Genomic DNA, 144,179 nt, shown 5'->3' on the forward strand with positions numbered 1-144,179 from the left:
GAAAAGTTTAAATTATATATACATTATTCCATAACAAAACTTAGAGGAAGCACATCCATAGAAAAGTGAATCAACCTTTTGTTTTGATTTGCCCAAGCATTAAATCAGTGCATCATTATGCATTATGCTTCCTTGTGCAGACACAAAGGGAGAAGCTGGCAGATATTACACCATGAGGAAATTAGCTGAATACTTTGGAGACTGTTCAGAGACAGGCTGATGCTATGTGAGCTCTGTGGGGAAGCGCCCATCAGTCGTCCCAAACTCGTCTCTCCGCTGAAGCAGAGAATCACAGATCTGTTGTCCTACTGAGCTTTCCAAAGTTGTGAAGACATGGAGAAAATGTGTGCTAAAAATAAAAAAAGCTCCGGACAAAAAGCTAAAAAGTTCACTTTTACACTAAACTTTGTCACAGGTGCTATTGGAGCAAATTAGTGCGTGCTGCTATAAGATGCAAAGTTTTGGTTGTCCATCTGCTGCAGAAAATTGCTCCTGAGATTCACTGAATAGTCTTATGTGGGCAAGGAATTGACATCATGCAGACTCTGTACTAAAGATAGTTGATCCGGGTGCATCAAACAGATTTTATTTTCACGTTCACCTCAGTTAGGCGTCGCATTAATCTGGAGTTATGTTTTTTATCTTAGTGGCATAAATAACTCAGATTTTGACTCTCTTTAGCCGGGCTTTTGTTCTCAATAAATCCTAAGGGAAAATCCTAGCGCTTTAGCTCCACTGTGCTCACTGTCTGTTTGGTGTAGAGCAGGTAGTACAAAGAAGATTATTAGATGTTTTTCACAGACTGAAAATTATCTGAAAAACTTCAATGAGCCTGCTGAGGACACAGTCAGGAAATGGCTCTCATACAGTGAAGAGAATATAACTACACACCTCTTTTCAGGTAATCAGGTTTACGTGGTTTAATATTCCAGTTCTTCATCTTCAGTGTTCTCGCCTTTGTATACTTAATTCAAAGAATGAAGGCGGCAGTTCTGTTCAGGCTTCAGCACAGAAAAGCTGATTGTAATTGAAGTTCACAGTTTCTGTTATAAAGGCACTGCGATGCTCCGAGTCACTTCCACTCATCAGTTTACCGTGGATATAATGAGAGACAAAGGGAAAACATCTGAGAGGACTGCATCTAGACCAGCGGCTGTGGAATAAACACCCTCACTTTCAGAAAAATGAAGAAGGCAGACAGATGCCAAAAGAAGCTGAGCTTAAATCAGTGCAATTTCCTCCCTTCATGTCTCTGGCCAAAAGGACCTTTGAGAGTTTTCTACCTCTTTTCCTTTTTTTCCCTTTTTTTTTTGGAAAAAGAAAAAAAAACCTGCTTTGAGATATACTGTAAATCACAATGCACAGGGAGGGGCTGAGCTAGTAAGAGAAAAGGGAGGCCTGTGGAAACACATTTATTATTTTCCTGCCAGTGTGCGTCTGCTTATGTTTTTCTTAGATCAAGACACAGTCCTAAAAAATCTGGTGCATTTCCTTCACTTCAGGAAGCACTTTCATAACTTCAAATATAATAATTTCCTTTTTGGAAAGACGCAGAGGATTATCCGTGTGTATTTGGATTTCATTTATCCGTTTTCTTACCCTGAAAGAAAAGGATTGAAGAAAAAAGGGGGCGCTCCCATACAGTTAATGGTTGGACCTCTGGCCTCTGATCCTAAATGGGTTTTGATAGGTGTGGTGAATTCAGTTTCAGCTCAGGGATTATGATTTACCGCCTCTCTGGTTTGGCTCCAGGAAAGCAGCACTCACATCCTCTGCCTATTTTCCTGTTTGTTTTGCCTCCCCGTGATGGCAGAAATAGTGATTATAAATGGCGTGCCGAAGAAATCCCTCCCTTCTCTGACATATGGCACTATAAAGAAGAAAGACTGAATTTTATTTGAAATGGAAGTGCAATCCATTTCAAATACACTAAAGTGCATTGATGAAAATCTAAAAGATTTGTATGGCATGCCAAAACTCGAAGAGTTGAACACTGAAGTGTCCTTAAGATTATTCGTGTTTCTCTATCAGAAGTGTTGGAACAAGGCTGGCTGGTAAAGACGCTTTGTTTGATCACATGGATTGTTTTAATTCTACATAGCAAACTTAAATGTTTTGCTAACTTTGTAGCTTTTATGTTTGTTCATTAGCAGATTTGGACTCTACTTTTAGCATTTTATATAGTCCTCATATTTGCCGTTCATGTACCTGCTTCAGACCCTGTCAGAAGAATCGGCTACCAGGTGAATTAATGACACCGTGTGTTTGAAACACTGATGTGATTTTTATTTAAATAAGGAAATAAACCTACCAAAACCACAAAAATAAACCATATTTATAATTATTATGATTTCCCTTACTTCAATAATGACACAAAGTGTCTTGTTTACAGGGAAACGTGTTTTTAGTTTTAGTTTGGAATCTCCTCAGTTATGAAGTACAGCCAAAATATGTGCAACAAGAATAACTTTTGCCAATCCATCCAAGACGTCTTGAATTACAATGTTCACTTGTCATGCCCCCACCACCCCGTACTTTCTCACATTTGAGGCTTTCCCCCATAATCTCTGTAGCTGGTCAACTATTTATGCAGTTTTGGATCAACAGACCAAGAGAGTGTTTTTATTTTCATGCGACAGACTGAAGTCAGATACTTTTTGAGAATAATAGCAGAGTGAAATGAAAGGGCCCATTTTATGAATAGAGGCATTACATCAGCTTATGCATCAGAAGCATTTGGCTGTTGTGAAACAAACGTTTGAGATAGCATAAGGTAAGAGAAGATCTGAATGGAGGCAGAATGAAGTAAGGACAAATTTACTTAGAAAAGTGCAAAACAGGACGAACAACCTTGGAAATGTATGTGGTGTATATCCAATTCAATTCAATGGTATTTCTATAGTCCCAAATCCCAACAGCAGTTGCCTCAATGTGCTTTACATTGTAAAGACCCTACAATAATACAAAGAAAAAAGAGAAAACTCTAACAGTCACATGACCCCCTATGAGCAAGCGCATTCGTGACCTGTGGGCCAGAAAAACTAACTTTTAACAATATATATGCCCTGCTGATCTGAGGACAAGGCTCACACAAGTATGTGCAGAACGATGCTTATTTATGTTTGCTTATTTATACTTATTGTTTGCAGATTAGACATTTGACACTCCTGTCTCCGATAAGCTGACAATAAGCCAGCTAAACTACAACAACAGCTGATCATAACCTAACATTATGCCAGCTAATGTTAGGCTCCAGAGGCCCCCAAATCACACTTTCACTCTGAAAAACACTGTTTTTATTCATTTTAAGTGCCTGTGTCCAGTAATGTTAGAGCCGCCTCAATGATGGTTCACTGTTTTAACTAACAGTGGCTAACAGCAACTAACTAACAGTGGCAAAAATAGCAGTACTTGCAAACAGAAACATTCAGAATATCCTTAACAACTCGCCCTACATATTCACAGCTGAGAATAAGAATGGACTGACAACCTACTACAAACATTATACATAAAAGATGGCCAGGGTGTTTGTCCCACCCCAGCCACCGTACCTAAGATTATGCACTTCAGTCTACACATTGTTACTTTAAAGAAATCAATATTCAGTGCTAAAATCATTAAATACACCTGCTAGTGTTTCCATTTAGTTCCTGCAATATTTTTACTTTTGTATGAAAAAATGCTGTTATTTCTGAAGCACAAGACACTACATTTTTAACACTTAGCAGGTACACAAAACAATAATTGGAATTTCTGAGTCTATCTTGCAAGTTTGTCTTGAAGCCAGAGAAGTTTTCTCTCTAATAACACACTTATTTCCTCGCCATTCTCCCCACAGAGAAAACTTGATGAGAAATAAGTCGAGTGTAGTATTACAGCCTCATCTAATGGAAACATTATTGGGATGTGATACAGCAGAAACAGCAGCATTCAGCAGCATTTCCAAGAATCCATTTCAAAGCTCAGTTTACTCCTAATCTAGAGATAATCCTTGTCAGTCAAGAGGCGCCCCATTCACCGAATGAGAGCATGACCAGTCATTGTTAATTTTTACAGCTTTATCATCTATTTATTGGAGAAGTCATGAGAATATTGTGACAATGATGAATAAAAAATCACAACTGAAGTCATATATTATGAACTAAGTCGAGTAGCTAAACTCATGACTTAGGGTAACAAGGCTAAACAAATATAAACACCTCCTAAAGGCTGCATGCTGGAAATGCATTTGCAGTAATAATTCCATAGAAAATATTTAACAAGAAGTTATTGAATAATGGTAAAACTGTCAAGCAGCTCTTCTTCACTGCTCCTTGTGTCTCCTTAAAAACATTTAAAATAAGCATAGCCTTACTGTAGACTGGATTTTTATATGCTGCATATTTGTAAATCATCCTAGCTGGAATAAGAGAGAGGTTGACAAAATGAAACAGGACTGTAGAAAGGTGGGGCATTGTGATTTTGAAAGTGTTTGTGTGGACGTGGACAGGATGTGAACAAAGTTACCCACAGTGTGTTCATGTGCATGTGCCTGGCTCCATGTCTGACTGTAAATCAGACATGGAGTGATGGCAAATTGTGCAGCCACACCATATGCAAGTTTAGCAGCTTCTGCTTCAGTATAGCGTACTGTTTAGTACACATCTATAGCTGTCAACAGACATGCACATATACTGTACACAATTTGACATCTAAAATTCTTCAGTGGCATGTCAGAACTATGGAAATATACAGTAAGTGTCCAGTATATTTGATCCTATACAGCTTTAAAGCTGTATAAAAATTAAACTTCTGCTTCAACGGATTTTGAAAGCTCACCAGTGGAAGTTATGGTTTCATGCTCCTCTATTCTTTATACCTACATACAACAATCAAACAAAGAAAAAAATGCCAGCTTTGTGCAGTGGCAAATGCCACAGCTGATTCTATTAGATCATTACCAACACATCCTATACTTTTTAGGAACTCCAAAGCAGTGCGATTACAAAATTACATGGAGCTCATGCATTTGCATTGCATTTATGGTTCAAGGTAAAGTTGACAATAACCTATTATCAAAATGAGACATAATAAAATATTATTTAAATCTGCAAAGAAATTAAATGAAATATAAAAATCTCCACTTTGAACTGGCGCAGCTTGCGACCTTGCTCAGGCCAGGCAAAGCTGCCATGGTCCCTCACTTGTTTTTCTTGTCTGCTATTTTTTTTCTTTCTTTTTTATCCCAAATGTTATCCCTCTGCCCTGTCCTATTGTTCCAGCGACACAGTGTGAACACAGGTTCTTGGATTCCCATTCAGTGAGGCGAAGGACAGCATTCCAACTCCTTGCCAAGACACCTTATCTGTGCCTGGCAGCCTGCAGACAGGAAAGAGCAGTAAGTGTGAGGGAGGGGGGGGTGGCTGGGGAGGGCAAAGGCTAGAGGGCACAAATGGAAAAATACAAAAAAATACTTGGTGGAAGATACACAGTACAGGTGAAAAATATAAAAAGAAAATATAAAGTTATATGCAGAAGTCCATGTTTGAATATTTGGATTGGTTTATTCAGCTTTGTTGCATTTGTTGCTGGATAAAATTAGACAGCAGATTACACATTAATGAAGCTAAGTGGAAGAAAAGATGAACAACATGTGCTGGCACAATGGCAAAGTATGGAGTAAGGGTGCAAAATACTGAGCTGAAACTTACACAGTTGTGAGGCAGCATACACACATACATGTACTGCGCTATAAGCAAAACAGCTGTCCCAGTGTCCTGTTCCACACTGCTTACATTAAAATCAATGACAATTGTACGTGTTCTGTAAGCTGGTGGACTGAACTAAAAGCACCATTCTTTAGGTTTGTTCTTGCTTTGGCAATTTCGAAACAATGTTGCTGCCAAGTGGTGACTTTTAAAAGGTAAATATCTTATTATAGGAACAAAAACAAGCTCTTGTTTGGCACTGGCATGATTCACTGGTTCCCTCTGTTTAAAAGTGATAGGGGGGATTTATTTGACTTTCCAATTCTGTGCTGATGTCTTCCTCTTGTTTGTTTTTCTTTGCTTTGTTGCTGAAGCATAACTTGACTTTAAATTGATTTTTAGGTGAGAACATTGAAAGTTCACAATTTTGCTTTAGCGCGAGCTTCGAATTGTTTAATTGTGTGTGTGTGTGTGCGTGTGTGTGTACATAGGTAACAAAGGACAAAAAAGGAAAAATCTTATTATTTTTGGTAAATAAAATGGCCTGTATTTATATAGCGCTTTACTAGTCCCTAAGGACCCCAAAGCGCTTTACATATCCAGTCACCTACATTGTAGCCACAGCCACCCTGGGGCGCACTGACAGAGGCGAGGCTGCCGGACACTGGCGCCACCGGGCCCTCTGACCACCACCAGTAGGCAACGGGTGAAGTGTCTTGCCCAAGGACACAACGACCGAGACTGTCCAAGCCGGGGCTCGAACCGGCAACCTTCCGATTACAAGGCGAACTCCCAACTCTTAAGCCACGATCGCCACGCGATAATTTCCATGAATTAAGGGGACCAGCTTTATGGATCACATGAAATAATTCAGATTCAATTTCCACATTAATATTGTATTTTTTATTGGAATTGCTGAAACTATCTGAAATTACCTGATGCAACTCACTACCAATTCTGGTTTTGATTTGCTCTCTGTTTGTTGTGCTGTGAGTAGTGAATTATGGATGCCAATCTGTGGCATCAAGACAAATCGTTTATTGCAAATCACACACCGGCTTACTGCATAATACTGTATACATTACTGTCTTGATCCACCGATTTCTTTAATTTTGTTTCCAGGGAGCCAGACCTTCTTATCATTTTTAAGGTGGCCCTGAAAATCAGTTCTCCAGTGTTTCTGAAGCTATTCCAGTGTGGTTTTTTTGTTGTTGTTTTTTTTATATTGGCTGCTTTTTTCATTCAGGAACTTTGAGGAATGTGTTTTTATTTGTTTGTTAACCCACTTAACTCTGACCTAGGATTCATTTAAGCATAGAAAATGAACTAAGGGATGATGACATAAAAGATAGCTTTTTTTTTTTTTTCTATTTTAAATTGCATCTTTAGGTTTTTGTTAATAGCAGTTTGTCGCAAAAATACAGTTTGTTTTTTCGAACATACTAAAAAAAGATGAAACAATTTGACAGAAAAGAGCACATACTGGGCAAGCATAACAGCTACAGCAAATGAAGAGTGTATGTAAGTCACATCCTTAAAAAACAGGAAATAAATCCAGCAAAAAGCTGACACGAGAACTAAGAGATGCATCTGGCCCTTCAGTTGATCCATCTACTGTTCACTGAAGCCTCATCAGAAATGGTCTCAGTGGAAGGTTGGCTGTCAAGAAGCCATTCTTAAGAAAGGGAAACATGCCAGATTACACAAGAACTGGACTCAAAATCAGTGGCAACATGTCTGATAGAGGGATATATCCAAATTTGTAATTTTTGGTCAATGTGTGCCGAGGAGGCCGTGAGAGACCTCCAACACTGTGTGTCTACAGCCATCTGTAACACACTGGAGTTTCTCTAATGGTTTTGGGGTACATTTGAGCCAAATTGATGGAATTATGAACACAGAAAAAAATATTGTCAGATTTTGATCCACCATGCCCTACCATCTGGAAAGTGTCTAATTGGCAACAGCTTAATGTTTCTGCATGACAATGATCCCAAACACACTGTCAATGCAGAAAAACATACCTGAATAGACAACACTACCGGTCAAGACTGGATTCTCCAGAGCAAGAATCTCAATGCGACTGAATCAGTGTGAGATCATCTTAACAGAAAATGGAACAGAAGGCAGCAAACATCCAAAGATTTGCTTTGGATGTCCTTCAGGAAGAATGAAGAACTATTCCTGAAGACTCTGAAGAAATTTTGCCTAAGAGAGTTCAAAAGGTCCCTTTTGTAAGACTTATTTGTAAGACCTACTTTATACTGGTACACATTCTGAACCACATGTCCAAATCATGGTAGAACTTCATGTATTTGAAAAAAAAAAAAGAAAGAAAATAAAGTATGAAATACAGTTACCTACTGAAGCTTGACTGCTTCATCTAGTGCATCATCCTAAGTGCAAAACTTCAATTAATGTCAGCGGACTGAGCTCTAGTTGCTCGATTGACATACTGTTCCTATTCCACTGTATGCTGTAGGCACACAGTTTAGAGAAGCACTGCAGGAAACTATCCACATTTTGAGTCACAGACATCCTTTGAGCTTACTGTATATCAAGGGCAGGAAGGCCATCAAAAGGCCTTAAGTAACCCCAGTGTTTCCCACTTGACAGTGGATATTCTGACTCAAATCCCTTCCCACACTAATGTGAACTACATCCTCAGGAAATGTTTCAGTAATAATAAAAAATGAAGTGAAACAACATAAATAGCATATTTTGTTTTGTTTTTGCTTTGTTTTGTTTTCTCTGGAGTAAGCTGAAAGACATAATCTGGAACAACACTGTAGTGTTTTTTTCTTCCCCTGTGATTTTTCAGGTGTTCCATTTATCCATCTATTGATGATTACCTATTAAGTTTCCCATGCCACCCGAGCACAGGGATGGTGTGTTGCAAAAACTCTGAAGTTAATATACTGAGTCAAAAACTAGAACTGTCACATAAGATTTATCATTCATATTTATATGTTAGTGATTAACAACACTGCAGTTAGGGCTGCAATCATTATTACTTTTTTATTTATGTGTTCATGTGCATGTGTTAAATTCATAAAGGGAAAAAACAGAGTGAGAAGAGAGAAAGAAAACAGGTTTGAGAATCATTAAAGAGCCAGAGAGTGTGATGGTGAAATCTAGTATCCAGCTGGTTTTGCACCATCTGCTGTGCTAATGCACTGATACATCATTATGCAAGTGCGACGAAAATAATTATGAACCTCAAACACTCCATTTGTAGTTACTGCAAACGTCCACTAGATGACAGTCATGTTCCTTTAATGCTCTCTGCTTCAAAGAAAAAAAATGACTTGAAAGATGGGCTGAAAAGAAAAACTGTGTGTGTGTGTGTGTGTGTGTGTGTGTGTGTGTGTGTGTGTGTGTGAGACAGAGAGAGAGGGAGACTGTTTTAGATGGTCCTGCAGTATGGTATGTTGATTGCACATGGCTCTTTAAAATTTTCAGTTTATTGCTGTTTAATTTCTTCTCGTAGTTTTTTTTTTTTCCTGTTGTTGTTGTTTCATTGCTTTTTTCCGTTAGATCGGAGTTTCACCAAACAGTATCAAAGACCTGAGCTCTGAATAACACATAAACACTACTGTTTGAACCCAGTCTGCTTAAGCTCTGGTTCTTGTGTAACAGAGGTGTCCAACTCCAGTCCTTGGGAGCTACTGTCCTGCAGCTTTTAGATGCATCCCTACTCCAAGACAGCTGAATCAAATGGTTGGATTACCTCTTCAGCATGCCATCAAGTTTGGGAAGAGCCTGATAACAAACCATTCATTTGATTCAGGTTTGTCGGAACAAGATGCATCTAAAAGCTGAAGGACAGTAGCTCTCGAGGATTGGAGTTTGACACCCCTGACGTATAAGTTTACTAGCAGTTTGCCCAACAGTGTGACACTACTGGTAACAAGTTTTATTTGTTTTGTTTTTTTGCTTAAAACTCTGAGGCTCTAAAGGCACTTGTGCTCAAATTAAATTGTGCAATCTTTAACTCTGTAATTACTCAACTTACTTAAGGTATTACAGGGAAATAAGTTCGATTTTTAAATCACCTTTTAGAATGACTTTATTCAATCAGTTCATCTGACAACAGAGCTCAGAGCAGGTAGAAGGGGCATCCAGCCAGCAGACTGCAAACGTGCTCTCTCTGCTCAACCATAAGTTCCGTTATAGGAGTAACTGTGGTTCAGCGGTGGTACCATGCTGGCAGTCCATGAGCAGCTATGGACTGCCAGTTGTCAAATGGGGTCAGTGTCAAAAAAGATGTGGTACAGTCGGTCTGTGGGACACAGACTCATACTCGTGCTGTCGTTGGCCTGTTAGCCAGCCATTTGTTGTCAAATTTAAAGAAAAGAAGAGAAACCTTACATTAGAAACAATGAAGTATCCACTGCAGCCAATGTTCATGCTGTATATATTTATTTTTGATGGGGTTTTTTTCACACTTCTCCCATTCCCAGTAAACTCTGCTGTCACTTCCTTTCCTGGTTTGGCCCACTAGTCGACCAATCACAGTTTACATTATTTTGGCATCATGCAATTTGCATTTGGAATTTTGGAGGACTCCACGGGAGCGTATTTGTGCTGGTTGAAAACTCTTCGCTGTATGCAAACACATATGCACATTTGTGAATGAAGAATTACATGAAAACTGTGAATGGATCAAAGAGAAACACGTTGCAAAGCACTCTGTAGAACACTGAAGGTTAGAAAGTCTGATAAAATTATCCTTTCTTATCAGACAGGATGAGTTAAGATCAGATAGGTTTTAGGAAAGTAGGGGTCAATGCTGCATATTTGCCATTTCCTTTGCTTCCCTCTGTCCTTCCTTCCTTCCTTCCTTCCTTCCTTCCTTCCTTCCTTCCTTCCTTCTTTGCTTCCTTCCTTCCTTCCTTCCTTTCACACTTTCTCTTACCCTGCTGCTCTTTCTCTCAGTGGGACCTCGTGCAGACTCTACCCAAACACTGCCCCGTTGTTTAGGGCTGGGCAAGCTCTCTGCCTGACCACTCCCTGGACCTAATCGCCTCAGAGTTCTTTCCAAATTGCAATTACTGATAAACAGAGTTGGCTGATGGGGACAAGTGATTGTGCAGGCCATAGCTGGCAGTATCTGGCATCAGCCTAATTGTCACAAACAATTTGTCTCATTTCTTTACTCTTGCTATGATTCCACTGAGCACACTTGGGGAGCAAACCAGTTATGAGTATGCTCATTTGGGACTACTTTGAAGTGTTCTCTAGTGTTTCTCAAGAATCCCCCCCCACCCCGCCCAATCTTAGCAGTCTGCGTTCTGGGATTGTGTTTAAACAGAGTCCATTTAGAGTTATTTTGATTCATCATCGGAGATGGAGGGGAAAATATTTAGTGAGCAAGACACAAAATGTAATGTCCGCGCTTGTTTCCCTTGGATTCTGCATGCAAACTCTTTTCATTTCACTAAATAAATAAGTTTCATTTATGCATTTTCATCATGGAAAAAGAAATTTACATTCCTGCCAGTGAATGACTGCACATCTGGGAACTCAGTGAAACTTTATCCTATTATACGCTCTCACCCATCCCTGATCAGGTAAGTTCCTCGCTAAAGGGTAAATGCCAATGGGTACATTGCCATGACTCAAGAATTTTTCCTACTGCCAGGCTAAACCGACAACATTCAGTCACAAACCCGTTGTTCAGCCTTTTAAACTGCCATGATCCTCTATTTAGAATTATATGAGCCCCGCAGTTTCACAAGGCCCTGTTTTCCCCAGATGTGAATTTAAACAAGTATGCAACATGAGAGTTAAATGTGGCTTTCAGAGTTAGTACTGGTGCACATATTCTTGAGGTAAATGTTTTTTTAAAAAGGGAACAAAAACCTTTCAGCATGTCTTTCTAGGTATGTTGTGGGTGGGTGCATATGTGTAAGTGAGTGATGGGCTGAAGATGATTAAAGGGAGGAAGTCATGACCTTGTTTGCTCCTCTTCCCTCCTGAGTTATAACCTCAGCCAAGCCCAAATCATTCCTGTGCAGAAAAGAAAGAGGAAATGACCCAACTCAAAAAGGAAGTGCTGCAAGGTGACCAGTAGCAGTCTACGGGTAGGTGGGGATGGTATGCTCACATTGTTGTGTGTGTGCGCACATGTGGCAGAGAGCCCTTGATTTGTGTTGGCCCACCTTTGGTTCTGCTAAACCACTGTTTCAGCAGTTTGGGGCAGGAAACAGCTGTGGAGAGTGAGGCTAAGGTAACAGTCTGCACACAGCCGTTTGAGGGTTTTCAGTGCACTGCTCGCCAATATCAATCAAATTGCATGAAGCTTAGCTTTTACTGAGCTGGAAACCCACAGAATTTTAGCACATTCACACAGACACAGGCTTCAGCACACTGTCAGTAATGCTAGAGTATAAGATGATGGTTGAATTTTTTATTTTTTTTTTGGAAAGTCATCGTTTTCATCTTAGCGAGTGAAAAATTGGCACTGATGTTTTATTTATGTATTCGTGTCATGTTTTGAAGTTGAGAGCCTCCTGAACGAGCACCCAAGCATCCATATCGAGCAGATGAAGAGTAAAAGTAACATGAGGATAAATGCAGACTTTAGTGACACAAGGACAGAGTCATCGGAATATTTTGAGCTTCACAGCTTGCGAGGAAGACGTGTCACTTTATGGGTAAATTAGTCACACCCCTCGCACAGCCAGCCACATCACCACAATCAACTGGGTGGCTTTTCTGTGGAATTTTGGCCTTGACAGTTAACATGTCTGCCACTAATGAAAACCATAATTTTGTACTGCTGTGTGTGTGTGCATATATATATATGTATATATATATATATATATATATATATATATATATATATAATGGATCTGTATGAAATGGATGTAGACAATATAGACATTTGCCATTTTCTCCTGAAGCATAGCCTGAAGCTATTTTTATTTGTATTCCCATGTATTTCTACCTGTAGCTAGTCCCTGCCAAAACAGTGGCATTTGGGGTATGCAAGTCCCCAGAGCTTGCTGTCAGCTCTGTCAGGTTAGGGTGAAATACGAGACTTGAATCAAGCCTGTAGGCAGCTCAAGCATTCACAGATGGTCTAGTAACAAAATAATCAAAACAGGCTCAGCTGTCTTGGTCCAGTGTTATTCTGAATGATTAAATGATATTAAAGTGAGAGATTCTTTTTGCTGCAATGTACTTTATGGATTCTAATTACATTTTCAAAGCCCTTGCCTGTCATTGACCTTCTGTATACAGGAGTTGCACAAACACAGCATTTTGGGATCCAACTTGAAAAAAGGCAGTGACACAGTTAGACCCAAACAAAACGTTAGATAATCTCATTCAAACACTAGGTGGCTTATATGCCTTCCTGACAAATTTGCAAAAAATTAAAGCTTGTTAGAATAATAAAAACTTTCATTTTAGCCTTATAATCAGAATCAGATTAATAATTGATTTAATAATCCCAGAGGAAATTATGTGGTCACAGTTGCTTCAAGATAATAAAACCAGTCACCAACTTCACAAATTTAAATATTACAACATATTACAAAATATAAAAAATTGCTCTAGTAAATACAAATAACTCTAATTATAAATATCCCAGTATACTGCACAAAATTAAAATACATATAGTTGGAACTAATGATATGAAAAGAGGGACATCTTTTCATGTCATATTATATAAGCTGAATCCATGTTCGTTTGCCTCTATCAATAAATCACTGCACCCATTTCCCATTTTTCAAACAAAAGAAAAGGAAACCAATGGTGGTTGAAGACTTTTACACAGTACTATATGTCTTATGCATCTAATATGAGTGACCTCGCAGTCAAGCAAGATTGTGCACTTGCTCATAAGCTCACAACTCAGGTCAAGTGAGTTGCTGTCCTGCTGGTTATGACCAGCAGCAGGACGTGGTTAACCACATGAATGCATTTTCAGTCATAATGTGCCTCTCATGAGGTGCAGCCTCTTCAGATGTAGAAACACTATATGTAATTTAGCCAATATCATTTCAGAAATCACTGATGATCCATCTGTTCTGTTCTTTACATATTACGATGTGTTTTGTTTTTTAAAAGTGTGTTCAACCCAAAGACTGGTTGACTTGGCATCTTTTCCCATGTCCATGACCTCCATGTAGTCCTTGTAAAGCTGATGCAACAAAAAGGAGACTCATGACCCCATGAAGCAACCAGGCAAAACACTTCATAATCCCTTTAAAATCCATTAACTCAGACTTGCTTTGTGTTCCAGTATTCCTTCAACACTCTATTTACATGTGTATAAAAGACATTTTCCTATTAACTTCATTATGAGTTCTTTTCTTGAGCTCAACATACATACATAACTGTGCAGCTACTTTTCATCTCCCCGAGCAAAGCCGAGCAGAGACCTCCGCTGCTTGTCATCTGGATGGGTGGCATCTTGTCTTCTGAAGATCTGAAAGTTATGTTAGAAAGATTGGATTTGACAGAGCGATGCCTCATTCATGGTTCAGCTCAAATAAAATGATGATTTAATCTCTAACAAAGAGATTTTAAATAAATATTTTGCTCATTTTTACATTACCTCCATTATTGATCAAGTGTCAGTTCAAGCACAGTTTGAGACTTAAAAAATAAGTTAAACCTTTAAAATAAAAACATGAATAACATAGCAGCTCCCTATTTATGATGACTCCTTTTTTGTCACAAACCATTTGTTTTACCAAGCTGAAGGACAGAAACAGAGGAAATAACTTCAGTTTTTGCACGTTAAAAAGGAAGAGGTGTCGTTTCCCAAGTTTTGTTACCATGTGGCTGTTTGTTGTTGTTTGTAGCTTTTGTTTTTTCAGAGAAAAGGGGCACTGTTCCTCAAAATCTGTTAACAAACAGTTCATCTGTAGCATTTTTAATAATCATCTGACTTTAACTTAAAGCAGCTGTAAGTGGTATTTATAGAATGATCTAAAATTTCATTGTATCTGTTATGCAGCTGCTGGGAGTACATCTGGCAAGCAGCCTGCTATACCTTGGAAGCATAATTCTCTCTCTCTCTCACACACACACACACACACAAACACACACACACGCACGCACGCACACACACACACACACACACACACACACACACACACACACACACACACACACACACACACTGGCTCTCTTCATGCTTCTCTGTCCTTTGTTTTTCCAAAAAAACAAAGTTTTCCCTGAATGTAACCTGGAAACAAAATAAAGTATATGGCAATGATAATGCCAGAACTTGCAAACTCATCTGGAATATGAAGCTAGAGTAAAAAGCTTTCTGAAGGAAAAAAAAATCATAGGAGTGAAGCAGAAAACGACAAGCAACTAGCACTTTTAACGGTGTGGCACAGCCTTCTGTTCAGTAGTCTTACTTTAACTATTCTTAATGTTTATATTTTATACATTGATCAGCCACAACATTAAAACAACAAAAAATAGCATACCGAAGACCAGTGCTATTGATCTACTTGTGACCATGCAGTGTTTCATTGCCTATCCCCTAAACACCCACCCACAAAATAACCCTACAACAGGCTTCTATATGGCTTGTGGAGAGTCTCAGATGTTGACTCAGCCTTCAAAAACACCCTAGATTAACATTTCCCTCAGCATCCATGGGATGCACCAGAACAAGACTCATCCATGGAGGCCATAACCTGAAACCCACACGACCCAAACAATCCACTGCCAACATCCCAATGCCAGGGCTACAAGACACCCTCAAACCTCCTATGCCCATAGTCTGACGGGTCAGAGTTGTGTTTGCCGAAAGATGGGGACCTACTGTACAGCATATTAGGCAAGTGGTTTCAATACTGTAGCTAATCGGTATGACCTGTTATTTAGTTCATAGCAAGAACATACTGAGTACATTTAAATCCTTGTATATGTTCTGTCATGAGAGCAGACACTCTAAAGAGCTTTTTCAAAAAAGTGTGTCCAAGTTGTAAATTATATGGCTGGGCTTGGTTTCTAAACTCTCCTGTGGGCCTCTATCACATTTTTATGGATTACAGTTCCTTAAAGTGAAATTCCATGCAAAGCAGAATTCAGACCAGCCATGGTAGACAATTCAGCCTTGAATGGTAGATAATGTGAAAATATAGGCGGACATAACAAATAAGCGATTCCCCTGGGCTTTAGGCTGAATATGTAAACGTCAATCATTGCAGTTATAGTCGTTTTTATTTTTTGAAAATAGTCTTTTGAGAATTTCTGTGTGTGCTTTTCATCCAAAACTAAATCCGAGGTCGACCACAGTACAACCACCCGATATTGTCTGCTTCCAGTGTCTTGTTCAATGTTCCTTCTGCAGGGTGAATGTTTGCTGTCTTAAATCCCACACAGTGTTTGTGGATTCAGTCTTTTACTGATGATTACATAGTTTATTGAAGTTATCACAGATTTTTTTTTTTTTTTTTTGGGGGGGGGGGGGGGGGGGGTTGTAAGTCTTACTTTTATCTGCCTTTGGAAGATGTGTTATCTTTGATTGAGCTCGATTTTCTCATTTCGCCAGCTATAAACAAGGTAAAGATAAAACAAACATAAGTGCTTTCTGGGGTGGGGTGTATATCACACACATACCAACATATATTCATATCGGTGTATAGAGAAAGTCTACACAGCCATTCTGTTCTCTATAGTCTAAAGTGATAAAAAAAAAGAAAAGAAAAAACAGTGCCTGGACACTCATAAATAACAACAACAGCAACAACACACACATATGGAAACACAGCATACCAAATAGGTCTGATTTTACAGTCTGTTGTGTATTTAGTGAAGAGTATTTGGTTGAATCCCCATAAAGTCACGCTACACCCTGCTCTGTGGGATGCCACTCCCTTCTAATAGGGCTCCCTCTGGACAAAACCATTACAGAAGAGCCTCAGACACATTTATATAATGAATGTATATTAATTGGCAAATGGGGGTGGGGGGTGTTCAGGATGTAAAATTCTTCCACTTTATTTCAATTCAAATAATAATAATTCAAATAATTCAAAATCTTTATCCTCTTGGTGGTATGTGCAGAGCAGTGTAACATGGTCCTCATGTGCGGCTCATTGACAGTGTGGTTTAGGCTTTGGCTTTCTGTTATTCAAGCAATAGTTTCAGTTTTGTTGTGAGGTTTTAGTGACTCTTTTGACTCAATTTGCTTTGGTAACAGACGTTTATGTTTGCGTCGCTTTGAATCTCTGTTAAACATTTCCTTTTTTGTTAATTAGGCAGTTATTTTTGTCAGACACCCTCTGATTCATTGTCGACTTATCTGCAGAGGGCTGTGACAGAGCTTCTGAAGAATGTACCCTGAATTTTTGAACACGTGGCCCTGTCTGACTTTGTTGAGTGTTAGCATGGCATGTTCCAGTGACTTGCACATTTGGACCTCGCTGGATCGCAGTCTGTTTCTGTTGGAGGACTGGGCCACATATTTGAGCCACATGTGTGTTTGAGACAGAAACCCAAATGAAATACACATTGGGACGCAGAAGTGCTGCGCATGCAGTTGCATTCCTGGAAGCTGGCTCGCAGGCTGACAAAAGAGGGAATGACTGTCACGGCTGAAACGGTATACCAGGAATTATCTGATGGACACTTTATTGTTATCGTTTTATTCCCTTTTAAAGGGTTTGGAACATTTGCTACTGTGTCTGTTTTTCATGTCTTGCTGCAGTAACCCTTATTTCTTGACAGAGGGCAGCAGTAAGCCATTAAAAAACCAGAAGAAGAAGTAAAAGTGCTTCTCTTTGGTCTCTTACCAGAGCCGCATGCCAAAGACAAGCCATGAACTTAAGCTGATCACACTCTTCCTAATTTGTCCAATTTAAGCTTGTTTGATTCATTGTTGAAAACTGTCTGTCTAAGGGGAGCCAAACCATCATTTGCTCCATCTCCAAAGCATAGTTGAAAGTCTGCCAGCCATATTTGGTGGTTGCCTGCACATTACTGCATTGAAACAATATGTCAGTTTGGAGCATGACTTAATTTGAGCAATAAGCAAATATGCCGGGTAAACCATCCTGATGTTGTGCAACAAAATGCATGACAAGGGGAGTATCAGGGAGTTAAAAGTCACCATCAACTTCTTGTCATAACGTTTTTTTCTCTCTAATCTTTGGGACTGTTGTGTTGGCCTTTTGAGAATTTTTTTTATTACTTCAGCATTCCATATAAGAGATTCTAATGGTCCTTATGTGTCCCATTAAGACTTTACACCATCCCATAGAACCAAACTGGGAAAGTCATTTTCTCTGTGACAACCTGCAGTAGAAGTTCTTAGGTTTCCTTCTCTTAAACTCATGAAAACGCATTAACTCACAGCTTGACTTATAGTTCATGTCATGCACTCTTGATTCAAAATGCTCCGGCTGCTGTCAGTTAAAAAAACCTTCAAACTCGAACAGTTTCAGTTTTAGTGGAAGCTTGGGCAAGTATGAAAGCGGTTGTGCGTGGAGTGTAATTGAACTCCGTGGAAATTTTTCTGGGTTTTTGCAAAATCTGAAGAGAAAAAAAAAATCAAGATAACACATAAGTAGATAGCGGGACACTACTATGATATGTGTTACAGTGCGGTCTAATGGAAAAATGTTTTATCTCAACATTTCATTCTGAGCTCAGCGTCCTTGCTGACCTGCTGTGTAACTAATAATGTTTTTGATCAAGATGAATATTGTTTGCCTTGTTGGGTAAGACAGAGGGAGGGCAGAACATTAAAATACTGACCGTACTTGATGGTGTCCCCCAAGGCTCCTTTGAGAAGCATAGCTTGTCTTCATAAACAGAGGTTACTGTGGCACAAAGGGGGGTTTCATTCCTACAAGGGTTCATGTACTTGAGCTTGGCATTTTTTCATATTTACATTGGTTGATAGTCTCAGTAGATCTGTTTATGATATTTCCCTCCTCGCTGTTTGTTTGTACTTCTTTCTTCTCAGCTTTTGCGATCTCTCTCTCCTCCATGTCCCTCCCTCTTTCACATTCTCTTTTTATCTCTTTCTTCTCTCAGTGTTATATCCTGAATAGTGGGTTTCTATTTTTTTTTCTCTCTCAAAGGCTTGCGTCATTATTCTCTGTCATTTAACTACATTTCACATGATATTCATTGTCTAAAACTTGATTTGTGTTGCCCTATCAGGACACATTTGTATTCCAGGTCCACAGAAGAGGGCTTTGTACAGAAAATATGGAAAAAAAGAGGCTACCTGTTTTGACAGCAGTTCAGATATGTGGCAAACACGTAGCTGGTGAACTGAGCAGCGACAAAAACCAGACTGTTTGTGATTGCCGCAGCAAATCTATTTCTCCTGGAAAGCCTAGTAGAGAAAAAAAACGGGCCACAAAATTTTGAAGCACAACCGTTTTCACTGCACTCAGTTTACTTTTAACTGTTTCACGCCGTCTGTCTCACACCTGGTTGCTGGGCACGGCACTGAACAGAGCGCGCTCTGTTCTGTCGCTAGAAAAAAATCTGCCGAGCCATACGGAAAATAAATCAGCTCCACGTTCATTAAACAAAAAAAGCTGTGGGCAGATTTATTTCATTATTGAGACACTCTCAGTTTAGTCCCCCCTCCCCGTGTACAGCAATTTAACTCTCAAAGGTATTCCTCCACCTCATTCCTTTTGGCTCCTTGTGGAGCTACTGGCAATGTCCACGCTACTCTGGTGGATCCTCTTCAAAGTAAACCAGTGTATTGGTTATGGGTCTCCACCCTTGTTGCTATCTCTTAAGCTGTGGTTTGTGAGGTGCTGTAAAAAAGGGGAAAAAAATACTAGCCCAGATACCCAAATTGCTGCATAATGAACCCGTGAAATATCCCCCACCGGGAGAGCCTAGGCTCTCTGAAACAACACAGACAAACCTGCACAAATATGCTGCTCTGTTTATGGAGAGGCAAAGCGCTCATGGAAATAATCGGCCTATTAGGGTCAGATATTTCAAAGTGTGCTATCTGTTTTCCCTCTTTACCCTCAGCTATGATCTTTGATGCAATTCCCACACCCAGTCTTAGAGTCGTTTGTGATAAAAATCCATCACTAGCTAATTTTCTGCCTATCTCTCTTTTCTTTTTTTTTTCTTTCCTTCTGCCTATCTCTCCTGCATGTGGAACAGGTATCTAAAGTGTTGATTTGTTATCATTCTGACTTCGCAATGCTGGTGCACACTGAGGTCACAGAGCAGGGAAACTGTGAAACCACAGCGCCCAAATCTGACATTCATGCGAAAATAAACATGGTGGCATGTCGGTTTCATTTAAGGTCTTGTGAGATTATGCTGATTTTGATTTTCACTCCCTTTCCTTTTTGAAACTTTTAGATAATAGCGTGCAGCTAGTAAGTCATGAAAGCAGCAATTAAGAGCAGTAAATAGCAGAAGTAGGTTGGCTCATTGTTGTTACAGGAATATAACTGTGGTCTCTGAAAAGAATCACCTGCTTTGCGCACATGAAAAGGTGCCCTGCACGACCTTCCAGCTAAAAAAAGAAAAAAGAGAAAAAAAATCTTAGCCACTACCAGCTCCATCCTCTCAGGATCCACTGAGGAAGGAAGCATGTCAGGCTACCTTAGTGCCCCATGAGCTATGCAGCACCATCTCCTGCAGGGACATTGGTTATTTTTGGACTGAAGGCGGATCGTGTTACGACTACGAGAAGACCCCTCAGACAGGAAATCACCCAGCACGCCACCTAGCTGCTCCCACATTCTTGGCCGTCAGCCTGACTGAATGGTGCTTCAGCATGCAGATGGTGATGAGAGAGGAAAACCCATAAGAGCAAGAGAGCCATCTTCTTTTCAGCTACAAATGACCTCTTGCTCACTCAAGTCTCAGCCCTGTATGATAAAAATGTATATCGCCACACCCAGTTTGCTAAGGGCGTGCAATGCTTTAGTACCTTTCTAGATGGTATATTGTAGAAATGCAGAAATGATGCCATTATCATACAATTTTTGCATTTCTGAGTCCAGCAAGAGGAAAAGACAACATGGCGCATGGTTACTAATCAGCTTACATCTGGTTATTTAAAATTGGCATTTGAATCAGTATTTTTTTTCTTGTGTATTTTTGTTATTCATATGTGGCCTAATATGTGGCCTCCATAATATGACAGGTGGTATAAGTAGCATTATGCTAATCCGTTTTTGCTTACATAGCATCATAGATAAGCATGGCTAATGTTTCAGCAGTTTTCTGAGGCAGGCTTATGCTTACGCAAACTCTCTTTTAATCCCACAATGGTTTACAAAGGTGAAAGCAAGATTAGATCAAGCTTCTACACTGTTGAAATATTTCTTGCATCATTATCATAACCAAGCAAAAGCCTGCGCAACGAAGTCATGCGTTGTGCTATTTGTTTCATATGAACATTCCTGGGGTTAGCTGAAAAACCACCAAGTTATTATGTGGGAAATATCAAAGGCTGTGTGGCCACCAAGGCTGAAGTGAAGAGCGTGGGAGGTTTGTGACATACCCCCCGATTTCTTTCCATCTGCCCACCAAAAACATTTGTGTACTGCATTTGTGTGCGTGTGAGTGTAGTTAGTATGCATGACTGTGTGTGTCTAATGAGACTGTTTGCCTGCTCTGCTGTGGACTTCCACTTAATTTCAATGAAGCCAAAAGAAATGGAAAAAAAAACCCAACTCATCTCCTCCAGGACAGTTGTTAACAGTCATGTAAATTTTATGAAACTTGTGCCTATGCTAAAATTTACTCTTGAAAGTGGCCACATTGTCATTTTTTTCATACAACATAATGTTTACCCGACTCACACCCTAAGACTGTACATGAATGATGGTCATATCCACCGTAATAACACCCACTGGTTCATTTGCTGTCATCTTGGTGTGTTTCTCGAGCCAGACATGGCCATGTTTGGAGAAGAAGATAATGTGAGTTATGAGTTCATGCTAACATTAGCAAGCTGCAACTAAAGACTGTATGGGTGCATTGCATATACACAGTTACCTGCTAATTAGTCCTCATCAAGATGCAAATAAAGAACAAATGTTAATGCCTGAAATTCTAGAGTCCACAGAGTTAACCAGCCTCAAGTGAACAGACAGAGCATGAAAAAGGCAGGGCGACGTGGCTAACACAACTTCAGCCCTTAATAAACATCTGCAAAGACAGCATGCTAGCACAAAGCTAGCCAACCCTAGTCGAGAAGCCAGAGAACAAAAGCAGTGAAGAGCACTCAGGCTTGCAGCTACAGTGCTGCAAGCCACCATTTCTATCTGCACATGTTTCTACAGTAGAATAACTTGCTTTGAAGTCTTGATTTGTGTCAGTGTGTGAGACTGTACCCTCCAGTCTATATACTAACACTTATTTGCAGATTATTTGAATTGGATATCATAAGCAAATAAGTACAGATATTAGAACTTTCAATCATTTCTCTCTCTGAGGTCGCTAATATGAAATAAATAACAGAGGCCAAAGAGCAGAGTCCTGTGGGACACCACGCCGCAGGGGAATCTGACACCTAGCCTCCATCATAGAAAATGAAACTTATATGTGTAAGAAATGATTTGAACCATTTTAGGGCTGCACCTCAAACACCCACACAGTGTGACGCCAAGGCGTCAAGCTCAGAGCGGAAATTACCTACAAAGAGCAAAAATTCTTATGAAACATACAGCACATATTTGGTTATGTTTCCTTACAGTGACTTAAGTATCATTATGCCAAATCACACTGGACTAGCACTGTTTACTATCTAATATATCATGCTAATCTTATTATTGCACTATATAAAGTGGGACTATTTAAACTATTGAAATTTGGCCATACTGTGTAACCAAAACCAGACAGCTTCTTTCCATATTTCCCCCCCAAAACCTTTCAATAATAATAGTTTTTTGGGATACAGACAGTTACACTTTTGGTTTAGAATAGCTCTTTTGTTTATCTGTGCATTTTACAATGGAATGTGTGCCAGTGCCCGGTTTATTGGTGTTCACGTCAGCCTGACCTCAGGGTGTAAAAGGGCTGTTTCTTCACAGTTACTTCACCGGCTCAGGTTACGCACCATCAATCGAGCCTGAGAAAAACCAAGATGGAGGTGACCATTCCTTGAAACAACCCTGTTTTCTCGTATGCAAATGAAGAAATGTTTCAAATCTCCATAGCACCACATAGCATTTGGCATTCATTATGGATTTTGATGTATAGGTAAATAAAAGATCCCAAAATGCACCCATCGTGCAAGGTTTCCATCACACATAGAATGATCCGTAACGGATCTGATTCCTGCTTTGTAATCTTAAGATCTCAATAGTGTCTCAATAGCGAACACTGATTACTGTGTATTTATGGATTGTGTTTGTGAAGCTCATCATTACATCCACATCACTTGAATGAAATGTGCTACCTCAAAGACTTACACAAACTCAACAATACCTTCAATTACAATAACTTCCTTTATATGTGGGCTGCAAAGCATGCCTAAGTGTGACTCAGTTTGAGTTATTTTTTTAGTATATTTGGTGCTTTTTATAAAAATTTAAAGTGAGTAGAAACTATTCTCAATTTCCAGTCTCAGCTTTTTGTCCAAACGTACTAGTGTTCATTCACTCTGTGCAGGTTACAGCAGCTAAGTTTGAATGACTGGGCTAAAGGTGAACCTCTCACCTACTCAAGCTTGAGTACAGTACATTCCCTGACTGGAAGGTGGAGAGCATGGGGAAGAAGGAGTAGACCGTCTGCCCTCTTTCATCATTTCCCCTCCACGCTGCTGCTGCCCCTGAACCCACCTTCATTAAAACTCACTAGAGGGTTATGAATGGGCCTGTCTGGCCTACTGCGCAGCCTTGAAAGCCCAGCTGGTTCCTATTACAGACTCTTACAATACACGCGTGTGTGCATGGTTTGGTGGGTGTGGGTGAGAGAAAGAGAGACAGAGCTCATTCATCTGACACAGAGGGGTAACAGGTTCTAGTTAATCCCTGGCAGGTAGCCCTGATGAGACCCAGTATTCAGGTGCTGCCAGAATTGAGCACCATTTGGAAGGGTGGGAGAGGCACAAACATCTTTCAGTGGAAGTAAAGGTGGAGAACAGCGACGTGACCCCCGCGTTTTCAAGCCGCAGTCAATGCTGTTTCCCCATGAAACTCTGAGACGCTTATCTTTCTCCTCCTGATCCCATCATCCTCAGCATCCTTGTACACAGCTTCCTTTAAAAAAAAAAAATCATCTTCATCCTGCTCCCACTTTCCATGTGCTCATCACTCAGCTCTTTCAGTGTTTATGCTGTTCTTCTTTCACCTGCCTACCCTCTGTAATTTATAATAATACATTTCAAGAAAAAAAGGTGCCCTTTTTATGATAAGACATTATTTTCCTGGATGTTGTCCAAACACAAGGATGGGATTTCAGGCCCTGAGCCAGACATTTTGGGTCCACTTCTATGAAAGTATATAAATCTGACTGAGCCACAGAGGAAATGTATATAAGCTCAGTCCCATGGCCTTTTGTTCTCATGTTGGTCTCCTATTCTCCTATTGCAGCAACAAGCGGGGTGGAGGAGGGGGGTGACGACTGAAATAAAACTGCTTAGTTGAAGAGTCCGTGCTACAGTAGCTTCATGTATCATCCAAACAAGGGTCTTTCAAGCTGGAAGCATTTCCACTCAATTTGTTAAGGAGAAGAATGGGAGTTACAAGGCGACTGCCATTATGAATCATAATTACTGCACAAATCCACGTTATCCTATCCAACTTTGAATTATATTCCCTTGTACCTTTAATGCTGCCGGACTGTGATTAAAAACAAACCGGGTGCACTTGTGCTATCGGAGCCATCTGCATACTGACAAATGTCAGGCTGCTCTGAGTGACAGACGCTGTACATCACTGTGGTATTGGCGAGAAAGGGAAGCAAAAAAAAAAAGAAAAAAAGGAAGACACGGAAAGAAGACATGTCTTATTTATGATAGCAATGTGGTTTAAATTGAGCCCACTCACACTAACCCCCCAACTCCACCCCCGCATTGAATTCCCAGGCTTGAGTAAATCGCCTCACTTACGTCGGAGTTTATATTCTCATGCCCTCCCAACCGCCAGGCCTTCGCTCCCACCCCCCACAAACAGATTTTTTTCCCCCCTCTTGTGTTTTTCTCTCTCCCATCACTAACACCCTCATTCACAGCAGCACCCTACACCCCCCACCCACCTCCCAAACCATCCTAAACTCCTGCACAGGGCAACACATGTGCTTCCGATTAAGTTTTCTTTTGTGAAGAAGCTGCCTCCTTCTTGCGTTCATGAGAAGAGATATATATGTATAAAAGGCATGTGTATAATGGTAAATTGCCCTCATTAGCAATGTGTAAAAAATATTTTTCCCATCCCATTTGCATATTTGAATTGGATTTAAGTTATATAGGTGTCATGCACATGTATTTACCTTTATTGCTTTTCTCAGACAATGCTATCAGGTGTAAATACAACATGCCTATTGCACGCCTGTCTCCGTTGCAAACGGCCTAAACAGGCAATCAAAAAATGTGCTTTTCTCATTGAGACACAATGTGGATGCTAAAACGTATCAACTTCCTGAAGGTTTTGCTTGCGACCACTAGAGGAGCTCCTACAACACATGAACACAGCAGCCCACTCGGTCAGAGTCTGAGTAGTTGCCGTCTGTGGCTGGGAAGCTTTTTATCGTAACACTTCAATGAAATTCTTGCAATCATGTTTCAGCCACTAATGGTAGCGTGATTTCCTTTTACCCTCAAAGAGTGGAGGGGTTTGGCAGATGTCTCAGAGGGTCACATATCATTCAGTGTTAGGCTGTACATCCACTTTCATGAAATAAAGGAATTGGCTAAACATGCATGCACATGTTTATTCATTGTTTACAGGTGACTCACATAGCAGCGATGTTTAAATGGGGTTGTTTTCGAGGCTGCTTGCTGCAGCTTGTGATTGAAATTACCGTTGCTAGGGAGACGCTCTAATTTGGCTTCATTGTAGACGTTGTGGTTTGAGCAACAGGTGCCTGTTATTTTTGGTTGCTTTGTTGCAGGGCTCTGCGTGTTTAAGTACGCTGTGTTTGCATATGTGTGTGTGCGTGTGTTTCTTCTGCAAGGGTGTATGCACAAAAGTGTGTGTACTGATGTGTGTCCTACCATGCTACCTTTGCATCTTCAGAAGGACAGAAATACACAGCCGCAAGCTGAGACAAGCAGGAGCAAATAAGGCTCTGCGGTTCGCCGAGCTCCACACCCATGGGATGCTTAGCATTTGTTTACCAACCCTCTTGAAGGTGTGAGATTTTTTTTAAGGGTTATTTAAACCTCACTTCAATTCACACAAGCAAATCAGGTAAGAGGGGGAAAAAAATCAGGTTACCAAAGTTGTGTGAACTGAATCAACCGCCGCTCAACTTGACCTTTAAATTTTTCCATTCCTCTGTTTAACTAAACTGATACACAAGGGTTTGAGCTGACAGACTACGAGGATTAAGTGATTAGACTTTGCATACTCTGATCCTCGTTCTGTGATGTGAAACCGAAAGTGTGTTTATTATGAATTTAAATGACAACTTGTGCTAAAGTAGCCTGCATACATTGCAACCGCTTCATAATCCACCTTATGTTGACATAAAAATGAAGCAACATATGCGTGATACGGACCCATTTTTAAAGTAAGTCTGATGGTTCATTTTTATTCTGAAACAGTAATATTTCCATTGACTTAGCTGTCCCTGATGTCCACTGATAGTGACATAATGCATGTTAAATATAATTGGGGGTTTTGGTAGCACTTTATAGTTCTGTTCTGTAGTACTAAAACATTAATGGGGTAATAGGTCAATAAACAAGAGTGAATCGTGCCAGCCAGTTTTCTCTGGCAACGCCTGTCTGGCTAAATGTTTTTACCTTTTTTGTGCTAATGTGAGCATAAGTTAGCTGACCTGAATTGCAAGCTATGGTGGCTCAGCTTATTTGTCCTGAGAGCTGAGTCGCCGGTAAATTATTCAGCCTGCTCTTTTCAAAACTAACAGTTGAATGCGAGCTGCAAATAACACAGCCAAGTTAAACCTAGTTGTTTTGTCTAATGTTACTACAAATATTACCATGCATAGAACCTTTATCAGCTAGCACGATACTAGATTATTTATTATGTTAAACAACTTGGAATTTAGCTAACAAATTTGTAAATAAAGCTTGCCTACTAGCAAAGATGAGGTGTGGTGTGGTAGTTAGTTGTTAACAAGGGTGCAATTCGGTAGAAACCTCTAGTCTACATGTTCCTACTTATGCCCCAAAAGGCTGATTCTGTTCATCTGGACGTAATGTTTTCAATCGTCACTCACCCAAGTCACTTCTTCTGAAGAAGCACGTTTCGTCTTCATGACACAATTGAAAACTCGTCTTTCAAAGTGATAGTTTTAGCTATGCAAGGGGCTGCTTTCTGTAAGGAAATTAAGTGCATGGTTTGTTGGCTTTGGAACTGATGGTGCAATGCAAAGGTCTCAAACTTAAATGAGCTGTGGCCCACTGCTGTCATCTCTTTGGAGGGACACTTTAGTGTTCAAGTAGTACAAAAACAACCCCCCACCAAACAAGAAAATGTAGTGTTTGTTTGGTTTTTTAAAAAAAATTTCAAATAAACTGCAAATGTGAACACAATTGTTTTTCTGAAGCCTTCTTTTTCATTGAACTACCAACTAAACAAATTGTTACTCTCCTTCTTGCCAAACACGTGGCAGCACTTCTGCTGTCATTTTGTTCGTATTTAACAAAACAAAAATGCAGACATAAGTGTGCACATTCGTTTTTGACTGCTAGTCAAAATTGTTTTCTTTACAGACAACTCTCTCACTAAACTAACACAACCAATCCCTCAACATGTTTGTACTCTCTGCTCATATTAAATCATTTTTTGCTTTTTAAAGAACTTATTTTAACGTTGCACTCAACAACAAACAAATTCTCCCTAACAAAAGAATTAAGCTCAGGGGCCAAATCGCATTATAATTCTCCACGGCAATATCGGGGTGACATGGGCCATAAGTGGCTCCCGGGCGAGTTTGAGACCCCTGGTGAGCAAATTGCAAAGTCTGAAATTCTCAAACTGAGTAAATCAACAAGTTCACCTCATTCCTGTTAGAGCCCAGAGAATTGCTGATGTGCTGCACGAAAACAAAATCAAAACTTTTTTAAAATCTATTTATCAAATCTGTTCTGTAGGAAAATACCTGTATGGAAAAAACATGTATATATTAGCTGAAAACATTTTATGCTGTTAAAATTTGAGATTATTTCATATTAAATATTGAGGTTAAATGGTGCAGCTGGCCAAATATAAAAGTGGGATTTAATCAGAAGCTAAAATTGAATCACCTGTGTCTGAAGAAGAAAACACGAAACTGAGCATATTGTGTGTAATAATTGTAACAATTGAAGAAAGTAGTTACAATGCATATACGGTGACACAAAAATGCACTTCACACTTGCTGCTTTTTTCCTTCCACACCTTCAAGGCTTTCAGTGATAAATGTGTTAAGACTAAGGAAGCCACTGTGTCCACCTACCACCAGCCCCAGCAGGCCACCTCTTTCTAACCTTATGCAAAACTGATCTAAGTTTCAGAGAGTCAAAAAGAGTGAGAAAAGGAGAGATGGAGTGAAGCAGCAAAAAAGAAAAAAGTTTTACCCTGTGACCTCTCTCCAGGCCCCGAGCAGGGAGTAGGACTGAGCCCACCACATCACTGCATGGTGCTTGCCCCCTCTGTTATTCCAACTCTCTGGTTACGGTCCTAAACCCAAGGGGGTCTTTAACTCAGGCCTTGGGATCACAGGCCTGACTGTTAACAGCTTCAAGGTGAAAGGCCTTGGACATTGCCCTCCATGTTACATACTCCCCTGGCTTAGCCAAGTCCTTGGAGACTTCAGCCTCCTCCTTGGTGTGTAAGGACTAGTTTGTGCTTAGGTCTTGGCATGCCAAGGTGTTGTATTACCGCTTTTTCACGTTGTGAAGATGGTGTTCACCGTTTGTGTCAACATATAATTAAACACACAACTTTTCAAGGATTCATTTGAATGCACAAATGGTAATTCGGTATTTTATACGCTACCGATAATTCAACGTTTGCCTCCTCCCTTCTCACTGCCACACACCAGCTCAGTATTTTTTAATCAATTATTTCAGTCATTAGCAGTGATTAGTTTCAATCTCACATGTCAGATAAACATTGTAATCTCACCTAAAAATGATGGATTGCAGTAAAGAAAGTAAGCTAATAATAATTTAAATATATGCATGCTTGTCAACTAATATTCCTCTTTTGTTTAAGCCCCTTTCATGACCTGGCAATTTATCTTTTTGACAGTATGGCAGTGTTCAGACCAGTTAAATTTCCATTATCTCCCAAACCATTACCTGCTTATGTACCACATTTAAACCTGTCAAAATCTATCCAAATATAGTAATTGATGTGTGATCCATTGCAGGCCTAAAGACCCTGTGCTCTTTTTTTGTCAAAATTACACTTGTCATTTTTTATCTGAGGACTTGCCTCTCAAGATAAGAGTTGTTCTTCACCCACAGGTATGATTTGTCTCCTCTGTCAGCGGCATTTGTCTCCTCAGCCCCCCGCCCCCCCAGAGTTAATTACATTTCTGCAAAAAACATGTATTGCATGCAAAGTACCGTGAAAACATGAGTGACTGAAGTAAGAATGTTTGAACCTTAAACGGTTCTATTTAGCAATTAAGAAAATAAAAACTCACATGACTCATATAGCCATAGAGTAAATATGCATATGTACACACATACTGACTCAGTCTGTCAAAAAACAGAGGCAGATGGTACATTGTGATAATAATTATATTGTTGTGTCTGGCCTGGCAAAGGATTTCCTCTGGGAAGTGTCTGGCTGCTGCTGTGATGATGCTTCATTGAAACTGGGTGGAGGTCCATCGCTTAACAGCTGAACAGTCTGCTTTATGTGAAAACAGGGTGTCTTTTTTTCCCCATCTGTCACACGCATAGCATACAGTTGAACATATATGTATTTTTATATACATACAAATACACACAGAGACATAACAGAATGAAAAAAATTAACGGAGCCAACTGAATGTTTGGCCAAAGGTCAGTTAAGGGTTTTACTGCATTTCTCATATACTTTACATACTTGAGCAAAAAGATTGAGGAGTTGTGAACTCTGTACTTCAGCACTGGGGTTTGAATTATCATGCGCTTCATTGTTGTTTTGCCACTGCTTTGCTCGTGTCTCCATTGACCCTTGACGTTCTACTATCTCAGCCACACAGACACAACACACCTACGCTGGTCAGCCAGCGGCCTTGTTCCCCTATTGTCTTCCATTCCACTAGTCATGACCCTGAACAGCACACTGCAGGGGTCTGTTCCTTTTTATAATGGAAGGGTTTCCTCCTCTTGCATTGTTGCTGTTTGCCAGCGCTTCCTCCTTTCATTCACTGACCTCTTCTCTACTTCCTGTTTGTGTGGTGTACCAGTGGTCATCACGGGGTGGTTTGGCTCTTAATTATCATGGGTAAAAGGGTGTGATTGAGACAGTGTGAAGCAGAGAAACTTGCATCTTGTGTCTGTTTGTGATACGCTAATGCCAGATGTTTGTGCAGATTGGTGCTATAGCACATTACATTTTATTGATGCTTCTGTCCAAAAGAAAAAAAAAGAAATCATATACTGTAGACTTAATGCACATTGGTTACTATTTGGGGTTTGTTGTTTTACTCAAGGGCCCTTGAATCTCAACATGATGATTTCATCAGCCATCTTTAGTGATTAATGAATTTACCAACTGAGCTCCAGCTCCTGGCAATGAACAAGCTAGAAATGAACACGCAGACATTTGGTAACATGTTTTGTATTATTGTAAGGTCTTTACCTTACAATGTAAAGCGCCTTGAGGCAACTATTGTTGTGATTTGGTGCTATATAAATAAAACTGAGTTGAATTGAATGAGTTAAGACAGATAAGACACTAAAATGCCAAGTTTAACCTGATCCTTAATAGAAAGGATTGTACAGTTTTTCACTACAGTATTTTGTTTTTGGTGGGAGTTTATTGATGCTGATTGATATCAAGTTCTTTTGAACATGTTAACAAGTCTGAGAACTTTATAAGACAATAAATATCAGGTATATGAGTCGATATTTCAGTCCTGAAAGAAACAAAAGGGTCATTAGGTAATTTTCATATCTTCACATTTATGGGCAATTCCAGTGTTTTTGTAACTGCTGTTGAAATGAGCACATGAAATCAGACTTTCACTTTTGAGACAAATTAGCTTTTTATCTCTAACTTTATAAATGTTTGATTGACTGTTAAAAGAAATACTTGGTAACTTTTTACCTGGTACTTTCTTGAAATCATATATTCATAACCTTTCCCTGACTAACTTTTATATAACTTTTCCATGTCACCAAGGACCCGTTATTTATCAGTTTATGAAGATCCAGGCTGGTGGTGTGCAGTCGCCTCTGATTGCAGAACAATCTGTGAGTTCCACTTCAGATCTTATGTCCCAAGAGAGTCCTTTTTATAGTTTAACAGGAACCAAACCTCCCCTGTGACTTCTACTCATCTGTGCGAATGACATAGTTTTCTTCATAATTTATCTGTTATTTTTTCCCTCTCTGTTTTATGTTCCTCACGCAAAGTAATCAACAGTGATAAGGAGGATGCGAATATGTTTTTGTGATAGCGGAAAGGCAAAGGGTTAAAAACTGGAGCACAATGATACACTTTCAAATTGAATTTACATTCACACGCATGCATGGTTCTGCTAGTTTCTTGCCAATTTTTTTTTACTTTTATGTTTTTCATAAACTATGGCCTCAAGTGTTTAGATGAGCAATTGAAAATAAACAATACAGTTGACACTAGAATTCAAATCAAACAATCCGCAGCACAACAATGAAGCTCAAGTGTTGGCATTACAAGTCAATGGCTAACTATTCATGCATACTTTGTTGCCCAGCCGATGTTAAAACTATAGCAGGAAATGATGTAAATGGTGACCCGGGGAGGCAAAAACATTGTATAAAGGGAGTCTCATGAGAGTCTGGCTGACAATGGATCAAAATGAGACTATAAGAACAATGGAACACAAGTTACTGACAACATTCACAGCCCGACCAGATGCTAGTGTGAGAAAAAAGAAAGAAAGAAAAAAACCCTGCAGTTTGATTATTTGGACCTTTGAGCTGTTGGAGTCATTGCTACAGCCCACCTGGATATTACAAAGCCTCATCATACAGAGATGGGAGGCTGAACTCTAAGTCATGGGCTCTTATCTCATTCCGACATCTGTTTGCACTGGGTCTTCCAGATGTTTCCTGCTTGGCTTCTGCTGATTCTTAGTAGGGCCAAGGGCCTGCACACTTGCCTGTCCTCTCAGCCTAATACTGGTGCGAGACCTTTGGGTCCTATCAAATGTGTTTACCTAAGGCCCCACATTGATACTAACTTGGCGACAAGGCTAAATCATGCTCCAAATGTCATCATCTGTTAGTGGGAGAGGCAAGTTATTTTTGATACAGGGCAAGTGCTTTGGCCTTCATATAGGGCAAATGGGAGGATTTTCTTTTCTTTTTTTTTTGCTGATTATCTTCTTATTCAGAGGACTTGTATTTGTATTGTATCAAGGTGCAGCTAACTGAATCAGACAACTGAAGTTAAGTCACTGAGGCCTACGTGACAACAATCACTGCTTATTTCATTAAATAATGGTGTCCTTTGTTTGCTTAAGATACAGTTTGGAAGACAGCCAATGGGAGTCGTGCTAATTTAGACTTCGATGTGGAAAATGACTTCATCATTAGTTTAATATCTGATGTGATATTTGACAAACACTTCAGAGCTTAGACACGTACACAACCTTGTTAATGGAGATTCAGTTAACAACAAATGAAACAAAAACAACAAAAATATCTTAATACAACAGTGTGAAGTAGGATTGACTTTGGAATGTATGTAAGTATTCTAGTGTACACGGAAACAAAGCTAAAACAACATTTATAGAGCTGACAAGTTCTGCATGTCTACGTTTCAGTTCTCATGCCTCCCGCCCCTGATGCATGTTCCCTTTGCAGATTATTAGCATGTTCGAAAACAAACAGCAAAATTGACGATTCAGTGAAAAACTGCAATACTGTGATGGCATCAAGTTATTTGTAATATCAAAATAGATATTAGATGGGATAATAAAATCTTTAATTTCACATACAGTGACCAGTGACCATGACCGGCTTTAACCTTTGCACTTTAACTTTACTATATGTTGACTTCTGACTTCTTCTAGAAATTCTTCTGAAGAAGAATTTAAACAAAAAAGAAAAGCTCATAAAAATAACAAGTGGCAAGGTTAAACCGAATATAGGGCCATAGGGAGTCTTCTGATTGTTGGGATTTTCTCTGTTTTATTGTAGGGTCTTTAGCTTATAATATAAAGTACCTTTTTGTGATTTAGTGCTATATAAATAAAATTAAACTGCATAGGATTTTAATTGATCAAATGTATAGTTAGGGTTGGATCATGTGAATCCACCCTGAGTTATTTATAAATAAGCCTAGGCTGCCTTTCAACTTGAGAAGGGTTATAAGGCCATTTGTAAAAAAGTTGAAGTCCATTATTCCACAGGGAGAAAAAAATATTCTTAAAGATAGTGGAAGTGTTGCCAGGAGAAAGCCTCATCTGTCTATCAGGCTGTGCTCCCATGATCCTTTTATTTTGATAATTATAATGATAATTTTTTTTTCAAACAGCCGCGTTTGCTGGACAATGGTAAAGTTATCATTAAGTTTTTAGTAATTTTTTTGTTTTACCTGCACTCTCTACTCACTACTTATGGTTAATGTTTAAAGGCATCCCCGTGGACTGGGGCCTAGCTATATTCTACCACTTCATTTGCAGAAGGGAAAGAAAAAGCGAAATACCGTGTTTGTATCTAAGCCATGCAGAGATCAGTGTTTTACTGCACCTTGATAAAAGTCAGAGACAGGCTCTTACGAGATGCCGAGTTGGTCTATCATCTCTGACAGCCATGGAGACTGCTTGCCTATCTCCTGTCTCATCCTCCTATTCCTGATATACTTCTTTACACAACTGTCCAACCAGCCATCCTCCCTCTTAAATCCCCTTCGAACTCAACGTAACCTCATTCCTGCTATCCTTCCTCTCATGTCTCTTTTAGCCGTTTATTCTTGTCCATTTATCCTGATTCTGCTTGTCTACTGATGGTGATACCAATTCAGAAGTGGCAGGCTGTAATAAAGTTAGTATGGATGGAAATTGATAAGAAGTTTGCAACTCTGATTTCATTATCGATATCACTTAGATATCACTTAGGGTTAGAGAAAAAAGTGTAGTACAAATTGATTTGTTTTGCATTACATGTTTAATGTAAAGTATCTACAAACATTTTGCATTTGATTAGAACTGGCATGAAAAAATAAGAATAGTTGACTCGACTTGACTCGGTTTCCGTTACAGCTGAGTACTACCTCAGTGTGTAGGGGGTGATTATAGCATCATGTCCAAAAGGTTTGTGATGTCATTGTATATAAATGAGTCCTTTGTTAGTAGATCACCTGCAGACCATCCTCCCCCCGTCAGTGGATTTTTGTTATTGCGTCTTCATGCCAAGCTCAAACTGTAAAAGCTAAAATTGAGATCACTGTTAGAACCACGTTCTTCTTACAGCCACTGAGCTTTATTCACATAGACTGCCGAGGATAACCGGCCTTCTCCTATTCTTTCAGTTAAAGGCTAAAGACAGAGGATGTTGTGTTCTAAGTTCCACTTTGAGAGTCACCAACATCGCTAGGCAGTGTATCAAAGACATTACATTCGTGCAAATTACTTACATGCTTTGGGGAGAAATGTTTGTCCATGTTTTCATTCGTCACGCTGTCTTTGCTTGTGAAATAGAACTATGCTTTAGAGCACTTCTGCCTCAGCTCCATGTTGGATATGTTCTGAACCAAAATACGGACCACGTCATCATGTAAATGCATCCTGACATTAGTGGAACTCATAACTGGAATTGACTAACACTGCAAGGAACTGAACAACTGGCAACCAACCACTTCTTTACAAGAACTGGTTCTCTATTTCCATTCCTAGAAGTTCGATTTTTCCATTGTTTTTTTGATGAATTATTTTTCCTAATTTTTCATTATTAATATAATTGTTATTTTTAGCAGCAGTAGCACTAATAGCAGTAGTACTTCATCTGCCTTCAGAACAGCATGCACTCGATTTCTGTGATTTACAAAAAAAGAAAATCTACCACAGCACAACGTCTCTGTTGTTCGAGGTGCTATACGACAAGGTGGGGGAGAAGACGCACATGTTTCGTCATGAAAGTGAAGTGTCTGAAAGCTTCAGACAGATTACAGGAGACACTGTTTGATGGTTTGGCAAATGTATGTCACCCACACACACAAAAAAAAACCCCAGGACCGTACACACGGTAGTTTATGCAGATTTTTTAAACCCCAAAGCAAACTGCAAAAACTTTAAGATGTGAACTTTAACAGAGGCATGTGTGTTAAGAGGAACACTTGGGGCGAGGAATGGGGGGTGTTCATTGCCCTTTTGCAGCCATACAACATTGGTAGGTAATCATTCTAGCGCACAAAAACACCTACTGTAGAAATCCACTGGGTCCTATGTCTTTCACTCCTCTGCTGTGTTTGTGGCTTTCTATTCCTGCATCACTATGATGCTGAAGTTATGTCATTTTCCTGCTTATTCATTTGAAAGCATTTTCACAGAAAAGAAACTCTCTTCAATAAATGGAGAAGTATGAACATGTATCAGTTTGTTGCGAAATAGATCTGAGACACAATATAAGACTGCAGCTGGTCTAAAGCCATCTTTGTTATTAGTTTTGAGTTATTTCTAATAAGCACCTATTCTTGATTCTTGCTGTATTAAAACCACTGGCACTAATATGCAAGAGGCTTTGAGGCAAGAGGATCTATTTAATATCCTCCTACATTTCATTTGAATTATAAGGATCAGAGTTTATTTATAGAGTGTACTGCCAAGATGTGTGATTCTTTCCAGACTGTTTGGCACAAAGCTTTGCAGAGTGCCCAGCAGATGGTTCTTTTATTCACCTTATCTGGCTCTTTTTTTTTTGGACTGTTTTGTTTTATCATTTTTCTTTTATAGAATGCTCTGGCTCAGTTCTTTTGGAGAGGAAATCCATCAGATCTGCAGTGGTGCACTGTACCTCTCGGCTCATAAATTGTACATGCCTGAAAGTAGCAGGAAGTAGAGGCCTAATAGGGTGTATCCTCCAGGTTTCCTGTTAGGTTAACCCACTGGGCCTGGGGTATTCTACCCTGCCAGTGGTTCATAAGACATGACCCCCTGTTGCCCTAGCACTTAAAATGAATGGGCCTATAATGTGGTCAAGCTGCAATATCATCACTGAGCAGTTTCTTTTTCTTTTCTTTTTTTTTTGGTATAGGATTGTATCATATTCTGTTTTCGTACAAAAATATAAACCTCCACCCCCAAGCTATTTTAATGCCACAGTTACCTCTGTTGTCAGTCATAAAGAGCAGGTGATCTGCAAGACGGATTGGGGAGCTCCCATTCCAAACAAGCAATGTTAGCAGCTAACATCTTGTGCACATTGCAAGGAAAAAAAAAGGATCAAGAAATTACAGTTGTTGTTTGGTTATATGATTTCCAAATCATTACAGGGCTCACACTCTTCAGATGCACGCATGCAGCTGTTTTTTCACTGTTTGATTGAATTTCCAGCTCAGCCTCATCGAGTTTTCAGGGAATCAGGCATAAGCAGGCACTGAAAGGGTTAGGCTTGAGCACGGAAACTCTTGCTCAAAGCAAATACGCACACACACACACACACACACACACACACACACACACACACACACACACCACACATACACGTAGAGAAAAAGAAAGAGAAAGAAAAAGGTGATCAGGTGCCACATCTACATCCAGTCCCACCTGGACACAGATATATATAGAAACAAGGTGAGGGCCATAGGTTCACAAGTCCTTCTTCTTAAAAGGGGGAGGAGTATGTCCTTGGTGTTGACCCATGCGCTTCTTTTAATTTTAATGAGAGCCGTCTGAAGGGTTGCAGGTGCTGGGAATCAGGTTTTGCGATACTTCTGAGTCTTGGCAGCTGTTGAAGTTGTTTAGGTTTCTGAGGAGTTTAGGTTTAGGTTCCTTGATTTTTTCATCACTGAATTGAGCTGGGCCTTTGAACCACCGGTGTGACACCACTAGCACTACCCCCAGGCCTCTTTTTACAGATGAAATGCTCAGGTAGAACATGTTGAAAGGATATGCTTTCAATTTGACTCATGCCACCCTTATCCCCCCCCCACACACACACAAACACACACACACACAAACACACACACATCATCGTCATTCTTACTATCTCCCTCACTCTGTCTACCTCCCTGTCTGCTTTGGTGGATGTGTCAGACGAGTGATTAATTCTCCACAGGAGAGGAGGGGAATGAAAGAGCGTAGAACACAAGAGGTGACTTGATAAATCAGCTCTTTATTCATTCATAGGTAAATAAAAAACACAACTTGGGTCAGAAATACATAGATTTACCCCTTGACTTGCACAGATGCTGTGCATTAATACCTTCCTGGCTTCAGTGTAATACAATCATTTATAAACTGCCTCTAGATGTACACCCCTGGAATTCATTCTTATTTCTGCAGCAGTTGTATGCTTAGAATTTGCCATGAATCTGAATTTCCTGCATACGGTTTAAGAGTAATAAGTACTAAGATACATTTATAAACGTATGTGATTTGGTAGATGGCCAAAGAGCTTTAACAAAGATCCTAGTCAAATATAATTTGTAAAAAGCTGATAGATATCTTTCAAGATATACTCAGAATAGCAGGAGCATTAGTACAACACATTTGTCTTTCGTGTGCTGTATTTCCAGTTGCACAGTTCTTTATCAGCACTAACACAGACATTCATTTCTGACAAAGCCTGCCGATGACATCTACTCATGATGAAAAAGAAACTTTATATTTTAGAAATTACCATTGCTCGCACAGCCCCGAGTCCCAGCCGCACAAGCGTTTACACTCTTTCCAACCCGAAAGCCCTATTTTTACAACCACTGTCAACACTGCGATTATTATTCATCACTCTTTTGTAAACATTAACTTCTGCACTGTGACGAATGCACATTGTGCAGATTTCTTCATGTAAACGTTGTTCTAAATATGTTTAACAAGGTATGAAAAATGCAGCAATGTGAGAAAACCCCGAGCGGTTTGGGAGTTTCCTTTCGAACAATGCTGATCTGTCTTTTTTCCCTCACTCGCTAGTTACATATAGTAACGTACCTGCATGCAAGTTTGCATATGAATTTTATGGCAACTTCACTTATATTGGCAAGATCGCCTAGTTTCCAGCATTAAGCAACAATGTTACCACGTTCATTCATTTAGTGAGGTCTTGTCAGAGTGATAAGTAATTCTAAATTCTGTTGACATTTTGGATGCTTGGCTTGACTATCTTACCAGAAGCTGTTTGGTAGAGGTTATAGTATAAACGTCATTTCTGTGAGCTCTGTCCTGATGAAAATGTATTGGCTTTGAGGTTCTGGAGGTAGACAGAGGTAGTGAGTCGCTGTCAAAACAGGTTTTATTTTTTGTTTTTTTAATGACATCTGAAAGTTTGAGGAACTATATTAATACTTCTACTTATTATGTCACACTACACTGCCACAGAATTTTAATTAAAATGTTTTGTTTTTTTTTCTTTTTTCTTAGAAATGGTTGTTTGGAGAGCTTTGTGGTGCAGGGCCGTCACAATGCTCATATTTTAGCTCGAGCTGGTTAAAGGCGTTCATCTTTGCGGGTGCAGAAAAAAAAAGTCATATGACTTCCTGTATGTGCTTCTTTTAGTGAGAAAGTGTGTGCGTGTGTCGAACACGGAGAGAGAGAGAGGGAGGGAGAGACAGCAGTTCTAACTAAATAAAAAGTAGAGTTTGTGCAATCAGCAGAATATATCCTCTTGGTCATTCCTGTGTGTGCGTTTGCGACTTTGCGTGTGTTTGTGTGTGTCTATAAATAGAGGTACATGTTCATGCTGATATGCATGTGTGACCTCTCCACTGCAAATACATTGTGTTTACAACTTGTATAGCAAGTTGCTAATGGTTGCTTGGTCAATGACCCCAAAACACAGCCCCCTCCACCCTTCTACCCCACCTCCTCCTCCTGCTTACCAGTCCTTATCTGTGCTGCCACTGCCGCCCACTCGTTCTCATTCGCAACATGGGAGGTATGACCACATTTGCAGAAACTGAAAGTGCCGTAGCGGCTTTAGGTAAACACATCGATTTCTACTTCATTACTTCAAGGGTGAGCAAGATGGCACTCCTGTGTGTCAGTCTTCTCAAGGATTTTATGCAGCATACTGAACTTCATTTTTTAACACTCAGTCACATTGTAAACCACGAAGATTCACTCAGGATATCACCTCAGGCTTTTAAAAGTCACGAGCAGTAAAATTTACATTTTGTCATGATCCTCAATAGATATTTTTCCAAATCAAGCTGAACTTAATGCTCATGCCCACTCACAAACTGACTGCCGCAGTTGCCTAAAACCACTGTTTCCATTCACTGCACTCTGCTGACATACAGCTGACAAGTTTATGAGTGAAAGGTGAACTTTAAATCATAGCTTGTCGAACAGAAGGTATGTTTTGTTTTGTTTGTTTTTTCTGTCTTGCTTGTTTGTCTCATAGTTAGCACGCAATCTGACTTATGTCATACTATATGACAAATAAGACAAAAGTACAGTGACGTGCAAAAATCTTGAGCCAATACTGGTTTCTTTAGCAATAGCATTATGCAAACTCTGTTTCTTGCACTTTGTACTTCAATAAATTGCTCCACCTATTTCCCATTTTCCTAACAAACTATAAAGACATGCGAAGTGGATTAAAGCTTCTACACAGGGTTTTTGTTTTAGTTTCTTTGTTACTGTACTCTGTAAAACTGTAATTAGATCTGGGCAAAATTTGATTTTGTAGCTTCCCACTGATCACAATAGGGATCAGTGTTTGCATATTTATCATTAAAAAGCCATTTAGAAATAAAAATAAATAGAATAAGAGTAATTTGGGAGTGATTTAATGCTCATATTTCAGCATGTAATAGTTACAGATGAGTGCAAATCTAACTTTTGTCCTGTCTCCCTCCCCTCACCTCCAACCAATCGCAACAGATGGCTGCCTCTCTCTGAGCCTGTTCAAACTGAGTTTTTCTTTACCGCTTTCGCCAAGTGCTTGCTTATACGGGTCAGGGTTTTCTGTTATTATATATTATTATTATATACATTTTGTCATTACAACATAAAGTGCCTTGATGCGTCTGTTGTTGGGATTTGGCCCTACATAAATAAAACTGAATTCAATTGAATAAAACTGATCAATAAATGCAGGCACTAATTCAGCCAGGGTTATGGACGAGCAGATAAACTGATGTATACCTGGCAAAACAAAACAATGAACGCAATGCTCTCATGCCAAATAGGCTCAAGTCAAACTAATCAAATGCTATGCAGTGAATCAAGCAACACTTCTGTCTGGACACTGAATACATGCTAAAATGTAAGCAGGAGGCTCACATGTTGCGTAGGCACGCTGAGTTGATAATATTATGCAGTTGTCTGGTGAGTCATTCACTTCGGCTTGGAAACAGACGTACACAAAAACGTCTGCGACAGAGAGACATTGACGTTAATCCAATTGAGCAAATATCCCTCCAAGTTCTCAATAAACATTTACCCCAAAATCACGAGCAGTGTCACTTGTCATCTCTAACTCCGCTCCCGCCCGCCCCCCCCCCCTCTTGTTCACTCTCTCCTGGGTTAGTTGCTACAGGGGGACATGGTGAGAACAGTGGGCCGTAGCGTTTCCCAGCCACAGCCCGAAAAGATTGCTGCAGAGCAAGGAGCCCACCTCTCGCCTCAGCACAACCGCACCACCCCCCACCTCCCCTTCCCCGGCCCCCAATGATGTGGGAAAAGCCGGGGAGGGTGTCCCACTGAGTGTGCTCAGGCAGACGTCCCGGGCTTAAAACCTATCACTGGAGCCCTCTCAGCTGCAGCATCAAGCAGGCCAGGCTGTGCTCGTTACAGAAGGCTCACTTCATGATTGTTTTCTTTACCATGTTGTTTCACCGTGGCTCAGACCAAACACAAACTGCCACACAAGTTGCAGTGGGAATGAGTAAGGCTGCATTGCATCAGTGACTCGTGATTTTGTGTTACTACTTAAAAAGCTCTCCATACACTCTGCATCTGTTTGGCTTCAGAGTTGTTTTCCCGGGCCGGACCTGCAGTTTTTGAAACCCATATCGTTTCTTGCCTTCTTACCGCTTTTGTAACAAGCCACTGCTATAATCATTACTGTTAACAACCGCTTCAAGTGTAATGACTCTTCTCCAGCTGCGTGGCTAACATTTGAAAGTTACACAACCTCCATGGCAAACGTGAGGGCCTGCATGGTGGCTCGGTGAGTAATCTCGGGCTTGTTCCCTTGTAATGCTGACAAAGAGCAGGAGCGTCTGTGCAGTGTCAAATGCTATAACAAGCCAAACACACGCAAATGCTCACACAATGACGGATAAATCGACTTTGCATCAGCAGAGAGGATAAGAACGCCAAAACATGAGGAAAGAAAAAAAGAGATCATTGACCTTCATCTAGGCTTTGAAAGCATTATAATTTTAAGGCTTTTGCATGTTTTCACAAGAAATTCTTGCCATAGGAATGGGAATATTTTTCCACAGCTTGCACCTTCTGTGTCACAATGTGTTTATGAGAGTAGATCAAATCAAGAAGGGGAAAGGGCTTTTATTATTATTATTATTATTATTATTATTTGTGCAGATAATTAGGAATCAGACGTCATGATTGCTATATGTTCACATACAGACCCCCTCTCTCAGCTGAGAGAGGGGCACTGATTCACAGTCCATATGTGAGGGAGCAAATCCTTGTATGGGAAACTCTGTGACCTGAGGCGTGGCTTTCCCCTCCACGCCATGTGAAAAACTCCCCCTCCACACTCTCCACAGCTTTATGCTATCTTTGACTTTCATTGTCTCAGTGAAAGAGTGATCAGTTGGCACCAGATCGCCAAGTGTCTGCTTTACATTAGTTCTGAGTCACAAGGAGAGTCATGCTTGCGCTGTCAAAGAGAAGGATTCTTGGGAAAACAGTTTATTTACTCAGGTTTCTTGGATTTTTCGAGATACATGCAATGTCATAGCCTTGGGGGAAGCAGCGTAAGCAAGGATTGCCCCCTGTATCTGTGTGTGATTGCGAGTTGGGGCGTGGGGATTGGTTTGTGGTTATCTGAACAAGAGCTTTTTGGCACATTGTCATATGACTCTCACACACTGTGAGAAAGGGGAGGATGTGAGCACACCACCAGTATTATTGTTAAAAAAAATAAGACTATTTTTGCAGACTTGCAGTAAACACATGATTATATAGCAACCACAGAGAGTTTTTTAGCATGTCCATGTATATACAGGCAAGATGTTGCTGACTGTGGGTTTCAAGGGTATTTGTAGTTCATTAAAAATGACTAATGTTCTTTGGTTACAGTTAAAGGAGAAATAGTCACGTATATTTATAACTGATGTCACTTACTGTACACCTGAAAACAAGGGAGTTAGTCATTGTTTTCCTTATATTTGTTTAGACTTTAATGTTGAAATTACGTTTCATTTTAAACTTTCACACATATTTTAAACTGTCACCATGACCCTGATAAAGACAAGTGGAAGAGAATGGATGGATGATTTTGCAGGTATTTGCTGACTTTTGGTGACACAACTAAAAATAAAGCTTGGAAGTCGAGAGGAGAATCATGGGACTTTGTCTACTCCTAAAAGTTCTCCTAAAACGTCTTCTAAAGCGGATAATCGACATGATGCATTTACTCCAACTAAGTTTTTATAATTGTTTTACTGGAACACGATCAGACAGTCTGCTTTGGCAAGATAGAAATAATTTAGCTTAGACATTATCGGCCCGGGAAAGTTGCTTTTTTCGGTTCAGCGAAGATCCAAGTTGCTAAATGTCTCTATTATTATAATTACATAAAGCATCGCAGACCAAACATCTACAGTAATGGCTCTCCGAGACTACTTGGCACAGTGGTGTTTTGAGCATGCTTTGTAGAACATGGTTACAGTAGCAATGCAAACAAAGAGGGTGGGGGTTTTTTGTTGTCGTTGTTTTTACCATATTCACAATCTTAGTTTAGCATGCTAGCATGCTAAAATTGCTAACTACCATAAATTACAAAGTATAGCTGAGATTGATGCTATACAGTATAACATCAGGAAGGAATTTAGTGGAATCTTTAATGTTCTCATTAACTTCATTTTCTTTTAAATTCATTAACTAGGACCTGGCGTCCACATATGTGGACGTCACATTTTGGGTTGTCTAGACCAAAATACTAAATTTTGCTCTGCAAGGGCCTGATATCCACTTATGAGGAAATTATATATTGTTCTATCGAAATTTAAAACCAATGTCCGCATACGTGGTTTTCATTTTCTCAGAAAAAAAAAATCAGGTTAAAAAAAAAAGATAATTCTTTGTTTTTAAATTCATCAGGTCCCAATCAGCCCAAATAGCAAAGAGAAATTAAAAATGCATGCCATGAAAGAGGTCGGGTCTTAGGAGGTTAATATATTTTCTGTTGACCAAATTATAGCTGAGTGTATCAACATAATGCTGTGATGATCCATATACATACCTGATTAGGAGTCCTCTTCCTATGTAATACTTACTTGTAGCTTTTTAGTGCTTGCACTCTTCCTCTGTTTAGTGCTGTTATAACACTGATACTTTAAAAAAAACATATATTTAACTGTTCTATCAGAGCACAGATATTTGACACATGTTGTATATACTTGCTTTCACACAATTCTTGGGTGTTTCTGTCCTTTCACACAAAGCTCTAAACTCTCAAGAGCCAAAGGTTAAACAGTGTGCTTCAGTCATTTTTGTAGATGCATAAGGGTGTATGCTAAAATCGATCAGTTCTCTAGTTATTTTAACTTTTTTTTTGCTTTTCAGGCTGCTCAGTAAATAATATATTTGAATCATAATGCTATTATTCCCTCATTGTCATTCTTGCTTAATGCCAATCTAATTTATCTTTTCAGAAAAATCATATGCTGGGCTCATCCACACGAGACAGTTTCTCAGACCCGTTGTCCAGAAGGTAAGCCAAAACAGAGCCTGAGACATCTCATGAAACACGTCATATGCCATTTCTCACTACAAACTGCAGATCAGCAGGTGCTGTGAAACTTGATTTCTCCGTTATTCTTTACATATCACTTTGGTGTATTTACACTGACCATGTTTTTAAAGACAACCTCAAAATATCTCATTTAAACAGAAATGCTTTCACTGATTATTTACAGCTTACCATCAAATGAGCAGCTGAGTGCTAAACCAATAATTGCTTCTAATCAGCTGTCAATCCCCTTTACCTCCTTTTAACTCTTGTGTGGTGTTCATATTTTTGTTACTCAGCCAGTGTTCATGGGTCTGGTGGACCCGCTAGAGTTTTGGCTTTCGAAATTAACACTATCAAACAATTTTATGTTAAATTACTCAACAGATGTTCACTTCATCCCGATTACAAACCATATGAACAGCAAACATGGTTAATTTTTTCCCTTTACCTTTGTTAGATCATATTTATGAATTCATGTGCTTCTCGTTTGTTTTTTTTTTATAAAATGTTAAAAAAAAAATCAGTTATAATCAAGTGGCGTGAGTGGAAAGACACAACACATTTACACGTGAAGCAATATGTTTCACAACTAAATGGGATCAGCTGCTCATCAATGGTGACATTAGGCACAGGGTTGTAAAACAGGGGGAGGTGGTGCACACACTTATCCCACACTGTCCTGATGGCAGCTAGCTTGTCTCTCTGCCGTCGAGCTGGTCTGTCGTCTCGGTTATCAAAACGGATAATCCTGGAAATTTTGTGGAAGTTTTCCAGAGACATTGATGCACGGAAAGGTTCGTGCCGGTTTCTTCATCCCACAGGGATTCTGTCGATTCCCCTTTGGACCTGAAAACTCCTGCAAGGATAAGAACCCCAAAGTAGGCCTTTGGAGTTCTTAGATGAATTTGGTCCATCTCCTTCCACCTCTCTCCAAAAACACACCTTCCTTCTAGATTACTGCAATCCAGAATAATTTTCTGGATGGAATCTGGGATGAAAAGCTCAAATGAAGACTTGATGTCCTGCACATGAGTAACTGTCAGCCGTGTTGGCCCTGGCTTATCACAGTAACAGCTCTGCATTTCTTGGGCAAGAAGACCATTCAGTTTCACCAGTTATTGACATCCATATTTCTTCACTTGCTGACTGGTGGGCTTGTTCTGGTCCTGGAGCTGGCTGCAGATGCGGTACTCGTCTTCGTTTTGTTACTAAATGGTGCTCAACCTCATCCTCTTCTTCAAAGTCACTGTCAGACTCTGAATTTTCAGAAATGTGAAATATTCTGAAACCTCTTTGTCAACATCATCATCCGAAGCCCCTCTCTCTTCCAAAATCAATTGGATGGCCCTCGCAGCAGATAATCTTTTGCCATCTTGATCAGTTGTGATAAAGAACCACACTGGCAAAGTCTTATTTATAGTATTATGCCCCTAATTAGCAGGAGGGACAGGGAATGAGAAAATAAAATTTGGATCCCTCAAGAAAGAGGGTAAAATGTGTGGGAATGTAAGAGCAGACAACAATGTTGCAACTTTGCGCGGGAGCAGGAGGGGAAGAAAACACTATCAGCAGCACCAGAAAGGAGGAAGACAGAGTGTGGGAACACAGGACCTTCACTTTCAACACTTTTATTAGACCTGGGTCCAGTGGACCCGAACACCTTGTATGTAATGTAAATGCGTGGGGGGAGGTACCGTATGAGGTCATTGAAAATTAGTTCGGATTTATGTTCTTCACAGAAAATAAGCCAAAGCCAATGAATTTCAGGTTGAAAAAATAATTAATTGTTTCATTTTTCTTTTGAATAAAAGTGAAAACGGGTCTCACAGACCCGAACACCATACAAGGGTTAAAGGAAGCTACGAAAAAAAGCTGGATAAAGAATAGATAAAAGACCCTCATGAAAACCATCAATTAGGAAGTAAATACATTTGTAAAAATCCACTAAACACTGATGTTATCAAACCTTTTCAACAGGAAATAAAGCACAAGAAATGCTACATTGGAGCATGGTGACTATGTATTGCTTGGCAACCTTTAAGAAATGTTTCAATTTTTGGTTCAGATTCTGCCTTCCCCTCGGTAAAGGGACCTCCGAGATGGAAAAGATTCTATTTGTGCAAATCATGTGTGCAAAGCCCAAATAAAGCATGAAAATTACACATCTTCACTTGATCAACCTGCTTTTTTTTTTTAAATGCAAAGGGAGGTTTCTGTGGGAACTGGTTTAAATTGAATTCAAAGTGTACACCTTTCCTTTCATGCTTCCTCAGCTTACCCTTAGCCGGTTTTTCTTTTTTAATCTATTCTTCCACCATCATCAGCCTCTCTTTCTTTTGGCATTCATCTGTGAAATGCCTGGCATGGGCAAAGGTAATTGGAAGTGACTTTTTTGTCATTCAAACTAAGGAGAGATTGACAGCAATATAAAGGCTCTGTTAAAAAAAATCATTGGTAATTGGTATGATTATACACTTCTGTAGAGCAAGAAGTCAGCAGAGATATGAATTCTCCTTTTCCACAATGCTTACTACTTTTGATTGGCATTTTCTTGTCTCCAAATGCTTTGCATTGCAGAATTATACATACGTTTATTAAGTCTCATGTAAACTTTCAAACCTCCACACTTAACCACCTGTAGTTTCATTTTAACACAGACATGTAACTCATTGTAACATGTTCCGAAGTATAAACCCAGTGTTATGTGTTGCAGGCAGGATATTTAAATGCCGTAACAGTCAAATAAAGAGGCTATGAAATTAAGAAATTATGATTAAAAAATGTAATCTTTATGGAAACGATTACAAAAATACCAACAAAAGTTGCACACTTCAGATTTATTAGCTCAGTCTGACCCAGGATTACATTCAAAGACCAAGTAACTACTGCGCTGTAAATCAAGCTGTGCCCAGCAGGAGCAGGATCACAAAGTCAATAGCCTTCAGGGTCAAGGGTCATTGGGAGGAAGCTCAAAATCAGGCAGCTGCTAGTTATATCTTTATCTACACTAAATGACACAGTTGTTATACTAACAGTTGTTTACAATGTAATTTCAAACAATACCAAAAAGTAAATATAATGGCATTCAAGCATGTTTGAATCATCTTTCAATCTCAGTACTGTGTATTTCATCAAAGGTAACATATTTACCTGTTTAAAATGCTTAGATTTGTAGCTGGGCTGGCCTTTACAGTTTGCTCCAGCTGCTCCAAAAAACTGTCTGCAAGAACTCCTAAATTTCACTTGACCAGCCTTATGACTTCCAAGTTATTTCTCCCATGGTTGTATAGCCAAGGGGGCCAAAGCCTATTAAGTAGTTTGCTGGCAGAAATAACACAGGCAGCCTTACTAATGGGGAGGTATTGCTAAGAACTGAAGGAACTGCTGCTTACACTGTGTGTTTCTCTTTGGATACAGTGAATCACTATGGTTATTTCTGAATATCTGTGGAAAGTACCTGCTATAATAAACAGGGTTTTCTGGAGTTTGTTGACTTGCAGTCAAAAGTGATACAATAGAAGCAACAGCAATGACCACACAGGAGGGCAGAGCTGTGACTCAAAGATAGAAAGTAAGAAGCAGTAGCAAAACACATAAAACTTGCGGTAGGAAGCTGAACTTTAGTACTAATCATGAAAAAGACAGGATGCTGTGCTGAGGACAGCAGTTGCAAGGATGTTCAACATGTGTTCGAGTGTGTACATTTTGAAAATGTTACCAATTTATACAATGTTTGCTCTCACTCAATTCATTGAGATCTATTTCATGAACAGAATAATGATGTATCATTGCTATCTATCAAATAACAGCATAAAATTGTCTGTGTAAAGATAGTAAAATACTATACTGGTATAATTAAATAAACTTGACCAAGAAGTATCTTTAATGTTGCCAAAAACATAAAATTTCCTCTATGTTAACAAATAAGAATGCAGATGACTGAGAAGAGTGCGTATGTGTATGTGTCTGTGTATATATGTCCATGTGTGTGCACCCCAGACATCAGGGAGAAAGAAAAGCGGCCTTTTTACTAACGTTGATTGGAAACAGATGTTGGCGAAAGCCAAGACAGCAAAGAAAATGTTTCGGAAAATTCTCAGGGCTCAGCCTTCCCTTTCTGGGCCCTGGCCCAGGCAACCAATCATTGCAGAGCACCCTCTGGTCTTTGGGGTGAACTAAGCACTTCTATTGGATGAAGACGTGAACGTGGGCGTTGGGAGCAGATGTCCTGGGAAAGTTGCTGAATCCCACTCAACTCACAGTAAAAGAAAGCGAAAACATTTGCTTGGTTAACTGGACAGTGACCAAAGCATGTTTTAATCCAGATGAACTCTCAGTGCATGTACAAGCTGACAGTAAATACATTAGCACTGTGTTACAGATTTATACATTTGAAATGGATTGCTTTTCAAGTTGTTATTCATTCAACTGCCTCACAAAAAGAAACTTTAGAAGAATAGTCTGTAAGAAAAATGTCTTTAGGACCTCTAATTCTTTTCTGTCATCTAGTCGGCTCAAATGAATGCGAATGAGAGTTTCCTCGCACTATCATCTCCCCATCCCTTCACACTTCTAAACCTTCAACTGCTCCTTTGCTCCTTTTCACCTCCTAACCTTCACCCTCCTGCATTCAACTTTTTCTATTCCATCTCTCATCTCTGTGTTCGTCTCTGCCCCCAGCCCCCTCTCACTCCATCTTCAGCACCCAGATTCAGTCACAGTCTAGTTCACATATGGCCTCACCTGCACACAAAGCTCCATCTCACTCTTTTATTGTGCCAGTCTATTGCCTATTCACAGCAACGGCACAGCACAAATCAATCATCTTTCCTAATGGAAAGTCCACATTAACATGAGAAGACACTCAATTTCCGTCTCAGAATGCCAGGTCGACTGGTACCTGAGCTCCGGTCGATGAAGATCCAGGGCCCTGCAGGCGCTCTCATTTCGGGTGGGATAGCGAGGTGATGCCGTCAGGTCCAGGGGTGGCACCGGGAGTCAATGGTGTATTAACTGAGGATGTGACAATGGCAATAAAAATGCAAATTGCCATCCAAAGCAGGGGATGGCCTGGATCTGCCCTTCATAAGCCTGCATAATACAGTCAGCACACACCTGCTAAGACATGCGGTTCAACACGTCTCAAACATAACAATACAGTGAGTGAGAGGAAGGGAGCGTGTGCGTCTATCCTCGAGACCATAACACCGGTAACTAAAAGAGTTTTCTTATCACTGTCACTTCTCATTGATTTGTCTAGAAGTCCCCATTATGCACAATTTGTATTGGGTAAGAAAAAAAAAAGTTAATATGCTATTGAACAGCACTGGTCTCTACAAACCTTTTACCATTCTTCAAGTTATTTTTTGTTCTCATGAAAACGACTTCAACATGGTTTAACACCTATTTGACATTTTGAAACCAACATGCTAGACAGCACTCGCCACAATCAAAATAACACCAAAAGAGGAAATGTTTTTTAAAAGACTGATGGGTGATATTTCTAGTAGCTCCAGAGACTTGGGCAGTTCATACCAGGGTGCAGTGAAGCTATTCTGGTGTTATTAGAAAATCTGTTGTATCCTCATTGTTGTTAACTTTGGGCAAATTAATCCATTATGTTTTGTCTGATATATTCCATACTAAGGTTAAAGGCCAAGTGTGTAGGATTCAGCATGATTTACTAGCAAAAACTGTATCTCTGAGTCCAGTTCATTACACACACCCTCAATCATGGGAAGACTCTGATCTGACAGTTGTCCAGATGATAGTTATCAACAGCCTCCACAAGAAGGTTAAGCCATAAAAATGATAGCTGAAAAGGCTGGCTGTTGGTAGAGTGCTGTACTGAAGTAGATTAATGGAAAGTTTAGTGGACAGGAAAGTGTGGTAGCAAAAGGTACACATTGTCTCAAAAAGTTATTTCAAAAAGTTGGGAGAGCTTCACAAAGAGTGCACTAAGCTGGTTTGAGTACATCAAGGCTACTCTTGCATTCCTAATGTTAAGCCACTCCTCAACCAAAGCCACGAGAAGTGTCTCTTTCCACATAAAGATAAAGTTTGCATTTCATCATTTGGAAATCAAGGCCATACAGTCTAGAAGAGGAGAGGAAAGTCACAGAATCCAAGGTGTTTGAAGTCCAGTGTGAAGTTTCTGCATTCTGTGGTGAATTGCATTGCAATGACCAGTGGTGTCAGTTTGCAGTGTTTTATCACGTCCAAAGTCAACATTGTCATCTACAAGTAGATTTTAGATTAACTCGTGCTTCCATCTGCTGACAAGCTTTACGGAGATGCAGATTTCCTTTTTTAGCATTGTTTTGTTAACCATGTTATTACTGTGTTTGACCCAACTAACCTGGCCTGAACTGCCAAGAGGAAGATGAAAGCCACTATGAAAGCAACTTCAGTAACACCTTAGCAGTAACACCTCCATAACACACCACACTGGTGCAGTAATTTGTTGTAAAGGAGCATCAATAAATCAATGCATAAATCAACACACCTTTTCATAAGGTAAACATTTCTGTATAAAACTTTGTTGCTTGATCTTGGAAAATATTTGAGATATATGTATTAAAAAAAAACAATAAGTTGAAGTGTAATTATAAATCACCTTCACTTTTCCATGATAGTCTATTTTAGTAGTCAGTAGTCTCTATGACATGGCAAACCTCCATAATCGTTTAGCAGGGTCTTTTTTAGACAATGGTTTTAAGTCTGTTTATGTTAGTGCCTGCATACTATAGTAACACAAGACAGCACAACTTTGAAGGGCAATAGGACATGAATTTGTCCTCTGATAACAGTTTTTTTTTTCCTTTTGGGCCATAAGGACCCACAGGGACACATTGGTTGTATTTCAACGCTGCGTAATGGAACCACTGAGCTGTTGTCTCGTGCGTCACAGGGATTCTGTTTCAACGAAGAGGATATAATGTTGGGCAGTGAAGATAGATGTAGTTATGTTCTATCCACAGCAGAATTTTAGGTCATTAACATTAAAGATTGAGCTACAGAAGAAATTAAAAGTTGGAAAAGATTTTGGAGTTCAGTTTACAATAACAATCAGTTTAAGGCACTTTATATTTTGAGATAAAGACCCTACAATAATATGTTGAGTGACATATTATATATTCCATATTATATGACATATAATAACATGTAGACACACGCTTTGTCTTCCAGTGTTGGATTTATGGTTGTTCCAGTTCTACTGCTTTCTTCACAGTTCATTTAGATGTTCTAACTGTGTATTCATGTAGTCTAATACGAAAAACTGTACAGTACAAATACTATAGCGTCACCACAACTTGTTCTAGTTCCATTCACAAACTCTGAGGAGTTTGACTGATTAAATGAGCCAAAGGGTGATTTACTTAATCTATTAAAAATTACTATGTTACTTAGGGACCAGACAACATTGCAACATCTGTCACATGCTTGTTATTTAGGATTTGTTGAAATTGATTCTGTAATCTGGCGCAGCAACTATTCTGCCTGTAATTACATTTAGATGCTATGCTGCTCCTTGATTCAAGGCAAAGGGCACATTGTGTGTATGTATTTAAATTTCCATGTATAAGTGTCACATATGTCTCTGCAACTAATCCTAAAATATTTTAGAAAATACTGAATATGGCTATTGATGAGTAAGTAAGCCCTTTAACTGTCTAATCTCTCACTGTTTTGTGTGTGTGTGTGTGTGTGTGTGTGTGTGTGTGTCTTGCATTTAAATGTGTACTACTTTAAATCAAAAATAAATCTTGTAATTTAACCAGTTGACATGTTACAGATTTTAGATAATACATACATTGCATTTGCATATATTGCAGTCATTATTATTCATACATTTGTAAATGTAATGATGAAGCAATAGCCTTCGTCTGAACACAAAATGGCTCGACGGTTAATTGCAAGTTACTTTAGAACCTCAAAAAATGGAGAAATGATTTAATATCCTTCCGAGACTGACAGGTGTTACACTTCTCACTTTGAACACAGGTCGCCTCTTCCTTTTCTGTCTCAGTTTTCTGTTTCTCACCTTGAGACACTGCTTAAATCAGTGGAAGGTTTCTTTGAATAAGGCACAAAAGGGGAGAAAGAAGAGTACTGTGTCTGCGTGAGCCAGCTTTGTGTCTCTGGATGAGGAAGAGGTGGGTATGAGTAGTATCATAATGATTTGGATTTCGTTCCAGGTCTCTTGGAACATGCACTGTCTGGTGAAGTATTTTAAAAAGCTGCCTCGTGAATGTGTCTGCTTTGGATCATCAGCCCAGTCAGAGAGAGGGAGGTGGAAGAAGAGAAGACCCACCTGTGTAACCTCAGCTTATCCTCTGCCAAGAACACAAAACACTGATCCAAGAGAAGAATATGGGTCTAATTTTGTCAGAAGACAGCTCTATCATATCATGAATCTTATCACTTTACATATTTTTTTTACATGGCAGTCTATTGTAAGGAGTACAACTGTCAATATAAAATATACTTGTCTAAATAAATACATTTAAACTCCCTGAAATAATAAAAATAACATATCAAATAAAAAAAAATACAAAAATATGTTTAATGATTATTTTTGTAACTTTAGCTTGTTATAGTGGAGCCAAACAGCTGTGGGCAGCAGGCAACAGCTTTGCATGTTTTTTATCTAGAGTGGAATTCATTAGAAGGGTTGAATGAGCCTCAGTGTGTTGGTTTCATTTTTATGTCACCTCATCAGTGTGCACGAAGCACAATTGTTAAAACTCAGACACACTATGGACGGAACGTATTTCAAAGGGAAACGATACGCCTCCTTTGAAGCACCACAGCAATATGTACAAAGGATGAATGTGTTTGACAAATTTGTACCACTATGACCTTGAGGTTATTACAGAATCAGGTCTTTACTCAAACAATTTTTCTGCGCATCTTTTTTGTTTGTCTTCATTAGTAAATCAAAACTATACGTTAATAAACACATCAGGCATACGCTTTTCGGAGACTTTATTCGATACCCCCATTTGCCTTCAGAACTGGCTGAACTCTTCATGGCATAGATTCAACAAAGTGCTGGAGACATCCCTCAGAGACTTTGGTCCATATTGATATGATAGCATCACACAGCTGTGGATTTGTTGGCTGCACATCCATGATGTGAATCTCCTGTTCTACTACATCCCAGAGGTGCTCTACTGGATTGATTGGATGATTGTGTTGGCCATTTGAATGCAGTGAACTCACTGTCATCTTAAAAGAAAGCAGTTTGAGATTATTTAAGCTTTGTGAGATACCATGAAGCAGCCACCAGAAAATGAGCAAAATGTGGTCATAAAGGGATAGACATGCTCAGCAGCAACACTCAGGTAGGTTGAGGTGTTTAAATAATGCTCAGCTGGTGCCTAAAGTGTGCCAGGAAAATATCCCCCATACCATTACACTGCCAGCACCCTGATCATTTGAGGTGAGATTGATCCAGATTATTATGCTGTTAATGCCAAGTTGTGATGCTACCATACAAATGTCGCAGCAGGAATAAATTCATCAGAACAGCCGACGCTTTTCCAGTCTTCTACTGTGTGCTATTTTATTGAGCTTATGTGAGTTGTAACCTTAGTTTCTTGTTCTTATTTGACACAAGTGGCACCCAGTGTGGTCTTCTGCTGCTCTAGCTCATATGCTTCAAGTTACAGTATATTATGCATTGAAAGATATTCTTCTGCATGCCTTGGTTATAAACAGTGGTTATTTGATGCTTTCTGAACAATTTGAAGGATTCATTTTCACCGTTCTGTAGAAAAGCCCTGAGATGGTGGTGCAGGGAAAACCCCAGCAGATCAGCATTATCTGAAAACTTAGACCAGTCCGCCTGTTACATGTTTCATTCAAAGTCACTTAAATCACCTTTCTTCTCCATTCTGATGCTCAGTTGGAACTTCAGCAGGTCAACTTGACCATTTCTACACGCCTAAATACACTGAGTTGCTGCAATGTGATTGGTTAATTAGATGTTCACTTTAACAAGCAGTTCAATAATTGTACCTGATAAAGTGTGTGGGGTATGTACTTTGACATGATTAATAGTTTCTCTTAATTTCACTTCATATTTTACAAAGTGATCTGCAGATGACTGAAAACTCTAAACTAGGGCTGTTATTTTACTGCCCAGTTATTGTGCAGTATTATCACAGTGACAATAGCACAATATCTGGAAATGCAAACAGCAATATTAATAACACTATGATTCAATTTCATCATTTAGTTGTTCTTTGCTGTTCAAGAACAGTATTGAAGCCAAAGTATGAATATAGGGAGCTGTAAAGAGACTCTGCAAATCAAAGCACGTTACTTATATACATACAATATTTCCATATATTTTATTTTCAATAATGGCATGCAATCCCTACATTTCCCATCCAGCCAGATGGTTAACCTTTCATGTGAACTTTCACAATAAAAACACCACACACAGTGATAAAATCTTTCTTCACATATATTTTATAACATTTTGAAGTACATTAAGTACATTTTGGAAATAGAAGCTACAGTTTATAAAACCTTTCCAGCAGAAATCATTGATGGGCCAGCATCAGCCTTTTTACCTCTAGCAGACAGGTCTATTTTCTATATAAAAAATGAATTCAAAAACAAAAACAAAAAGAAATTAGCTACATTATTTTGTCCTGCGCTACCTTTAAATTCCCATGAAAGCACCAGCTGTCTGCATCTCGTCTTTTATAAAATATAAATTATTGAAAAATATTCAAATGCTTGTGAACTAAATACAATAAAAATGATCTCATAACAAAAATACAAAGACACTATAAAATATACAAAAAAACATCCAAAATAACAAGTTTTCCTTCTGAATCCATTCCGAGATATGCATATGCCACAAAATATTGTTAGGTGTACACTTGCCTGACTAGGTTTCATTAATACATAAGACCTGCAGTAGACTGTAGACTCTGACATTTAACAACAGTATAATTTCCTGACAAAGTAAATGTCAAAATATTAACATTTTAGGTAACAGAAATGTTTTCTCCGAGCACATTGATCTTATGAAGCCAACCATACTAACATTATGACGTTTGTGTTGGGAGGAAAAAAGAAAACATTTTTTTAATACAAACAGATAAAAAGTAAGTCTTTTAAGCTCACTTTAATACAGAACACTGACATCAGAAAAATACCTGAACAATACCAAAGAAAAAAGAAAAAAAAAGAGAGAAAGAAGATTTTCAAAACACTGGTGTGAACATATGCAATAAAGGAATGAACATACAGTGCAGCTTATTCCTGAACCAACTGTTTAACTTCCAATTCTTTATCTTGGATAAGGAAACACTAAGCCAGTGCTGAATAACAATGGACAAGCTTGTTACCAGTTACACAGTATGAACGTATACATCATCTCTTACCTAAACTCAGCCGGTATCCAAAATCAAAAATGAAAAGAAAAAAAAAAAAAACATCAGCAAAGACGTTACTCTTTGTCCTTAAGCTGTGTGCTTTCTGACGTATTAACAAAAGATAAAAGACGACATTTCACGAATACGTGAGAGGTTTCTGGTCCCCATCTCCTAACGTTGTGGGTGCACCGTGGCCAAAGACCTCACATGGGCTTTGGTTATTATTCCTGCTTTGTCTTTTGCTTATTTGTGTAATCTGGGTCTCAGTAAAGCATTATGAAACAGAATCTGTACAAATAGACATCTCAGAAGCTATTTTCATCCATATGGGTAACTTTCAGCTACTGTAAACAATAACATTGTATTCTAATATAATACTCAACTTTGGCATTTCCCATAAGGCTAGTGTACAGCCACTGTTCCCACTGTTTGGGAGGAAACTGTTGCCAATTTGCTTGTAACCAGTCATTCATTTCTGAACTGAATGTAGATAAGTTGCAAAAGAATGTAAAATTGAAATGGAAGCCTCTGCCATCCGTCCTATATTTCTCAAGCAAGTTAACTTGCATCACTTGTATCAACCTGTCGTCATCAGACATCACGAGAGATCACCTACATTATCCACATCACCCATCACCTTCATCTATCCTCTAAAGTTTCAGATTCTCTATAGTCAACATTTATAGTCAGTTTTCCTATTACCTGACCTGCTTTCCTACACTGTACCTTCACACTATACTACCCTTCCTTATGGCCAAAACGTACAACACATTTGAAAGAGAATTATGCAAGATAACATCAGCAAACCAACTTGCAATTTTACTCTCTAGGCAATTAATATGAAAACGTGTCTAAAAGTAAGCTTACATGGGCAGTGAAATGAAATTATGCATTTAATCTGCACATGAAACAGCTCCTCTTACTCCTGAATTTCCCCATATAAGATTGTCTACAGTTTGCTAATACTGGTGGTATATGCAAAAAAAAAAAAAAAAATGCACGACTTTCAGTCACAATATGCGTCTCTAACGAGGTGGCAAACATGTACATAAAGGTGAACGTGTCAGTTTCAAAAGCAACGGCTACTTTCAGTTGTCTTTCAGACACTCTTGCTATGAGTAACCTCACCAGGTCTTCACACTCTACAAAGCAAGGGGCCAGTGTCTATAGTGTTGTCTGATAACGCATCAGCACATTTCAGTTGAAAGTTCCTTGAGAACAGACGAGTAAAACTTGGCATCTAATGTTTGGTTCCACTGTAATACCGTCACTGAGAACAATGTGAAAAAATACCCTTTACAACACTTATCCAGAAGATGTACAGCGACTGTTTTGAGAAATCGGCATTAGTATGGTGGCACAAGCATAAACAGCAATTTAAACCAGACACTTTTTTTTCCCTTTTGTTTTTTTTTTTGGTCCTAGCTGAAAAAAGTCTGTCACTGCCAAAGGGAAAAACAGTAAGCATGTATGCAAGTATGAGATTATACCTTCCTCAGTTCAGTTCAGGTTTTTTTGGCAACCGTTTTCTTAGCAGGAACTTTCCGCTTCGTTTAGCCCAACATTTTTATTGTCTCTCTCTCTCTCTCAGTTCTCCCCCACTTTGCTACTTAGTCAGAACAGAACCTGAAATCTACCCGGTAACGCTTTGTCTGCTTTGAGCTGCTAAATGACACCAGTATAAGTCACTCATACACACATACACACATGCGTGCACACACACGCATCTCAAATGCAACAGGGTAAGAATACAGGTTTTAGGCTTCTGCCTTCGGTTTTAAAATTATGGTCTGAGAGACAGGAGCTCAAAGTTGACAAAGACCACAGTTATTCGTTTAAAAAAAACAGCAAAAAAAACCCAAAAACCAAAACAAAACATTTTTGGTCCCCAAAATAATTGGTTTACCAATTCTATTAAACAGTTAAGACCACTTTATGAGCCTCAGTCCAAGTGACTCCTTAACTTTTTGTCTTCACTTCCTTTTTTATTCTTTCATATCTGATTCACTCGTCCGTATCAGGCTTTACATCCAACATTGCATGCAGCTCCTCGGGAGTGTACCCCAGCAGGCTTTTCAAGTCACAGACAAAGCGGTAGACATAGCGTTTCCCAGATGTCTTGTGGATGATATTCTTGTCATAGTAGTAACGCAGGCCACGGCTCAGCTTCTCATAATTCATCTTAGGCTTGTTTTTTCTTTTGCCCCACCTTCGAGCAACCTGAAAAAGCACAGTGAACAAGCCTGTCAAGATGTGCCAGAAACATTAGAATACATACTTTTGTTGAAACTTGCAATTAATTGAGCTACATGGAACAAGCAGCCATCTTGTTCATCTGGCTAACTACTTAAGACCTCCCAGCACGTGTGCTAGATGACCAGTGGGGTCGCAACCTCTCACCTCATCTGGGTCAGAAAGCTTGAACTCCCAGCCGTCGCCTGTCCAGCTGATGAAGGACTGGCAAGACTTGTCGGTCAGTAGCTCCAGAAGAAACTGCCACAGCTGGATGGGGCCACTGCCTGCAGAGCAGATGGGGGTGGAGGGGGAGAAGGTGTTCGTTTAAGAAGAAGAGCTATACACACTGAGAGGACACATTGTTGTTTGTGCAGATGCCAGTTGCTGTGGGGATTGATTGAGGTGAGGCTAAGTTCAGAGCAAAAGAGCTCCTGTTGTTGGAAAATGCTCCCAAGTCCCATAGTCTGCTCAACATTTTATCGAACTAAACTAGTATATTTCACATAACAATACGCCGAATCTAGGAGATATATTCCCATCAGTCCATGTGCTATGCAGAATGTGTTGAGGAACAGCACTGTCTGTACAATGTCCTGTCTGTGATAAAAGTCACGGCCAGAAGAAGCACGACACTAAGTACTTATGCTATATATGAAAAGTGTTACATATTCATGCTAATTATTCACTTAATTTGAAAAGAGGAACAAAGTAAAGCTTCTAATCTGGGTCAGACTGAAGTACAGCAGTGGAACTAAATGTCGTCCCAAGCACAGAAGTCCCATTCATCATGTATTCCCTTGTCTGCCAGTTGCCCTGTGCAGTATGTGAATTTAGAGTGAGAGGCTGTGTCTGCAAGAGTTCCACACTGATGAAATCACTATTTTAAAAATAAGAAGGGCTGCATTTAGGCTTCAGCAGCACATCTACTGTACTTGAATAGAGTCTGTTTTAAGAAAGAGAGCAGTTGCCAAGTTCAATGCAAAGTTAAGAGGGTGCATTTTTCCAAGAGTAACATTAAATGAATAAACTAGTAAAACATCATTTCAATGTCAGAGCAAAAAGTGTATTAGAGTTCATGGAAAAAAAAAAAGGAGGGAAAGCAGAACAAAGGCGATAAAAAAAAAGCCTGGTTTTGTCTCTGAACTAGATTCACTGCAGTGCACTTTGATCGTGTGGTTTTTTTTTTGTTTGTTTTTTTTTTTTCAGCATACACATGAACCCACCCACTTTTGAGGCTTGCGTGTTGAAATCACACCTGCCAGTGCAGCACACCGCCTAAGCAAAACTGGAGCTAAGCAAAAGTCACCTCTCTCGAGTGCCTCAGAAAACCAAACGTAGCCTTTTTGTAACAAAAACAAAAGCGTTCAGGGAAACAGACGTGTGGGTTGAACAACTCGAAATTTAGAGCCCTCTAAGGCCTCGCAGGGACTGAAGAAGAAGGTGCATGACAGCAGCCATTCCGAGTTTGGAAAATAAGTGGCTCCGCAACATCGGGTGTCACTCATACAGAAAGCTTTGACTCGTGTTCCTGCTGCAGTAACTGTGAGCCCACATAAGGGTAATACCAGAATCTCGTGCTTTCACGCCACAATGTAGGCAACCCTTTTTAAAATATGTTAAAATCTTTTCACAATGGGGCTCACTGAACAAGCATAAGGTTGGGGCTCGTCTTCATAACGATAAGTATTGAATCCATGGCAATATGAGTCTAAAACCTATATGGCTATTTAAAGGACGATAATTCAAAGGTGTGGATAAAAAATTTTAAAGGCGAGACCAGCTAATATTGACTGGCGAATTACTATTTTTTACAACGTTGCAATGCAAAAGCCCTCTGTGTGTACGAGCAAATACATGCAATAGTGAGACAGAGAGCGAAATATCATGAGCCAAAATGAGAGTTCGCTATGTTGTAAGGTGGCCTGATGTTATTGCAGACAGAGGTGTAAATGATGAATTGTCGCAGGAAACCACGCAGATGGCAACTGGAGCCTTATCTCCCTGCAGCCTTATCAGGTCCCCTGTCCTCGTTACAAGTGTCACCTGTCACCCCGTGACTTAAACAGGAAGTCGAGCAAGAGCAAGCTGTCGAGCTGTCATAAACACTGTTTTGGAATTGTACAAGAGGTTGTTTCTTTATTTTGAGGGATTTCTTTTTTCCAGATAGAGGTCTCTTTCTCTCTCTTGCTCCCCCGATCCTTTTTTTTCTTCTTCTGTTTTTATTCACCCACCCACACATGCACATGGGCAAACACAAAAATGCTTCCATCTTTGAAAGACCACAACTCTCTTTGCACTACTCTTTAAAATAGCAGGGTCCAGAGCGGCAGTTAGAAGTTTTTGGTTGTTGTTTTTTGTCTTAAAAACTGGAGTGTTGTGGCATTATTACCTTCATGGTTATAGTTTCATAGTCAAAACAAGTCTCTTCTCACATTAGGCCGAAAGCAGCTGCCATGCTTTCCTTACAAGTACACAATTTGGAGTTGAAACATGCAGTACATAAAAAGACAGATTATGAAACTATGCAACTATGACTCGTTTATAATATGTTTACGCCGTGACTGCTTGCAGCCAGTTTGCATTGCCTCTGCTGGTTTAGCGTGCAGGGAGAAAACAGATTTAGATCATTCTAGAGATGCTCTGTGCCTTGGTCTAATCCATTTGGTTATAAATTCATAACTATGTCGTTCCAACATTTCATAAATGACTTATTGTTCTAAAGGTGGCTCTTGAACTAATGACCATACAGCTGACCAATTAACTTGTGCATACCAACTTTGGGGCACTCTGCAGAGATCTGATGTATGCATTGTTTGTGACGTTGGAAAATATGCTTGGATTTCCCCCTTTTTCCAATACTGGCAGTCTTACTGCCATGTGACTGTAATTTAAACAAGACCGAAAAAGTCCCAAACACTCTGTGAAGAGTCGATTCAGCGTCAGCGTTCAACTGTGTCAGTGTTCAGCTGTGTTTACAGTTCAGCTTTAAACTAGAATAACTTGAATTAAACCCCTTTGCAGGGATTTGACTTTTCTCTTCGTATGTTTGGCAATTGACATTAAAAGACAGCTAACTTGAGGCCAAAAAAACAGAGCTATTTATGTCATCTTTCTTGATTCAAATTAACTTAAAAGTTGAATTTATGGCTCAGTGCTGATAAACGGTTAAGAAGTAGCAACAGCAGCAGTTGGGTTTCTTTTTTTTGCACCCTTTTGAAACTAAAAGTCATGCCAGATGCTAAAATAGTGCATTTGCTGCACAAGAGCCTTTAAAATATCTCTCCATCTTACTGAACTTGAAGAACATACATAAAGGAGCTTTTTCAGCATGCATGAGTGAGAAGATGCCTCATGAGATGAAGAGATAATTTTACTCTGCTCTGGTGTTATGTGCAGGGGCAGGCATAATTTCTAAGTTTCACGAGCGTTGCTAGGACGACCTGGAAAAAATAGGTTGAGATGCGGGCTGCCGATAAGAAGAAGGTAGATGAGAAGACAGAAAAGAAGAAGAGAAAAAAAAGCGAGAGAAAAAGAAGTGAAGTAAAAGGAGGCATGAGTAAAATCTGTTTTATTTCCTGTGATGTGCATAACTTGGGTTGCCTGGGTAAAAGGTGTGCTTTTTTTCTCTTCTTTGGTCTAAAAGTGTTGCATTCAGGCACCACAAGATTTGGCACTTTTGCAGAGCATCAACAAGTTTGTTACACCACATTATACACTGCATTTTGTGCCCTACAGAAGTGTTTATATTAAAATTATATTCACAGAAATCAACAATCGGACTGGTTTTCCATAAACGTCTACCGTTTGCATGCACGCGATCAGAAAAAATACATATAGACCAATATTACTCTTTTACTGTAATGACTGCATATAAATATAAAGTGTGATTTCTAGACATCTTACCTGTGTATCCTGCCAGTGCTGCTGCTGGGATGACGGGTTTGTCCTTGCTGAGGTCTGAGCGCTCCCTCACATAGTCTTTAAAGGTGCCCTTGGGCTTGTGGCCATGCAAGGCAGCGGGGTAGTCTTCTGAGTCAAAGCTGTCATAAGACGGTACCCGCTGCAGGCTGCTAAATGAAGACTGGCTGCTCCAGGACTGGGTCAGTCGGTCGCAGCTCTCATAGCTGTCAATGCTCTCAAACGAGTCCTGGCCACCAAGCTTACCTGGAAGGGAAAGGGCGAAAAAAAATTTAAAAATTGGCAAGAAAGCCATTGTTATGTAGGTAGAAACTCTAAACTCACATTACTGTGATTTCAAACTCTGACATTGTTTGTGGACAAGTTATATGATATTAAAATTTTAGCATTTAGGCCAGTTTGATGATGGCAAAAATCTTAAGATGATTCCCGTCAATGTTGCATTGATGTTGGCATTGCACATTAGTGATTACTCAGTTTTATAGCATTATTCAATTTGTCACAGTCACACACAGGCTATGTTTTTTTAGTCATCCCAAGATGAACCAAGTCTACCACAGCCTGATGGAAAGTGACTTTGGACTTTCGGTAAGAGCCAAAGTTGAACCGATGGAAAAGAAATAAGTGCACTCGCTATATGACACAGATAGATTCTATGACAAATCACTATTACCTCCAAAACTGTCGGATGGCGAAACTTGAACAATAGCAAATAACTCTGAATTAATTGCGAAAACCTTGCTGAGATTTGACAAAAGGGACATTAGCCACACCTTAGAAGTAAATTGTTTTGCTCCTCACTAAGCTATAGCTTATTGCTCTGTACAGTGCCACGTCCCTCCATTTCACACCTCATTTCACTTTCACAACCAGCATTTGGGTTTGATTTTAAATGGAAGACATTCACAGAAATTGCCCCGCTATTTTTGGCCTTGATGACGATAAGAGGAGTCTTTCAGTGGTAAGCCATTAACAAATGACAGATAATGCCATGCCGCTATTGATGCTGAAATCTTCAACTGGTAAAATTGGAGCCACATGTGGATATCAATTGTGCTACAAGATACTTTCCCACGTCGGGAGAGCACAGTTCAATGCGCAAACACTTGGTATGTGTGATGCATGGGGATTGGATCTCAAGCTTTGCAGGCAAATGCTTAAAGCACTGGATGGAGGACTCGTATGGTTTACATGGCACTTGCTAATAATTTATACAGCTGGGGATTTGGGAGAAGAAAAACCCTAGCTTTATGGGTAACGGTCTAAATCATACCGCTAATTCCTCTGTAAACTATTGCTGGGAGAGAAAACAAGCTCGAGCATTCAGAAAAGCAAACAGTTTCATGAGAAAACCCCACGCTAACTGAGGATGACACCTCTATCTCCTTACCCAGAACCCTAAGGTTGCGCCGAAGAAAGGAGGCCAAGAAAAACAAGAAAGAGAAAAAAAAGACCTTTTTTTTTTAAGGTTACACCACTTGAACTGTTTTACATAAGGGACATGCGGCAAGAACAGAACACATTGTGGCTTTGGTTCGTGTATCGCTCTGACAAAAACAATAGAGTTTTTTTTTCCCCAACCCAGTCTAGAGTGTACAAGTCGGGTTTGCTTGAACCACAAGCCAACCAGAAGGCCTGCTTTTCTTCTCTTCTAATACTTGCACACTGATGTGGCATGACAAGATTCTGGTAGCTTCAGCACAATCACACGCAGGCAGACACCCATAGAAACCTTCAACTTTTACATGCATTCAGACAAACTCAAGCAAGTGCATGTGGTAAGCAGGTAATTAGAGCAAACCTTCTGAGTAAAATGTAAATGCACCACATTTTCACTGCAAAGCTAGTCCCACATTCTTTAATGTCTCCTCAAATCTCAGCCACATACTTATGCATTGTACGATCGCTCACCTCTGCTGAGGCGTCCCACGCACATGTTGTCAGGTGACACCACCTCTTGCTTGACAGAAAAGTAGTCTCCCGGCATGCCGTTGAGGGCCGTGTCCCGGAGGATGACCGCAGCAGGGTATTCACTCTCATATTTGAGGGTCAGCAGTTCTTCTGAGCTGATGGGATGAAGTGTCTGGTAGGACTCTGTGATGAAGCCGGGCTCTGAGTATTCAGAAGGAGGGACACACTGAGCGTGCTCAACACCATAGCCTGGAGCAAACAAAGGGAAATGAGTGTGGATAGAAAGCAGAGAAGGAAGGCAAGCAAGGAGCAACACAGAGGAGGAAGATCGATCTTAAAAGGAGTGGAGTCATTATCCCTCTTGTGCTGAGCCGCCACCGAAGTTCTCGGCACGTGAATAGTCCAAAAGAAAATATAGCCCTGAGCACACGGGAACAATCTTGTAGATTTTCAGCAAGACATATTGATTGAAGCTAAACTCAGCAAAAAATTCACAGTGATGCCACTGTACGTGTGGTCACTATTCATCTACAGCTGCAAAGATGTACTGAGGATCTATATCTAGGAAATAAATCCAAGAAAAAAAATGTGTGTGGGGGGATTATTTGCTAACGCTAACCAACTTGCCACACTGAACCACCTTATCTACTTCCTCTATTTGGATTCCCTTTCATATTTTAATATTTGTTTTCTTATGCTATCAGATTGACTGTGATGAATACTTACTGACAAAGTAGTCTGAGGTAAAGCGGGATTCCTGGAAGTTAGAGTTGAGTCCATTCATGGGGTAATGCTTTGTATCCTCTTCATGAAAAATAGATGGAGAATGAGAATCAGTGACCTCATCATTGATTTTATGTATCGTGTAACTGCATCCTGCTCTATCAAAAATTAATGACCTGAGCTAAATCGTGTCTTCCTGTTTGGCTCCTGTTACAAGAGCAAATACCAACAGTCCTAAACTGGAGTAAGCAGTGATGTCAGCCTGTGTAGTGAGAGCTTTCTTATTTGACTCACATCACAAAACTGAGACTTTTAAATCTCTTAAACTCATCTGATAATCAGAGGATAACCATCTTACGCTGTTACCTTTTTGAAGCATTTCCAAATGCTCCCAAAGGATGTCGCCCACAAAGTCAGGCGCCAAGTCCAAGAATCGCTCCTTCCCCATCGCACACAGGCTGGCTCCGTTGATGCCAAACTTGTCAAAATCGACGTTCTTCAGACTGAATTCGTTCACGGTCCACGTTAGCCACTCGGCCACGTGCTTTTCTGTCCACAGTCTAGGATCTGCACAGGATTGCAAAGAGTGGCAGTTACTGTTAAACGTCGACAACACCATCCAGACACATTTACTCAAATATTCAGGTCAGCTTGTGAATGATACAACAGGACAGATTCTCATTTTTTGCAGTCTGAGCTGGAGCCAACTTTCACTTAATAACCTACAGCAAAGTGGGAAGCTGAAGTGACTGTAAACCACAGTTGTAATGAAAAGCTAAAAAAAAATCATAATTTGCAGATCACATGGGTTGCTGTAATTGCTTCAGTTTTCAATGCCATCTCTTTGCTGTCTGTCTCTGTGTCTCAATTCTTGGGATGTTGCAATCAGTCAGTCTGCCTGGACTGAATATATATAATGCAACGCCATTTCTGGAACAACTGGGCGTTTCCTTTTCAGTCAGTCTTTCTAAGAGGTGCTTTCTCAGAATCCTCTGAAGAAAGCCGAAATGTGAAAGAACTGCAGATGTGTGCGCCTGATATGTGACACACTGAGGTATTCTTAGAGGGCTGGTGCTGCAATTTGAGTTTTCAAATGAAAACATTAACAGGAACTAATGACAGCAAAAAGCAGCTGGCAGTCTTACCTTTGGGAATACCCAGTCGCTGCTGTTCCTTTGTGAAGCCACTAAAGGTAGCCTTCAAAGCCTGGGACATCATCTCTTTACTTCCTGGAGTTAGCAGGGGGACATCTCCACACTCGGGATCTGCAAATCACAAAGAAGAATATTTATTTTGAGTAACACCAGCATCTGTTAGACTTGAAATCCAAATGACTAATATTACATGCTCCTTTCACTCCTATTGACAACTGAGGCTGCGGCAGTGCATCCTGTATTATATTTCATGCCGATAAAGCTCGCTGAATGGAAAATTTAATTGAGACAAAGAGGCGGCGGGAAGAGTCCTGTGAATGTGCGCTTCGGTTAGACATTGACACAGTTACGTGCGCGTGCATCCACGTCCACACAAACACAGCAAACATTTATATCTACCGTGATCAACAACATGGTTCAACAATTACATTCCGTCTAGACAGACACTGTCTCCATATCGGCTCCAATCTATTGAAACAAGGACTGTCACAGCTTTGGCTCGAACCTGTTTAAAAAGTAAGGGAGAGCCATGTCACTGTGTGTATACTGTGTTGGTAAACCCCACATTTATTATCTTCTACCTGTACATCCTGGGTGGGAGAGTGGTCAGTGGCCAGTGCTGCCCATCAGCGACACTATCACCTCTGCTAGCCCTCCTACCACGTCGCCCTGACACAGTGGGCCTACTGTCACAGGACCCAGCGCGGGGTCAAGCATTCTCACAGGTCAAGGGTCGAGGGATGAGGTGATGATGTCACCGCGGCTGCTGGCGAGTGACTTGGAAAGTCGGGGGTGGCCCGTCTCGAGGGGATTCAGTTACACACTAGGGTTACTGTTCTCGGCTCACAGCCAGTGGGCAACCAGTGGGACACAGAGCTCCCTTTGATGGCTTTAAACAGTGCCTGATGACTCGCACTCATCTAATTAGATTTACTGGGCTGCAGAAGTATGGCGATAAGGGGGCAAAACAGAGGATATGATGAGGAGGAGAGAAGGGGAAAGACCCTCTGGCCTCTAATATAAAAACAGACTAGTTAAAAAAACAAAAACAAAAAAACCCCCAGCAACCTAGGCTCAACTTGTAAACAGCCACAAAAAAAGAACCTAGAGTTTCAGTTAGGGCATATTTTATCGTTTAAATCTCCAAACCGTCCACACACATTTGCACAGCACACAATTACATCTGTTATTATCTGTTACTGTGCAGTAAAGCTTAATGTCACTTTCTTGTGTACTCAACTTTTGGGGGGGGGGGGGCAACGTGCATACGGCAAAACTTAAAAACACAGCAGGTCAGCTTAGGTCTCAAGTAGGTTAACATGCAAACACATAAAAAAATCAAAGAGTCAGCCAGGTCTTGATTTTGGTGGTGAGTCTATTTCTTTAGATCATTTTTTTCTTTGTCCATTACATGCAATTTCAAATCATTAATCCTAGATCACAGAAAGGCTTGTCTTCAGGGCAAACAAGCTGTGAGGAGTGGGTGTGTCACACTTGCAGCACCGCCATGTGTCAAACCCAGATGTTCTGGCATCTCCACTGGCTGGTGTTTTATCTGCCAGCAGTATACTAGAGCAACATACAGTTCATGCTTGTTTTCACCACTGACGTCGCGACCTTGTCTGGAATGCACAGCAGCTTACCCCCCCGTCCCTACTTCGCCCATGTAACCAATGTCTGTCTGGCTGTTTGTAAAATTAGGTTTCCCAGTTTCTGTTTTTTCGGTCTTTAGGTCGTTTTTTTTTTCCCCTTTTCTTCCCCCTCTCAAGCTTTTTTGCAGCAGACTGGAGAAAAAAGACAGAGGAGCTCTTTGCTTCTTCCTGTGATTCAATTTGGGCTGTAATAATATAGTCTGAACAAACAGAATGTAACCATTTCAGTCAGAAGTGAAGGTAAAAGGTTGAAGAGTTGAGAACAGCCATTGTTTTACAGTCTCACACAAAAACCCAGTTTAACTACTGTCAGACATGGCTCACACATCAAAATAAAGCTGGTTTCTCTATTTGACAAAAAAAAAAAAGACTGCAAGGTTGTCTAAGTTTCTACTGAGCTCGTTTTGCTTTTAAGTAGTGTTGGTAATGCAGAGAGGTACATGTTGCAAATGGCTGCAAACTGAGATGTGACCGGGGCTCAGACAGTCTGTGCTTTGATGTGAAAGCAAAGGCAAAATGTGGCAGTTTATTTAAGCTGGCTCAAGTGGAGTTTGTCTGCACTTTCAAACCGCTTACACCCCTCCCTCCACACCGCTTTTATCAACCCATCCGCACCGCGTACTTGCCCACACAGACTTGAACCCACTTTAGCACTAAATCTTCCATCAAAGACACTTAACACTACAGTGCATGAGAACTAACATTAGACACTAGAGAGAGTAAAAAGAAAAATGTGAACCCCGTCTACAAAGCATATCATTATTGGGTTGTTTTAATACTTCTTGAAATCCTGCTCAGGCTCTAATTCAAACCACAAACACAATTTAAAAAAAAGAAGAAGGTTGACTGTCAGGTGACAGTCAAATAGTGTGTTTTGTGTACATACACTACTTTGTTGTAAATTTTTCTTTTTGATCTGAGCTGATCTCCTAAAAACATGATGCAGAATGTTCAGCAAGGCTGAAAGGAGAACGCTAAACGTAACAGTGAAGTGATAATAGAGCAGTCTCCATGGTGAATGATCCATATGAAAGTTATCTGCGGCAGTGCTAATGTACAATGTGCATCCATTAGCGAGAGAGGCGAGCTTGGATCTAGACAGTCTCGAGTAAATGATGAAGTCCTGATACGATTTCAATGCCTGCGAGCCCCATTAGATAGAGAACGGTCAGTATGTACTGAGAGCTAGAGCATCCACTAGTCATCACTTTCCACATTAGACTGTGTGGGTCTGTCCGCAAAATGAGTCCCATCCACTTAGCTCATGAAATGTGGGAATGGATGTAAATCACAGGCAACATTATGGCATTTCACTGACAAGTATCTGACTTAAAAGAAGAGAAAAAAAGAAAAAGAGCTTCTGCAGCAAAATGTACAAAATGAAACCAATTTTACTAATGAGGTAAAAACCATATTAAGTTCATCTATGCTAAGAATCACTGACGAATTGAGACTGATGTTTAGTCTAGATTACAGTAAAAGGTATTGATTAGCCACTCTCCTCTTGCCATGAAATGAGTAATGGACAAGCTACTGAGTGCGACGACGATATTTCCCCCAGGGGTTCTCGCTGAGGCTGTTCCACCTTTACTGCTCTGCCCTTGTGAGCAAGGCCCAACCCAACTTTAGACAGAGGTACTTCTTTGGCACCTCAGGCTGTTAAAGTGACTCACATAAACACACATATACATATACACACCAAATTAGTGGCCGTCTTTGCCTGTGCGCCAGAGCGTGGGTGTGAAATTGGGATTTTCACAGCCAGGGCCAAAGTCTATTGGGCTGGAATAGGCACGGATGGGCAGGGCGGGACAGGGCTGGGGAAGATAGCAAGAAAGCATCTTGGGTGGGTGATGGGTGACTGAGTTGGGTGAGGGGTGGGCAAAAAAAAAAAAAGAGCGAGAGAGAGAGAGCGAAACCAATGAATGGGAGGTTTCATAAAGCTCCCTCTCTTCTCCTTGTCTGTGGCATGACATCACAGTGGGATCGGTGCCATCTCCCAGCCTCTGGCGGAGAGTTAGTTCATTCATAAAGCCTGGACTGCTGCCTCTGCTCCGAATGATGCAATGATACAACAGAGCAGGCAACCAGACCCAACAAATAAGGGACAATATGCTTTCTATCATGCGATTGAGCTATAAATAGGCCTATAGTTTATGAGTGGGTGTGTGTTGGTGTGAGGAAGCAAGATCGGACTGTGAATAAAAAAATAAGGACAAGATCTGAAAGGGTAAATCAAAGCTGGGCTTTTGATAGCCTTTGTCAATAGCAAGGAGCCAGTACTTAGGACTGCATAGCCGTTTATTTATATCAGATTGTGGCAATTTGGGTATCCCGCTATTCGCACATCTTAGCACATTGGGGGGGGACGTCTTTATAAAGATCTGCATAAGTCCATTTCCTGTGGCTGAGTTGCCACTTCCTGTGGGAGGTGAGGTGAATTGAGGGTTCGGGTTCGGGTTAAAACATTTCATAACAACCACTATGGGCTTATACCCTTCTTGATTATCCCTACATGCACACACGTACATATTAAACAGGATTACGGCAAGCTGTGAGGAAAAAAAACAGGAGCTCCTGGTTAATAGTTAAGAGCTTATAATTAGTTCTTCAAGGCAGACCAGCCCACAGCTGACCAGAGGTGACAGGAGTATGTGAGAATGCCTTTGATGGAGATACATATCTAGACCCCCGGTCTGCAAAAGCAGGGTCATAAACTCGGCTGGTATGAAGGGGACCCATTCAGCACCACAGAGTGATAAAGTGGTGACTGAAGGCTGCAGTGGAGCAAAAGGAGAAGAACGGGGTGGTGGTCTGGTTTTAAGAGGGCTGCTTGTTCAGTCAGCCAGACTGTTTAAATTTCCATCTCAATGCCAAGAAACCAGGAATTGAAGTGTATGCAAGGCGATGAAGCCGGCCAGACCGGCAGCAGACCTTAGCATGCTTCGAAGCAGGACAACGTCAGGCTGAAGTCCTCCCACGCGCAAACCAGTACAATCCCACCATCACAGGCAGCAGTGCTGAATAACTAGTTTTATTCTTAGATCTTCACCACTGCCTTCTGGCTGCCCTCCTGAAACACAAGCCTGTGGTGGTGTAAAGCTGCTGTACGGGACAAGCCTAGTATTGCTGACATCTGTCTTTGGCCATGAAAATAGAGTTGCCCAGGATCATCACCACCACAGACACACTGGCTACTGAAGCAGACAATAAGTCAGACTAATACCCCATAGCTGCCTTTCTGTTTTTCTTTCCTCCACTCCCTCCTTCTCTGAAATCATATTAGCCCATGATGTGAAAGTGCATTAACTCTACTGTTTATGCTATGGCCTCGGTGCTTGATATGACATTCACTTTGATCCACGCCATCACCAAGAGACACTTAACATTATTTTTCTTTTTTCTTTTTTTTTGCTAAAAGCTTGTTAGAAATTCTGTCCTAGAAAAATAAAAAATAAAAAAATAAAGAGCTTTCAGCAGGATTTGGCTCCTTGCTGCAACTTTAACTGGCTAAAAGCTGCACTGGTCTGTCTTTAACAGTGTGAAAAGGTCTGTTTTTACTTACTTAGTCCAATAAGATCAGTTCATCTTGTTTTATGCATCAGTGCATAGTGGAGAAAAAAAAAAGGGGGGGGGGGGGGGGGGGTTGACAGGGAAGTGCTACAGTCCAGAGTGCAGGTGGCGCTAGCCTAGCCATGTCCAGGCTCCATTGCTGTTATAAACAGACATGGGATGCTCTGGAGGAACTGTTTAGGCGTTAAACCAAACACACGACATATCTGACAAACAGTTTACTTTCTGTGTTGCATTTTTTCCACAAAACATGGTGCCTGCCCCATTTTTAGTCCAAATTGATACATTCTGCAATCGGGTTCCTGATACACGCACGATTCATGTGGGACAGTATAAAGATGCACGTTCACACACTTGGATGGAGCCGTCTGCAACACAACCATGCTTACGGTTTGCAACATGTATGCTTGTAACGGTTGGGTCCAATTAGACATCATACATATACACATATAAAAAGACTGTTGCTTGTTAGACGGCGAACTTTGGGCGGCAGATGGATACTTCATAAATAAATTCTCCCAAGACCGCCATGTTTTCATGTTGCATGCCTCGCATTCCACCTCTGTTTTACAATCGCCAATGTGCTTCTCACAGCTTTCTTGTTTTCCTCTAATGCGACCAAAAATGACTCGCGGTCTGAGTGGCAAAATGGTCTCAGCTCAAGAAGATGAATCGCTCTTCTATTTTGGGCTCCGTGTCAGCTCCACAGCTAATAGGAGCGTAAAACATCTGGCCACATCTTTCTTCCTTTATCTTTTTTATAAAGATATGCACGCTTTTCACGATGCTGTGAAACTTCTCGGGTTTGGCTGACTGTACTGATTGAAAGATTTAAACTAGGATTTTGATAGCTGGAAAGTTACAACTCAGGGTTTTGCAATACGAGATGGAAGTGATTTCAAAAAACATGAGACTAACGTTGCAGTTGTGTAAACTGGTGCTCGAAATATCTTATCTCACTCTCTTTAGTTCTCTCTCTTAAACACACACTCACATAGACAAGCATACATAGACAGGGTGTGACTCATTTAGTCAAAGGATGACTGGACGTACGGGGATATCGTGCTGCTTCATTTGACACTGTGACTGGTCATGATTAAAGCAATGACCAGATCTTGTAAAATTCCTGCTGGTGATTCAAAATGTGGTCACAGTTACCTTGAAACCACACATAAAACAAATACACGTTGCAGAGCAACAAAGAAGTGTCTGCAATAAGAACTTACGTGAAGCAAAAATAACAATGGTCTACACTCCCAATTTCTACGACAAAATAACAGTGATGAAATGTTTAATACAAAAAAAAGTACTCTAACTAACACAGCCCATAAAACACACACTCTGGACATATGTCTTCCATTTGACTGTGTCGCTCATTACAGGCATCGCAGAATCATACTTAAACGCCAAGCAAACACCACCCCTCTCTGTCATCTGTTGCTTTGGCGGGCTGGTCGATCTACATACATCTGACGCTGTGGGTCTGATATGGGCACACTCGGTGGCTGTGCCCCATTTGCTCACCTGATTACAAAAGCAGCATGCTATGCACACCAACTCCGAAAACAGGTGTTGTGAAGCAAGCATAGACAAAAGAGAAGAAAGTGAGCACAATGTAGAGCACACGCCGAGCAAAATAAGTTATCCGACTTCGTTGTGGACAGCCGAACATCTGCACTGAAACAAACCGACTACCTTTAAAGACAGTGGACTGATCCCCAAAGCAGGCGTGTTCCTAAACCGGCCAAGTTTCCATTTTATTATAGGAAATACAGCTACTAAATGTGGAAATATAAAACAGAAACTCTGTGAAAAAAAAGATTTTCACGACAATGTAGAGATCCGTGGGCAGTTGTTGAAGGCCTTTCTGGACAGTGAAAAGCTAGTCAGGGTTCCCCGTCATACTAGTAATGAGGGGCAGAGGACTGTGATAGCTGTAAGCTAATCAACACCGGCGCATAGCCAGTGGCGTGTGGTGTAGCAGGCGTCTAGTCCCATGACTCAGGGATTACAAACTAGGAATGACTGGGGATGGGACAAAGTGCATTCACCGGGAACTCACTACAGTATATACCACATCAAGGGCATGAGAGAAACTCATGTGGCCAACAGAAAGACATTGAAACAGAGGGAGAAAGGGAAAGGAGGGGGGAAGAATGCTAGTGGAGGAATTGAGTCAGTGGGTGGGTGAATGACTGAAAAGAGTAACAAAAAATGCTTGTTAATGCTTTCTGTTCCTCTCTCCTTTGCTTTGGTTGTCGGTGTTTTTATGTAATGCAAATAAAATCAGAAGCTGCGAGAAAGGCATTCTAGCCTTTGTGATCTCTTTTGCTTTTATAGCCATTTACTGTAGCCTCATTGGCCACACCTTGGTAGCTCCTCAACCCCTTACTCACCATATGCTTATTATTTAGTCGACTGCTGTCTGTGGAGCTAGCACGCCTTTTTTATGACTAAGCTTTATAAGCAAATATTAAGGTGTGTAGTCACGAGGGAAGCATCAAGAAAGACCCACGCACCATAACGGTTTTATGTTTCTATGGGCAACGCAACAGATGTAGGAACCAGTGAATGGTTGGCTGACTGGATGCGGGAATAACCCATTTAATGAAACAAAGTGGCACCACTGTGCAACACTGAAAAGAAAGAAAGAAAGAAAGAAAGAAAGAAAGAAAGAAAGAAAGAAAGAAAGAAAGAAAGAGTCATTGTGAAAGCCAAATTGTCACAGGGAGTCCCATTGAGCAAACTGATATCTGTTGCCCTCTAGGGACAGTCGAATCCCATTCAAATGAAACCTCATGTTAAGTAGGTGAGGCTGGACTAAAGTTTTGATCTCACAAACTAGATAGTTCGACACGCCAGACATCAGAAGAAAAACTGACCCGTTTGCTCTGTTTGGCCCAGTTCATTGACAGACCACATCAAGAGAAGCACAGATCACCCAAACAGTGTTTGCACAGCTGCTAGCCAGCCACGCACACTCAAACACTGGCATATATTACACTGTGCTACTCAAGCAGTGCTGTCACAAACGCACTAAAGAAAGAAAAAAAAAAAAAAACTTATGTAACTCCCTCATTCCTGACTCAAGCTACTACTCCTCTCCACAGTGCACCAACATGAGAGGAACCATGAAAGAGAAAGTAGGTGAAGTCCTTCTATGAGTCTACTGTTTTTGCCATGGCCTGTATGTGCTTGTGCATCTGCTGCCTTTTTTAAAGTGTGGATTTGGATGCCATATAAGGTCTCTCGGAAGAAACGTCAGAACTGCCAGTTACAACAAAGTGCAGCATTTTTGATCAGATAAACCTGAACCTTGCCAAAGCTATTTCTATGCTTCTATGCATACCACCCAGCAGGGCATATTCACAAAACATTCCTGTCTTTCACTGAACCTCGACCTTCAGGCCTGGCAGAGACATAAACAAAACAGGGACTGCTCATTCAGGTCTAAAAACTGTATTGTAAATAATTAACTCTGTTGAATATTAAATCCATCACTGGGCAGCCATAATAAATGTTTCTCAAATGTACTACAATGCGCCTGGTGAGGTAATGTTCTACACTATCTTTCAAATTAGTCTCTGTAGAAGTTTCCTCGTGGCTAGAGAGTGCTTTCAGCAACAACAACCCCACCGGCTGGGTCACAACAAAGTAAGCTTGGGGTGCTTCGAAGTGAATCCCATAACAGTGAAGTAAGCAGTGTTATTTTGGGTTTACCTCTGCGCGAATGACTTTTAAAGAGTTACCTCTGCTGTCACTTCCGTCAAAAAAAGAAAACAAACAAAAGAGCAAGGTGGGCTAGAAACCACTTAAGACTGTTAGCAGGGTGTGCATGCATGTGCAGTGTGTGACTGCAGGTGTTATTCAAAACAATGCCATAGACCTGACGGGGCTAAAGCTGAGCTGCCATCACCACTTGCTGCAGAGGTGCTTCTCACAGTAACAGTCCAAGAACTTGACCTGTGTGGACTACTTTCTTTCAGTAAGCTGTAAGCAAAGGGCAAGTGCAACTTGGTCATGCCTTTAAATTTGTTATTTCTTATCAGGCTGAAGAACAGCCTTGGCCATTGGTAGTACATCTATCTTGCGACTATGGTAACACCAAGAAGTAAACAAGAACAGTGTGCGTGAGTGTGTGCGTGTATGCATGCGAGAGGGAGGTGAAGAAAGGATGTGTTTGTGTGAAGTTGTGAACTGCTCCTTGGCAGGCTTGGCTTGACCTGAGTGCACCCAACTTAGCGTAAGTAGGAGCGAGAGTTGCGAAATGCTTTTGCAAGATTGTGCTACGCTTTGGCAACAATTCTGCAGCTGTCAGCAGAATTTGCGACTTTTGTGTGATGTGCATGTATGAATCTATGCTCTGCAGGTATTGACAGCAGGGAGAAGGCGGTTAATGTGGTGAGTCACAGCCCCTTAGTGGGTCAGCACTAGCAATTAGTATCAGATTTCCATGATGCATCACTGCTGCTTGCTACTCTGCTAATAGGTTCTCTGCACCTGAACTGCAAAAGCACAGGGGGATTGGTTAATGTAAAAAGCTGCTGAATGCAAATCCTGCAAACGTGCCACCATATGCTATGAAAAAAAAAAGATAAAGAGAGAAGTGAAACCACGCAAAGGTTTAAACCCCAACACGAAAACAGCTTACAGTTGCGGCCTCCCCTGCCTGCGCCCTGGACTACCCCTGGAGTGATCCAAAGGGTTCTGGGCAGTGGAGTTAAGAGAGAGGCAAGCCTCAGCACTGCAGATTCATCACCTCAGCCTGCCTCTCCTGATTTCTGGAAAGTCAGTTTCAGCCACTAAAGGAGGAGGTGGTGGGGAGGGAGGCAGAGAAGAAAGGGAGAAAGAGGAGGCAGTTTGGTTGGTGGGTGAGGGGAGGGGAGGGGGTTATTAGGCACCACTGCCTGTCTCCCATGCCGGCTGGGCAATATGCCTTGGATTTCTCCAGCATGGCATGGAATATATGGGTCAGTGTTAGGTGAGATCAAAGCAGGATTAGAGAGATAGGGTTACCATCTGTACAAAAAGAGGAAATGTAGCAAAACTTAACTCGGATAGCTGTTCATGCTTGAGATCATCAGAGAACTGTCATAAAACATACAGCGTGTCTTAAAGTGGCAGCTACACACATGCATAAACAGTAAAAGTCACACTGCTGTTTGCATGTACTAGTAAAAATTGCCAATGCTATGCAAAGCAGCATGCTTTGTGATGACTGATCATAAATGTAAAAAGTCCAGTGTCCTAACTTTTTTTTCATATTAGCACATCATCACATCTGAAACAGTCACACCTGTCAGAGCCGGATTTCTAGCAATACGGAGCACACACACACGCACGCATGCATGTATGCATACAGTACAGTCTATTGCAAGACTCTAGACCCTCAGGCATGATTTCATCTTTCTCAAGTCTTGCCTGTAGAGTCCAATATTGAGCAACCAGCAGCGCCTTCATCAAAGAAATGCGTTCAGGACGTTATGTCCCTCTCTCAGCTCATCTACTTGTTCTCGAGAATTAGCAGCGTGCTTTACTGTGAGCGTAATCCGGAGACAGCCGCTTGTGTTACAAAGAAACATTGAGGAGTAATGTACAGTAAGTCTCGTGTTAGCTGTCAAAGCGCTCAGAAGAGTTGAGATTACTCACCGTCCATTTTTTCAGCCTTTATGATTGTTAACGTCGGTTTCATATCGACAGCTGCCGTCATGATCATCAGATCAGCGTGAATTAATAACGCCGCCTCCCTCTTTAATTCTAACACCTCCAAAAGCGCAATATATTTCAAAGGAAAAAAAAAATCTTCTCCTCCTCCTCTGGCGTCCCGATCAGTTCTTGGTTTTGTAAAAAAATATATATTTATATATATATATAATATTCTCCTCTCACACTAAAAAAAAGAAATGGAAAAGAAAGAAACGATTCAGATTCTTTTACTCCTAACTTATCTTTCTCCCTCTCCGGTACACACACTCCCTCTTTTCCTCGTTCTTTCTTACTCACTCACTCACACACTCACTCACTTACTCCCTCCTCTGTATCTGTGGCTATGGGCGTTGCATTTGTGAAGAACCAGAGTGCGACGACAGAGAAGGGGGCGGTGACTGGGAATAACTTGCTAGCTGATTCACAATTCAATTACAAGGACCCCCCCACCCCCACCCCCACCCCACACCCACCTCTTCCCTCTAGACCCCCCCCCCACACACACGCACACACACACACACACACCAGCTCATGTGAAAGCTGTTACCTGTGACCCCGAGCAGCCTACATACGTCATCGTACGCACTCGGCGCCTTGCTCTTGATGTTGAGAAACACGCTGGTGATTTGATGATGAACATTTTAAATATGTATACACATATTTTTAAGAGAGACTAACGGAAAAAAAACGTCTTTATCACCTAATTTAGCATGCCAAACCATTAGGAATGAATTAATGTTGATCTATAAATCAGAGTCTGAGTTATTAAATCAGAGTTATTAATGTGTGGAAATAGTATTTCTACTAAAATCTCAAAACAAATAAGCTATATAGCTGAGATGAAGTTACTAAGAGCTAAAAGAACCTGGACTGTCTCTGTCCTATATATTCTGTGGGTCCAGGCATCCTCATAACTTGTAACTCACCCTCATAAACACCTCAGAGTATTTCCTGTTCAGGTTGCAGAGATCAATAAAAGTCAGCCACGTCTGTGTTCTTTATGCTGCTGCAGCACAGTCACAACAAAGTTTGTCTTTACAAACAGTTGCCCTATTAACCTTTATTGAAAATGAAGATATAAAAATAAAATAAAAATAAGGCACAAAAGTAATGCGAGGTTTAGTTGTCTGGATGTTTAAATCGATCTGCATTACCGAGACCGTCAATGAAAATCTAGTTTGGGAAATGCAAACTGCTTTTTCTTTAGTTTTCTGCTCGCTTTTTTTTTTTTTTATCTGCCAATAATCAGGAACAATGACCATGCCTCACTGGAAATTGAATCATGTATTTGTTCTGCTGCTGAAAAAGAATAAAGACAAAAGAAAGACTGGGCTTTTTGCCACAGTAGGACTCCACTCTTCACAAGCTACTACCATCAAGGAGCACCTCCCATGGCAACAGAAGCTGTAATAACAGATGATTCATTTTTAACCAGGTTTTGTAAGAAATTTAAAATGTAAATAATTTTCTTTAGAGCACATATCCCACAGCCAGCCCCATCTTAAGAAACCTAGTTAGAATGAATCAATGGTACATCCTATGATGCACATCCACACGATACATCTGCATGTCTTGTACACTTGTACGTCTAAATGGGACGATGTGGGAGGAGGCTGGGGAGCCAGGGATATTGATCACGCATGGATTTTTTTCAACTGGTGGTACTTCACCGACTCCATTAGCAGCCCTGGATCGGGTTTCATTGCCCTGATAGGAGCCTCATCTGTGAGGAGTGCTGGTGGGTTCTGCGGTGAGAAAAGCTGCCTCACCAGGGAGGGAGGGGGGCTTTAAAGTAGAGGGGGTGATGGAGGAGAAGAATGGAGGAAGAAACAGTAGCTCTCCAGCAGTCAGCACGTCGGTCTCTCAAACGCTCTGACTGAACCTCTTTGTCTTCTGTTAATGAACTCCCTTGTATCTGCTCTTAAAAGGACAGCCTGGGTCCTTTTGTGCCTAAGGGCAGCCATTTAGAGTTTAATGGTGTTGCTGACTAATATCTGGGCTGGTGACACTCTGGATGATTTTCACTTTGTTCCTGTCCATCTCTATTGATTTACATATTTTGTTAATATTTCATTTGATTTTAGTGATGAAACGTGCATACTAATTGGTAAACTAATATCTTAATAATAATCCTGTTAAAAAGTGATTACAAAAGCTCTTGAAATTCTTGGCTCCACTATGCATCTGAATATATTTATATTATGTTAGTACATTGTTGAGCTGTTTCTCAGAGCAGTGGCCATTGCCTGGTGTACAATGACCCTTAAAAGCAAGGCGAACAGCACTCTGACATGAGGAAAGGTTAAATGCTAAACAATCAGCTTCTCATCATCAGTCGTACAAGCTTATTATAACACAGTTTTGAACAATCTGAATTCCATAAGCAACTGCTAAAACAATTGTGTCATTTTCTTTTTAGCAATAAACATGAAACGATCGTCTCATGCATGTACAGTACCCCCAGGACACATGTCCTAGATCAAACAAGTTTTGGTTGCAGTGTCTCTTTTTCTTCACCTGGCAAATGCTGTTTCCATGGTTTTGACAGTTAGCTGCCTTCACTCATTTGTGTTGCTGTATAGCACCCCCGGCAAAAACAGCCTTCTCTCTCTCTCCTCGCTGCTGCTTGCTGTCAGTCTCTTACTGGCACATCTGTGCTTTCTGCCTGTCTATAATCCTCAGATGTAACCGTTGCACCTGCTACTTTTCACAGAGTTAACTGAAAGGTTATTTGATTTAGAGCAATCCATACAGCTGTCAAGTGATATTTGTCTTTGATGGCGGCACCCTCGCAGTAGTTGCAGGAGCCTTGGATGCTCTGAGGCTTTCGATGTTTGGCGTGTGCATTCTCACACATTTACAAACGCGAAGCCTTAAAAGATGACTGGGATAAAATCCCAAAGTCCCAGAGAATGTCTATGATCTGATGGGTATGGTATTTGCGTGAATAGAAGCCATTTAGCATGTAATCAGTCAGTCATTTATTTACAGCCACTCAAGCACACACACACACACACATATGGGACACGCACACACACACACACACAGGGCAGACAGTCAAACAGTAAAACAGTGGGGTCCTTGTGGCTTCTGTCTAACAGCTCAGTCTCAGCTCTATCTGTGGTGGATGCTGTCTGAAGGTGCCACAGGCTGGATGCACTCCTGCTGAGATCAGAGGGTTAGCTGGGACAGGAGTGCTGTGTCCCTGTATGTGTGAGTCTGTCTCTGCTCATAGATGTCTACTGTGCTTGTGCACATCTCTTTCTTATGCCTCGCATTCCAAAATCTTTTTCTTCCCGAATGTGTTTGTGCGCGTGCATGTGTTTTTGTGTGTATGTGTGTGCGCACACGCCGCTAAATTGTGTGGATGTAAAGTGCACTGGGAAAGTAGCAGGGCCTCCCTGAACAAAGGCTCAGCTCTTTTCTGAACAATTAGCTCCGCTAAAAAGGACATCTCTTCCTCCATTAGCGGCACCACGTGCCCCCCATCACTCCATTGTGCAGATAATTCAATTATCCCCACCCCCCTCCGCGTCTCTTTGCCTCCCAGACCTCCCTTTACTTGTCTTGCGTTCTTCTCCCTCCCTCCCTCCTCTCCATTATTAGCACAGTCTCGCAGTCTGCTAGTCCTCACAGCTAAAGGGATCATACATCAGTGTTACTCTATGTTTCATATGAAAAATGAAGGTTGTGTATCATAGTAAATAGCAACGCCCAAAGGAATGATCCACTCAGTTAAGAAACAAGCAGTTGTTGGATTCTTTTTTTTTTCCTTTGGTTAATTGTTGTATAAATTCAGTTTATATTAAAATGCTAAAGTGAGCAACTGACCATTAACTATTACAAAGAGGACTTGACTCAACAACCAACGCAAATTACGGGATACAGTTAGAGGAATTCACTTTTACCACTACTGGTAAAGCACGCTCATTGTTTTTAAAAGCTCTGCATATTGCTATGCTCACGACATAAACATTAAAACAATGGGAGGTCTATCACAGGATTCATTAAAGCACCACCTTTCCTGGTGAGCTGGCATCTGTTGCATCATCACCCCCGTCAGTGATTGCATGTCTTTCAGAACTGCATGTTCTCCTACTGAAGTGGTTTGTAATTAGTCACTGCGCTATCAAGAGGAACTTACCACACGAACACTTCCTAGAAATATGGCCTGTAGAACTCTGGGAAAGGGAAGTTTAAAAAATGATTGGTACTTAAAAGCAGAGCGTTTCCAAAAAGAGAATAAATAAATAAAATTACAACACTAACAGAGAAGAAAGCAATCATTTTTCAATCAGGGTACAATGCCAAAAGCTGTAGGTGAAAAGGGGAAAAATGCATTTCTGACGATCTCAAGTGATATTTTTAAAAAGCATTGGAGAAAATGGCTCATCAAAGGAGAAGAAGCAAAAAAATAATTTCAAGATTTCAGTTAACCAAAGCAGAACTTTGAATTATGGGATAGAGATTCCAGAGTGGCTCTATTGTAAACCGTGTCTCAGAAGCCTAATGTGGAAACTCATTCAAACGGTTCAGACATCTAAAAATAAAACTACAAATGTGCAGTGTAGTAGAAGCAGATGAACTCTTCACTATTTTTATTGACTTGCATTTCTTGCTTTAGCTCTATCACCATGCCATGCGCTTCAAATGTGCACAGTTGTGTAGCCCATTCCCCCGCAGTTGTCTGCCGCTTTTCCGTGTTTCCACTCTTGTTTTGTTTTATTGTTAGAGGGGGAAGTGTGCGCTGGCCTGATTAGTATCAATGTTTCCTCCTTTCCCATAACCCTCCAGACCCCCGCAGGCTGCCTGTTTACTTTTAGAAAATAAAAAATGGGCCTTCGCCCGTGAGGACGTGCCCCTCATCAGAGGCGAACCCCCCCCAACTCCACTCAAGGCCCCACATCTTAGATCCTCCTCCCCTCATCTCTTCTCCTCCCACCACTGCAGTCCCACTTCTGTGACTTCTCTTTTTCCCTATCCATATTCTCTCCTAAAATTGTACTCCACCCCCCCCCCCCCCCCCCCCAATTCCCCTCCTCTTGCAACTGTCCAGCTGTCAAATCACATCATATAAAACACAGGCCAATGGTCTCTGAGTGCCAGATCACAGCTGTGTCTGCGTGTACTAAATGGGAGTGCATGTTTAAATGTACAGTGAACTCAGGAGAGCCTGGGAGTGAATGTATGTGTGTGTGCGCCTCCCTGTATGTGTGTGTGTGTGCCTGTTTCACTGAATGGAAGGATGCTGTAATACAATACACACAAGAGTGCAGGGTGTGAATTTAATGAATGAATACGCGAGTGTGTATCACTCCAGGATGTTGGTGGAGCGTGTTTGCATGTGTGTGATTTCTGTGCCTGGATTTTGGTGAGATTGTGCAGAAATGCACCCTCACTCTTTTATTAGCGCACACACACACACACACACACACACACACACACACACACACACACACACACACACGCATACTTAACTCACACATGCACATAAAGTGAATTTCCTCAGTGGGCGTTTGCAACAGATCCTTTGGTGTGAGTGTTGGAGAGTATAGAGTAGAGCTGGGTTAGTGTAAACATTACCATGTCATGGCTGTTGTCAGGAAGCAGTGTGTGTGACATTGGGCTCAGGGCCAAGCATGTAACATCCTAAATCCCTGCCTCACATCTGCTCTGTATCTTTTCTTTCTCACAGTAACACGTTTCATTTTAAACACACCCAGTCCATTCACAAGGGGAAAAATAGTGACTTCAGTTGCAAAATCAGGCTCTAACCACCTTAAAAGACACACAAAATATTTCATCCCAAATATCCAAGACAGACATGACATGTTTGTGTTTATATTTATAGCGCCAATGGATTTGTTACATGAATATACATAAAGAGGGGGGTTTACAGATGTGAAAAAATAACAGAATTTAAAACTGGCAAAACCTCAGTGGTCTGAAAAAGAACAAGTATGCGTTCAAATACGAGAAATCTCCAAAGCTCTGCTTGCACAGCACCAGAAACTTAAAATTGTTTGCACCTGTATTTCTAAGTCTACACAAATCGTTTGCGGGTATTCAGAATTTGCAAATGTGAAATTATTAAGAGAAGTTTCTCTTTGTTTTTTTCAGTTTGAAAGAAATGAGTCAAATCAACGGCTCGGGGTGTGGAGACTGTGTCAGAGATTATTGAGCAGCTTTTTGAGGTTAACGGCAACTCATAACAGCGTATGGTGGTAGGACAGAAACCAAAGCAGTTCTTATGACATTGCTGTTAAGAGCTAAATGACTCTAACCGCATCTCCAGGTGGCTCAAATGCTCTGAGACCTGCGGTCTCCATGGATTTTGGAGACGAGAACGAGAAAAGAAAAAAAAAAAAGAAGGTCAGCACTCGGTCATTTTTTTCCACTTAGCAATGTTTATGTCAATGGTTTAGCGCTGGGAGGAATGAAGTGAGTGCTCCAAAAGAGTGTGTCTCTGTAACAAACATCAGCAAATCCCATCAAATCCTGACTCCCTCTTGTACTGGCGTTTGCAAGCATATGCACACACACACACGTACAAACACACACACACATACTCTCTCTCTCTCTCTCTCTCTCTCTCTCTCACACACACACACACACACACACACACACACACACACACAAACACACACACACACACACACACACACACACACACACACACACACACACAAGCACTTAGCCCCCCTCCACCTCTCCAGAGACCAAACCAGAGGCTTGGGAAAAAGATGGCCGCCCTTTGGCCCCCTGTCTTGCCCCTGCATCCAGCTCAGGGAGGTGACGGAAGAAAGCCTGTGCCCCCCAGCACCCCTATCTTACTCCCGTGGCGTGTGTCCCAGTCCAACAGCATCAATCACTTTTGAGAAGTAGAAGAGGCCAGAGTCAAACGCAGGCAAATGCACTGGGAGGAATGTTCCAGTTTAAAATAAAACTAATTTGAAAAACAATGAACGAAAAAAAAAAACCTAGAAAGAGAGGGCTGTTAGAAGAAAAATGAAGAGCATTTGCCCCCAGAAACAGAGTGGGAGGAAGATAGAGAACGTAAGAGAGGGGGGTATGAGGGTATCTGGTAAAGGCATTGCCCTCAGGGTCAGCATCACCAACATCCCCCGTGCAGCAGACGCAGAACAACAGGCCAAGTTGAGACTCTGCACGCGTGCATGTGTGTGTGTGTATGTCCTTAAATGTGTGCAATACTGAAGTTGTGGAAACATAAATCTGTTCCACTTTGGGGTCTCTATTAATAGGAGCAACGCATGTCCACAGTGTAAATCATCACATTTTACTTTTGAAAGCTTGGTTTAAGGTTAGGTTGCGGGTTAGGGAAGATGACAATCAGGTTAGACCCTTGTCCTGAGCTCCCCTTTTCCCCATCTAGCATACAGCAGGGACTTTTTTCACATAACTGGAAATACTCAGTTTTATTTAAGCATTGATGCCTCCTTCATAGAGCCTATGCAGGCAGCTAAGCACAAGATGTCCACTCAGCTTGGTGTGAATTTTCCAGACAATTACCTTCACTATTCTGTACCTGGAAGATGATAAGTTAAAGGCTGTCAGCTCTGACTGAAACAGGCATCGGGGTTTGACATTCATGGTGACAATACATGTGTTAAAATAGCTTTATTGTGTTATAACAACAAAATGAGCAAGATTTGGTGTGCCATGATCGAAGAGATGAATCCATTTAGCATACAAACTCTTTTGGTTGCTCTTTGTTGTTGTAGTGCCGAATCACATACAAGAAGGAATAAAAAGGAGGCAAATTGTAATCTCTATTTTCTGACAGATTACCACTTCTGCATCTTGTGGTTTCATACAAGCTATGACAATGTTTCTATCAAGCAACTAAGGGTCTATTAGGAACATTAACATTTGATTGTAAAAGGTTAACTTGATCAAAACGCTATCACAATTAAAAATTGTTAAATTATGGGTCCTGGTTGAGAATCAGTTCATAAATACTACATACACTTGACATCAGACTGATGATTTCTTACCTGTAGGGCACATTTCACGTCCGTCCGGAACCTCCTGCAGGGGTATATCGTGAGGGTAAAGGGGCTGTGATGGGTAATACTGCTGATGAGGGTGAACCACACCTGGGTGCTGGGTCTGTGGGCCCATTGCCACACCTCCACTCTGCCTCTGGAGACAAAATGAACAATGGAGACAAAATTTAATTTGTAATCATTTATCCACAAGATGACAAACAGAATGTGCAGTTGCATGCATTCTCTGCATGCAACTGCTCATTCTTTCTTAAAAGAAATCTTTTTAAAAATCACCCAAACTTCACAAACGAGGGATGGGGACTTTTTATTTGATAAACATTAAATAAATCAGTTAGCAACACAAAATGTGGTATGGACTTAGTTTATGCCTCTAACATTAAGTTATACAGTCTTCCTAATTGGGATTTTGGTTATAGTGAGCTCAGATAGCATAGCTAATGAGGATGTATGTGGAAAATGCTCCTTTTAAAACTTCTGTAGTGTGTGAGTGTTAGAATAAAAGATATGGTCAGGGTTTAAAATCACCCAAAATCACTTGAACCCTTGAAGAACAAGAGGAAAAGCCTGTTGGTTAGTGTGCCTTTCCATTGAATAATTATGCAGCTAAATTTGATGTGTTAACCAATGAAAAATGTTAACGTATGAGCTTATCAATATAGCTGTCCGGTGGCTTTGTCCCAGAGTGTAACCTTGTATTTTGGAAACATTTTTTCATTGTACTCACATACAGATAACCCCTGCAGCTAAATTTGACTCATTCAGTTTATCTTTGCTCTGTTGTTTTATCCTGCTTATCGCAGAACTGTTCACGTAAGAGGCTGCACTGGGGGGGAAGTCTAAAGTCAGCACTTGGCAGCAGGGCTAAAGAGATATAAAATTCTTTGAGGAAACAAGAGACAGTGGCGAAGAAGATAGCCATTTTTAGTAAATCAAAATCTAACTTTGACCACTCATGAAAAACATCAGGAAATAGCATTCTTTAAAACTGGCGTTTTTCTCACAGGCACATGACGGCTTATATAACTGGATATATAATTGGATATAACTACAGCATCCTATGATTTATGTCACATGTGTAAGTGACAGCCCCAGCAGACAGAGTGACTGGCAATCTGATAAGCAGCTCCTGTTTAAGCACTGCACCATTTATCAGTAGCTATCTAGTTTTATGGATGACTAACATGACCAAAGAATCGAGGAGGCCAGTTTACAAGGTTCTTGAGAGATTTGCATTTTCTATCAAGTCAGTCAGCAAAGGAGGGAAAGTTAGATAGGGAAGAAGGGAGCCACATGGAGGATTTATGGAGTAGACAGGCTGTCGCAGATACCAATGCAGATACCATCGACACCATAATATTCAGCTCATTCAGCTCATGTAGAACAACTTTAAATGTCGGGGTCAGCCTATATTTGGAGGAGCCTGCCTTTATAATGCATGCTTTTATATGGCCTACCTGTTATTTTAGGGACTAAAGTATTGGGAAATCTAATAGAAGTTTAGGGTCAAGTAATTTCTCAGGGGGACGACTACTGTCGACTACTGTAAATGAAAATTCATATATTTTGGATGTGGGGCTTGCAATGCTCACCATTTTTGAGTATAAGTATTAGCAGCATCCTGTTTGTTTTAATAATCTATGTGAAGCACATTGAGTTTATGTGTAGTGGAATGTGTGAAAATTACATTTTTTTTCAAAACATTATACCTATTAATCAGTGAGAGCATGACATGCTTACTGTTGTTGCAGAACTGAATAGTCTTTGGTGTATAGGACTTCAGCATTCTTATATAGCATGTATGTGACGCAGTTAGATGTATTTTTGTGTTTGGCCTCACTCCAGTAATCCAGTTAGACCATTCCATGTACAGAAAGGCATAACTTTAGAATATTGCAACATATTTTGCAATATGGTGAAGAAATCTTACAGTGCACATGTAAAAACAACTGAAACGCCCACTGTTACAAGACGCTACATTTGTGTCACAATCAAACATATGCGCACAAACACATACTCAATTACCACCGAGTGGTTTTAAGAGGAAAGCCCTTGTCTATTGCTAGCAAACCAGGCAGATTTAATTAAACATACCTTTGTGTTACTTGAAATGTGGTCTATAAGGGTTCTTAATATACTTAATACAAATGATGTGTTGTTAACAGGTTATAATTTTTTGCACTTTTGCTTTTCTGCAAAGACAAAATGTAAAGTTCCAAAAATAGCCGTGTCTGAAATCATACATCCATATGTCCACGCAAACAACTTGGAGTGCAAGAAAAGTGAGTTGCAAATTTAGATCCAAAATCTAAATTTGCAACTCATTTTTGAGTAAAACAATGAGTTTTCTTTGTACATTGTGGAGGTAATGAGTGATTCTGGGTACAGCCCCTGCAACCTGCTGCTGTTCACTCCATCCTTCATGTCTGGGGTTCTTTCATTGTGTTCATTATTTGCGTGAAAAAGATATGTAAAGAAAAGGATTAATTCAATGCATTACAAAAGGTAAGGTTACAAATGAAACTATTTGCATTTGTATCAATTTCATTTTCAACAAGCTGTGTGATTCTTTGAGTTTTTCTTTTTCTTTTTGCAGCTGTTTTCTGAATACTGCCTTTGTGAAATACATAGAACTTAGATATTGTCTTAAAGAGAGAAAAAAATATCAGAGCCTTTGCTTTTTGCTGATAATTTATGTAAATTCAAGAGAATAAAGCTACCGAGGTGACATGGGCTCACCTTTTGACCAAGCTGCCCTTGTATACAGTAGTCTCAATTTCAAAGGCAAGCCCCACCACCTGAGCCAATTAGGAAACAGGGAGAGGCATCATTCTGTGTTTTGTATTAGAACGGGGTGGGGTTGCCATTTGCATGTAACCTCAGTCTATTATCCTAATGTGCTGGCGCTCTGCATACAAATGGAGCCATTTATTTTGCAGCACACTGGCCTTCACCCTTCAAATGCTCACCTGACAGGAATCCCAATGTTCCCAGCAACTGTCTCTGACTTTGTATTCAGCACTACCATTTGGAAAGTGTTAAGGGTTCTTGCAAACACACTGCTGCAAAGCACAGTGCGGGTGGCTCAGCTGAGAAAAGTGCTGGTCTGCTGGGGTTGCCTGACTCCAGTTTGATTGGTTAGTGCCAAGGCTGGAGGCCTAGGTCTCATTATTTACAATATTACTTGCTAAAGAGAAGTACACAGTGCAGGCTTGTTGTGCAACACAGAGGAGCTCGAAAGGGCAATTTCACAGCCGTGTAGAGAATTGTCTTGTTCAACAGCTCTGTTTCCTAACTTTTGATGAAATCATGAGGAACAGCATGTACAGATACAGGCGCTTTTACTGCAAACCCTGGTGGAGTGAACTGAAAAAGAAATAGAGTATCCTCCTGTAAGGTGATGGAATCCAGAGTTGCTAATACACTGACAAGAACACCACTCTAATGCTCCTGCACACATTCCTGCACTGAGCAGTTTGCACACACACACAAACGCTCATTCGCTCACACTCGTGGACGGCTGTGTGGTAGGTAGCCGAGGCAGTCTTAACACAGAGATAATTTACGAGGGAGGTCTTACCAGTGTGCCCAGACGGTCACAGGGGTGAAGGGCTGGGTAGGAAGAAACTGGATCCATGTAGTAACTCATCACGGACACTGTGGACAGGAGAAGCAGGGCCTGCTGAAGGGATCAACGTACAAACAGTGCAGGCAGAGAGAGGCAGCCTATCCGTCACACGCTGTCTACACTTTGTGTGTGCAGGTCCGTGGTATATGTGCATGTATGCATAGGTGTGTGAGAGAGGAAAAGCTGGGAGAGGGAAGGGGGTCAAGAAGGAGACAAGATAATACAGGGAAATAGAAATTTGAGCTGTTTTTTTAATAATAATAATAATAATAATAATAATAATAATAATAATAATGGATTGGATTTATATAGCGCTTTTCAAGGCACCCAAAGCGCTTTACAATACCACTATTCATTCACTCTCACATTCATACACTGGTGTAGGCAAGCTACAGTTGTAGCCACAGCTGCCCTGGGGCAGACTGACAGAAGCGAGGCTGCCATATCGCGCCATCGGCCCCTCTGGCCAACACCAGTAGGCAAGTAGGGTAAAGTGTCTTGCCCAGGGACACAACATCCTGTTTTCATGCCATTTTTTACATTTGTTTTTGATTTACAATATATATTTGCGTTACTTTATTTCTATTGACACGTAGTCAATCAATCAACATCTCACATTGCGCTACTTCATGGTTTAAGTCTGACAGGATGTTATTTTTTTAAGAAAATCTTGGTATGTTCTCAACAAAAATGAATTTCAGCTGATGTAAATCCATCCACTAAGGAACATTTCCACCACTTCTTCCACTATCTTCCTCCCTCCCATTACACCAGTCTGCCTCCTCCTTTCATCTACCTCGCTTCTTCCTCCTCTTCTCCTTCACCCTCCTTCCTCCTCCTCCTCTCCTTGCCGCCCTCCTCCACGCTTCTGCTTATCACTTAACATTGTTTACTCAAAGCAGCACCAACAAAAGAGACTGAAAAGTGAACTGAAGGACTGCATTAGAGGTGGGTTGTGATATGGGCAGTGTTGTGTTTCATACAGGTCTCATCTTCGTCACATTCATATGTTAAGCAATTTGGCATTTCTAGTCTGTGGCAGCTGCTGACAGAAAGATGTGCAGCCGCTCAATGCTTGCAGATGTTCGGCATATCAAAAATAAATAAATAAATAAATTTAAAAAAAGATTCAAATGCTTTTATTCCCGTAGAAAGAAAAAAATAGCACAAAGTGAATAATTACTTCTGTCAATCAAACGCATGCCTTACTTTTAGCCGTTCAAGTCTCTCTGATTTATTGAGAAAAAGGCAAAAAATCAATAAAAAAAATCAATAAATCACTGCTAGATAAAACATTCATATAGGTCTAACTCCACATTTAGTCATATGAAGAGATGCTATTTATATATGAAGCTACATTTCGGAGCTCTGTTAGAAATCAGTTTAAAGCCCGTTAATTGAAGGCAATTAGCAATCCTGAAGTTTCTCTTGTTCAGAGAAAATAAAATAAAACAAAAACGTGAAGGCAACTTTTTATGCGCAAAATAAGTAACGGTGGAACAGGTCGGAAACAACGCGTCACGCATTCGGAAGAATTCCTGACGGGAAAAAACTAAAACTTTAAAGCCAACACTTTCCCTCTCGTGGATCAAAGGAGCGACGAGCGCAGATAATAACAGCGTCTTCTTATTCTACCACTGACCTGTAAGAAGATGCAGAAAGAAAAGAAGAAGAAAAAAACAACAACTTTGCACTTACCGACTGCGGTGTTTAAAAGTTTCCTGTGAGCGCTGGACAGCTGAGTGTGACAGCTGAGCGGTGGACTGCAGAGATGCTGTACCTGCCTCGCAGCGAATCCCACGGAGGAAGAAATGATATGCACACTTTTAGTCCCTCCCTCAGTCCTACGGTGATCCTCTCCAAATCCAATTTTTCCTCTGTATGTAGTCTTTGGACTTCACATGTGGTTCACATGCAGCCACAGTAGGTGTAAACTTGTAGAGAACCTGTGCTGCCATGTGTAGCTTTTCCTCTATTTTCAGTCAGCTTGTGTTTCAAAAGATTATAATATCTATATTCTCTTTCAGTAAATATAACAGTGTCATTTTTTTTTAGCTAAATTAGATTTAGGTTTGTTTATTTCCTTTTTCTTTTGGTTTGTTTGTTCCTCGTCCTCCATCAGAGTCATGACAGGGAGGAAACAGCAGGGAGGCAAAAAACAAAGGTTTTGACTATCATTGCAACTGTTGACTTTCCTGTGATGTTGTCCTCTGACACCGTTGTTTGTCTGACATGCAATTTTTTCTCTCTCTCTCTCTTTAAAACAAGGATCTCAGATGTCTGAGCATGTGTGTCAAGCAGCAATTTTACATTCTTGTATTATCGTAACCTGGCACAGTATCCCAGACTTCTTAGATCTGGCATCGGCTGAAATTACCTTTTAAAGGAAACTGTGGCTGTTAGATCAGTTTGTCTTAGCAGAAAGCACCTGCATATTTATTTACTGTACATCACTGACCATCATATCATCCTCCAACCTTTAACTGCAAGCGTCGGCCGGTGCATGCGGGACACTGATTAAAGCAGTGGTAGGAACACTGACTGCTCTTCTGCGAAATGAGAAGCCCCCCACTACAAGGCAAAATCTACATCCACATGTTCTGATAGAGGACAGTGATAAGTAATCGAGATTGGGCAGTGTTATCTGTCTATTTGCTTATTCATTGCTGCATTTGTTTGCTTATTTCCACGCTGAAAACTCACAAGCTTTCCACAGCATTGCTCCCTAACAGCACCCCCCCCACACACACACACACACACACACATACTGCTTCTTCTCCCCTCTTCTCTCTCTCTATCAGCTCAGCACTCAACACTTGCGAGGCATCTGAAACACCTTGTGGCTCCATGATAATAGCGTGACCTCAGTGCCGCATTTGTTTGAATTAGAAAGTGCACGGTCCAAACCTCCTGACAACCACTGCTCTTACCAGTAAATCTTAAGTCTGGGGGGTAAAGAGGTGTGTGTGTCTGTGTATGAGTGAGTGAAGAGCTGTGGGGATGTGGGGTGGGGGTCAAGTCCAAGGTGAGAGGCGTGAAAAAGTACCATAAGGGGCTTTCTCAAGACCTCATCTGAATCCCTTGGCGTTCTCAGGGCCTCAGCACTCTGGGCCCCCAGGGGACACAGATGGGCAACACGTCGAGGGCAAAAGGCGAGGGTATGACTTATTGCCATGTGGAGAGAAAAAGCACGAGACGCGCCCCTGTGATGAAACCAAATTGAATAAAAGCGGGGGTGAATGAGATCCAGATCTTCAGCCGATGCCCTGGCAATGCTGTTTCAATTAGCCGGCTCACCAGTTCAAAGGCGAGGCCCCAGATACACTTCTGCTCTGCATGAAGCTACTATCATCGCTTTGCCCCTTGCCTTTCACCTCCCCATTACGGTGCCATCTTTTTCCGCTCAGAGCCTCAGCCCGTCTGCTGGCTTTGCTCATGTTTTACATTAAACAGATAGTGAACGGCTTGCCATCGCAGTCGGTGAAAACCATCAGTCAAACAACCTGCAGGATTTTACGACCTTTACAATCACTCTCTTGGTTTGAACTGCATCTGCATCAGCTCTGAATTAAACTTATGTTGGGTTATTTTTACCAGAAGAACAACATTTAATACATTTTTTTCTTGTTTTTATTTTATCTAAAACCATGTGAACTTAAGGTCATGACAGCATTATGCACAGCCCATATTGAAACACAACCCCTTATATAAAATATGCTAATATTTATACTGAAATTACACAGTTCTCAAGCATCACTTTAAACTACGTTTTTCCTTTTAGTTACGATACATAGGAATATTCATCATCCTTCTTGTTTTCTTGATGGTTTCCTGTCAGCTCACTGCTCAAGCGCTGCAGCCGTTTGTCCTCCACTGGTATCCCACATCTTGTTGAGCAGCTCCAGACTGAATCCTTTTGTCTCATTTTCTCGTTTTGGATCTTCCAAAGATAGCACTGACAGGTGATATTAATGGTCTTTTATTAGCATCGTCCTGATTGCTACAGATTTTTTGGAAGCGCAAGATAAAAAGAGCGATGGAGGAGAACAAAAAAAGAAGGAGAGAGACAGAGAGAGAGGGAGAATATGGAAGTCCTCCACCCACCACTTCTCACAGGAGATCGCCTCTCTTTGATAGCCTGCCCGAATCTGTTCCCCCCATAGAAACTGCCCTGCAGATGTTGTTGCTGTATGTCGACTACAAAGAAGGAGCCCTTTATGAGAGGAACATCTATTTTGGGCCTCAGCGTTTCCGAGTTGTGGTGCTCAGCGAGAGAAGTGCAGGCCTAATCTTTCTGCTGTTGAAAACTCTGTTTTATTCTCTGCCCATGATATTTTTAGATTAAAGCGCAGTTCTAATGAATAAAGCAAGAATGTAATGTTTTATGACAGTATCAATATGCCATCACTGTGGTGGACTTGGGCCTAGAACAGCCTACGTTGCTATTGGCATCAGCAGACAGAAAAAGGGGTGGGGTGGAGGGGGGCGGGGGGGGGGGGGCACATGGGACAGTAACCTCAGTGAAATCACAAATGTGGAGAAGCCTTTGTTTCGGGCCTGACTATACTCGTTTAGAAGTGCTTGTGGCTCAGATTTTCATCTTCAGCCACAGAACCGTGTCTTTGTTGCACTGTTGACTGCAAGGCAAAGGTCTCGGGGGCAATATTAGCTCTTGATATTATTTTTAATTAAGGCACCAATCCTTCAGCCAAGTTGTCCAAACAGTTCTAAATAGGCTCTGTAAATCAGACAAACATCCTCAATATTTGATGGGTTGAGAGTGTGCACTATAGCCTCCAGATGGTTTGTGTTTCTCAAGCGTTTCACGAGGGATGGTACGGGACAGCAATCTTCTGTTCGAGTGTGCCTCTTGACAGAGCAAGTTCCTCCAAATCACATGCTGAGTCGCTGGACTTCTGCCTAGGTCTTCTCTCTCTCTCCCTCTCATGCTCTCTTTCCCCACTGGTCTTCTGACTCCACTGTGTGTGGATTTATTAGTAAGCTATGTGTGTGCACGAACTGTAGCTCTTGCTTTTTTGCCAGTCAATACTTTGTTTAATTAATTCCAAGACAAACTGATTCGTGCTGAAGCTAACACTATGAATTTTGGCTTTTACACCCCCCCCCCCAAAAAAAAAGGCCAGCACAGCTCGCGATATCAGGATATCAAGCAGTTGTGTGTGTCATAGTCAAAGCTGTTCAAAGCTAATGCATTCTTTGATAAGTGTAAATGTAATGGTGCTTAGGAAAAACAAATCAAAACACTGATGTTCTACACTAAAAGAAAAAAAAAAGATGGGAGTAGAGTAAGATGAAAGGCAAGCAGTCTGAAGATGTAGGGAGAGGACTAGATGCACAGTCCAACTTTCACTGGTTGATAAGCTGCTGGCCTGGCGCCAAAATCCCCATCCCCACACCCCTCAAACACACACATACTCACACACGCATGTTCAAACACCCCACCCAGTGGTGAGCACTGACCCTCACCACCCTCACAACCACCACCACTCCAGTGGCGTCTCCAGCTCGCTATCCCTCTTCATTAGTGTCCCAGAACGAGATGCTTGTCATGTAATTAACAGAGGTTTTCTGAATGCCTGCGTAACGCACGCTCTCATTAGGAAAGCGGAAAAAAAAAAGGCTGGAGCGAGAGAGGAGAGGTGGGGAGGCAGGCCTGGGAGGCACGTAGAGGGAGAGCAATCGGGGAGACAGATGGGGAGAGAGACGGACAGAAGGACAGGGAGTACATGGGGGGGGGGGAGTAACGTGCTTAGAGCAGCAAGAAAAACAGTGACTTACATGTCGAGGGGCAAGGTTTCTGACTTTCCGCGTGCCAGCTAGGGACACAACTGACAATTACTGGGGTCTGGACTAAATTATAACGACTTACCTCAGTCAACTGCTATTCTCGTTAATATTCAAAAAGTCTTCTAGAGGTCGTTTAAGCCAAGCCCTCCTCGGTTTTCTCTCAGGGTCATCGTATTTAAATGTGATGTAAAACGAAACAGATAAGTCAAGTATGAATAATGAGTATAAGTGTAAAGGGAAAGTTACCATAGCTGTTGAAAAACATGTAATTGTGCTTATGTTTGAATGACTATTGGCTCTGGTGACCTGTCCTTGGTCTCTATGATAGCTAAGATAGGCTCCAGCCCACTTATTAGTCAAAAGAAACAGATGAATACTGCTGTATATTTCCCAGCACCTAATTTAGCAGAAGTCTGGAGAAAGTCTCTAAAGTATAAAATGTTATGATTCTTGTTGAAGCCATATCAGGTATGAAGCAAAATTGTACATGTACCTGGCCAGAGAGGCTTATACACTGAACCATTCAGAGATGTACTGAAGGGCCAAATCACTGAGACCTTTATGAACTAATCAAAGGATTTTAAAGGTAATTCTTTATTGAACTGGGAGCCAATGAAATGTCCTCAGTACTGGGGTAATATGTTCAAATTTCCATGTATGACTGACTCTGCTTCATTCTAAATATGCCGGCAATCCATGGACCAAGAGCCAGGCTGAGAAAAGAATGCTCTAACTTTTGACACATATTTTTCTAAGTGACAAAAAGCTGTTCTGGTGACTTTATTAACATGATCATCAAAACAAAAATCACCGCCCATGCTTCCTTACTGTTTTAGAAATAATTGTGATATATATGAAAAAATATTTCTGTCTTGGCTAAAGGTCTAAAACGTTTCTAGTCATCCAGCAGTTAGTGTCATCAGCGGAGTTTATAGATCTTGAGAGCAAAATAATAGGTACAACTGTATATCATCTGCATAAGAGTGAAAGGAGATGTTTTTATATATTACAGTACCAAGCAATAGCTTGTAAAAGTTAAAGAGCAATGAACGAAGAGAAGACCCTTGAGGAACACCTGTTTTATTTGCGCAGTTCTAAAACTACTCATTGAAACATAAAAACTGCTGCCCTTTAGGTATGAAAGCGGTCGAGAACCTGACTGAATCATGAAGCCTTTGAATTAAAATGTCAAGATCAGCAGAGTCGAAGGCAACAGTGAGATCAAGCAGAAGTCAGAATGAAACTCTGTGAATCACTGTTGCTCTTCAGGTCACTGATGACTTTGGTAAGAGCTGTTCCAGTTCTATGATTTGTTACGAAACCATACTGGTATTTATACATACTGTCAGTTCAAAAATATTTCTTCTATATTTTAAAAACTTTTTCTTTTTTTAAAATTTGGCAGAGGAAATAACGATTAGAAATATATCTGTAATTATTAATTACCACTGGATCAAAGTGTATGATCACAGCACAGTTACAAGAACCAGGAAAATTGCCTGTCTGTAAAAAATTTAATGATAATATTTATTACTAATGTTATTAATGATTATCTTAATATGAGAACGTGGGTTGGAATTTGGTGCTCAGTGCTACCAGAAATAAACACAGAGAGATTACACGATTTTCATTCGATAACTTGAGATTTGCACATTCGTCCTGAGCTGTTTATGAGTGCAACACTATGCATTGTATATTAGTGTATATCAAGGCAAAGCAACCCAATCAGGGATATGGGACCATTAACCAGCTTCCATCTGATTTAAGAGGAAAGCTGTGACATTAAAAGCCTCATATTATGCTGTATCATAGTGCTGCGTTACAATGGGCAAGGCTGTGAAGCCATGTTAAGGGTCATGATGGCTGTCAAAGTGTCTCTGAAATGTTGTCTCTGAAATGCTATTTTACGTGTGTGACTAAGCACATGTAAAACAGCATGGGCTTAGTCACCAAAGGAAATGTCATGTTGTAGATAACCACTTTGTTAATCTGCTTCCATCTGTTAGGTAACTGAGTCTGCAAATCTACCTTTGTATTTTGTGGCCACTTTTTGACCACAAAATCCTCATTAGAGTCTTAATACTGATAATAATGCAGCCACTAGTAGCATTTCTGTTCAGCATATATTTAGCCAGTGATGGGCTGTGGAGTAACCTGCAGAGGAGGGGTTATCAGGGTGATGAGAGCAAAGAAAGAGCTGCTTTTCAGTGACTCGTTTTCAAGGGGTTCTGTGCTGTTTTCAGTCCTTCCCTGAATGTGTGATGTAAATCAGAAACACAGGTGTCATTAATTCTCTCAGTTAAAACAAAACTTGCTAATTGCACCAAGTTCCTTGTATGCCACAGGTAAGCAATGGTTTGATCCCAGCCAATTTCACTTGACTATTTCCAGAACCAAAGAGAGTTTTACAGGGAAGTCTTTCATCTCAATCGGGGTCGTCTCTCATCCACTTTCACTCTTTCAGTCCTGCACACTTAGTCTCTCTCTCTATCTGAGGCCTCTTATTCTCTGACCCACTGCTTTTCACAGCTGTCTTGCAGGTTGGTGTTTCTTTGTTTCTACCATTTCCAACTGCCAGACGCCACCGCTCACCCTCACCTCACTCATTCCTACTCCTACTCCCACTTCCAACTCTTACTGTGCAGAAAAAGGGGGCTATTTTTAGAGCACCGTTGACGGTTTAAGGATTTCCATATTGTGCCCTGGATTTTAAGTGAGGAAACAGACTGTTTCTCTTTTTGCCCCCCCTCACTTCCATTCATTTCCTTCTCTGCATCCTCTCGTTCCCTCCCAGTTACCCCTCTCTGCAAAACGCCCTTGAACCAACACACTTTCTTTTTCTCTCGCCCTCTCTGTAACCGATTGTCAACATTAACACCATTACCGCTCTCTCACCTCTCTCCTCACACCTACACCGTTCTCTCGTTTTCTCGTCTTGGTTTGTGCTCTTCCTAGCAGTGAGCTTTTTTTTCCTCTGCATGTAAACTGGGCCTGTCATCTTCAGACTTCTCAAGCCACTCTGCTGTCTGTATGTTGAGTGAAGACACTTTCAGAATTAATACTAGCTTCTTGTATGCGCCAGTTTTGCCACGTTGTGAAGGATTTTAGCTAAAACTACAAACTAGATACAAGAATACACCTCAGTTCACCTACCTAGAAACCTCTGGAAACCTGTGTAACATCAGGGACTAGCATGGCAGTGCTAGCAAGGCAGAAATACTGGTTGTGTAGTTGACCTTCTGGTATTTTTTTTTTTTATTTATTATTTTTTTTGGCAAATCTTAAATCAAATCTTTGTGATTGATACAGAAAAAGTTTCAAACACAAGCCTGCCTCTGCTCGTGTGTGGAGCTCTCCTCTCCTCGCACTTGTTTCACGGCTCAACTCTGCCCTCTGTAGTGTCTCCGAAATGTAGCCACAGTAACCTGTGTTTTTGTCCCCTTTTTCTTTTTTAGCTGTAGCAAGACCCAAGCCACAAGTCTGTTTGGATTTCAATCAAAAAGAAAAAAAGAGTCCAATTTTAGTGAAACTAATGTGAAATTTTAAAAAATGCATAAATCTGCACTTTCTCAGAGATTACCTGACACCCAACTTGAATGCCATCGTAGTGCTGGCATAGCCACCTACTGATTCTGCGCCTCTCACCAGCTGTCTCAAATAGCCCTCTCCATATGTTAACGCTTTACGCCCCAGATACCCACGATGACAGCGTCGCTCTGTCTCTTTAAGACTTACATGGAATGCTGTGGTTTTGCCTAGGCGTTTGGGGTAGTGCCCTCACCGACACGTAAACACAACCCTGAAAGTAGCTCTGACTCATTCTCCATGCGTCCCATTTCATTCTTAGATGCTTCTTCTGGCTTTTCTGTCAGTGTGAGGATTTTCCCCGTGCCTTCACTCTGCTTCTCTCCTAATATTTAGAATGAAACGACCTGGAAACGACATTATCGATACATAATACACTCATGGGTTATTTTATTTATTTTTGATTCTACGTGGTTGTTTGTGTCATGGCTGGAAAAGGAGGAGACTGTTGTTATCTTTGGATTCAATAACCCCACAAGTTCTGTTTTTAAAGCTTCAAATAGTCCAGAACAGGAATGTCTTATCTTGCAGATGTCAATATCTCTTTTTTATCTGTGCTAACACACTTATATAAAATGCTGCCTTTAGATAAAAGACATTTAAAAGAAAATCAATGTGAAAAAAGTTATTAAGACAGGAATAGATGCTGTTTCAATAACAAATCACATCAGTTTACTTAGAAGATTTCGCCCTTCCTATCTCCTATGATGAGCAACTGTACCAGAGTGATCAAGAAGCCGTCACAAACTTGAGCTACAGAGCCCCCAAGTGGTAAGAGTTTGCACTGCCGTCCCTTGTAAATAGGATCAATAGGCAGGCTCCCTTTATTAGATCCAGATTTGACCGTCTGAAGCCACAGATGAATGATTTTTGTAGTCTGGTGAGCAGCCCACATCGAGTTCAGCCTGTCAGACATGTCTGGGGGGACGTGGGGGAGGAACGAGAGAGACTTGGGCCTCAAAGCATTGAGAATGAGGGACAGGGGCAAACCCTAAACCTGAGAGCTCAGCTCAGACTAGCAGCCTTCCAGGGAACAACACTTTTCTTATTGAGCTAGTGGGCCAGACCCAAATGAGAGGTGACAGCATATTCATTTCACTCAGTGTTTTTCTTTAAGGGGTTTTTAAAATGCTGCTGAATGATGAGTGGTCACAGGATTTATAGTTCAGGGGATGATTTAGGCTTTCTAAATGGCACTGCTTTCCTCCTGCTCTCACTCTCCCAACTGTTTTTTTTTTCCACAGGAGCAGTCATTTTCTGGGGCTTTATTTCAGCCTCGTGTTGTTCGTGTAGGGATGACTCCCCCCTTGGCAAGTGAGACTGATTTAAAATGTAAAGCGAGCACCTTGGTTTCCCATGTCCTGTCTGGACTATAGAGGCAGGGTGTGCCAACACTTACGGCTGAACTGTGAATTCAGACCAATTTGTGGTGTTGGGGAAAGCAATTATGTGGACAAGGTGTCTCACAAAAAGACACCGACCACTCTTCTTTTGATTAAAGACATACCAGAACACACTGTGTGAAGTGGCAGCGTGCGTTTTGTCTCAACACCACTCCCAAGCTCTGGTCTCAGCATTATTCCCGGGAGCGAAAATACCAAGACTGAACAGGTGGGGGTCAAATAGTTGAAGTATCAGTGCTTTTCTCCGGACCTGACGAAGGGGAAACACATTAAGAGACATCGGGAGGTCGTTGATTTATAGGGACGCTATTACCTTCATAAATGCTTGGCTCATAAAATGACTGCTTTGCTTTAATTTAATACTTCCCCTCTCTAATTATCACTACACACACGTGCACAGAAGTGGGCTGCTGTCTGCTATGGACCTACAGAATGCAGCTTTGTGATTGTTTCTTTGTTGTTTTCACTCCACACTCTGGTGCTGGTTTAGTGTCTTTGCCCTTGCAAGCAGCTGAAAAGAAACTTTTACTTTCTCCTTCCTTCAGCTTGTTTTATTCGAGAATTCAGAGAGGGTAGATGGTTGAAGTCTTCCCAAAAGAACCTCATCTGTCACTTTTTACATTTTGCCATCTCCTTGCTGTTGTTCAGCGTACTCACACACACACAGGCATACACACACATACACAAGATACATATAGTGGCTTTCACTCTTTTGAACATGAGCCCAGTGCAAAAGCACCGTTCCACGTCTGGATCATAAGTGCCTGGGAGCTTGCGTGAAAACATTTGAGGTTCTGCCCTGCCTTCCCTGGTGCCACACTGCCATTTTCTCTCTCCCCCAGGAGCTACAAAAGAAAGGTTTGGATTGGACCAATAATCTCCATCTTCAGATCATCTCTCAGTAGCCTCTTCAGCTAAATAAATAACTCATTACAGTTCAGAGCGAGGAGCTTCATTTACTCTGAGCGATGCAATCACAGATGTCTGCAGGTTTGCCCGCATCATCTCAAATAAAAGTGTTTCTGTTGTGAATCCCAAGAGAAGAGGCGCTCTCAAATGTTAACATAGCAGTGCAGAGCGAGGACTAGCAGTCGACTGCTTGTGGCAAAACTGCTGATGGCAGATTGCTCGGCACCGGCGGCAGAGAGGGGTTACGTCTGCTTGCTTAAGCACACAATGAGATTCTGTTTGCAACATTAGGGCTTAGATGCTAAACAATATTAAAACAAGACACATAAAGCTGCCAGCATGTTTGCCTGGACCATTAGCAGGAGGCATAATGAGCCACATTACACATTTACTATCAGTCTCAGGGAAACCCCCCCAAAAAAACAACAACAGTGAAAAGTGCAAGATAGCGCAACACTATAGGTGTAAAACTGTCCCCCAGTGTTAATATATGACAACTTCTGTTTCCTGTTGTTCACAAAAATTAGATTTCAGTAAATATGGGAGGCATTCAGTGTTGATTTGAGAGTGAACAAAAATAAATAAAAGCCTGGGCTTTCTTTGGACTGAGACAGCTGGATGTTAATAAAACCCTGCACTGTGCAGCATATAGATGAACATATACTCTGTCTTCGTTGTTGTTGTTGTTGTTGTTTTTTGTCTATTTCTTTTGTAAAACTGTAGTAGCTGCTGTTCAAATGTGTTAGAAAAGTCTTCTGCTGTACCCTGAGGAAGGCAACAAAGCAGGCGCATGAATGCCATTTTTCAGTAAAAAGGATGTTGGGATTTCCGCCAATTGTTTCATGCTGGGAACACTATTATCAGCGTTGTTGTTCTTAATCACTGCATTAGGAAACGGTGCAACAAACAGAAGGTCTAGCCGGTGATGAAAGACGACCTTTTTACCAGATGACCCCATCACTGTAAAAGAATGAGTGAAGGCGCTCGGTAGGCCATATCTTAGCGTTTTAAGACTGTTTTCGGACGCCTGTCATTAAAGACGTGTCAGAAAAAAACATAAATGTATTTATTTTCTTGACCTCGTTTTATAGCCTGAAGCAATCCCATCACAAAAGTAAGCTATGGAGGCGGACATTACAGCTCTGCTCTGACAAGTATGTAAGTATGTTACAAAGTATGAGAGGTCCTAAAAAAGCCGCATCAGATCCAACATTTCACACTCATTTTAAGCATATCTTATAGGCTCTCGCACGCAACAAGTTACAACCAACTTCTCTGTTTCACTTTGGTTGCCCTGCGTGAAATAGCAACCTTGATGAGGCTATAAAATGCTATGGTTGGGCGACTTTCCTCACCGTGAATTGCCCCCACACCCTTTGGAGGGCTACGAGTCGAAGATGAGGGCAGAGACGTGAAGGAAATGAATTTAGTGAAGCGAGTGGGGTCAGATGCAGGAAAAGGAACTCGCTTTGCTGTTTTATTCCTGCGGGGACTGTCACCGTGAGGACAGAGAGGAACATGAACGGAAAAGCTACTCCTGAGAGATAATTGATTATTAATATTAGCATCAGTATTAATAACTGGAGGGGGTGCTTGTTTGCGTGGCAGAGGGAGATTTCCTCACTAAGTCAGTTTCTTGTGGATAACACTTTTAGGCTTGCTCAGTATCTGTCATATAAATTGCTTTATGTTTTAATTACACCCACGAACGAACTTTGTTTACAACTTTATTCTGGATAGGTAACAACAAGTTTGTTGAACACAAAAGGTGGCTCTGGTTTCTTTTTGAAGTTTGCCCAATGTGCCATCTGTCTGATATTTGCCTGCTCGTTGTAATAAATAATAAAGCTGCTCAAAATATCTTTTTTTTTTTTGCACTTAAAAAATATATCGACACTTTCTTTCAACAACAGGCTTTATAAATCACCTTTATGACGCTCTTTCCCTCTCTCTGCTTCTCCCTTATTTCATGGTTCAGTGGCCTCACACCGCCGGGCGAGGGGAGGTTTTTCTCTCTCTGCTCATTGGTCGCGGCTTTTCAATCTCTCTAACATTTCCATTCATACAGCCGGCGCTCCTTTTTGCCCCTTTCAAAATAACTCACTGTCATCATCATTCGGAAAACGGTTTTGCCTGGACGGGACTAATTATTTAAAATTGGGGGAGTGATTAGCTGCAATCGGAAAAAGGAAAGCAAGAAAGAGAGATCAAGCTTCTGGCACAACAACGACAGGTGAGTGAGGAAAAATAATCCTCAAAATACGGAGTCGTGTAAACTGTGCACAGCGTGGGTGAGAATGCGGGAGGATAATAAATCACTTCTGCTTGTTTTATTGCTTTTATTGATGCCCAGTCACGTCGTAAACGGATGTAGAGTTTGCACCTCGAGCGAGAGTGGACGTTTCGGAATGACTCCAAAAGTGAAATGAAACTGCAGCAGCTACATCTTAATAGTTGCGCTAATCTTCGTGTATCGTTGCATCAGACTTTTATTTTTCCCACTTAAGGGTCGAATTATATCGAAAAGCAATAACCTGATAATCGTTTGTCAAGCCACTTCTTCACAGTCTAACTTTGGGGAAGGTAAGACAAACAAAATGGAATGCGTATTAGCCGAAAATCAGTTGGCTCTCGTTTGTGATGGATAACAGCAAGGTAAGATGCTTAAAATGTAACACTAGAGGGGTCCCGGCCCACGGGGCTGTCTCGGAGGAAGGTTCACGCCGTTATTCACCAGTCCTCCTCTGCCTAATTGGCTGCAGATGCTGTATCCTATGGTCTTTTTACCGCGTAGAAATTGGATGCATTTGGGGAACTTTATGAGGCGAGCTCTGCTTTTGCCCGAAGGAATCGAAAGAAAAAAAACAAACTTCAAAATAAAGGGATTTAAAACCGTGCCACGTTCATGTATAATGCACTCTTCCTTGGTCAATTTATCACGAGGCACGAAAAAGAGACTCGAAATTGCGCTGCACATAGAGAGAGCTTGTGTTGCTGTGACTCTCTGGTATAAACATGTTTTTTTTTTCTTGGATTTTTTGACAGGTGTTTTCTACAAGATGCCAAAGGCTCGTGGTCTGGAGTCAGCATCAAAAATAAAAATGTGTACAGCAGGGGGAAAAAAATCGATTATCAAAATATGGCCACGACTGCATGCTTCTAATCATGACACATCGCAGCATAGCTGCTGAACAGGACGACGATGTCCCGTACGCCTTGTTAAAATATGTTCAGCTTTAATGGTGCGTCCTGCAAGTCCATATACATTTATTTGCTTTATCACGTAGCACAAGAGCCATTTCTGGTGCCGTGTGCCGTTGCCTTCCTAATAATTGCAGAGGGAGGGAATGGACTAAAAAACACCGTCCTCTAAGTGCCCTTTCACCCTAGACTTTGTAAGCTGCACTTATTAAAGCGAAAAGTGTTTCAATATGTGGTAAGCTTTAGGGGGAAAACGTGATGGGGGTTGGGATGGGGCCCTCCTTTTTCTTTTTTCTTTTTTCTGCCCAACTCCTATTGGGCGACATGAAGTAATTCATCCATGTTAGCAGTAGGTCAGTGGTGTAATTTCCGTCTAATGGTGTTTCTGAATGTCAGCTATGGACAGCGGTAATTAAAAGGTACCCGTATCTAATACCGCTGACCACTGGTGAAAAAAAAAATGAGAGCTTTATGAATGAATCCAGCCATTATGCGTGGAGTCTGACGTGCACGGGGGCCATTAAGCAAATTTGACTTTCTCTTTATTTTGGTGGAAGTGGTAACCCATGTGTGCACTACGCCGGACTTCTCAAAACACGTGAAAACACGCGGTACTCTGTGGATGTTTGCAGTTCAGCAAGTGTAAATAACGTTTAAATGAAATAATAAAATCAATAAATAATGGTGAAAGAAATCTCGATAATTGTTTGTCTTCTTTTCCTTTTTCTCAGGGCCCATTGGACACTGAGCACCCTTGGGCCTGTCTCTGTCAAGTAGACATGTTTCAAACTGTCCCTGACACGTCGTCTTACGTCAAGGTAAGACACCACCGTCTCTTGGATCAGGTAATGTTTGAGGGACAATTTGGGGTCCTTTCATTGAAGACTGCGCACAGTGAAATGATACTGAATGTTAAAACCTTTAGCAAACCACTGTCTTTATTTGTATTTAAAACCAGTGTTTCTACCCCCGCCTGTTGCCAAAATGGGCTTTTTTTATGCTGATTTTATGCGCCTGTTGAAATTTTTAAATGCTACTTATTTTTTGTATTATTTTCTAAGTCTGACACCTGTAGCCTGAGTACCTACCGGGGGGCATTTTATTTTTCTTCGCGTGGAAAAAGCCTACATGTTTACACTGTCAAGTCAGTGCTGAAGTGTGGATCTGTGGTCTGTGTGATTTACCAAACTCGACTCAACTTTTTTTCCCTCTTTACTCCAAAAATGCTGCTATTACGGGTCATAAACATGTCTGACGTCACGAACTTCTCTCTCCCTCTCTCTCTGAGTCTCTCTTTCTCTTGGTCCTAAAAATGTAAATAAAGCAAACAGCGCACATCTGGTTTTCACATAAACCTGCATCACGTCACACATGGCTCGGCGTGACTACCTGCAACTGCTACAGCCGCATGTCTGTGGCTGAAACCATTAAGTGTTTCTCTTTATTGCAACGTGTGTGTGTGTGTGTGTGTGTGTGTGTGTGTGTGTGTGTGTGTGTGTGTGTGTGTGTGTGTGTGTGTGTGTGTGTGTAAGACTAGAAGATGTCAACAAGTGTAAGTAAACTTGGGTGGCTGCGTGACGTTCACTCCCAAATCCATCAAAATAATCTGCACGGGTCTGATTGCCTGGATTGCGCCTCATTAAAATAAGTCATTGTGCAGGAGCAAAATTGCTGTAATATCTTCATAATCAAGGTATTTTTTCCCCACGGGCTTCTTGTTAATGTTTTGAAGACCCGTTCCCCTTTGAATAAGGACTCCTTTCATCCAGGAACGGCGTTTGTGCCACTGCTGAGAGATCCTGCGTTTCGGGGCTCAGAACAATTCCGGATTTGTTGTGAAAGAGTTAAATAGCAGGGAATGTTTAAGGAGAAAATACGCATTTAAAAGAGTCTTTCTGCTCCCTCAGAAAAAAAATTAAAATTAAATTTTTTATATATATATATATAGAAGAGGGAGTGAGACAGAGGAGATCAGTGAGGGAGAAAAGTTGATATCGGGAGTTAACTTTCAATTTTGCTCGCCTCTTATAGTTTGCAGCCCGGGTTGCTTACGTTTGCTTTAATCCCAGTCTTTGTTGAATGACAGTTACTATTCTCCTGTTTGGGTTGAGGGTTAGCCTGTGCCTTTTTTTTTTTCTTTTTTTCTTTTTTTTGCGTGCAAGTCCAGCACTCACTGGCTCACTCGCACTCAAAGAGATGTTGGTCTGAATGTGGCACGCCTCAATAGAAAATTTAAAAAGAAATATTCCCCATTCAAGCGGATCCACGGCCAAGCATTTGGTTTTGTTTGGTTAAGGCCAGGCGAGACTGGAACTCTCCAATAAAAATAAATCTCAAATTAATTATGGCCTAGAGCGAGGGGCCAGACAGTTCGTGCTTATATGTGCTGCAGACTCCACTTTTTGCCCTCAGTATTTTGACTCGAGCTGTCTTTTAGCCCCAGAGAAGGAATGATCTGAATACAAGTCTGCATTCTAATAAGCAGCAACCCCAACAGACTCGCATGGACCGGGACTATTTCTTCGCTGAAATAACACTCTGAGAACAGTTGTGTTTCTCACAACACTCAGTGGCCCGCTTTACGTATTTCCCACTTCAAGAACAGCCAAAGGTGCACACCATTGGGCAAAGAGTAGCGAACTCGTGTTTAAAAATTGTTAAAGAATAATCTTATATATATATCACTCCATTATATATATATATATATATATATATATATATATATATATATATATATATATATATATATATATATATATATATATATATAATGGAGTGATATATATTTATCACTCCTTTCACAGACTGTTTGTCTTCGCCCCATAACCATATTACTCAATTGAACTCATTAACTAACTGTAAATCAGATTTACATAAGACAAATCTCAGCAGATCCTTCTATAAGCTAAAGAAAAAGGATGGGCCTAACAATTGAAAAGCTGCAGAACATAAACTCACCATAGTGTCCGCCCACCTCTGGCTCGTTGCCCCAGCGGAGAGACAGAGGAGCTACTGGCTCGTGGTGTAAGAAGAAATGTCTGGCTGTCTAGTTCCAGCGTCAAGCCAGATGTTCTGTGGTTCGCTGTGTAAACCAACTTGCATTTGTTTATTGGCCTTCCAAAATGTTTGTTACCACAGTATTCATTATGATCTATGTAGATTCTGCCACCACCAACCCCCCAGTCTTCTTGATAAATCAGAGTGGCAGGTAGGTTATGGCCTTGAATCAGAAGGACATGTTAACTTCCAAAATCACATATTTTCTTTTCTTTAAGCAGGAGGGGGGGGGGGGGGGGGGGGGGGGTTGCATCATTTGATAATGTCCTGGAAATTTGCAGCTCTGTTTCCAAAGATATTTCGTTTATTTATGTTACCTAAACTGATTTTGGCACCACAGCGGGATGAGTGTATTTTTATTAATGGAAAGTGACATAAATCCAAAGATGCACATCACACACTGGTGGGATGGAGTGTTTGAAGAGATCTGTTTCTTTATTGCTGATCATAAAACCTTATAGTAAGTCACTTGCTCAAGGTCGCAGCTTAAGTACTTCTTTAATTTCCCCCCTTTATCACCAGTCTCCCAACAACAAAAAATTGAAAACCTTAGACTTTGGAATGTATAAGAATAACAAAAAACAACCCAAGCCAGTCACTGAAGAGTTAAACAAGGTGTCTCCCTTAATTACACGAGTCTGAACTGGCCTCAGGCAGGAGAAGCCTTGACCCTTAGCAGGATCCAGATGTGGTGGTCCCAAGGGTGGGGGCCCACAGCTTCACCAGACCCCCAAGCCGAGAGCAGACAGGCCGGCCCTGCTGCCAGTCTTCGCTGGCAGCAGCTCCCAGCTTCTTTTTTGTGCACACTGAGGCCAATCCTCAAAGCGAAACCACCCCTCAAAATCACAAGAATATTCATAATCATTATTATCTTAATTACACTGTAACCAGGTGCATTCAGTTTAGCAAAGAAAGTCTCTCATTTTATTTTATTTTGTACTCAGACTCCTGCAATTGCGGAACCTTGGTTAAGGTGAACATTTTAAAGGCTTCTAAAGTTAGTTACCCGTTTTGTTGGATGTAAATGTGTCCCGTCTTTCAGAATTACCAAATGTAGTGTTATTAGTCTGGTCATATTCAGACCTGGTTACTCGTCTAGCATGTGCCTGAAATTGGGTCTAAATTGATGAGGAGGAATTTCGTGGGGTAAAAGAAGAGGAAATATATGTGGGGGTGGGGATCTGGGGTTTCTTTTTTAGACTTAAGCAAACATGGAGTAAAACAGAAAGTTTGAAGTTTAAAAAGCTATGATTAAATTGACAAAAACGTAAATATATCGAATAATAATAATAATCCTTTTTAGTGGGCTTATGTTGATGCATTCTGAGCTTCATCCTTTTAGCCCTGTGCTGAACAGCAGACGCACACGTGTAGCCCAGACCCTTAGATTATAGTGCGGTTGGAGCTAAATGCTTGGATTTTATTAATGGTGTCTCAGGGAAAAAAGAAATCCACAAAAGGCTTCATAGAAAAAAAAAAGAGTTTACAACAATTCCTCTCAGAGGTGTTCAGGTTGCTCTCCTTATTTGATTTAGAGCTACATCGAACCTAGTCAGATGTGTCCAACATCTATCTAGGTTCAAAGACAATGTTTATTTAATGTATCACTTTAACTATGTATATAATAAACATTATTTTATTTTTTATTTTTTTTAAAGAGAGAATAGGCTGATTTATAGAGAATCGGAGGTAGTGGCCAGATGTAAGTCTGAAGTGTAGGCGTTAACCAAAAGCGCTCTAAAACATGCAATCGCATAACTTAGATTGTCCGGCGACAGTAAAACCTCTTTCCACAAAATCTCAGTCAAATATGAGCAGGAATAATTCATAAGCCGGAGAAATAGTAAACCATTCCACACCATCTGTGGCATTACTGGGAAAGCAAAACACACAACACAATTTTACTGCAGGCTACACAGCAATGGCTGTGCACAACGCAGGCAGCCATCCTGTAAATATTTCCGACCAGAAAAACATAACAGCGGAGCGAACACTCAATTGTTTTCCCTGCTTATCTCTCTGGGACAGTATCCTGCTTTTTTGAAGGCAGGGCTTTTGGTGACACACAGCTTCCTTCTCAACCTTCTCAACAGTGGTGACTTCACTTCCCAAATTTAGAGGAAAGAAAAAACGCAATCCGGTAAAAGTGTCTCTTTCTCTCCGCCACATACCGGGGACTGGAATTAATTCAGGAGCGTGTCATGTTTGGGGTATCGTCCGGGTCCGCTGAAAATTGCGCAAAATGGACGGAACTATTAAGGTAAGGGTGGAGAACGGGGTGTATGAGTTTGTGGGAGACTGCTTTTTTTCGAAGTTGCGCCTCCTTTTTTTTAAGCAATGGTTTGAAATACTCCTCTGTGTCGTCTGTGAGCTGGGATCTCCAGTCAGGCAAAGATGAGCGGCTTTTTTCTGTCGGTCTGAAAGCGGGTAACCCGATTTCCTTCTTCTTTCTTTGAAAGTATCCTTCTCGCTTTTTGTATATACATATATTTAAATATATATTATCTGACTGGTTGCGAGGGCACTGCTGTGGTGTGGATTCGAGGCTAAATCAGAGATCACCCTTTGGATTTGGGGGACCGAGCGCATAATTACGCGCGTCTGGAAAGGCACAAAGGAGCGATGAATTGTTTCATACAAACCCATGTAGACTGTACTTTCCTGTAGTCATAAGTAATACTTGTGTTCAGCGATTTGGTTTTGTCTGGACAGCGGGGGCTGAGCAATAGCCATGACTGGATGTACCGCTGGATAGATGTGTCGAGCTGCGCAACAGTGGTGTGGCACATCGCCCAGCTCGGTACGAAGATCTCGTCTAGGTTAAAAACTCTGACGGCTTAGAATTTACCACAAAAGAAGAAGAATCACATTCCTCCCTGTATTTCTGTTGGTTGTTGTTTCTGTTATCCCCTCCGCTGCCGGACAGGGAGATTTGTGAAAGTGTAAGGAAGCCTGTCATACGGTTACTTCACACAGTAACTGCACGGTTTGCGACACTTTAAACCGCAAACCTTCACAACGATACCTTGGCTTGCTCCTCGTGCAGTTACACAACTATTTTGAAATGGTGCTGCTGCTGGTTGAGCGCTGGTCTACATTAACACTGGCTACCGGCCCCCCCATCAGTCAAATTCCAGATGCATTATGGCTGAAGCCACCAGATGTTGAATGGCAAAGTCCCTATTAAGTTCACCCTGCAACGCGTTTAGTTAACAAGTGTGAGCTGGGAAGAATGAAGCATCTGTATTCACTCTTATTGTTGCAAGAAAACCTAATGCGATTTATTTTTCTTTCGGAAATTTAAAGTAGCTAGTTTGTGGCGGCTGGGTGTGGTGTGAGTTTTGGAAGAGTGTAAACGTTGGCCAGACAAAAAAAAATGTCAGTCTACATATAGCCTTAAATCGCTCATCGCCCACAGCGCTGTGATTGTTTTGTAGCGCACTTGAAGTAAATTACCCCCCACGGCTGCAAGAGGACATGACTATATCAGCCTGGGTTGTCTAACAAAGTAAGAAGCTGCATTACAATTAATGCAATCATAATTGAATCCTTTTGGTGTAAACGACTGGCTGCTACTTGCATTCATGCTCGCTAAAGAAAGGAAGGACTCTCTAGCCATGAGAGCTTCCTGTTCTACACAATCTTTTCCTGACAGGTTTCCTCTTCCTCCTTAAACAAAAGACAGGAATGCCCCCCCTCCCTCTCCGTGGGTGGCTCCTGGTAGATGGCTGTGTGTGAACGCCAAACAGATACACGTGTAGTCTGGATGTGGAGTTATTCCACGCAGTATCCAGCCAGCTCCCAGACACGTAGTGACGCATTTGCGGAGATAGACTTGGCTGATGTAAACAGAACAGAGGTTGCTCCCAGCAGGTGTCACACTCACACAATGGTCATAATGGTGCGGGCTGATCCACAACTGAGCTATGATTTATTTGATGTTTTTCCCCTTTGTCTGGTTACTGCGGAGAGCTATAGTGAAAAAAAGCAGAAAGCATGCTTTGGGGAATTGACTTTAAAGGATTAATTAAAAAAATCTTTAAATTTCAGGAAGTTTCTGGAGATTTGTGTGTGTGTGATTATAATTTTTCAGGAGAAGTTCCTCTTTGGTGCTTAACACATTTTCAACTTATCTTAGGACGATTTTAGGCAGACAAAGAGTGTGTAATCGGCTGCCTGTAGCTCTCACTGGTAGTATGTGTGTGTTCCTAATTGGCTCTGTTCTCTCATCCTTTCAGCTTCTTCTGCGAGAGTGCTGTACCCCTATCTAAAACAAAACAAAACGAATAAAAATAAAGAGTACTCCAATCCTGATGGGCACACACCACTTGCCAATCATTGCTCCAATTGTGCAGCCTGATATGTCATTGTAAATATAACGTGCAACAGTCATAGTAGTTAACAAACCCTTTATCAGGCTGCAATGAGACATTCCCTCACTCTCTTACACTTTATCATCCACAAACTAGCTGCTGTGCTCTGCTCAGATAATGTGTCTTGCTGCCAGTGTTCAGACTATGACAGATCCACTGATGAAAATCGCTGGAAAGTCTAATTCTGGCAGACGGTTAAGAGGGTCAGCTTTTCCTTTTTTTCTTCTTCTTCTTCTTCTTCTTTTTTTTTTTAATCCACCCATTAACCTGAAGAGTCGTATATTACAAAATCCCTAGTTTGGTCTACAGTTGCCATAGCCCGTAGACCTGACGTTTCCTCAACGTTTAAAGGAACACCATCATTGAGGCTTGCTAATCCAAATCATCACAGCGTTAAACACAAAACTATATATTCCAGTTTGCGAAAAGCCCGTAAAGCTCCGGTTTATTTGCCACAACCATGCACCGTAAATCATTTTTTATCTATGTTTTGCATCCAGTTCTGTAAACACAACCAACACAGAGGCAACAGATGGTGCTAAATGGCACATACAAATGTTAACATTTTTTTCCACTGCAGTGAGTATCAGACACTATCAAACATCTCTTCTGATCATTGGATAAGTTTTATGTAACATATCATTTTTCACTGCAGTAATAAGAAAAGCACCAATACAACAGACACCCCGATTGTTATTACTGAAGTTCTAGAGAAGGTTGGGACATTAGGTCCCTTATTAAGCTCTCAAACTGTAGCTGATGAGAGAGTCTTCTCACCTTTTTTCTCTTTTTTTCATTGTTGTATTTAACCTCCTAGAACCTGGCGTCCACATATGTGGACATCACATTTTGGGTTGTCTAGACCAAAATCCTATATTCTGATATCCACTCACGAGGACATTTTACTGCCTCTGTTTTATCAAAATTCAAAACGAATGTCTTCATATGTGGCTCTCAATTTTCTTAGAAACAAAAATCAGGTATACAAAAAAAATCTGGTGATTCTTTATCAGGTCCCAATCGTCCAAATAGCAAAGAGAAATTAAAAATGCATGCCATGAAAGAGTTCGGGTCTTAGGAGGTTAATGCATGTGCATACATGCATTTTATATATTAGTTAGTTATGCCATTGCACCAAGAGAAATGTGTCCTACAAAAAGAAAGTGCACTGAAATGAGGGCAAGTGAAAACTTTCCACTCACATGAAATGCCTTAGAAGTGAATAGAAGTGAAGTTATGTGAGATCTTGAGGATTTCACTTTCATAAAAGCAACATTTTTGAGAATGCAACGGCTGCATGTTGGAAATATTGATCAATGAATATCAAGTAGCATTTTTTCCCCCCGAGGCAGATATCTGGCATGTTGGAATGAAATAATTCAGTCCTTGGGGATTAGACACGTCTCAGTCTAAGCTGTGCCATCACATCCTATCAGATCCAGATGCGCATCAGATCTAGGCCCGATCCTCAGAGGCATATGGCTGTAATGATTTCACTTTAAACTTTAGTTTTATTGTTTTGTTTTTCTTTCATTGTATTTGTTTGTTTTATTCTTGTCCACAAAGATAAATGGAAAAACTAATATAAAACTCATTCCATTCCTGTTAACATGTATACACATTCTGAGCACAGATCTGACTTGGTGACGTTGTCTTTCTCTGCTCCCTGTCAGACACAAACCGGTGACATCTTCATGTTAAAATGTGACCAGCAAACTCCATAATCCAGTCTTTACTTCCAAGACATTACATGAGGAGCATGTTGAAGCCGCATAGCGTTTCAGAGTTTGTTTTCTTTAATAAACTTACATTGCTCCAGCTGAGTCAAAGTAGAGGGGGGGTCACTGGAGCCGTGACCCAAATGCTTCTGTTGAGTCTTCTGCTGTGGGGAGAAGCCCAGCACCAGACAGGGTAGCCACACCAGGGCCTGACAGGGGGAGTTTCAGGGTGCAGTGAAATTACAAAGATGGCGATAAGAAAAAAATAATTACAGCCCAGGAATAAGGATTATTAGATTAGGATGCTGTTAACTGTTAGTTAGAAGACCTTTTTATTTTTTATTTTTGTCGTTTTATATGGGAGCCACTAGGTGACCGCTGCTGGCCGTGTGTTTTGATTAATATTATTGTCATTATTGATGTTACTACACCAGAAGGCCCTGTGGCATCCTATCTGCATCTCCCCTACTCCACTGTGGGCATGATTGAAGTCCTCGTAACATCAACAGGAAGCTACAGCCACTACTCCTGTAAACACAAACTGCCGAGGATGCCAGACAGCGATATGACCCATAACTGCACATAATTACTGTAAACAAAAAATACACTAGAGATTCGAAATTTGACATCACAAGTTTCTGGATAGTGTCAACTAAGAAATTTGAGTTGTATTTGTTCGTGTCAAGCATTCGCTTTGATGCATGTGAAGCCAGAAGAGAAAGATATTTAGTATAGTGCAAAATTGGGATGCTATAAAGAATAAACCCTACTATAACACCTCTACAGCTCACAAGCATTAAAGAATTTTGAAAGAAATACCAAGGATTTGTTATTTTCACCTCCAGGAGGCGCTATCAGTGGTGAGTGAAGACCAGTCCTTATTTGAGCCTCCCTACGCTGCTGCTGCCCCTCTACCCAAAACAGATATGACTGCATCTGGCACACAGGACTACGGCCAGACCCACAAAATCAACCCCTTACCCCCACAACAGGAGTGGATCAACCAGCCAGTGAGGGTCAACGTCAAAAGAGAATATGAGCACATGAACGGATCCAGGTAATGACATGACAGCCACACCCTGTGGCATGCATTGTTTAGTAGAGATGAGTTTTTATGCACTTTTATCAGACATGCAAGTGGGTGATGAATTAAAAAGCAAAATTGACACAATGAGTTTCAGTTAGGCGTGGCTTTGGCTTTCATTCTCCAAGTCTCTCAAGCTCTCCTGGTAAGATGCAGTACCATTCACTGTTAGGTGTTTTTTAACTGTGTTGAGATGTGGTGAGTGCATTTCCTCAAACCATCCAGTAACTCCTTGCTCCAGATGGCCAGGGCTATTGTCATCGTAGAAGAGACCCCTCCCTTCATAATAGAAATGTTTCGGCGTAGGATAAACATGATCTCTCAGATAAACGCTGTATTTATTTTCAGTGCCCCTTCCCTCTAATGGTACATGTGGACCCAAACCATGGCACATTATGCTGCTATGTGGATCAAACAGATCCACACTCATTGCAGATTTTCAGGTTTTGCTTCTAATTTGTCACCCATTTGTATGACACTTCTGCTGCTGTTGTCATTTGTCATTCAGCGGGTCGTTTCTTTACCACAGCTAACCTTCACGTTTCACATCTAATCTTTGATATGCTTGGCTCAGAATATCTCGTGCCAAAGTCAATGGCTGGAAAGGAAATTCAACAACACCCAGTTTATCTGCTGATAATATTTTTACAACTTACTTGGTGTGCATGTGTGTGTGTGTGTGCATGCATGTTTGTGCAGCAGGGAGTCTCCAGTGGACTGCAGTGTGGGTAAATGTAATAAGCTGGTGGGGGGTAATGATACATCTCAGATGAACTATGGAAACTACATGGATGAGAAGAACGCCCCTCCCCCCAACATGACCACCAATGAACGGAGAGTCATTGTACCTGCAGGTAAGAACAGATGTGTATAGTTAGGAAAAATTAATCAGGACATAAGAACAAAATTGATTACTATTGTTAGATGGCAGTCACTTGCCTGTTCTGGTATGATGTCACTAATGCTGAGGCACAATCTAATGAACCTAAGTAGATATTTATTTTTTTTACTATACCCTTTGTTTGAACACTTAGTTTAAGAAATTTGTCTTTCACTCAAAGTCCAAACAAAAGGCGTTTCAGTACATTTCAGAATGGCAAACAGTGTGCCAAAAAACGAGAAATCCAGATTATTTAATTAAAACTGAATGCAGACTTGGTAAATTATTCATTTTTTAGTGTTTAGCTGATGCCAAAGGCCACTCATCTATTAACCTAATAGGAGCTCACTTGGATGCCACTCCTTAACCACAAAGTGGCAAGTTTGGGGTTTGGTTTCCAAATTGGTTGTGCTGTGTATCAGGCATGGGTCAAGTAACATTTGCAAATACTGAGTTTTCTTTGGTATCACAAAGTTCAGTAAATTTAATGATGAGATTCAAAAACGAATACTATTCTATGATAGGTGACTGAACTAGGAATCTGCTCTGTTTTCATTTTTTAAAGTAAAAGCAATATTTAGTATTCTGTCTAAACCACACAAACTGAAGTCTGTTCACCTCAGCATTATTATATGAAGCTAAATCACAGCAACAGTTGCCTGAAGGCACTTTATATTGTGAGGTAAAGAGCCTGCAATAATACAAAGAAAATAGAAACTGCCTTCAGTTTGTTTATTACTCCTCCTCCCTTTAACTTAGAGATATGTCTTTCCTGAAGTCTGCCCGTAACAGTCAGTAAAACCAGTCTCCTTCCCTTCTGTCGTCCTGCAGACCCATCACTGTGGTCCCAGGACCATGTGCGCCAGTGGCTAGAGTGGGCCATCAAGGAGTATGGCTTGTTAGAGATTGATACGGCAATGTTTCAAAACACGGACGGCAAAGAGCTCTGCAAGATGAGCAAAGATGACTTTCTACGGCTCACCACCATGTACAACGCAGAAGTGCTTCTCTCTCATCTCAATTATCTCAGGGAAAGTAAGTAAACTTTGGTAATTACTTGACGGGTCTCTGGAACAAATATAGGAGTGCAACAAAAAGTGTTTAACAGTTGAAAACAGAAGATAAAAAATAAATCGGAAAGTATTAAACACAGTGAAAAGTCAGCAATGCCATGCTGCACTTCGTTTTCATTACTTTCCTTGTTTGTGCCTAAACCTGCATCACCATCCACGTTTGCCAAAGGGTGAAAATCATTTAGTTTTTTTTCTTCTTCTTTTTGATTCAAAGTGTGAATGAAAATGACCTCGTTTGCTCAGCATGAAAGAAAAAAAGGAATGTCACCTTTTTTCATTCGCACTATGCTTGCATTACTAAATAAACAATGAAATTACTAATTTCTCTACGATAGCTAACACGTCTAAAGCACAGCATAGAAACCCAAAGGGTTTCTTTTCCCCTCTCCAGATAACCATCATCAACCTCCCCCACTACACTTTTATACCGCATGGCCCACAGAAAGATGAAGCCCAGGTGCATTGCCTCAGGAATCACGCTAGGCTTGTATGTCCAGAGCAAAGAAAAGAAAGTTGATCTGCAATTTGCAATGGTGGCAGCTAAATTTGAGCCCCTTACCTTTGAAGAATATCTCGCCGTAATCCCCGCTTCATATGTTTCTGTGAGGAAGCGAAGCCAATTTTCTGATGCGGTATGCAAATGACATTTTAATATAAAGTGTAACATCTGGTGAGGCTCTGGTTTGAATACATGCAGCGTGGTGTCGAGTTCGAATGCTAAATATCAGCCGTGTGCTATAAAAATTAGCAAACGAGTGGCGCGATTGATGCACGTGTAGGGAACGGTCTGTCCCCATCTTTAAAAAGTTTGGATACTGTAGAATAGTTAGAGCTGCTTGCGCCGTGGCTGCAGAATATCACGGCAGCACACTGGGTGGAGTGACTGATGGCTTGACTAAATTTAACATTACTCTCAAAAAATTGCGATGGGCCTCAATGTGATGTAATGGGAACTGTATTTTGTGGGTGTCAACAGTTTTCTCTATGCACTGCGTCTGGGCAGAGAGAGATGCTTGTCATGAGTATAACAGCCTCATTGTGCAGCGGTGCAGCGGGTGGATCTGTCTGACCGCCACTGGGCACACTTCGCAGAGCAGTTTTCATTATGGCCAATGGCTGTGGGACTTAGCCACGGCTTAGGCGTGCTGCATCACGATTTTGCCCCATTTTTCTTTCTTTCTTTCTTTCTTTCTTTTGTGTGCTTTGGAGACAGAAAAGATGTCTTGGGAATCCTCTCCACTTGCCAGCTGAAATTGCTTTGTATTAATTCCTAACAATCAGCGAAATGGACGCTCCCTTTCCTGAGCTGAGTAACCCGTTTTAGGGCAGCTCGCGGACGATGCAAGCGGGGTGAAGTGCTGATACTGTACCTGCATTACACATACAAAATTTTCTGTCTATTACAAATGTGATACAAATATCCAAAGCAGATCAGGCACTGAACACACTTTAGCCTACCAGCTTTCTGTTGCAAAGCGCCTACCATGTCCTATTGCACAGTTTTTCATCTTATGTGGGACTTGCACAGATTTTACAGCTAGTGCTGCCTAAATCAAAAAGAGTATTTCCAGTTGTGAGACCATCTCCTGCCACGTGCCACGTATGAAAACATCAGATGGCATCCTGATTCTCTTGATACTGTCTGGAGCTCAAGTGTGAAAACAGTTTGTGAGCAAAGGAAAGGGGTCAAGGCTTTATGACGACCCTCACGGGGTGATAATTTAGAAATGAAAGGCTTTCTCTCGTCTCCCCCCACAGCACAAACAAACACAATCAGAGACTAGGAGTAACCCTGTCCAGAAAATAGACCTCTGTTTTCACTCACAAGAGCTGGAGCTGGGACTAGTTTCCAGGAGGCAGAGAAACAAAGAGAAAAGGGGAAAGGCTCAAGCAAGCCCTGGAAGTATTAGTGATTACAGGTCATGTGATCTGATTCACTGAATCTTTTCATTATCACCCCCCATCCTACACCGAAAAAAAAATAAAAAAATAAAAATAGATGGTCCAGAGGGATACTGCAATCATTTCGTACACATCTGTGTGCACCATATGTGTGATTGGTTCTGTTTATTGAACCTCTGATTAACATTCCTCAGAGTCATTAGACCCTGTATGTACACTTGGTGAAGGGCGGGAGACGCACTTCCACACCCTACAGCCATACCATAACAAAACATTCCTGCCACGTCACACACACAGAAATACCGCTCAGACATCCATACTGGCGCAACCGCTGGCACAACCTGAACATCTGTCTGGCTTCCCAGCTGCTTACAGTAACAAGGGTAGTTGCCCGTGCATTATTTTGGCCTGGTTGTTGGTCACTTATCCAGATTTTCATAAGTGATGGCCGCCCACACCCCAATGTGCTTTCAATTTGGGGCGCAATTTGAGAATTTGTTCAAATTAGTCTGTCAGGGAGGGGACTGCTGACTGTTTGCTTTATCGCACCCATGTAGGTCGGTTTGATACCACATGTGCTGGAAACGGAGCAGAGCAGCAAACCTCAGACAAGGAGAGACTGTATCTTCTGACACATAGAGATGCGAGGCGGAGAGAGAAGGGAGGAAGAGGGGGGAGAATTCAAAAACGAGCAGAGGGACTGGGGAGACAGAACAATCCAAAGAAGCATGTGAAGGAACATAATAGTAGGAGTTAAGAAATATGTCACTGACAGATTGGGTTGTTGCTTCAGGACAAAAACAGGAGTGTGTGTAAGCAAGAAAGGCAGTTATAGAAAGGGAGTGCGAAATTTAAAAAAAGAAGAAAGAAAAAAATTTGGTGGCTGAACTATTCCTTTTTGTTTTTTTGCGAAGAGTGTGGAAATGGTCCGAGATGGTCATGATTGAGTGCCATTGGAGAATAGCAACAGTTCTGTTTCCCAGCTGTCGCCGTTGCTTGTGTGTCTGGATGGATTTACAGCGAGGGAGTCCAGAAGGAGAGAGAGAGAGAGCGAAAGAGAGGAGAGAGAGAGAGTGATAAGTCTGGGCTTCTGCACTGCTGCTGCTCGCTCGAGAGTGGGGGACATTCTCGAGCCCTCAATAGTTTATACAGACCATAAACATCTGGGCTCGCAGGCTGAGTAGGGAAAAAGGAGCTCTGGAGAACTCTCTCTCTCTCACACACACACACTCTCTCTCTCTCTCTCTGTCTTTCACTCCTCTTTCTCCCCTCAAAACATTTTTATTGAGCTCCCCTTGCATTAGTTCTTTCTATTGGCAGATTATCACTGGTGCAGAGGGGCTCAGCAGGCTGGCTCTGCGCCTTTTGCCGTTTGCTGTCTGCTGTTAGCCACCATTACAGTGCAGTCTGCGGCTGCTCACTCAACTGCTGGGGTTCGGCCACTTATGAGCTTCGCAGGAATTTATGTCTATATCACATTAGCATAAGTGGAAGTGGATAATAAGCAGTTGCTATTCGTGTAAACACTGAGATGAGCCTAGCTGTAATTGAAGCGAGATGTAGATAATAATTGTAAGTTTCCAGTTAAGAATACTGATGTCAGCCAGTTCTGCATATCTCGTTTTATAGTCCTGTTTTTAACATTAATGCTAATTGTTTTAAGTGATTTATATTTTTCCCATCATATCTTGGACTGGTAACTGCATGATTGAAGTTAGGAACAGCATATAAACTGTGGTCAGGATATTGTTAAAGCTAAGAATAGTGATTAAACATTTCTGAACATTTCACCTCTCACTTGTCCAATCAGATAGGAGAGCACTGGGTCCAGATCTCTCTAACATTTCTAAATGGATAATTTGATGTTTGCGCCCATTTCACGCAACAAACTATCAGATATGTGAAGGTGTGTGGAGGGAGACAGGGTTGGATTGATATGTTATAGCTATTTTTGGCCCTTTTTTATGACTATAAATACCTTCAAGCGGAGTCTGTCTAAAAGTGTTGACCATTAACCAATAAACACTTTCACGTTAATACATAATGGAACATTTATAACCATTCTCTGGATCATTGGCAGGATGGGATGTAATCTTGGTGTCAACTTCACATAGTTTGACCTTTTTTCCACCAACAAGTCTAATCTAGTACTAGTCCCAATTATTTTCACTCAAAAAGGACTGATGCTGCTCGGCCCAAAGCTGAACACCCTGATTTCAGTGGCTACAACCCAAAGATTGCATCCACCATGATCTTCTAATGGAAAACATTTAACATTTTGCTATTTGGCTCTGAAAGGGCATCACTGCAGAACTGGCTCCACATGAGCACTGGTCCCAGAACTGGAACTATGTTGATGGAAAAGAGGCACTTGTTAGTCTATCAATTCATAACAGCCTCCACATAAAAAAAACCCTTTGTCTGTACAACAATACTTGTGCATTTGATACTACCTGTTTTACCAGGGGTTTAATAAAGAACCTGTATAACTCTTCAGTTGGCAGACTGGTTTGGTAGCTTGAGGCGGTCTCGAAGTGTGGGCAGGAACTTCAATCTGTGCCCAACACAAATGTAATTTAATGAGAAGAGTGTTTTCTTTTTCTTTCAGTTACTTGCGAACAGTGCCATCATGAAAGGAGGGTCATAAGTTAAAAAAACAATTCCAATACTTTGTAACGGAAGACTCAGAAATGCCTCATATGAAATATGAAGCCAAGCAGCAGCGTTATCCAGTACAACTAAATGGGTTTGCCTAAACTTATGTGCCCCCCTTTATGTGGCAAGGTGCCTAAAACAGGGTGACTGGGGACCCTGAGTTTGTTGACAAAGCTTAGACCACATGTTGAGGCAATGGTATCGTATAGCTATACAGAATAAACAGTACAGGGGGCTTGCCAGAGGTCCTACACGGCGCTGTACAAGGCTTTAGAAATATCGATCAATGTTACGTGCACGTCAGGCGGCGCTTTCGGGAAACCAAACAGTCATACGAAGGAGAGAAAAGAAAACTGTTTGCGGGTGTTATGTAATCTTACAGAGTCTGAAGCAGATGTGATTGGAAAGGGAGAGCAAGAGAATGAGGGTCTCAAAGCTTGAACACTGGCCAGTCCTCCCACTGCGCTGTCAGATTACCGGGATGTGTTTGTTTTCGAAGAGAGGAAGAGGCCATCCAAATAAATAGGCAGCCCAGCCAAGGCTCCCTTCACCAAAACTGTCAGCTGTGGTGTTTCTCTAGCTCGCTCTCACTCGCTCACTCAACCCTCCACTCGCTCTCACTCTCTCCCATACAGCAGTCCCAAATTTCTCTGTGGGATGGTTTGAGGTTTTCTTAGCAATGCTGCCTGTTTGCCTGTCTGGGTCAGACCACATATGTGGCACACAGTAGGAAAGGGGTTAACAACCCCTTCCTCCTTCCTCCATCCCCTCTCTGTTCCTCGTTCTCTTACACCCTCTCCCTCATTCCAGAAGTCGGTGCTTCGGAGGCTCGTTTGCCCCTGTGAGCTTACGCTCTGCGTGTGGAATTATTTTTGTATGGGGGAGCTGCGTTTGATTGCCATGCAGGGACCCTTCCTCATACAATGGCTCCCCTGTTCTGAGTCCCCCATCCTTCTAAACTAGACCCAGAGCCTTGGGGGTGCCGTGGAGTATAGGTGGAACTGGGAGGGGTGGGGACATTTGGAGGGTTAGAATACATTTGTGGAGCACCCCACATTACCCCACAGCCACCACTCTCCCCCCTTAAAAAAACAGACCCCTAGTCTGCCACTATGAGGCCCCAACCCACCACCAGCAGCACAGCACGTTAGTCGAGGACCTTGCATCGAAACTTTCACAGACTTTCTGGATTTTTCTTTTTCCATTTGTACTTTAGCTCATTTCTCAGATTTCTCTGCACCACCCCACCAGAAAAGGTACGGTCCCTACTCAGCAACTTGCTGTTGCTGGCTCAGTGCTATATCTTGTCTACACTCTCCATGTAGTAACTGCTCTCGTGTTTTCTCTGTGCATTTTTGGGTCTGTTTTTCCACTCACTGATTTATGCCTGGGGGCAGCTAAAATTAAGAGAGCATTTTGGTGCCGCCCAGGGTGCCTGTGTAAGTGGAGGAATGCAGTGCAGAGTTCTGCTCCATAAGGTGAAATGAACAGGCAGCCATACAAGGACTCTTAACTCACTGTCTTGCTTTATTCAGGGGCAGTGGTTCCAGTTAAAATGTTGACATACTACAGGGCTTCCTCACCACTATTCAAAGGACAGACTGTGTGCTGGGTTTGCTTTATTCGAGAATAGAGTTCTTTGTCATTAATTAGCTTTCCTCTTAAAAAAAATAATAATTTAAGAGCAAAAGGTACAGAAGTGATCCAATGAAAATGGCTTCAGTGGCATGCCATAGGTATCGAGCTGGACCTTCTACTGCCACCTGCTGGGAGTATTAGAAATTTGAGCTTTTTGTCACTCATACAAAAAACCTCTCATAGCAAATGCAGCAAATTTCAGTTCAAATGAAATATATTCTGCATGTATTCCTCAAGATACTTTATTCTAAAGTAAACACTTTATAAAGCAATGAAGACTCTTTAATTGTTTAAAAAATCCAACAAAATTAATCTCACCATGCTCTCTTCTGTCTCATTGCAGGTAGCTCATCATTATCCTACAATACAACATCTCACACAGATCCATCACCACGGCTGGCTGCCAAAGAGGGTAGGGAAGTTTAGAAATTTTCTCTGCATTTCTCTCCACATATTTAGAGTTGTTTTAAATGCTGTATACAGACTGAACAAGGTGGGAATGGTGCAACCAAAGCTAAAGGTGATCATGTATGGCAAAAATATAAAATACCCAAACCTTCAGGCTTCGCATGAAGAAAACCACACACATGTGAGAACAAACGCTACTTAACAAAAAGGAAGCACAATGCAGCCACCGATTGTTTCTGATGAAGCTCTGGGCAAGTACACCTTTTGTTTTGAGTCAGGCTGCTATTGCTATTCGGGACTACTACCTGAACCCAAAGAATAAAGGCATGTTAACAATAAAACAAAAGCAGAGTGCTGATGAGTTCTTTCCATAGCAGTGGGAGCATGAACAGACTGTAAATGTAGTAATTATGGAAAGAATCTATGTGACTGAAGCTGTTTACTGGAAGGACGGGCAGCACAGACAGGTGCCCGAGCAACAATGTGCTTGGTAAACATGACAGAAAGGGGCTGATTGGCTGCTTTAGACTAGACTAGAGGGGAAATAGGGGTTACATGTGTGAGTCTCTGATGAGTGAAATAGTGGCAGAAATCATGATAAGAGGTTAAGGGGACACTACACATAAAATATGCTATTGTAAGACAGTGTCCAGCAGCACTGAGACCCTTTGACTAATATATGTAGATATATATAAATATATATATAGCTTTTAATGAAAATCAAATGATAGTAGCCATTTTCAGCTATTTTATGTAAAACGTAGGCTTTAACATAAACTGTTAGCTGGTTTTATTAAGAGATTTAATGGTTAAGGAACCAATGTCTGATTAAAAACAATAGTGAAAATGGCTTTTTAAAGAAAAATGTTACCATACAAGCAGCTTGGTGTTCTCCACATCTTAATCTGGCCAAAATTTAAAGGACACAATGAACTAATTGAATTAGCGATACATTTTTAATAAAGCAGAAGAGGAGCGGTCAGAGGGACCAGCTCTAGTGTGCTAAGCCGAGAACAATGCCCCAAGCAGCTCAGGATGACGGTCCTTTTCCTCCCGATACCTTTTTCACCCTACAAACACTGGTGTGCTGACACGGTTCAGACAGGCGATAGCTTCGTATCTGTTTAGAAAAAAAAAGAAAAAACTACACATCCTTCACATAGGCTATATGGTGTCACCACCAGAGTCGAGAGCAAAGACTGCAATAACAATGATAGCCTTGCTAACAGGATGAGAGGCCCTATCAAGGCAGCAGCAGAGGAAATGCTAGGTCTGATAAGTGTCAGAGAATGCTCTCTGCCTCTCGCTCTATCTGCCCCATTGGTGGGAATTCCAGGCCACGTAGTGGTTCTCGCCCAGCTTCATACTAATAGGCCATTGGGCAGGCCAGATAAGATTCTGCTCGGTCACCCCCCGACCTTGGTCTTCCTGATTCTCAGCTCCAGGTATTTGGACTGGCAGGAATAGAGGGTCACTCCCATCAGCAGCATTTCCCTTTCTCAAGAGGTGATTTCTATTAAGTGCTCCTGTAACACTGCCTTCCTCTAACTGTGGCCTAAAACTCTGGCCTTAAATAGAACACTTGTAGCATTTAAAACATGCTAACTTTTCCAAATAAAGGAAATACGACAGTATTTTTGCTCGCACAAGTGTTACTTTCGTGCAGAGTTTCTGCTTCGGCAATAAAAGATGCGTTGCTTCAGGAGAAGCCTTTATCAGCGTTTGCTCAGATCAGCACTGCCAGATGTTCCACTTCATATTGCCTTTTGAGAGCAGTCAAATACCATACAGGCTCTTTGGGGTAGAGTAAGCACGAGCATACAGCAGGAGACAACCCTTAATCTGCCCCAGACTCTGCGGTGTAAAATGCAATGTTATGAATAAAAGAGAGCATATAAAACACGGAATGCAGCAGCTATGAAAGGACTCGTGCGCGCCGATGTGTGTGTGTGGCTTTCTCAAAGTCTGCGTCTGCTATGTGCCTGCTGATCGGCTTGTAAGTATGGGTTTCCTGCATACCTTACTAGTGTGATATATATATATATATATATATATATATATATATATATATATATATATATATATATATATATATATATATATACAAATATTATACTATGCCTATGCCTTTGCATATCTTTTGGACGTGGACTGCATTATTCATGAGTGTAAGAGTTATAGGGCGTTGCTGGGAATTAGACATCATGTCGTTGTTACAAGTAAACACCTACACTTCTACTTGTAAACTACTTTTTTTCCCCCAGATTGATTTTTTTGTTTTTGTTTTTTTTTTCTCTTTTGTGGTTTCTGATCTATTAGCACAGCAATAAAATGTCAAAATGTTCTAAAAGCATTCATATCCTCCCCTGCCATGTTGAGGAAAGATGATTCACCTTTTGAAAAGCATTTCCTCTGGTGCCAAGTCAAAGGCAAAAACAGCTTGAAATGCTTCATTACGTACACAAACCATCTCAGATTTGTGTTTTTTCAAATGCTCACCTTGCTCTGTGCTAAATATAATGTAAGATAAACTGCGGACTTGGAAGTGAAAACGTTTAATGTTAAGAGTGTTGCGAAGATGTTCCCCCCTTTTTTTTTTCTTTGATGGTTTTCTGTTCCAGTGCACCCACTGTCTCCTCGCTGTGTCTAACTCCTGTACTTTGCCATCATTCTCCTCCTCTTATGGCTCCTTGCTCACACAGATGGCTTTTAAAGCACCTGTATTATGGGTATTAAAAAAGTTTACCCTGTCTGGGTTTCTCTCCTTGGCTCGGACCCTGGGTTAAAAACAGTCCACAGCTTCACTCTCTCTTTTTCTCCACTCATTCTCTATCCCGCTCCCGTTGCTCAGTTGCTCTTTCTCTCCTAGCCTACTTGCTGTCTTTCTTCTTCCCTCTGTGTCTCTCTCTCTTTCTCTCTCTCTCTGTCTAGCACTTGGGCCTTGTTTTGACTAACTGGTCCTGCAGTTGAAGTCTCCCAGGAGCGTGCACCACACCCGAGACCAGAGTGGAAACTGGCTCAAGTCGCAGTCAGAGCGAGGCCTGGAAAAATGAAGGCGGGAGAAGGGGGTGGGTGGTGAGGGGTGAGGCGGTTCTGTGTGTGCACAGTCGAGTCTACGTTTGTGTGGTTGCCCCCCCAAACCGCCGTGCATTGTGATTCTTCCTCCTGCATGTTCACTTTCACTCAATCAATGAAGCTAAACCTTAATGCACAGTAGTGGTGAAAATTGTATTTGCTGAGATTTTTCTTTGGCCAGAGAAAATTGTTTTGGTGGCAGATGCTACCAACCAGCCAAGGTGTCTTAAGGCAGAAAACACACCCAAATAACACAGCTTCCCCTCTTCTTCTTCCACAGCTAACAGTAGCTGAGTTTGCAGCCATTGTTTTCTTTCCAGATTCCAAAGTTGTGTTTTGTCTGACTCTTTTTTTCATCATTTTTCTGTCCTGATTTTCTTCTTCACTTCTTTCTCTTCTGTACCTTTTTTGTGCTTTTATACCCTGACCGTAATTTGTCTGCTTCTCAGTACGTCTTTCTGCGATTTCCTCACTTCCACTCTCATCTCTCTCGTTCATCTGTGCCTCTCCCCCACCATCTCCTAAACCCCTTCTGCACGTAGATGGAGGTAACCCCGTCGTGTTTTTTCGGGGTGGTGGTGGTGGAGGGACTGGCGGTGAGTAGAGGGGAAAAAAGGGCCAGTAAAACAAAGAGAGGTTGTCTGCAGGCGAAGCAGGCAGGAAACGCAAGTCTCTCAGGACTCTCCCCCAGTCACTGCTCCTTGGCTATCCTGCCAGCCCACACCAGATTGAACCTGACAGCCCCGTTGAGCCACAGCAGCCCGCTTGTTATTTATCCCTCCTCTCCTTCTTTTTGTCTTTCTCTCCTCATATACTGTCTTTTCTTTTATTCATTTGATCGTGTTCCAAATTCTTTTCTCGTTGCAAGCTCATATATGTTTCGCTTCATGCATCTGCCGTTGTTAACTCTGCAGGGGACACAGAGACAGGGACAACCTCTCTTGTTTGCAGATTGTAACGAGTCCTTTGCTGAAGCGTTTAAGGTTAAAAGTTGATATGATAGAACTTAGCGAAGAGAACAAGAGGTTCAACATGAATATAAAATGTGTTTAAAAAGAAAAATAACTAGAACCAGCCAAACTTGGGAAACGTTGTTTTTTTCGTTCTAGTGAGATTAAGTTGTGCTCAGATGAAATAATCATTTGATGTGGAATGTGTGATCATTATTTATTATAAGGAAAACACCGATGCTAATATATTCTTGTCCACTGGAGGGCAGTGCCGCACAGTGTGTAGAAATGTCTGTCCGTGTAGTGAAGCGAATGATGCACAATTTGATGTCACTGGATGTTTTCTTTCTTGGTTTCGTTTGGTTTTTTCCCACTTGGACTATATGAGGTAATATGGGTCAAGATGCTATACCCAAAACACATTTTTAAAAAAGCCAGGCACACTTACAATAATTGATAATGTGTGATTTTTTTCCCCATAACTGAAATCTACAGACTTAGAAAAACACAGGAAATTACACTAAAATGAATTTAATAGTTTTATGTTTTTAATGACTGATATCTTGCAAGGATCTGATGAAATGGAAATGGAAGTAAATTTCCCATTACTTGTCAGACAAATCTAAGTAAAAGTTAACAAAGTCACAGTTTAATGTCATCAGCTCTATACAAGCATGAAGAGAGATGAAATTGTGTTCAGTTGTTTTCACTTTAATCAGCATAGGAATCGTCTCAGATCTTTACAAAAACCAGCACACGATAACCTTTCAAACATATCTGGTCTTAAAAAGTATCAATTCAGCATCTGATTTATCAAACAAGACAACTAAAGACTCGTCCCTCACTGATGGGAAATAGAATTGCCTCTTGACCTTCTAGCAGCTTGCTACTTCAAATCCCTTGTCATCGCCATTGCACCATCTCTATCTGCTGCCCTCTGGGAGCAACGCTGCCGACAAAAAAAAGAAAAAGTTGGCCGATCACGATAACACCGTTGAGCGCTACTCAGCATAAAGCACGTCTGGCCTCATCATATTTTCCCCTCGTGTTCTGACAATTGTTTGAACTGTTTTACTCCATAATAATACAAACCATCAAGGGTGCTGGCCAGGTGCACTCTGAGTATACAAGGGTGTTCACTGCCAGAGGAACGACACAGCCTCTGTTTTATCTGTTTGTGTCAGAGTGATTGATTGTTACTGGAAGCTGTCCAGCTTCACACTCGGTTAGTTGGAACCACAGACACACACACACAGCAGGTAGAGCCCATGGAAACCGGGCCAGTTTGGCTGTTTGTCAAGGTTTCGTGAAAGCCGCATGTGTGGGAAGAGAGGATGATAGTGGATATCATGCACATGTATTGTCTTTGTGTGTGTCTCTGTTGTACGTTAATTTGCATCAGTCCCTTTCATTTGTGGTCGGGGTGTTGCAAGCTCTTTAACCAACTGTATTCTCTGTAAAAGATTGTGCCATCTACATTTTAACCACCACAGCAAGCCAAACAAAACCACATTTCCATGTCCAGATATCCTGTGAAGAACATTTTAACGATGTTTTGATGGATTTATTAATGCCCTAACTGTTGGCCAGCTGTAATTGTTAGGATTGGCTTGTGCACCGTGGCATTTTATGAATTGTACTTAGCATGTTTAAAAAAACAGTAACTGTTTTCCTATTGAAACTTTGTCTGTCCTTTTGTCTTTGTTGTTGTTAGACCCTTCATATGATGCTGTACGGCGGACAGGCTGGTCCAACAACATGCACAGTGGCAAAGGTGAGGGCACACAAATCACCAATAATGTCTTTAGTTTTTTCACTGAACAGTAATGGTAAGTATGAGTGGAGCAACTTACTGAGCAGGGGCATGATTCGTGACAAACCCAATCATTTGTTATGGGGTGGAGGTTAAATAGTTTTCAGATACCCTTTAATGCAACTCTGCAGCATGCGAGCAGCCCTTCCAGAATCCACAGAGAGTCTAGACATGTGGGACAGCCTCCTAAAGATTACACTCGGCCAAAAGAAGCCACTCATACCACCAGCTACTGCCTTATTTACTTTGGACCACTGCTGGCATTCCTTTAAGATGTGTATATTGGTTATCTGCAGAGCACCCCTACTGATGTTTTCTGTGTCTCTCTTGTCCCTCACTTATTCCATTTCTCTCTGCAGGCTCGCCAGTGGTTACTCAAAATGTGACCAAGTCCACTGAGCAACCCAGAGCTCAGCCAGGTACTGGCTTACGTGGTGTCTTTCTTGACCTACTTAGTATAAGCACACACTCAAATCCGAGTCATACCAGCTTGTCTGTTGTGCCGCTTGTTCTGACAGATCTTTCTTTTAGTCTTTCTGTTAACAGTCGAGACAGTGAAGCATAATCACTTTGTGTTTATCATAGCATTATCTATTCTAAGATCCTGGTATTTTGTGTTTGTTTACTCGACTGATTCTGCTAAAGCTTCTCTTTAAATCCTCCAGCCTTAAGCAAAGTGTTTACTGACACTTACCAACAAGTGTAGTTGCCTCTTCTACTTGCTTTATTATTTGACAGACTTCAGCGTGTAATACTAATTTGTTTTGTCAGTGTTACTGTTAGTTGTGTTTACTTCATTTCAAATGTAATGACATGAAAAGAGCTATAAAAAGTGAAATTGTATCGATTCATCCAAATCCACCTATTTGAATGGTCGATTCATTTGTTATGGATATAGGATAGATACTTTAGAGTATCTACAGACTAAGTTCAGCGTGTCATGCACTATGACAATTATTTGAAGTTGAAAGGTGTATTTTATTGTATCAACTAATAATTGTGGAAAGTAAATATCATAACGATTTATTTGTCATTGAAATGTGTTTAGAATTTGCAAATTAATGATGAATCATTTCATAAATCATGAAACACAATTTATGGTATGGGTAATGGTATCAGCAGTACTGGCCCTGTATTTACTTGGTTTTACTTGATACCAAGTAAATTTTGGAGATAACCCAAAGAATCTGCAGTATCGCACAGCACTAATTGCCATAATACTAGTTGTGATGACTCACAAAGCTCTCCTTTTGCCCACAGACCCTTACCAGGTTCTGGGTCCCACCAGTAGTCGTTTAGCCAACCCAGGTAAGTCTCTCACCATAACCAGGTTTTCAATTCAGCAGCTGTAAAAACACACTTTCTCCAAAACCTTTGAATAGCATTGTTAGTATCCAACTGAGCTTCCAGATGGATGAGAAAGCAACCATGCCTGAACGTTTGCTCTTGTGTTTTCCAATAGGCTCAGGTCAGATCCAGCTGTGGCAGTTCCTCCTGGAGCTCTTGTCTGACAGTGCCAATGCGGGCTGCATCACTTGGGAGGGCACCAATGGCGAGTTCAAGATGACAGATCCAGATGAGGTGGCGCGACGCTGGGGTGAGCGCAAGAGCAAGCCCAACATGAACTACGATAAGCTGAGCCGTGCACTGCGCTACTACTATGACAAAAACATCATGACCAAAGTGCACGGCAAACGCTATGCCTACAAGTTCGACTTCCATGGCATCGCTCAGGCGCTGCAACCGCACCCGACCGAGTCTTCTATGTACAAATACCCCTCGGACCTAGCCTATGTGCCTTCCTACCACACCCACCAGCAGAAGGTCAACTTTGTATCCCCGCACCCTCCATCCATGCCAGTCACCTCCTCCAATTTCTTTGGACCCACTGCTCAGTACTGGAGCTCGCCCACTGCAGGCCTCTACCCCAACCCAAATGTTCCTCGCCATCCTAACACGCATGTGCCATCCCACCTGGGTAGTTATTATTAAAACCACCCTTTCTGATCATCCACCACCCCTTGAACCTCCCCTGGCCCACGCCATTTGCTGACATGCACTCTCAATGACGCCAAACCAATGAAGACTGAACTGACAGAGGTATTTTGTCCTCTGAAGAAATTTGATCCAAAATGAAGGATGATCAAACTAAAGGAAATTTTTTTTGTATGATTATATAAACAACTGGATATTAAGGTCCAAAAAATGGAATACTACTTACCTTTAAATGACTACCAAGTTTTTTTTTTTTTTTTTATGATTTATGGACATTTATCTGAGTTTCATGTGCCTTTTCCTTCCTCCTGAAAGCTGCACCTACAGTAGCTGCAAGTGGGTGTTCAAGAAGCTTCCTAAACCAAAGCCTGAAGACAGAAGATAACCCGCAAGTCTTTCTGCCTCATCTTCCCTTTACAGTACCAGACATGGGCCTATTACTTATGGGTCTCAAAAAGCATCCTTCTCAGTATGTACCTTGTCCTGTAAAGCATCTGCCTTTTCATTCATCTAAAGCCTTGACAGGATTTCTTATTCCCACTACATCTAACCTTCTGTTTTGACTGTCTATGTTTTTTTGTTCTGTTAATCTGCATGTTTTCATGTGTGTGTGTGTGTGCATGTGGAGAGTCTTCTGGAATTCTCTGGACAAGAAGGAGCTCTCATTGAGGTGGACTTTTCTCAGCACTGAATAAAATTTGGCAACTGGAATATGCCATTCACTATGCCATTTAACTTATCCTCCAAACTGGAAGGCTAGAGAAGAGTTGAATGCAGTTAAGAGGGAAGCGCTGTATGTTTTTGCTGATTTGGGTCAATTCAGTTGCTTAAAATGTTTTCTTGTGAGTTGTTTGCGGCGTTTGAGCTAGGCTAAGTGTTGACTCGATTGTGCCAGGAAAGCTGAGTCAAGATATAATTGCAGTAATTTGTTACAATAATTCAACGTAGGTCAGATGTTTTCACTCGGGGCCACACATTAGGCTATTAAATGTTTGCAGAGTCTTCGCATTTTTCAACCGTGCCATTTCCAGATGTGTTGTCGCTCGACCGTGTCAGTATTAATGTGAATGTCTTCTGGTTTGTGAATTTTTTTAAAAAAGGGATACCCTTTGGCAAAAATCTAAATTTGTCAGAAGTATTCATTTTTATTTTTAAACGTTTGATGAAAAAAAAGTAATTCCTTCACACTTGAGATCATGGATATAGAACACGAACGTGCCTTTTTGCAGATGTGGTCATGTTGACGTGTTGATGTTATCAACTGCCATTTGGTGGCTATTTATTTTCTATCCAAAATTGTCTTAAATGTTCTTCTATTTTGAATATGTGCTGTCCTGAAAATCCTGCCATGCTTTAACTGCTGATTTTGTATTTTTTTTTTTTTTTACCATATTTTGTCTATTCATTAAAGATGAGACAGCACTTCATCTTAAAGTGCACGCAATGAATTATCACACCACAAATCTGACAATTTTGGACTTTGAAATGGACTCTGACAGTAAAAGCTGCCGTGGTGTCTCTTTACTCTTTCTAGGCCAGTCACGACCATATAGGTCAGCACAGTAGATGTGGCTATGCATCAAGTCATGTTAATAGACAGTTAAGTTGCATTTTTTTTTTTTCACCAGGGCTGGATCCTAATTTGAGAGTAACATGTGTGTCTGAATGTTAGTTTCTCACTGATCGTAAAGCCCAGCTAAATGCACATGAATCTCAAGTCAGGATTTCATTACCACAATGTAAGAAGACATATCCATCTTCATGTGTTCAAAGCTGTTAATATCGGAAGTATTCCTTTAGCGTAACTGAGAATGGACACTTGAATATAAATTACCTGGGAACTTTATCAAAGAACAAATCCGATAAAGTATGACGAGACGAAGCAAAGAAATCCTCAGATTCGCAAGCGCTGTGCGTTTGTCAGACCTATTTTTTATTATTTTATAAGCATCAGTCAACTAGGCATTAAAGCAACTTACTGTATAAATTATGCAGAGTTATTTTCATATGTGACACAGTATTAAAAAAGTCAAGAAAATTAATACACGAGTTGACCTCGGTCAAAAATGCAAAACTTTTAAGTCCATTTCTGCTAGGTGGTTTGTTAAGCTTTTTAAGCGTTTTTTATATCTGTACATTTGGGCAATACATTTTACCTTTTTGTTTTTTTTGGTTTCTCTTTATTGTTATTATTTCTCAAGTTAGTTATAAAATCCTAAGTGCCATTAGGTGTAAACTATATTTTTGTGTATTCCCAAAACCATGAATGCCGCTTGAATGATAACCCGATGGCCGGGGATTCCTTTACTATATATGCAACGTGTGATCATGATGCCTTGTTTCCATGGCCAATCACTTTTCTTGCCAAATGACAGAGTTTCAGGTATTTTATGCAAAATAATACTAACAGTATTAATATCCACGATTAATTTCTTTTGACGATTTATAACATTCAGTGAGCAAATTGAAAGGAGAATATGATTTGTAGTATAAAGAAATTTTTCTAATGCACCCTGACTATTCATGTTTCACAAGCATTATCAATGAAAAGGGATCTCTGCTACTTCATATATGCAATGTATTTTGGATATCAAATATGTATATATATATATATATATATATATTTATATATATAAATATATATATATATAGTGTATGTTTTACAATTAACCAATGTATTATTGTTATTATTGTCATTCCTGCAATGTATGAAGTAATACCTTTTGAAAAAGGGCTTTTGTATAGGAAAATGTGACAAAATAAATATTTTTACCTCTCAATTAATGCCCTGTTGCCTTTCTGTGGTTTCACCAAAAAGTGAGTGCTAATAAAAACAAAGACTCAAAGAAACCGTATCTCTAAAAGCACAGTAGTGTAATCTTGACAGTAGCTTGCATAATTACACAATACATCTCCGTTTTGAGTTTGAATTTTTTTTAAATATATTTTGCAGAGATGCATCTGAGTTTCATGCGCCTTCTTCATCCTCTTGAAAGATGCACCTAGAATTGCAACTATTTACACACATTTCTTCCTATAGGTCAAAGTTAATGTGTTTATATTTGTTTGTCGTGGTGAAATCTAATCATTTATGCGTGCAGATGCAAAACTCCTTAGTTTTAATTAGGTCAGAGCAGTGTGAGACTTCTATGTGTCTTCATGGGTTTTCTGAAGGCAGCCTAAAATAATGTTTTTGGCAGTTAGCATCTGTGCATGCTGTCTGTGTCAAACAGCAGCTATGTGGGAGCATGCGGGAGCATACTGGCTAAAATGTATATAATGGAGGCGACCGTGGCTCAGGGTATTGGGAAGCTCATCTGTAACTGGAAGGTTGCCGGTTCGATCCCCCTTGTCCTGGTCGTTGTGTACTTGGGCAAGACACTTCACCTACAGCCTACTGGTGATGGCCAGAGGGACCGATGGCACGATATGGCAGCCTTGCTTCTGTCAGTCTGCCCCAGGGCAGCTGTGGCTACAACTATAGCTTACCTCCATCAGTGTGTGAATATGAGAGTGAATGAATAGTGGAATTGTAAAGTGCTTTGAGTGCCTAGAAAAGCGCTATATAAATACAATCCATTATTATTATTATTATTATAACAGGGAAAGAGAATCACCATCGGTGTTGGTCAAGTTACTTGAAAAAAGTAATCCGTAACTAATTACTGATTACTTCCCCCCAAAAGTAATCCTGTTACTTTACTGATTACTTATTTTCAAAAGTAATTAATTACTTAGTTACTTTTTAAAAACACAATTTACAACCTGAATAGGTAATAAAGCGATAGATCTTTCAGCCCAATTCTACTTTTTCTGCATAATCCATCATATAAAATGTAATCAAATGAAAAAGTCTCTTTTTAAAACTTGTTTTATTTTTTTTAATCTTTTAACTTTATTCATCAAGCAAACATTAAATTATATGCAACATTCTCTGACTGGAAGAAATTTGTTTGACATTTAAACCTATTTTCTGCACATTCCAGCACATAAAATAAAAATATTTTTCAAATAAATACAAGTGAAACACAGCAGAAAATAAATAAAATCAAACACTCAGCGGTCCTGTTGCTCTATTTTCACCTGTATGGCAGGCAGATGTTTGCTCTGGTGCAGGTGTGCTGCAGCGGTCAGTGGAAGAATCTGCGAGTTTGTCTGTGAATTTCCCATTAGCGTACTCGGTGCTTGCTCGGAAGTAAAAAGAAGTTTTCTTCCCACGCAGTGAACAGCGGACGTTAATGTTTTTGTCACTTTTTACGGAATCAAACTCTAAGTAAGGTCAGTACTTCCACGCTTTAAACGCTGCACGCTCATACTCTCTCCTGCACTCGATATATTATCCATTGTTGATCTGCACACAGCTGTTGCCACAAACGTTGCACTCGCTTACGTCACTGTCATGAGACACTCTCGCAAAAAAAATCACAGTTTTAGTAACGCAGTAACGCAGTGTGCTTACGGGAAAGTAACAGTAATCTAAATACTGTTTTTGCAATAGTAATCCCTTACTTTACTCGTTATGTGTTACTGCCCATCACAGACATTTTTTTTTAATTGAAATATCATTCTGGAGCATGTACCATCTTTATTTTTTTCTAGTAATTTCACTTATTGATTTGCAACATCATGTTCAGACTTTTACATGAGAGCATATGCCTGGGAACAGAGAGCTGCTCTGGGGTCTACCTTAATAATGAACTCTATGTGGTGCTGTTTCTCCAAATAGTGAATTTTGGTTTCATGTTCTGACCCTGAAATCTAAATAATGGTTTTGTAAGCTCCCAGCTGTCATCTCGTGAATTCTTACGCTAGTTTGTCTTTTCCTTCCTGTTTGATGTCACAACTTTACACTGTGTACAGCTAAAACAGCCACAGTAGAGGTTGGCACCAGTCACAGTATGTGCTTTGACCTTTTGTGATCACAAGTCCTTGTAAGGAGCTTTGATTCCTTCAGATGGACAGTAGAAACAGTAATATGGCACAAACACTGTATTGGTTGAAAATCTTTTTTATTGATATCAACATTTTCTCCCTGAGAGAGAATACAAAAAGACTTTACAAACACAAATGCATACTGTACTCAGTGCTGCACGCTTGTTTTCTGTGAACTTTGTTCACTTCATTTAAAAAATACAAACAAACAAACAAATAAACAGAACAGACACGAAACTATATAAACTAGTGTTGAAAAGACTTGCGCCAGTACCCAACCATTTGCCTGTACCTCAGAATCTGAATAGTATTCCAGTGTTTCAAGTTCATGTGTCAATTCTTCTACACGTTATGGCAGTACTTAAAGAAAACTTAAACTTTGGTGTTTTCTCACCAAAGGCAACAACGTTGCTTCTTCAACTGCATTGTGAGGGTTAAATACAGTTTTACACATTGGTTTGTTTTTCTTCATGTCCATGCTCTATGAACCTGAGGTGAGGCAAGTGGTAAAACAGAAGAGCTTTTCTTCATTTAAAGCAGGAGCATACTTTGTTCCTGCATTGAAGCGTGTTGTATAACCAGGCCTCCCTTTTTGAAAACAGGCTTATGGTCAGCAGACAGTGGCAGGTGTGGTTTTATATCTAAATAGTTCACAATAATGCTATGGAATTGATGGTGGCTTAAAAACACACACACACACACACACACACACACACACACACACACACACACACACACACAAAAGAAGTGCAAGTAAGCAGATTTTTTACTTCATATCTAAATGCTACACAATGTGCTGCCATTTCTATTTGTGTTGCTTTCCACCTCTTACATTTTGGTGGCATCTTGGGACTCAGTGATTTCTATCACCTCAAAGCCAGGATTGTCTTGTCCTTCTCTGGAGTGGTGATGATGACCCTTGATATTGTGGAAACAATAGGCGCAGTGTGCAGTGGCTACTGGCACCACTTTGGAGAAGTTGGAGAAATCGACTCTGTATTTGTTATCCCTGCTCCTTGAGATGACGGGCAAGAAGCTGTAGCCCCACATAATTTCCCGAGGAATATAGGAGGTCCGCACTTGACAAGAAGCACTTGTGGACTCCGCTGTGCCGTCCAGGAAGACGACCAGCTCAAAGTCTTGATTGTGGAGTGTGTCAACTGCAACCTCGAAGAAGGGGCTGCTTTTGTCGATTATGTGATGGAGAGTGAGAGGACAAATAAAGAAGAGGTTGTCCTTCCCAGCATCCACCATAAAATCAATGTTCACCTGATCCATGATTATCGTCTCTCCATCTTGTGTGGTTGTCGTTCTCAGGAGCTTACCGTAGATCTGGCTGCCGATCATCAGACTCTTACGTAGGTTGGCCACTCTGATTGAAAGGCAAAGATAGTCATTTCTGGGGCTAATCACAGCCATTGGACTAAATGAGATGGTTTTAGCTCTCTTTTTAGGTAAAGAGATCTTGGCCATTATAAGACCACACATGAAGCAATTAATAATTGCTCCGAGGACTGACTGGATAGTGACAAGAGCAACAGCACCCGGGCAGTGAGGTGTGAGTGCTCGTACACCGTACCCAATAGTGGTCTGTGTTTCAAGGGAGTAGAGATATGCTGTGGTGAGTCCTGCAACACCCCAAACACACGGAGTGTGATCTGGTGAGGGGTTTTGCCAGGTCAGATCTCCATTATTACGCACAATCCAGTACCACAGCAGACCGAACATGAACCAGGTGAGGGTGTGAGTTGCAGTGAAATTGAAGAAAACGAACCGCCACCGGGCCTCCACCAAGGTGGTCCAGAAATCTGCCAGGAAGGCAAAGTGTTTGCTGTACTTGACGTTTCCATATTCAATGTTGCAGCGGCCATCTTTGGTCACTAGCCTGGTCCTGTGATTTCTTCTTTCATCCAGATACTTCCTGATTCTTGTGCCTATGGATCCACACATTTTGTTTTTTGTTTTGTTTTGTTTCACGAGCCAGCAGCCTAAAATACAATAAAATAGGAAATGATGTAACGTGGATATGCACAACATGTAAATACGTAATAGCAAATCATTAAACAGTCTCTAGACCAAAGATGCTACGATAATGACAAAAAAATATTGAGAAAAAGAAATATGCTCTGCACTCGTTATAATGAAGAAGAATATAAAACTGACTAATAATCGCTTAGTTTCCTTAATATTGACAAAAAGATATTTTTACCACACAATTTGAGTTCTATATTCAATTTGAAACATAAAAAATAATGAAATAACATAATTGTAAATGAATAAAACAATCATTCTTGAACTTTAAGAGGCAGATTTTATATTTTATTTCAGGGCATTTTCTACTTTTTGATACCCTGTTGAAAGATTTTACTCCTTGCCCCATGATTAGCTGAGTCTCACTGTAAACTCCCTATGCACAGCCTCAAATGTTCCAAGCTTCCCTGTCCCACAGTAAATTTAATCATCACTGAATGCCTGTAATCCTAAATGCAGCGCTGCAGTGGAGTCCTGACATTAATGAGAAACAAAAGTTTCCACTGAAGCATAACATGTAAGTGTTCCAAATAAACCAAATAATTCGGGAACTTTGGTCCTACGCAAGTGTCTAAACACAAGGATCATCTTTGTTTGCTGAGTTTCAATGTAGCATAACTTAACGTGGCATTAAAATAATTTGAGCAAACCCAGCCAGAAGGGGAACAGCTCACAGGCATAACAATCTTTGACTTTATTCAAGCTTTTAGTTCTCTCATAAGTCTGGTGCTTGATGGATGGTAGCTGGCAGTGTTGGCTGTACAGAGGTTTCCAAATAAGTATGGCCTCTGTTCTTGCCAAGCCATGCAAACAGCCATTTGGATCATGCTGTGCTTGTTAGCAAGTGTGAAGTAGGACAAAAAAGTCAGTACAGCGAGTTTATTTTTTTGTTTGCAGTCCTCAAAGCTCAAATCGTGACATTTTGCCAAAAGAAATCTGATAATTACACGCTGTTGCTTGTTGGCAAGCTTTAATGCTTTTAGAAGCAAACGTAGTCATTTTACACCTAATCATTAGATCACCATGTTGTCATGCTGTAACAAGATATGTGCTGAAGTAATTTCAAATTATATAGGCTTTTTAATTGCAGATATGATAAGTACAAAAAAACAGGTAGAATCACAATTGAAAACGTGACATAGAAGAGAACTCTTGATATGCGTCCTCATAGCTTTAAATGTACATTAAAACTGCTTGAAGTTTAACATTTAAAGCATAGTATATTAGAAGTTTAGTATATTCAAAGTTTAAATGTAATTCATGTTTGTAAAGCAGTACATGTACATTTCTGTATTTTATTTTTTCTGTAGTAAAAATTTAGTTCATGGATTTTTTTTTTGATTGAGCAATTGTTGCTGTGACTGAAATGCTGTAGCAAAAACACTTTCTTAAAGCTACACATAAAAAAATCACGACTGGTATGTTATGTATGTTTTTTGTCTAATATGTACATTGCTGTGGTAGAAACAAACCAAAAACAGGTCACGAGTGACGTAACCTTGTTAAACTTCCTTGAAGTAAAAATGTACATGTGAAAATTCATACTTTAAAATAAAAGGCCTGAAGCCAAACTCACCGAAGTGAAAAGTTCACGTCGAAAAGTCAGTTTCGTCTCTGTCTTTCTTGCTTCCAGCTGATTGGGACAGTTTAGGCGTGTCCCTCTCTTGTGCTTGCTGATCTGTACCTGAGTGGCTTTATATCGTCCTGTCTCAATGTGGTGGAATCACCCAGGTGATGTTTACGCCCACAGACACATCAAGTGTCCCCACCCCCATCCCCACTTCTGACTCAAAACATACACATGACCAAGCATCCTAAGACACACACCCATGCACATGCTTCCCAAGTTAGAAGAAATACGGTTTATTTCATACATGCTTGGCACCTAGAGCCACCCTGACCTCTGTGCATCACACTTTGTGCCTATTGTGGTGTCAGAGTTCCTCTGAATTCACAGTTTGTTGGTTCTTTTTTGCGGCTTTCGTGCAGTTGCCCTCACATTTCGATATTGTGTGGTGTTGACACCACACGTTTCGTGTTCTGGATGCTGATGACGAAACAGACTGTGTTGCATTATTTACTGTAAACTCTATACACACATAATATTATTGACAGTTTGGGAGGAAAACTTTTCTTTTCTTTTTTTTTTTTTGGACAGTGAGACCATTTTCTGTGTCTGAAGTTTTTTAACAGGTATGTTGTCCATTTAACAAGTAGCGTGTATATTTCACAATTAACTCATGCACTTTACCAAAAATGACCGCTACAAAAATATGAAATGCACACTGCATGCGTAGTGCTAGCACTGTCAATAAAACATCTGCACTCACACTGTTCACAATTCTGAGTTATCATTCTCTAAGCAAAAAACACTTTCCCCTCTTTACTATTGTGGTAAACCGTTCCATTGTGGTGGAATACAGCAATAAGTGCAACACGTGCATTGCACTGCACCATTAGGTGTGGTGCAAATGCTGCAAGGTCAGCGGTCAGTCAGGAATCAAATGATTTCATCATTCTAAATGCAAAGGGATGATTTGCCCTCATTCTGCAAGTACTGCAGGGTCTTTTTTCTACTTTTACAACTAATTATGGGGTACATGCTACATCACTGTACCAGCATGCATTAAAATGCTTAAAGATATTATGCTTTACATTTGAGCCAAAAGTTCATACACAAATTTAGTCTCTGCTGCAGTCTCAAGTGACAAACTCAAACTTTGCCATGTCGGCTGATTTTGTTATTTTCTTCTTCTTTCTTTTGAATGCCACAAAATTATCACAGTGCTCTAGTTACTGGTCAGCTTTGTGGCTATTTGTCTCACAGTAAAAGAAAACAATGCCAGTTCCTGTCCAGCTTAACTAAAACATTTAGCTGACCAGTGCTTGTTTCTGGATCACTTTTGGAACAAAAGGTTTGAAGTCATTCAGTTTGTGTCTTTGATTTGATCTGTTTGTTGCAGAGTCAGCACATAGAGCCAGACAACCATTCACTTTCACACCGACAGTGTGGAGTTAGGATTGGCTATAAATTTATGATAATGAACCCCACGCATGTCTTTAGACTGTAGGTAGGAATCTGGAGTATCTGGAGACAAGCTTTGCAGACTGGATTTGAATCCAGGATGTTTGTACTGAGAGGCAACAGTGGTACCACAGAAACACCATGCTGCTCAGTACGGCAAAACATTTATACTGTATTTAAACATATAAAGAAAAGAGTTTTGCGCAGTAGTGTGGATGGAGATCTGACTTTATTTCTTTATTATTTAGATGATAAAGATGAAGTTACAAAGCTTCCTATAAAAAAGTTAAAGTCCATCTAACTATTTCAGCTGGTTTTCCCCTAAAGTTATGTTATGTGTCAGTCCAAGGCCATCATTGTCAAAAAGTGTTGACCTCCTGCTCCTCTAATGGGTGCTGTGCTAAAAAAAAAAAAAAAAAAGCCTATAGGGAAAAAACTGTCACTTTTTGTTCTTACATCTCTGGTGGTACAAGGATTTAGAGAATTTCAAATCTCTGGTGCCTTTTGGTGGCATGATATGAAATATATAAGTGAAACATTTATTATGCAGGTTTAGAGACACCTTCTCCTCTAGCAATGCTGTACCACCACTGCACAGCAGAAAGTGGCCTTCATAACACAGGAGTCTTTCTTTTTATTGGTCTCATATCACCCTTTGGAATACAAAAAGAAATCAAGGCCAATGAACAGTTGTACAGTTTTATTTTTCAGTGGGGTGATATTTTAGCATTTTGGTGTCATTTCACATTATACAGTATTTTATTTGTTTTTATTCCTCGCAAGCCTTTGTGCGATTGCAGAGTGGTGAGGTGAGAAAAAAAACAACTTTGAATGAGAGAAGTGATTTAAGCTTATAAAAAAAGGGGTTTTGTATTTTATTTCCTCTTCACTGAGTTAATTGTTTTCATCTACTAATGCAAGCTGAAGTCCTTTGAATTGTGGGAGGGAAACAGTAAGGCAAGAACATATGAGAAAAGGAAGTCGAGGGAAAAACTGCGTATGCTATCCGATCCCTGTGAACAGATCAAATAATGCCATACCTAAGAAACGAGCTTCGATTTCGTACACATTTCTTAGCAATAGGATTAGTGAGGCCTACTGAGAACAAGAACCGAATATTGTTTTTGAAGAGACAATGTTCAGTTCATCCTTACTAGTTGTCCACTTGCCTGAATGATTTCCTTGCTCTATACTACAAATTCTAAATGTTCAAAACAGCAAAAGTTTACACCACTGCAGTACTCGGTGTCCTGTTCTTCAGGTCTTGAGCTAGGACTCTTCCGGTAATAACCATACTTGCTCTGAATTCAACTGAAAACTCTAAATATAAACTATAAACACTCCTAAAAAAAAACCCATTTGGTTTTATTTTCATCATAATGAAAAATGCTGTTTGTGGTGTTTCAGTCTGTCAATGTGACATATCAAGAAATCAAGAGAGATCCCAAGAAATGTATAAGATTTCTCTTTAGCGTGAGAATACACTAACAAACAAGTGTTGCATAAGATAATGGAAGATTGTGGAAGGAAGCAAGCCAACAAAAACTCTTTAAATAGTTTTGTTATGTCAGTCCATGCATGTAGCGCAGACAGAAACAGATACTAAAATGCAATCTATTTAGCCTCTTCAATCGGAGACTAAATGTGAAAAGCTTTTATGACAACAAATATTTCCCCAAAACTTAGATTCTAATATTCCAGTTCAGAGGCCATAGTAGTCTGGTTTTAAGGATCTTTCTGTTTGCAAATGCTAAACTTCTTACAGAAGAGCAATATAGGAATTATTGCCTGCTATACCCATTATCACCACATAGTGTCACTGTGTCAGGGCAGTGCAGTGGTGTCTATAAAAGGATCATTCACTTTCTCTTCACCCAGTTAAAAGTGTAAAACAACAAAACAGGATTTATGATTTGAACAGTCATGGATGCAAAAGACTACATTTAAAGATGTTCTAACGGTGTTGATGCATTGTGATACAATTACAGCAGTTTGCTTCTATAGTGAAATATTACAGCACAACTCCAATTTTAAAATGTAAAATGTAAAATATAAATAACAGACTGCAGGGATTTACAAATCCCATAAACCCATATATCTTGTTTTTTCAGCAGAACATAGAAGCACATGACATGTTAAAACTGTGACTTTTATGGAAAATACTAGCTTAATTTGAGTTTAATGGCAACAACACATCTAAAAAAAATGGAACGGGGGAGACAAAAAGGCTGTAAAAAGAAACAAGTGGGGCAACATTTGACAAATAATTAGGTTAACTGGGTATAAAAAATCTTAGAGAGCCAGAGTTTGTCAAAAGGAAAGATGGGCAAAGATGTACAAAGCCACAAAAAAAAATTAGAGTCATGTTCTTTAATTTAAAACTGCAAATACAGTGAAAATCTCATAGTACACAGAATCTGGAGAAAACTGTGGGCAAGCAACAAGGCTGAAAATCAACAGTGGATGCCCGTGATCTTCGGGTCCTCGGACGACACAGCATTAAATTCAGGCATGGAAATCACTGCATGGGCTCAGGAACAGTTCCAGAAATCAGTGTCTGTGAACATAGTTCAGGGTACCATCCACAAAATTCAGGGTACAGTTCTGTCATGTAAAGAAGAAGCCATATGTGAACATATGAATGCCATCACCCTCTCTGGGCCAAAACTAATTTAAAATGGAATTAGTGGAAAACTGCTCTGTGGTTGAACAGGTTGAAATTTGAAATTCTTTTCTGGAAAACATGGACATTGTGTCCTCCAGAATAAAGAGGAGTGGGACCAGCACTCACTTCAAAAGCCTGCATCTCTGGTGGTAGAAAGGAGAATTAGCTTGCATGGAATTGGCAGCTTGAACATCAGGAAAGGCTGCAACAGTGCAGAAAGGCACATATATGTTATAGCATAGCATATGCCCATCAAGATGGCCTTGAAATGAGAGCAACACTACAATTCAATACAACATGACCCATTTTTTTCCTTAAAATGGTTCATTTTCTTAGTTCAAGCATTTGATATGTTGTCTATGTTCCGTTAAGGATAAAATATGTAAGGTTTTCAGATCATTACACTTTGTTTTTATTTTCATTTTCCACTGCACCCCAACTCTTTTTGGAATTGTGGCTGTAATTCTAAAAAGTCACTGACTGCTATTATGTTGCCAATAAAAATAATAGGATCAATGCGCCTTTAGGAAGCAGTCCAAGCTTTGTTCACACATAAAACAAGAGCAGTGGGCTGACTTAAGCTTCACATTTATATTATTTACAATTTAATACTAAATGATTTAATACCAAAAGTTTGCTTGCCTTTAAAAATTGTATATAACTAAAAACAATTCACTGACAGTTACTGCACCTAAATATTTCTTTATAAAATGATGTGAGCTAGAGAACTAGACAATGTTGAGTAAGTAGGACAAATTGTTTGATAATTTACACATTACTGATACCAAGCATATCTTTCTTCTCCATGCAGTGACTGGTTTGTCATAATATGAAATTCCAACCTACAGCTTTGCCCCTAGGTTTTGTAGTGCAAAATTAAAAAAACAAACAAACAAAAAACACTTGTTTCAAGTATAGATATATAACATAGATGGAAGTATAAGGTCATGTTAGTCTTTGAATTCAGGTGTTCCCAGTCCCATTGCCCTGCCGTTCACTTTGTCTTTTCAGACATTTGTGACATTGTGTGGATTGTTCTAAAGAGCTCACTGAATTCAAGCCGGGTACTATAATAGAATACCAGCATCAACTGTAAGCAGTATTATTGCAGAATGGAACTGTTTACGAACCGCAGAAACTCAGTCATGTGGGGTTGCAGAGTGGTTAGACACATCGCTGAAAGTTGCTGAAACAGCTGAAACCTCCTCTGGCATTAACATTAGCATGAAACCTGTACTATGGGAGCTTCATATCATGGGTTTCCATGGCCGAGCAGCTCCTGGAGGTGTAATTTCCATTTGGCCATACAGTGTATGAGACTATAGCAGTAAAAATCATAGCAGCTTCAAACTTCAGAAATCCTGCTAAGATAAGATAACCTTTATTAGTCCCACACGTGGGAAACTATTCAGTGCTCTGTATTATGCCCTCCTACTATATTTTTTTCCCGGCTGGCCTCTGATTTTTCATTCCCACTGTGTTCTGGGTTGATGGTAACAATGCACTTCATCGTTGTGCCATAAGCTCTGACAAGAGGATCAATCAGAGCTAATGAAGCCTAGGAGGAGGTGAGAGAAGTGTAAGAGGGACGGCGCCGAAGGGGGACTTGGTGGGAATGTGAGGATGGAGGCGGGTGTGGCGGTGCCAAGGATGCAGTGAGGGGGATTAAGAAAAATGGCACTTCCACCAGTTCTTTTCCATTTCCTCACTTCCTGTGGAATAACACACACCGTTATCTGTGGACCACAATCTGCTGACCTATGATACTATCATTACATTGCAGAGAAATGGGCATTGCCAACATTTCTACATCGTACATTTCCCTTTTGCAATCTCTACTATTTGTAAAGATTTAAACCGCAGCTTACCCAGTGCTTGCTATCCTCATATATTTTTCATTTTGTAGGAAGGAAATCAAGAATAACTGCATTGAAAAGAGGAGATACCACGCGTTTTTTTCATATGGAAATTTCTGCACTGATGGATATTAAATCAGACTGGAAGCATACATGACACTTAACAACATTTGTATTATGCTTCTTTATCCTGCAGTTCAC

At 40.7% G+C, this 144,179-nt stretch overlaps 2 protein-coding genes, 1 long non-coding RNA gene and 1 pseudogene across 11 annotated transcripts; 2 read left to right on the forward strand and 2 right to left on the reverse strand.

The window, feature by feature from the left end:
* Positions 1-3,808: 3,808 nt before the first annotated feature.
* Positions 3,809-52,529, forward strand: LOC146693833 (uncharacterized). Of its 2 annotated transcripts, none has more exons than XR_014923869.1 (3): positions 3,809-5,377; positions 43,940-43,998; positions 52,218-52,529. It is a non-coding gene; the product is annotated as an uncharacterized LOC146693833 (long non-coding RNA). The 2 variants fall into 2 exon arrangements; XR_014923868.1 differs by lacking the exon at positions 52,218-52,529 and adding an exon at positions 45,997-46,155.
* A 1,946-nt stretch (positions 52,530-54,475) lies between these two features.
* On the reverse strand, positions 54,476-89,707 carry ets1 (ETS proto-oncogene 1, transcription factor). 3 transcript variants are annotated; one of them, XM_085429772.1, is made up of 10 exons: positions 89,641-89,707; positions 87,895-87,971; positions 84,303-84,450; positions 65,348-65,467; positions 64,569-64,769; positions 64,206-64,283; positions 63,480-63,728; positions 61,554-61,814; positions 57,816-57,934; positions 54,476-57,635 (listed from the first exon to the last, which is right to left on the reverse strand). In XM_085429772.1, the coding sequence occupies exons 2-10, from the start codon at positions 87,961-87,963 to the stop codon at positions 57,420-57,422; spliced, it is 1,461 nt and encodes a 486-aa protein (XP_085285898.1). In that variant the 5' UTR covers positions 87,964-87,971; positions 89,641-89,707; the 3' UTR covers positions 54,476-57,419. The 3 variants fall into 3 exon arrangements, with proteins under 3 accessions (XP_085285898.1, XP_085285896.1, XP_085285897.1); XM_085429770.1 differs by having other exon boundaries at positions 63,480-63,680; positions 89,641-89,698; XM_085429771.1 differs by lacking the exons at positions 84,303-84,450; positions 87,895-87,971; positions 89,641-89,707 and adding an exon at positions 76,231-76,627.
* Positions 89,708-101,692: 11,985 nt separating this feature from the next.
* Positions 101,693-132,249, forward strand: fli1 (Fli-1 proto-oncogene, ETS transcription factor). 5 transcript variants are annotated; one of them, XM_085429773.1, is made up of 10 exons: positions 101,693-101,880; positions 103,580-103,666; positions 112,842-113,053; positions 113,780-113,934; positions 114,792-114,995; positions 121,572-121,640; positions 127,376-127,435; positions 127,834-127,893; positions 128,735-128,782; positions 128,937-132,249. In XM_085429773.1, exons 2-10 carry the CDS (start codon positions 103,628-103,630, stop codon positions 129,464-129,466), a joined length of 1,377 nt encoding a protein of 458 aa, XP_085285899.1. In that variant the 5' UTR covers positions 101,693-101,880; positions 103,580-103,627; the 3' UTR covers positions 129,467-132,249. The 5 variants fall into 5 exon arrangements, with proteins under 5 accessions (XP_085285899.1, XP_085285900.1, XP_085285901.1 ...); XM_085429774.1 differs by having other exon boundaries at positions 113,783-113,934; XM_085429775.1 differs by lacking the exons at positions 101,693-101,880; positions 103,580-103,666 and adding an exon at positions 108,034-108,165.
* A 2,212-nt stretch (positions 132,250-134,461) lies between these two features.
* On the reverse strand, positions 134,462-138,105 carry LOC146693836 (ATP-sensitive inward rectifier potassium channel 1 pseudogene; annotated as a pseudogene). Its single transcript, XR_014914815.1, has 2 exons — positions 138,009-138,105; positions 134,462-136,389 (listed from the first exon to the last, which is right to left on the reverse strand). The product of XR_014914815.1 is annotated as an ATP-sensitive inward rectifier potassium channel 1 pseudogene (transcript).
* Between the last annotated feature and the right edge of the window lie 6,074 nt (positions 138,106-144,179).

This window comes from Copadichromis virginalis, linkage group LG14 (assembly GCF_057382275.1).
Source record: "Copadichromis virginalis isolate Kocher_CV1m ecotype Utaka linkage group LG14, C_Virginalis_male_GT1.1, whole genome shotgun sequence".
Taxonomy (NCBI): Eukaryota; Metazoa; Chordata; class Actinopteri; order Cichliformes; family Cichlidae; genus Copadichromis; species Copadichromis virginalis.

What these genes read in the sequence shown, in the direction of transcription:
- ets1 (XM_085429772.1), bottom strand. Translation starts at nt 87,963, where the DNA reads ATGAGTTACTACATGGATCCAGTTTCTTCCTACCCAGCCCTTCACCCC. An exon ending in GTGACCGTCTGGGCACACTG is followed by an intron (nt 84,451 to 87,894) that starts GTAAGACCTCCC and finishes TTTTGTCTCCAG; the next exon opens with AGGCAGAGTGGAGGTGTGGC. An exon ending in GCGACTGGGTATTCCCAAAG is followed by an intron (nt 64,770 to 65,347) that starts GTAAGACTGCCA and finishes AATCCTGTGCAG; the next exon opens with ATCCTAGACTGTGGACAGAA.
- fli1 (XM_085429773.1), top strand. Translation starts at nt 103,628, where the DNA reads ATGTTTCAAACTGTCCCTGACACGTCGTCTTACGTCAAG. An exon ending in TCTCAATTATCTCAGGGAAA is followed by an intron (nt 114,996 to 121,571) that starts GTAAGTAAACTT and finishes GTCTCATTGCAG; the next exon opens with GTAGCTCATCATTATCCTAC. An exon ending in ACGGCTGGCTGCCAAAGAGG is followed by an intron (nt 121,641 to 127,375) that starts GTAGGGAAGTTT and finishes TGTTGTTGTTAG; the next exon opens with ACCCTTCATATGATGCTGTA.